Below are 143,141 nucleotides of genomic sequence, written 5' to 3'. Positions count from 1 at the left end.
AAGGCAAATGCTTTCCCGTGTTGCTCCAACATTTCCCGGAACTTGGACTCTTCTTTGGGAAGCAAAAACTCACCCCCACCATCTTTGAGCTTCCGTCGAGTTTCGTCAGTGAAGACATGCCCTATTCTTTTCGGGTCTCTAAGGCACGGATCTCGTGCTACCTCCTTTATTCGCTGCCAACTGTCTTCAAGCAAGGGAGCAGCCATAGGTTTGACCTTCTTGTCCACAATCTTGTACTTGGTATTAACTTCAACTTCATCTGTCGTGACACCTTCTTTGTATTCGTTGATGGCGGTGTATAAGGTGACAGAGTTGATTGGAATCATTATGTTGACTTGCAGTTTCGATTTCATGACTTTCTCCATTTCCCCAAGAGTATCATCAAATGATATCATCTCCATGTACCCGTTTATTGCCTCTTCCTTGCTTATAATCCCGATTTCTCCAAGTTGTTCCTCTAGGACTCCTATTTTAATATCTCTTCTACTTATGTTGTTAAATTTACACATCCCATTTTCAGAAAGCAAGACTTCATTTTCATTAATGGGGTGACAACTTTTATTACACTAAATTGGGGACATAGTTAGATGTCCCGGACTATTGTTGTCCCTCTCCCTAATAGTCCGAATTAAAAATCCTCCCTAACTTCTTTCCCTAAGCTATGCCTATTTCTTTCATGGTTCAGTCGCACCGTGAGGAATTGAACCGAGCTTGTCCCATCTTGACTTCATATCCGCGCATATGCTGAACCATTATCAAGTACCTTTGTCTCCATCCGGGATGTTGTTATGTAAGGCTCGCCAAGGATGACAGGATGTGACGTTGATTCCTGTACAAAAAAGTGTTGATCATGCTCAACGTCACCAATAGTTACCTTAACGTTAGGGCAGACCCCATGAAGCTCTTATGTTGCCCTAGTTGTCGTTCGAATCTTCCACCCATGCCTAGTATTAATGGGCCAGCGACCTTTCCGATAGAAGTCAAGAGACATGAGGTTGATCTCTGAGCCATGATCAATGAGTGCCACCACCGGATCTTTCAACTCTCCCATCCGCACCGGTGTCTCGGTAGTAGCCCTAGCCCAATGTGGCCTTGCAAAATGGCTATCCACAAATTTTGAGACCTTCTGTTGTGATAGCGCTCGTCGAGACATTCGTCGGTTTGGTTGCTTCTTCACTTGTTGTTAGCCTCTTCCTTTTTATTAAGTCAATGATGACATCATGAAATTCTTTCTTTGCAATTCCTAAGACCTCTCGTAGTGTGAACTCGATTCGACTATCCAGGATTCTTTCTTCCATCACACACTTAAGGTCGGTGGATTGCTCTATCTCCAAGCGTAGTTTGAACGTCATGCCAATTCCTTCCTTCCCTCTTTCGGTTATTGTTTGGGGTGGTGATGATTCCTCCCTTCTCCGAATAACTTCTCTTGGGTCATGTTTCTTTGAAGAGCCTGATTGGTCATCGGGTCTTTTCTGTTTCTCTTCCACTAGGACGTCGTAGTTTTGACACATGGCCTCGATGAAGCTAGACTTCTCCTCCATACGGTCCTCCCATCCCGTCATTTCTTGAACTCTTCATTCTGCTTTGAGTGCCTCGTTCATGCAGAGCTTCCCTTTTCCGACTTGATTCAATATGATTGGCCAAAATTCTCCTACTTGAGATTCTTGGGCTCTCGTCTCCTGTCCAGCCCAAATTCCAGCTGATGAGGAATAGTAAATACTATTCACTTTGTTTTCTTCCATTTCCTCCATCAACTTCTTCATACCTCCTCGGCCAAAGTTGGTGTTGAGAGGACCTTCTGTCACTGAGGAGTGAATCTGATTGTTGGTGAGATAAATGATATCTCGTCGGAGGGCATTTTGGAATTCTGAGCAATCTCTCCGCTGGTGTTCCAAGCGACGACCCAGAAAACTTTGAGTTTCCTCCTTTCTAATTTGAGAAATTATCATCTCTCGAAGCATGCCTACAAGTTCATCCATTCTGGCTCCATCTATGGGTTGAGCCACTTCATCATCCCTCGGTCTTTGGGCTTGTGGTTCTTGTCTCGCGTTGTGAGCTTGCCGACCAATCTGAGCTGCAACATTTGATCTTGTCTCGTTGTCCCATTGTCGACGCTTATCAAAACATCCACATGCTCTCTTCACTATTGCCCATTCATTAATGAGGCCTTCATCATTCTCCAATAGTAGCCCAAGATCTATTCGATCTTTCTCATCTACTGATTTGATAAATAGGAGCACCTTGCTGGAATCAAGAATCGTTTTGTCAAGTGCAGGCAAATGATCAAATCTTTGCTCGAACTCGTGGAGCATCGCACTCGCACTCAACTCTTTGTTAGAAGACTCTAGCCAGTCCATTAAATCTTTCTTCGTCATTCGAGATGAGTCACCAAACCCATATTCTTCAAGTAAACTTTGTTCGAAAGATGACCATTCAGGATTGGCCTCTTGTAGCTCTAGGACCCGAGAGTAAAGACTTGAAGTTACAATCCTTGAGAAGCTTGCCACTTGTCTTGCCATAGAAATACCCTTTTTCCGCATTTCTGTTTTGTAGGTTTCAAGGTATCGTGTCACATCTCTACCATCAAAGCATCCGTTGGCATCCACGATCCTATCAATGGCAACGTCAAGGCCTGCGATGTTGTCTCTCTCTTGAAGCATTTGGTCCATCATCCTCGCCATTGCTTGTGCTAGACTATCATTAGAGTCTCTAGCACTTGAAGTTCCGGCCATCCTCCCTTGCCGTTCTTCACGTCGGGTTCACCAATTAATGTCACGGAAATCCGCACCTACGGGTCAGTTGAACAGGCCCACCGGGGTCTTTGACCAAGGAGGATGGATCAGGTGACTTGTTCTTGTAAGGAGTCGACCATTGTTTAGGTTTACAATCGGGTCATTCTTGTTGTCGAAGATGCTTGTGTGCGTTGACTGAGAGAAAGAGAGAGAGAGAGAGAGAGAGAGTATAAAGAGATTATGAAAATATTTACCGCACCACAAAGATGTCGTGAAGCACACTACACATGTGCGAAACGTTGCGATGTGCGCGTTACACATGCGCAGACAAGCACCGGCCACTATCCGCAAGTGGTGATGGAGAAGCGAAAGGATCGTTGAAGACAATGGAACAGTGGAAGGATTAGCACTTGCGAGAAGTATTAAAGATAGATATGGACGAGAATCCCAACTCCCAGTTTGAACTTTTGACTTCAAAGTTGAGATACAAGACACATTGCCAATGAGATAACTAATCTTTGCCATCCTCTCCTTCTTATATACATGCCCCCATGCATATGTGCATGTGAGGGTGTAGTACATGCATGCAATGCATGATTGCCATTGGCGATCATGTATCACATGTGATGCATGATGACCATGTACCTTATCCAAGCTCTTATGAACGAGCAGTTACATGTGAAAAGTACAATGAAGAAAATAACTTTTAAGGAAAGAACCTAGTCTAATGTATGTCAGTTGTCTCCTATCTTAGAGGTGTAAGGTTCAAACCCTTACTTGCACCTCATTGTATACGTTAAGCTTATTTTATATATTTGTATAATGAACACCCAAACACACATCACACGTATACATTAATGTGTTAACATACACATCTAACCATCACTCTTTTATACATGTGCACATTGCACCAAGTTCTTGATTTCCCTCGTTTCACACGATTTTCCCACTATTGCCGAAAATCTTCACGACAACGCAATGCTTGCTTAAGGCGATAGAGAGGCTTCTTGAGTTGGTAGAAGGATTTCGGATGAATGCTGGATTCGAAGCCAAGTGGTTGTACCATGTACACCCCCTCTTCTAATTCACCTTGAAGAAAGGTGTTCTTGATGTCCATCTGGTGGAGACGGCACCCTTTCGCTGTTGTGAGTGTGATCACAGTCCGTAGAGTCTTCATCTTTGCCACCGGGGCAAAAGTCTCTTCGTAGTCGACTCCATGTGTCTATGTGTATCCTTTCGCTACGAGTCAAGCTTTATAGCAGTTTACGGAGCCGTCAACATTATACTTCAACTTCTTGTGTGGTGAGTGGGGAACAAGATCCCATGTCTCGTTCTTGCATAGTGCCCGCATCTCTTCTTTGATCACTTTGAAGCCACCAAACTCACTGTCGAGGGAGTGAGTCAATTCATTGCCGTCGAATTGATCGTCTTCATACTCCAGCATTTTCGCCTTGCCTTTATCCATCTTCGGACTAGGCCGAGATATGCTTTGGTTGCTCAGGAGCTCTTGTGTCCCACTAAGTCTTGTCGTAATCGGACTTTCTTCGAACATGTGTTCAAGTCGATCTCCATCTTCTATCTCTTGTTCGGCGGATTCCGGGTCGACTGGAAATGGTTCGGGAGGATTTGACTCGGATTCGTACCATGATCCGGATTCGTTGAAGACTACATCTCGACTCACACAAACCTTCCGAGTTGAGGGTTTATAGAACTTGTACCCCCTTTTGCTCTAGTGAGTATCCTACGAGGATACATTTCTCTTTTGTCGCTTCTCGTCAAGGATGTGCACGTATGCAATGGAGCTGAATATCCGAACATGTGATAGATCCGGCTTCTTTCCATAAAACTTCTCGTGGGGGGTAACCTCATGCACTCCGGATGTCATGCACCGATTCATGAGGTAGACAGTTGTGTTGACGGCTTCTGCCCAATATGATTTCGGCATGTGCTTCGCGTTAAGCATGGCCCGTGCTACTTCGAGGATGTGCAGATGCTTTCATTCGGTTACTCCGTTCTGTTGTGGTGTATGTTGACACCAAAACTCTCGCTGAATTCCTTCTTTCCAAAGAAAAGCCAAAAAATCGTCGGAGAAGTACTCTTTTCCTCCATCCAACCAAATACATCATACTTGACAACCGGTTGTCTATTCAACATGGTGTTTGAGTTTCTAGAAATGTCCGAGCACTTAGCTCTTTTTTGCCGCATGGGGTAGATCCAGGTGTTCCTAGAGAAGTCGTCGATGAAGGCCACGTAGTATCGGCATCCGCCGAATGTAGTTGTTTGAGCTGGTCCCCATACATCGTAATGAATTACGTCAAGTATGCCTTTGCTCACGTTCCTCTCCTTCGGGAACGGGTGTTGATGTTGTTTATCGAATTGGCAAGTTGCACACACACCTTGAATCTCCTTCTCTTTGAAGGTCAGGAACCCGATGATGACTCCTTTCGATTGCATCACCTTGAGTTTATTAAGATTGACGTGGCCAATCCGCGTGTGTCATAGCTCTATGTCGGAATCGGCTTTTGTGCCTTTTGCAAACATGGCCGATTTAATCTCGTATGAGTATAGAATGAACATTTGGCCCTCTCTTCATCCACAAGCGATGAGTCGACCCTCTTTTTCGATGATAAATCGAACTTGCATCCCTTGCTCAACAATTTGGCTGACGAAGACCAAAATTTTTGTAATGGTTGGTACATGCAAGACATTCTTAATATAAGTTTGCGTACCTTCTTTTCCAAATAGAACATTGCCGATGTGCCGAATCAAATGAGTAGTATCGTCTCCGGTTTCGAGACAGCTAGGTCGGTCTGGCTCTCGAAGTTATCGGAACCATTCTTGATGAGACTTCATATGGTTCGAGGCACCAGAGTCGACGAACCATACGTCTTCCGGACCAGAGGCACTAGTTGAAGTAGAAGCCAAAATAGAATTTGCTCTATGTCTCATCACGATGATTCCGCCATGATCGTCATAGTCGGAGTTGGTGGCGTAATTGGTGAGTTGTCGGCTAATGGAAGTCGACTCGCGCATCTTCTTTCGGCACTCTTCTTTGTGGTGGCCGAGTTTGCCGCAATATCCGCATTCGATCAAGTTTTGTCAACTTGGACCGGAATGGAAGCTCCCCCTTCTTCCGAAGGTTCCTCGATGGCTTCCTTCTTGTTGCCAAAATTGCAAGTTGCTTTTATAAGTCAGGCCTCGTCCGCCTCGTCCTTGGCCGAATCGGCTTGTTGCTCTATCTCATCCTCTTCCTCCGTTCGAATGCGTGTAGAGCATGTGGCCTTCCAAGGCTTGTTCGAACATGGTTTTCTTCAACCAACAACATGGATTGAAGATCGAAGAAAGAGGGAGGATTCTCCCATGCTAGTACCGTGGTCCTCATCACGCTGAATCGTGGTGCAAGGCCGTCGAGGCATATTTGCACCATCTCATCATCATCCACATTGACGCTTATTGAGCCGAGCGAGTCACAAAGCTCCTTCATCTTCAAGGTGTAGCTTGTGATGGACATATCCCTTTGTTGGATATTATTTAACTCTTGGTGGAGTTAAAGCTTTCTTGCGATGGTGTTGGTCGCAAAAATCTTCCGTAGATTCTCCCACGCTTCCTTCGGCGTCTTGGCTTCTCGAATGTAACCGAGCATGTGATCATGAACACATGTCGCCAACCAATACATCACTCAACTTGCCGCTTGCTCCCATGTTGAGTAGTCGGCGTCTTTCGGGTCAGGTTGATTTTCTTGTGTTGCTTTGATGTAGCTCCAATATCCTTGACCGACAATGTATTGGTGCATCTTGTACTCCCAAGATGCAAAGTTGTTTCAATCTAACTTCTCTCTAGGGAAACTTTCTTTCTTCTTTTCCTTCTCTCTCGAACACAAGCTATGTAGTCGCACTACGATAGTGATGAGCCGGTTCTTCTTGAACGTCGGCGTAGATCACAACACGCGCGGATGGGCTAGATCATGCTACCAAACTGCTCTGATACCATATAAAGAATCGCATATGATTCTTGTGCAGCAGAAGAGATGTGTGTTATGTGTATCTGTGGGAGGAAAGAGAGAAGAGAAGAGAAAACACAAGATAGATTGGATAGAATGGAAAGTAGAATACTCAAGAAGAAGGTGTGTATTGACAAGTAAAATAGCAAATACAAAATGTAGCATTACAAGGAGTCACAACCGACTTAGTATGAAGTAGGAGAAGGGTGCTTTATATAAGGTCACCCTCTCTCTTCATTAACTCACTAAAACAACTACTCTCTCTTGGGGAATGTGAAGACTCATAGTCATGTGGAATATGGAACTCATTAGTTCCGTGTCATAGAATATGATTCTATGACACATAGTTAATGTGTAGAGAGTAGTGGTGTGACTTTTGACCTTTGAGTGATCATAGATTCTCAAATGGTGTGTTCACACGTTGCATTAGGCTGAGATTGATTCTCAACAAACTTCTTATACGTAACCACTATCGCGGGGCCTGCTTGAGGCCGTATAGACCCTTCATTAGTTTGCAGACTAGATGACGAGTTGCACCCGACCTACCCGCCGACCATTCATTTCAAGTGGATGGTAGACTTAGTGACGATGCCGATGGGGGTAGGGCAGATGCGGTACCTGGTGCTTGCGTGGGAGGACTTGACGAATCAGGTGGAGGGCCGCGCGCTACAAAACAAGACAACCATGGCCAGGTGCCAGTTCCTAATCGAAGAGGTGGTATGCCGATATGGGTGCGTAGGAAGGATAGTAGTTGACCGGGGAGAGCTAGATGTGCAGGAAGCCGAAGAGTCGTTCGATCGATTAGGGGTTAAACTCTCTCTCACTACGGCATATAATCCGGAGGCAAACGGGAAGGTAGAGTGCGGGGAAGGTAGAGTGCGGGCACGGGCCGATCGTGAAGGCATTAGTACGTGCATGTGAAGGACAAGTTGGGAGTTGGCTACGGCTCCTACCTTACGCACTATGGGCGGACCGAACTACGCACAGTTCGGTGACTGGGTTCATGCCGGCGGAGCTGATGTACGGGCAAAAGCCGATCATGCTGGTGGAGCAGAAAATTTCTTCCTGGGCCGCGGTGGACTGGAAGGACAATATGAGCCGGGAAGAGCTGTTAGCGGCTCGGATTCGGCAGCTCGAACGAAGATTGGAGGACGTGGAGCGAGCGAAGGCAAAGTTGTACACGGCAAGGGTAAAGAACAAGGGTTGTTTGACCGGACGCACCGGCTACAACTGAAGAAGATCGAGGAAGGCGATTAGGTACTGGTTTACGATAGCAGCCTCGACAACCAGCACAAGGCGACGCGGAAGTTTGCAAGGAGGTGGTTCGGGCCCTACACCGTAACGAGCGGAAACAACAATGGTACTTACCATCTTGCAGAGCTTGATGGGACGCGGATAGCGGTGCCGGTAGCCGGGAAGAGGATCAAGGCCTTCAAGAAGCGGCATGAAGACGAGCCAGACCTAGGAAGCGAGGACGACGATGACAACCGGTTCGAAGCGGGTGAAGTTTCGGAGAGAGACAGGTGAATACGAGCCGGGTTTCTCTAGCATTTGTCCCTCTCTAGCGCATGCCGGTGGATGTGTGGTTTGGTGGGGGTGGATGTCATGGAGAAAACCGGCCTTAGGTGGAATCAGGGAATTAGGCGCATGAAACGGCACTTACGTGTGTGCACTCAAATCAACACTTTGTACATAACTAGGAATAGGCCAGCGTAATGTGTATACCCTAGGAAGAATATATTAATAGGTTAGTAAATCGAAGCAGATCTCTGTCCAAAGGGACAGAGAATAAAAGTGATGTGACCAAGATGTAACAGTCCTTCCCCAGCGGCCTATAAAAGGAAGGGGGGGTGCATTTTGGCGAGGACGAGGTGTTGTCGGACTAGGAACTGAGCTCTCTCCTCCTTTATCGTTGTTCACTGCGGGGTTTTGGGTCGGTTTCCTCTGCTTCGAGGAAAGCCCAAGTGCTTCCTGCAAAGGCTCCACTATGTGTGTGTGGGTATGCGGTCGCCTATGTTGGGTCTGTTGCCGGTTTGCCGATTGTAATCTTGCAATCACTGTAATTATTCTTATTATTGGAACTGATTCTCTTGTTTTCCGTCTCTCGGTGTTTCCTGTGTGATTCCCTTTCATTATCTGGTGGGTGCGCTTCTCTCTTCGTTCCGCATACAAGGTCGTGGTTCATTCGGCCGGTAAACGTTGCTTGCCGGAAGCGGGTATTCACTAGCACAACGCTCTCTCTTTCTTCGATCTCTTGCACTCCTCGGTCCAAGGCCCCTACAGTCCTGCCTTAGTTTCTCACGCGTAAGCGAAACAACACGACAATGTACAAATCAAACACTAGAACAATATCTTCAGTGTTTTCTAAGCTATCAACAAGATGATTGGGCAGATATTTTACATTTTGCTGAGTTTGCTTATAATAATTCTATCCACTCCTCTACTAGGGTTACACCATTCTATGCTTATACAGGCCATCATCCTCGTTGGTGTCATGATATGGCTCCAAAAGGATTTGAACCCATGACCTTGTGTTACATGGGTTGAAGCCATACCATTAAGTTATGTATTGTAATACAAAAAATATTATTTTCATTTATTACTTTAGTATAGGAAATTCATGTATATTGCAGATCAAATATTGAAGGATCGTCTACATTGTGAAGCCCAATCACTTGTCTCTTGATTCTTCATTGAGTTTGATTGGTCAATTGTTAGCATAAGAGCTTTGTCAAAGTCAAAACAAGTGACATCTATTGCAAATTAATTCATAGAAATTAGTGGATGGGGGAGATTATTATGAGAGAATGGGAATTTTAAAAGTCCATTTTACATGTGTTGGAGATGGGGCAATGTTCCCATCTTCCATTTAGAGTGTTATGGTTGAGGCATTACTCAATGGAGATGCTCTTAGGAAGACAAATATTGGTTATGGATTGTATTTCTTTTCAAGGGTTTCATTAGAACATAGTAGACATCACTTTATCACTTGTGGAGTGTCTAGACCTATTTGGATATTCATATATATAGTGTGGGCATCCATTACAAAACATTTCAAAAATTCTTTCCAATGGATCTTCCCAAAGTTTGAATTTGTATCAGTACTACCACATTTGGAGATAGTGTTCAATTTCATGAAGTACTAGGGCTTATGGCATGTTTGGAGGATGGGGAATGTGCTTGTATTTGATGCACATGTATGAGTGAAAAGACCAATTGGGCCCTTGAAATATAGTTTTCTTTGGCAATTTCAATGTTGGAAATTTCAGGATTGATGTCACATGAGTAGGTCCAAATCATGTGTTGGCCCCTATGCCAAATGGTCTAATAGGTGTGCATGAGTAGGTATATGAATTTTTACATTCTCTTGGTTGTCAATTCTTTGTTTCTTTTCCATATTTGATCAAAACAAGAGAGAGAGGGAGATAGACCCAGTTAGAGTGGTGTCAATGAAGCTTTTCACACACACACACACACACACACATAAGGGCATCAACAAAATGGATTTAAGGGAAGGAGTAGAACGTTTTAACATGGCTAGAAGAATCTAAATCCACAACACTTAATTTGAGAAAGTTTTAGTGATGAGTGTACATTATATAACATATATATACATGCAATCCCAATCAAACAAGAGGTGGTTAGGATCACATGTTCTATTATGCATCTTTACAATATATTTGTAGTAAAAGAGACATATTTAGTAGTGGTAGTAGTAGTAGCAACAATAGTGGTGATGGTGGTAGTAGTAGCAGAAGTAATTTTATGATTGTTGATGGAGATCATTCCTCTTTTGTGTACGTATTTTTCATGCCATGGAGGTAGGTAGACATCTTTAAAAACACTCTATAATTAAAAGTTCAAGCTCCTATTTTTCAATAGAAATTATCTTTGAAGAATTAGCAAGTGTCTGGTTTAATGCTAAGGAATGGTGGAGAGGCAATGTGGAAAGTGAAGGTGTATCCTTGTTGTTGATAGTTGCCAAGGATTGAGATACGAGAATTTGATTTGATGGGTGCAAAGGCAAAACACATTGTTCCAGAGTTATCCATGGGGTACAATAAAGAGGTGATAGGAGGTGAGAATTGGAGATTCTCACCCAAATTAAATGTTATGGTTGGAATGGAAACTTTTGACCCCACACTCAATTTGAAACATGTGTCAAAAAGTCCCTCTCCAACATCAGGTGATGCAGATGGAAGTGATGTAGTGGCTTCCTTAAAAGCATCTCTAACCATATTGTATAGAGTTGAGTCAAGGCGAGTAATCACGGTGCCCGAATCAATCACTAATGTATTGGTGCTAGAAATTGTTCCGATTGAGCTAGAGTCAACAAGGATAGAGGAGATTGATACAGTGTAGAATGAGTTAGAAGTGGATGATAGCAATGGGACAATATTAGCATCTCGACCAAAACTAGAGCCAATTTCAAGGAATCCAACAGCAGAAGGGGAGAATGGGGATGGGAGGCAATAAGAAAATGTAGATGAATGACTTTGCATTGGAAAAGCCAATGTATCACGGCTGAGGCCTAGTAATCCATCGAATCCATCGAACAAACCCTCATTATCAAAGCCACATCCAAATGGAAAAGCAACAAGTTTCATTGTACCTAGAGTTATCGTTTCAATGGCAAGGTTGCCAATTGTGAACGAGCCATCTGCATATTGGATACCATACTCACAAATATTTCCTTTTGAGGTACAACCTGAGGCCATCTTTTTTGCTATTGTTTTGCAAAGAGAGGCATTGCAAGCCACCGATTTGTAGGTGGATGATGTCGAGGGGTCAAATATGGGATCATTTTGTCCATAACAAGAGGCACTACAAGGTTGGCATTGAGTCCATGCCAAATCGCTTCCAGTGTCTATCACTAAAGTTAGTTGCCTAGATGGTGTCCCTAGCCCCACTTCAATGATATAATTAGCCGTTCCTATGCTTTCACCTGATTTAACCATAGTTTTAGTCTCAATTGTGGTGCTTTTAAATGTAGACCCAGTTTTATTTAGTATCATTTGCACTCGCCTTTCTTCTACCTTCTTTACATCCTGTAACACATTAAACATGACCTCTCCACATACCTTAGTATTATTAACAGAGTCTAACCCCAAATTGCCAACCTTAGATTTATTATTATAATCTAACCCTCTAACATGAAACTTATTGTTGGAACGTAAAACAACCTTAGAATTATTATGATTATCCTTCTTATAGTACTTGTGGTGAATCTTGGCTCTTAGGATCCCTTCGACAACCTCACTTGCCTCCTCCTTGGTAACTTTCACTTTCTCATCACAATAATAACCCACCTTATAATTTTCCATTCCTTCTCCATACCTTGCTAGAACAATCAACACCAAGATGGTAATTATTATTATTATTGTAACACGTCTCAATACTTCCATCTTCTCCTTATTTTCCCTACCTTTGTACCTCTCCTACCATCCCCTCACTCCTTACGTTTATATAGATATACATATATACTCACATGTAGGAAAACATTTTAATAAAATAATGGCTTGTAAGAGTTGTTGTAACCATCATATATTTATGATAATTTGCCTATTCCATTAGGACCCATTACATTCTCTCACATCATCAATCCAAGATGTTCACAAAGTCCCAATAATTTCATCTTTGTCTTGACCACAATATTCATTCCCATTAAATATGTGCATCGCTTCACAAATATATTCGTTATTTAATACACTAGAATGATGGCACATTGTTGGTATTGCATCGACCAAACATCAGTGTGCAATCACTATTTTGGGGATGAAATGTTGAGCGTTCTTTTGTGATTCTAAAATAAATCGATTATCATGGGCCATGGCTCTTAAGAGATATAGAAAGATACATAGAACTTAATGTCATATTGGAAGAGATGTATACACATTAAACATAATTTTTTCTTGAAGTCAAAAATGATTTTCGAAAATGATATAGTATCAAACTTCCTTGGGCAAGCTTCCTTCTTGATATTAATATATGCATCTCCCCATCATACCTTTTCTACAAAACACTAAAATGTCTTTAATGTTGAAACCTAATTCTCTTTAAGCCTGTAGTCATTGTGAACAAAAGTAAAGACAAACGTTTATTTATCTATTGAGTGGGAAACATAGCCATTCACAAACCACGCAAATGATTAATTTTTATATTTAAGCATTTTGCCTTGTCTCAAGAGGGCCACATGTCAATTATGAATAATAGCTCTTCAATTTGATTAAGCCCATAGTTGTTGTAAACAAAAGTAAAGACAAACGTTTATTTATCTATTGAGTGGGAAACATAGCCATTCACAAACCATTCAAATGATTAATTTTTATGTTAAGCATTTCACCGTGTCTCAAGAGGGCCACATATCAATTATGAATAATAGTTCTTGAATTTGATTAAAGAAAGCTTGTAATGAAGGATTTGAAATGATGCAAGCAAAGGTTTCAATGAAGCCTAGATGGTAAAATATGTCATCATCAAGGACTTCACATCCCATGTTCCCATTACACGAAGTTTTGCGACTCGTGAATAAAATCTCATAAGATCAAGCTTTTAGTTTATAATGATCATATTATAAGTTATATATTAGTTTCATATCCCCAAAGTCAATATTAAAAATTTACTCAACCAACTATTGTTCCACTAAGGGGTTTTATTATAACAACATTACAGCATTATTGACCTCGTATGACTTGGTGCTTGCACAAAGGGGCATATTGTCATTAGTAATCCTATGTATAATGTCACATTATCATATTTCCTAATCCATACCATGACTATTTTGGGCAGATGATTTAAAAGATCTAGCATTACCCATACCAAACGATATAGTGATTGAACTCACATAAATAAACAAAATGCAAAAATGATTAAATATCAATGGGGACTCACTACCAATATGAAGGGTGAAAACGAGTCCTATGTAGGTCAAAATCACTCATATGTAGGTACATGAACCAAGTTTAAATATTTTGGTATAATACAATTTAATATATGTTATATATGCACTCTTACAGTAATATGTCTATGTATCTCTACTATGTTTTTCACTCACCTAATTAGTTGTAGTGTGGAATCTGACTTTTCTCATTAGGAATAATTTAGAATGAATAGCTATTCTCCATATCCATCCTTCTTCTTCTTTTTCGAGCTATACACTTTGGGCTTTTTCACATTGTTGTTTATTTGTTGGATCACCTTTCGCCATTAAGTATCTAGTTTAAAGTGGCTTACCAAATCATTGAGCCTCAAAACCATATGGAAGAGAAATAAGACCTTCCTCCTAGTGCGTAAAATATGAATGATAGTTAACTGGAAAGGAATCTTCAAAAGAAAGCTAATGATTCTAGAAGTAATAAAGATTCATACGAAGGACGTGAATCATGCTATGATTATGTGCCAAGTCAATTTATTTAATAGAAAACCTTTCAATATAGATTAACACATTTACCATTCTCACAACTAGATCTTATATTCGTACAATGCCAACAAAACCATAAAATTTGTATATCTCGTCAAACATGTAAATACACAATAGTTCTCATGTAGTAGATACTAGCAATGCAACAAATAATCAAACTAGTAATGACTCTAGGTATGAATAATTTGTACACATTATATTTCAAGGAAAAGTGTCTTCTATCATCCAATTCCACATTTCTATACACTCATAAATGCATTAGGTTTCTTTTAACTTTCCGCACCTAAAAGTAAATAATGATATGCTATATAGATGGATATCATAGAATTCATGAGATGCCAGATGTTATTTCCTTTTGTGCAACCATTTCCATCTTCATTAATGAACGATGAGTTATTTGTTGTGCTATTTTTTCTTGAAAAGATTGATCAAGACTTGCATGTGTGCTCTCAACAATGTTGATATCACCCAATTTAAGTGTTGTGTTTTTTACTGAGTATATTTCCACTAGTGTATAATAAACCCAAATGCATAATGGATGTTGTCAATTGGAACCTCAGAAGATAGGATATAAACGAATTCTATGAATGAATGTAACCACTAGCGATGGATCTTGAAATCTCTAGGATAACTGCAAAAATAAGAGAAATAATTTTTGCAAAACAATTGAGATTGCAAAAATCACAATCAATATTATTGTATCAATTAAAGAAAAAGTGAACTCATAACTCAAAGAGTTTTTTATTTCAATAAACTCACTAGGTAAACATGTGGAAGCCATACAAGTTGGAATCCAATTATGATATGATATACGCAATGTATTTATGTACTATACATCGTGCATGTTTGTGCAATGAAAATTATGATAACAATTTTGCCGCCATAATAAACTGCAAAACACTTGACAAGCAAAACTAATGCATATCAATAATCAACCAGTAGACTTCAAAATTGTTAAAGTACATGAGTGTTATAAGCACAACCTTAATATATTATTTAAGGGACAAATTTCTAAGGGTTTCAAGGGTATTGAAACAACTCACGTAAGGTCATAACACATGGTAAGTACATGTGGCATCCTAAGAACCTACTATGCAAGTATAAAATAAGGAGTAGCTAACCTCATTATGGGAAGAGGAATATCTTAATCGAAATGTCGTTGAGACACCGATGGTGTGGCGAGGTACTTGTTCATAATAACACTTTGTGGATTTGCATGCAAGGTACAATCTTCAACAATATTCGGTTGGTTGTATGGGATGTTGATAGTGTTTAACATTCGTCTCAATTCTTTTGCTTGGGGTTGTTTGTAATAATCGGCAATGGTTCGGCTTGATTTGAGAGTGTGAAAACCGAAGCATATAAATTTTTTGAAACTTGAACTGAACCAAATTGAACCACGAAACCATTAAACCGAAACGTTAGGTAAAAATCCAAACCGTTAAAACCGTCGTTTCATGGTTCGGTTTCGGTTTTCAACTTAGGTCAAATTTCAACTTTTAATTTTCAAAATTTTAAAGTTTTTTCCTAAAATGTGAGAATTAGGCTTAAAAATGAAAAGGTTGCTTAAAAAAAAATGTAAAAAACATCAAACCGTTTTAACTTAACCGAACCATTAAGAAAAACTTGAACCTGAACCGAACCGTTTAAACCGTTAAGCCGTGGTTTCGTGGTTCAGTTCGGTTCAAACTGAACCGTTACCAATTGTTAGGTGTTTGGGAGGAAAGTGCCTTTTCCTTTGCTTGTGTGTGTGCGCACTCGAGTATAGGTATTAGTGTATGAGAGAGTGTATATGTGTGTGTATTTAAAAAGGTGTTAATTTATGTGTAAATATGTGAATGTTATATACATATACACATAAGTTATATCATATAAATGTTTTTGTATGTCTCATCGTGCAGGGTAATTGGATGTGTTTGTATGGGTATAAATTTAATAATGTATATATCTATATAGATGTTTGAGCATTTGTGATTGTATATAAATATTTATGTGAATGCTTGTAAAGAAGCAAGAGATGGATTCTTGTGAAGCGGAAGAGATGTGAGTTGTGTGTGTGTGTGTGTAAGAGAGAGAGAGAGAGAGAAACACAGAGAATACGCAAGGTAAAAGTATCTTGACAAAGGAGAAAGACTCAACATTATACAAGGTGGGAGGAGGGTGCTTTATGTAGTCACCCTCTCTCTTCATTAACTACAAGGCTCATGGAGCATGGGGAATGTGAAAGCTCATAAGTTATGTGTCATAGAATATGATTCTATGACTCATACTAAATGCTAGAATACAAAGTGGTGACATAATGGTGATTCTTGACCGTTGGAGTGTCTCTTCACTCTCAAGGTGAGTTCACACACTAGACCAAGTTGAGCTTGATTCTCAACACGCCCCCTCAAGCTCAAGTCGGGTCGGTTTCAGACGATATCCGAAATCCGCTTCAACTCGCGTTCCGGAGTCCGCGTCAGCTCGCTTTATGCGGAGTTGCGGAATCCGTGCTCCAGCTTGCGTTGTGCATAGTTACAAAGTCTGTGCTTCGGCTTGCGTGCGTAGTTGCGAAGTCTGTGCTTCGGCTTGCGTCTTTCTTCGCGGCTTTGCGCGGTAGATTGGCTCTCCGCTGCTTCGTTGCGTGGTTACGGAATCCACGCATTATTGCGTAGTGTCTCCAGTACTCCCCCTCAAGCTTGGCAGGTCAGGGATCGTCAATCCGAGATCGGTCATGAATTGCCATAGCTTGTCGGCTCCTAAGGCTTTAGTGAGGATGTCAGCCGTTTGAAGATTGGTGTTAATGTGTTGTAGGTCGACATCGCCAGCCAGAACGCGCTCTCGGATGAAGTGATAATGCACTTCGATGTGCTTTGTCCGCGCGTGGAACACCGGGTTCCGAGCCAGATAGATATTGCTCATGTTGTCGCAGTAAAGGGAAGTCGGATCCTTGATGGGTACGCCCAGATCCTTCAAAATCCTCTTGAGTCATACGGCTTCACATGCAGCTACGGCTGCGCCCCTATATTCCGCCTCCGTACTCGAAAGAGCGATAGTGGGCTGCTTCTTGCTACTCCAGGATATTGCTCCGCTGTCGAGGGAGAAAACAAGTCTGGAGGTTGATCTTCTATCAGCTTTGTAGCCGGCCCAATCGGCGTTTGTGTACCCCTCGAATCGTATTGGCATCGCAGTCTTGTAGAGGATGCCGCAATCCATTGTGCCGCTCACATAGCATAGAACTCACCTAGCGCAATCCAAGTGAGTATCACGCGGTGTTTGCATGAATTGGCTAAGGAGACCGACCGGATAACTGAGATCGGGTCGTGTGATCGTGAGGTAGATGAGACTCCCGATGAGTTGTCGATATTGAGTCAGCTCACACGCTTTGGTGCCGGAGTTCGCATCTAGTTTGAGATTACGATCGAGCGGGGTTGCCACGGATTTGCACTCAGCCATCCCGAACTTGTATAACAAGTTGAGGATGTAGTGCCTTTGAGAGATCATGATTCCGGCCGGAGTCCGAATTACCTCGATGCCGAGGAAGTAGTGGAGGTCCTTCATGTCCATCATCTCGAACTTGTCGGAAAGGAGGGATTTTACCTTAGTGATTTCGACGAGATGCTCACCTCCAATGACTAGGTCATCCACATATAAGATGATGACGATCAGACTTGTGGAATCGCTTTGAATGTAGAGGGAGTTGTCTGATTTTGACATACAAAAGCCGATTTGATGAAGATATTGCGTTATCTTCGAATGCCAAGCACGCGGTGCTTGCTTGAGGCCGTAGAGTGGTTTCTTGAGTCGGCATACGGCTTTTGGATGAGTGCTTGAGTTGAAGCCGAGTGGTTGGATCATGTACACCTCCTCTTCTAATTCGCCTTGTAGAAAGGCATTCTTGACGTCCATTTGATGGAGGTGCCACCCTTTCGCCGTGGCAATCGCAATTACAGTCCGCACCGTCGTCATCTTTGTCACCGGGGCAAAGGTCTCTTCGTAGTCGACGCCATGTGTATGAGCGTATCCTTTCGCTACGAGTCGAGCTTTGTAGCGGTTTACAGAGCCATCAATGTTATACTCTTCACCTTGTAGATCCATTTGCATCCAATCGCCTTTTTGTGTGGTGAGGTGGGAACGAGATCCAATCGTCTCATTCTTCCGTAGTGCCTGCATCTCCTCGTTCATTGCTTCGATCCATCGCGGGTCCTTCGCGGCTTCCGAAAAGGTTTCCGGCTCCCGTACTGTCGCTACCTTCATCATAAAGGCGTAATGGTACGCCATATAATCGTTGTAGCCGAATCGGCTTACGGGGTTCTTTTCACGAGTGCATAGGCGAAGCTTTTCATTTGCAGAGATGAGGGCTTTCTTGGCTCCTATTGGTACCTCGAAACCGCTGAACTCACTGTCGAGTGAGTGAGTCGATTCATCGTCGTCGAAGCGATCGTCTTCATATTCCGCAATTTTCACCTTGCCTTTGTCCATCTTCGGGCTAGGCCGTGATGTGCTTTGATCGCTCAAAGGCTCTTGTGGTCCGCTCAGTCGGGTCGTGATCGGACTTTCTTCGATCATGCGCGTAGGGCGATCTTCATTCTCGATCTCTTGTTCGGCAGATTCCGGGTCGAGCAGAGTCGGAGGCGAGGTTGTCTCTGGTGCGTACCAGGATGCGGACTCGTCAAAAACGACGTCTCGACTTACTCGAGACTTTCGAGTTGAGGGGTTGTAGCACTTGTACCCCTTTTGCTCCAATGAGTATCCTACGAGGATACATTTCTCCAACTTCGGGTCAAGCTTTTGACGCTTCTCATCGGGGATGTGCACGTACGCTATCGCGCCGAATATCCGGCTTCTTTCCGAAGTATTTTTTGTACGGGGTGACCTCGTGCACGCCGAATGTTGTGCACCGGTTCATTAGGTAGACGGCCGTATTTGCAGCTTCGGCCCAATATGACTAGGGCATATGCTTCTCGTTCATCATGGCCCGCGCTACTTCGAGGATGTGCCGATTTTTGCGCTCGGCTACTCTGTTTTGTTGTGGAGTGTGTCGGCAAGTGAATTTTCGCCGAATTCCTTCCTTTCGGAGATACGCCGTGAAATCATCTGTGAAGTACTCCTTGCCGCCATCCGATCGAAGACAACGTACATGTCGGCCCGTGGCTTTCTCGACTTCATTCTTGAATTTTTGGAAGTGTCCGAACACTTTGCTCTTTTGCCGCATCGGATAGATCCAAGTGTGCCTAGAAAAGTCGTCGATGAAGAGCACGTAATATCGGCATCCGCCGAATGTCGCCGTTTGAGCCGAACCCCATACATCGGAATGAATTACGTCGAGTACGCCTTTGCTCACGTTCCGCTCCTTCGAAAATGGGTGTCGGTGTTGCTTGCCGAATTGGCACGCTTCGCATACACCTTCAATCTCCTTCTCTTTGAATGTCGGGAGTCCGATGACGACTCCTTTCGATTTCATTGCTTTGAGTTTGTTGAGATTGATGTGGCCAATTCGCTTATGCCATAGCTCTATGTCGGAGTCGGCTTTCGTGCTTTTCGCGAACATGGCGGATTTCATCTCGTGTGAATCGAGAATGAACATCCGGCCCTCTCTTCTTCCGCGTGCGATGATTCGGCCTTCTTTTTCGATGAAGCACCCTTCTTGATTGAATCGTACTTGCATCCCTTGCTCAACCATTTGGCCGACCTAGACCAAATTCTTTATGATGGTGGGAACATGCAAGACATTTTTAATGTATGTTTGCTTACCTCTTTCGCCGAATGGGACATTGCCGATGTGCCGAATCGGGTGTGTAGTGTCATCTCCGGTTTCGACATAACCGGGTCGCTCCGGCTCTCGAAGTTTGAGAAACCATTCTTTATGGGATGTCATATGGTTTGAGGCTCCGGAGTCTACAAACCATACGTCCTCCGGATTGAGGGCACTAGTTGAGGTAGAGGCCGACATAGAGTTTGCTCTATGTTTCATTATGAACATTCCGCCACGGTCGGAGTTGTGCGCATACACTCCGCCACGATCTTCGTAGTCAGAGTTGTGCCCGTACATTTCGCCACGGTCGGAGTTGTGCGCATACATTCCGCCATGATCTTCGTAGTCTGAGTTGTGTGCGTAATTCGTGAGTTGTCAGCTTGTCGAAGCCGATTCACGCATCTTCTTTCAGCACTCTTCTTCGTGGTGGCCGAGCTTTCCGCAATATCCGCATTCGGTTGCGTTTTGATGGTTCGGGCCAGAGTGGAAGCTCCCGCTTCTTGCAAAGGTTCCTCGTTGGCCTCCGTTTTGCGGCCTATTGTCAATTTTAGGGTTAACATTTATGATGATTGGTGATAAGCATTGAGAGATTGATTATGACATTGATAGTGATGAAGATGGAAATGGTGATGGCGATAAGAATCATTGTGGGTGATAGCATGATGTGCATTGAGAAGCATTGTGGGGTGGGGGGTTGTGCCTAGAATGGCTCCACCCCCCTCCCAACGGGGTTCAACATAAGGGGAGATAGAAGAGAGAGATGACAAGAGAGAGATTGAGAGAGAGAGAAATGGTTATTCACGTATTCATTCAATCCCTATAAGGGGTTAAATAGGTACAAAGGGGTAGATCCACAAGGGTGCAAGCCCCCTTGGCATTCACACCTAGTCACTCACTCACACCTCTTTGTATCTACCACACTCACACTTACATTCACACTCATAATCGTATAAAATCACACATACATATCAACACATTACATCTTTCGCCCTCGGCACAGATGGATGTCTAGATCAACGCACGACCTGGCTACAGATCGAACTCGACGCCTTGCCGAAAGGCAAAGGAGACGCGAGGCTTTCCAGCAAGTGGCGCAGGAAATTAGAGCGGATCGCTCGTTTTCCAACGTAATCCGGAGAGTAGCGGAGGACTCCCTCTGGTTACAGCAAACATCGCACCCGGACGACGGCAGCAGCCTAAGCAGCCTCCGGGAAACCGAATCCCTTCTCCACGCGTTGGCAAACGGAGAAGGCGAAGCAGAGGCCTTTTCAGCATATGAATCGGACTCCGAAGGGGAATACAGCGTGCACACGAACTACCGTAGCAGCAACGAAACCCCGGGCGGACCGGACGACGAAGGATCGGATACCTTACCGACACCGGAACCGGAACTGGAAGTGCTAACGCTGGAACCCCCGGAACCAGCAGAAGAAGAACGACCTCCGACACCGGAAGTCGAAGAGGAGAGGCCTCCGTCACCAAAGGAAGAGAAACAACCAACACCGGAATCAAATCGGGAAAGACCACCGACACCGGAGAAAATTCCGGAACGAGCAACAACACTACCAGCCCGCGCACCGATACCGGACGACGACATGCCGTTCCAGTACTCCAAGTATAGAGATGATCCGGACGCGGAAGCTCATGTGCACGCCTTTGAACAGACATGGGAAGCCAACCATGTGTCCCAGCGACTGACACCGGAGGAAGAAGAACGCTCTAAGATAGCAGAGTTTGGCGTCACATTGGAGGGACCGGCAACAAGATGGCGCCGGACGCAGGACCCGTCTACCATCAACACCTTTGCAGATTTAAAAGCTAAATTCATGCATTTTTTTCAAAAGGAGGTGGACCAGACCGTAATGGTAGGCTTATTTTCTACCATCCGGCAAGAGGCAGGGGAGAGCATTCCCCAAGACTAACTAGATTCTTCTCACGGTGTCGTGATGTTTCTAATACATAGTGTGAAACCACCCTCGAAAAGAAGTAAAATAGTTGTTCAAATAAACTAGTATTGTGAAGTCAACTTTATTGGTAGCAAAAATACATTTTCATTTGCCAAACATAATTCCTTAAAAAATAAAAGATCAAAGGATTGAACCTTACAATAAATAATGATGAATATTAAGTTAGAGGCGGTTTTCAAAAGTAGACAAAAGTAGAGAAAATGATGGAGAGAAAAAAAAAGCACGCGTGGATATGAGGAGCACAGTAGAGGAAAAAGCTCATAATTTCCTCTTCAGATGTCCAAATTAGAAACGAAAAGATGCATAAGAAAGCTAACCCAAAGAGCTTTCCAATAATATCTTGCATGTGAAATTTGAGGCTAGAAAACAGAAATAGTGAGGAAAAGAAAAGTCGAATCATATAGACAAGCTTTTGTTTTTAGAGGAAAAAGGCAAGCGATCCTAAACCTATAAATAAGAGCCTATTCTAATGAAGAAGGGGGGGAGGGAGAAGGAACGCGGAAGCTCTATTCAATTGGAAGGCAAAAGAAGAAGGATCAACAACATCGAGAGGCATCATCAACAAAGAATCACCTTCTTCTATATTCCACACTCTTCTTTCCTCCACCTCTCTTCCCCCCTCCTTTATAAATTATCTCTCATATTCATATCAAACCCGTTGTAAAATTGATTTTTATTTTATAAAAGAATCTATTATATTGTAATAAACTAATGTTTGGTTTCACCTACGTGTCTTATATGTTATTGTCATTTGTGCTTATTTGTTTGTGTGTCTTGTGACAAGGGAGTGTTTCGGGCTTGCCCATGCACCTCTCCTTTCACAAAGGCATTCAAACTTACGTATCTAATATGTTATCATCATTTGTGCTTATTTGTTTGTGTGTCTTGTGACAAGGGAGCATTTTGGTCTTGCCCATGCACCTCCCCTTTCACAAAGGCATTCAAACTTACGTGTCTTATATGTTATTGTCATGTGTGCTTATCGATTTGTGTGTCTTGTGACAAGGGAGCGTTTCGGGCTTGCCCATGCACCTCTCCATTTACAAAGGCATTCAAAATTTCGTGTCTTGCGTGTTAGTGTAAATCTTGCTTGTGTGATCATGTGACTTGTGGCAAGGGAGCGTTCGGGCTTGCCCATGCACCTCTCCTTTCACAAAGGCGTTCGAAATTGTGTCTCCCGTGTGTAAACCTTGCTTGTGTGTTCACGTGTCTTGTAACAAGGGAGCGTTCGGGCTTGCCCATGCACCTCTCTTTTCACAAAGGCATTCGAAACTTTTTCTCTCGTGTGTGTAAGTAAGCCTTTTCCTTGTGTGTCCGTGTGTAAGCCTTCCTCACATGCATTCGTTCTCCTTGTGACTAGGGGTTGATTCGGGCTTGCCCATGCACCTCTCCTTTTCACAAACACGTTCGAATACTCGTGCCTTGTTTGTGTAAGACTTCCTTGTGTTGTGCATGTGAGCCCTATTTCCTTCCCGTCCATAACACCAGAGGTTCTGCCTCACGATCCGCACCTAGTGAGGGATTTTCACGATAACGGGTGGAGCATCGGAGTTTTTCATTTGCCATGGTAATGGCTTTCTACACACCATGTGTCCTCATAATAGGCACATCAAAGCCATCAACCTTATTGTCAAGTGAGTGAGCCAATTCATTGCCATTGGATTGATCGTCTTCATATTCCGGCACTTTTGCCTTTCCTTTATTCAATTTCGGACTTGGCTATGACATGCTTTGCTCGCTTGGAGGCTCATGTGGTCCACTTAATCTGGTTGAGATCGGACTCTCCCCGGGTATTGCCCTTAACTTATCATTGTCCTCTGTGTCGTCAAGGTCAACAAGAAATGGTTTGGGTGGAGTTGGCTCGAGTTCGTACCAAGATGTCGATTCGTAAAGAATATGTCCTGACTTATGCAAACCTTCTGAGTAGAGGGGTTGATGCATTTGTACCCCTTTTGCTCTAGTGAGTATCCTACGAGGATACACTTATCCGACTTGGGATCTAACTTTTGCTGCTTTTCGTTGGGGATGTGCACGAATTTAATAGAGACGAATATCCTGACGTGGAACAGGTTCAACTTTCTTCCATAATATTTTTCATGAGGGGTTACATCATGCATGCTAGATGTTGTACATCAGTTCGTTAGGTAGACGGTTGCACATGCTACTTCGGCCCAATATGACTTCGGCATGTGCTTCTCGTTCAACATGGCCCTTGCTACTTCGAGGATGTGCCGATTTTTGCGTTCGGCCACTCCGTTATGTTGTAGTGTGTGTCAACACATTGTCGTGCCTTTCGGCGCCGGATCGTTGCGTGAGTCGGGTGGGAACCGTCGGGGTTTTGGACTAGGAGGAGGAAGAATTTGAGACGAGTTTAGTTATGAATATGAATCGATTATAAGAAAGAGAGATTGAAACTCATGAATCCCACAAGTATATTGTATTAGATTAATCAATATTAAGATAAGAATATGAATTTGGATTGAAAGAGAAGAATATAGAAACCTCATGAATCCCAGGAGTATAGTTTATTTCGTGAATTAATTGGTGTTTTTAAAAATATATCCAATCTCCAAAGTTTTCACACCCTTATTACATTGTGCTCCCCATCCTTATATAATGATGAGAGAGTCTTAGCAATCCATGCCTTTTCTTTATCTATAGACTATATGCTTTCTCTAACATGCTTTTTCTAACCTCATGCGTTTCATGCACGCTAGATGTGCATGTGTAGTTTTTTTTCTTCTAACTAAAGCTTTTTCCCAGAAAATATGTGTGAATTAAGCTATGAATGTGGGATATCTACTTTTTAACACTTATGATGTGTTAGTATAATGGTAAGCCTTTAAATTATTAACATGGAGGTACAAGGTTTGAATCTTGCCCTATGCATGTAACATGTATTCTCATATTTTCTTTGTTTTCTTCATATTTATTAAATCGGGTACTTTATACGTTTTTCATGTAGTGTACGAAATACACTACGACAACGTAAACTCTCGCCGATAAGCCGAAAATTTGTCAGAGAACTAATCTTTTCCTCCGTCCGACCGAAGGCATCTAACATGCCAACCTGTTTCCTTTTTGTTGAGAATCAAACTCAACTTCCCCAGTGTGGGAACACACTTTCGTATACTCAAGGGTGTGAACATCACACCTCCTAGTATAGTAAGTAGTGTGTCAAAGTTCTATGACACATATTTAGTAGGTAATTAAGTCTCCACCTCTTTTTCAAGTGGTGGTTGTAGTGAGAGAATATTGAGAAAAGGTGACTACACAAGCACCTTCTCCTCCTCCTTGCAATAGGTGGTTGGGTCTTTCTTACTCCTTGTTAATACAACTTTCTTGCTTTCTGTATACATTGTGTTCTCTCTCTCTCTCTCTCTCTCTCTCTCTCTCTCTCTCTCTCTCTCTCTCTCTCTCTCTCTCTAATGTATCATGACATGGGAGAAATGGGGAGGCTCACGCTTCACACATTATACCAAACATGTTTCACCTAACTACAAACCATATTCTTCATAGAACGGGGAAACCATACACATCGATACATGTTAGAGCCCATATTGTTATCTGCCATTCGAACCATTGCTTCCATGAGACTTAGCTCACATGCATTGCAATGTGAGATGGGGCGTTGGAGCACAAGTGATGAGAGTGGTCGACTATGCACACTTTGTCCTAAACAAGTTCGAGGGTCTGAGTATCACACTTTGATACAATGCTCTACCTTTGATCATATTTGACCATGTTTTCCACACATCTTCAACCAAGCAAACCCAATCTTTGCACGAATTTCTCTCACAACCACAATGTGCACTCTCGATTGCAACATCCATTGGTAAAGTTCTTGAACATCGAGACTTGCTACTCACTTTCACACGTATCACGTGAAATGTAATATTTTTGGTCTCATAGGTCATATTTGACCTCCGAAGACGATTACAGAATCTACCTACCTATCTATCTATCTCGAAAATAGTTGGGTATACCTCAAAGGTACGCAATGCTTTGTGAGTGAAGATCATACTATCTCACAACAAAATGCCCATTATAAAGCAGATGAAGAAAGATTGAAAAATAAGGTTAAGGATGTGCCTAAAGATGGAAATGTAGGCAAATAGGGACACGTGACCTGAGAAACTTCTTCCAAGATAATACACTTGCCTATTCGGCAAGAACCTATAGTACATCGAAGAAGAAAGCATTGTCACCTTGGAGGAAAAAGAGAAGATGATTTCCAACGATATCCAAAGAGAAATAGAGAATGTTTATTTCTATTATTTCTAAGTTTCCAAACTTATTCATCTTTCACCATTCACAAATAAGAGGAATAGATGACATCATGCACAACATCAATATGAAGGAGGGAAAGTGTACCAATTTTCTGAAAACATCATCAATTGAGGATTATGCAAAAGGAAGTTCTTATAAAGGAGTTCAAAGCATTGTTGCGGATGAGTTTTATTTACCTTGTGGAGGATTTATAGTGGGAGTCACCAATCATCGTGGTTCCAAAGAAGAATGGCCTTGACTTCATACCCTTGAATGCTTCACCCAAACAAATAGTTATACATAAAGGAAAAGATAATGTGAAGAAGATGGTGTATCACAAAGGAATCAAAGTTGATAAATCAAAAGATTAGAGCAATTCAAATGGAGGAAACTCTAACGAATCTCAAGTCTTTGGACGTTTTTGTGCAAAAGGTTCAGTTGCTTGAAATGTTTATCCATATGTTGATACACTTGCTTCTATCAAGAAGTATGTATCTCGTGGTCTTACTTATGTTCCAAGAGCGTATGTATCTCTTTCTTTGTGTTGATAAGGAGAAAGATGTTGACGGTGATTGTCGATGTGTGTGTGTGTGTGTGTGTGTGTGTATCAGGGAGGGAAAGATTTTTTTCACACTACTTAACAAGGTTTTTTCTCACACAATAATTTGATAATGTTTCTTAATATTTATACTCATTTCTCTATAGCCTACTATAAGATGAAGGGGTTCTTTTCTTTTCTCTTTATTTTAAGCTCACCATAAATGGTTCGGGAGATAAATGTGAATTTAGATTTCGTTCCTAAGAAAAAATTATGGCGAATTCATAGGACACTAGGACACTCAAGAATAAAGGTTAATATCGAGGCTTCAAACATCATAACAATCAAAGAAGGAAGAAACTCAAATGGATTGGCATAAATGCGTTTTTTTTAAAAACGTCAAAAAGTAGAAAAAACGCAGGTCGTGGATAAGAAGAAGTGTATAGAGGAAAACATTCATAAGTTCTACATCTAACATCCAATTTGAGAAAGAAAAGATTCTAGGCTCAACACCCATGGCTTCCCAACCACCACATGTCATACGAATATATAGGTTTGTCGTTGTTCTTAGTATAACCAATTTCCCAATCATCCTACTCTTCACTAAAACTAGTCATAGAGTTAATCTATAAGGCTATGCCTATAACAACTTCGCTCGCTCTGGAGAACTCTCCATCTTTCGAAAGGTAGAAATTTGGCCTGCTTTATAAGCTTACAATGCCAATTAAATAGGTTACGTGAATTCTCTACTAACTTAGACAATTCTACTAAATTAGGCACATTGATTTCGTTTGTTGTTCTCAAAGACAGATTATTATTATGTTTAACATGGAATTTATTGTGGGCTTGAGCAGACGCTTCATTTCAAGTAAAACATCTGAGAGATTGATAGGTAACACATTGGGAGACATATAAATCGAAGGCACATCGACACGAGATGGAATCAACACGTGTGTCCAACTAATTGACAGGGGCAATGGATACTCGTTAGAAAGAAAGAAAGAAAGAAAGAGAGCCTAGATGGATGTAGTTCAATTGGTAAGGTTGCCCAATGGAGACCAGGAGTTCATGGGTTCAACCCCTACATTCCACAGTGGCATCTAGTGAATTAAGATATGAAGTATATAATACTTAGAGAGATGGTGGGTTTTGAGCCCAAGACGTAGGTGCTTGTAGTGTAACAACTTACCGCTAGGGTAAGCTAATTATAATAAAAGAGAAAGACTAAGAGTTCAGTTGGTAAGATTCCCACTGGAGGTCAGGTGGTCATGGGTTCAACCCCTATATTCCACAATGGCGTCTAGAGAAATAAGAGATATTTATAGAGTAATAGAGAGGTGAGAAAATTGGGTTTCGAAGTGTAATGACTTTTACCATTAGGGTAAACTAATTACAATAGAGAGAGAGAGAGAGAGAGTAAGTTATGGGCTCTACATGTGTTCAACACTTGGTTACCTCATGCCAAGAAGCACTCTTGTTATGTGTATGGAAACCATCATCTAGTAGAGAGCATTGTTACAATTCTTTGCAAAAAGAGTTGCTTGTGTCTTCTCAGTTATTATGTTGGCCAGGAAAGGAGAGATTGCGCGCTCAATTTAATCGTTTGTTTCGTTTGGGGGTCAAAGAGGTGGGAGATATAGTTGAGGCTCCATCTCAAAGAATTTTGGAGTTTGCTGAAGCGCAACAATTATTACGTATTTCGCCTAATTATGGGTTTATTTGGCAACAACTATAAAATATTGCATTGATGCAAGGTCCCTTACCCTCTATAAACAAGAGAACAACCATTGCTTGATTGGTGTTTAAAGGGTCAAACATCATTGTTACAAGTGACTACTAATCTTTTGTATCATTGCTCAGTTGAGTCTCTTGGATGGTTATCCTCAAAGGATGAAGAAGAATGGAGATTACACAAATCTGATCATGGGTGGTGGCATATCTTACACCGTAGTTGGCATTCTAAATTACCGCTTGTAGCAAAGGTCTTCATTTGGAGAGTTTTGATTGGAGGTTTGCCTTTGGGATTAGCTCTAAAGCATCGTGGATTAACAACAGGTAATTGTTTCTTTTGCATTGTTCAACTGGAAGATAGTACTCATCGATTTATACAATGTCCGATTGCTTGTCAGATTTGGAGTTACATTTCTCAAATAGTCTTATCACAGTGTTCTTTGACACCTAGACAGTGGGTGTTTGCACAATTTACACAGGTTGACCCAAAATCAGAGATGGAGATCGTTTTTCAATTTTTGAGATATTGGGGATTGCGTCATAATTGGAATATGCGCAACGTTTTTGTATTCGACAGTAGACATGGAGTGAAAGCATATTTACGAAAGTTGAAGGGAGTACTAATGTGGCAAATTTCCTTATTGGGGCAAGTGGAAATTCTTTTCTCGGTGGAGTGTTCGTCTTGCCTATTGGCAATTTAACATGTTCCACTACCCATGTAGTGTAGTGTAGTTAGTGGGTGACCATACTCCATTGTCACACCTATTGTAAGTAGTGTTTTTTACACACATTTTTTAATGTAATTGTGTGTTTTCACCAAAAGAGAGAGAGAGAGAGAGAGTAAGTGAGAGTGAGAATTTATAAAGAGCATAGCTTGGATGTAGATAGGAGTTAGCAACATCTTGGCTCAGCCTTGAACTCGACCATTAAACTGCATTTAAACGGTTAGGCGGTTTGGAGGTTCAGTTCAGTCTTGAGCTCCTTTAAGTAGTTTGAGATCATCGGTTTGGTATGGCTCAAGACAAAACCGAACTGTTTTGGGCCAAACGGGTTAAGGCTTAATCAGCTTAGGAATAGGTTCGGTTCAAGTTCGGAAACTACTCCCAAACCGGTTAAGGCTTAAACGGTTTGGTTTGGGCAGGGGGCCAAACTGGTTAAGCTGAAACCGAACCGCTGCGAATTCCTTGTGGAGAAGCAGGGTTTATGCATGGTTTTAGTTTTATGAGGAGCTGATAAGGTTTCTCTCTCTCTCTCTCTCTCTCTCTCTTCTTCTTCTTCTTCTTCTTCTTCTTCTTCTTCCTGTGGTCTGTTTGTGAAGCCCCCTGCCTCTCTGTTGTGTCTCCATACCCATCAATCCATGGCCAGGCCCTTCCTTCAACAACAACAGAAACAGCCACAGAGCTATGGCCTCAGATTCCCCCATGCTCTTCTTCCTCCCCTGCTCCCCTTCTCCTCCACCCTCCACCTCCATCGACACAATCAGAGCAATGCGAGGAAATGTAAGCTTATCATGAAGAATGCTATAAGGTCTCTTGATGATGCTTCTACACCTCCTCCTCCTCCTCCTCCTCCTCCTCCTGAGAAGGCCAAGAAAGTTAAGAAGAGAGAAACAATCAGAATGAATCCAACTGGGATTCTCGATGAATCTCTCTCCTCTTTTTCTTCTCCTCTTCTAAAGAATTCCTCAAGTAAAGAGACTGAACTTTCCACAAAAGCTTTTGCGCAGTTCTTAAGGAACAGGTAAAAATGAAGCCTTTTCTCTCTCTCTCTCTCTCTCTCTTTCTGTCTTTCTTTTGCAATTTCGCAAGCAAAATAATAATGGTATGATCATCCCATGTCGTACGTTTAGAGTCTTTTTTGCTTTCTTCACGATCACCGTTATGAGAAAGAATGTTTCATATTTTGGTAGCGAAGAGCATGAAGAATGTTTCTTCAAAATTGAAATACACAACAGGGAGAGAAATGAAGCAGATGAAGTAGACATAAGAGAGAAAAACAGATGAAACATCTAATGAGGGTTTAAATCAAATGAAGGTTTAAATCAAATGAAGGAAAACTTCTTGTTAGTATCATATCTCATTTTTGTGTCTATTAATGAGGTAGAGAAGCATGAGGAAAACCATGAATTAGATAAGAACTTTTAAAAAATATGGCGTGTGAGTGAAGAGGAAACATAACCTCAAAATATGGCTAAGATTTTCTTTATTTCCCCAAAAGTTCCTTAGGATTCATCATCATTTCTCCAAGTGCTCCAGGTCAATCTTGGGAAGAGACAGAAAAGGGAATGAATGGGTGATATAATTCCTCAAATTGCACACATAAGTTCTCGAGAGGCAGGCTGTGACCAGTGGTATTTGGGGAAATAACAAAAAATTAGGGTGATCTTATGGGAATTCCAGAGTTTTTCTGTATAACCTGTCATGCTATTAATCATATACATACATATGGAGACATCCAAAGATGCACCACTGCAAGAATATAACTGAACGAATGAAGATGTCACTACTTTCTTTTTGCTGATTTGAGATGTAAGAAAACTGAATTGTATGATATGCGTTTTCTGAATATGATATTTGTTGAGCATATGTGTTTTCTAGACACATCTTATTGTTTTCTGTATGCAGGTACAAAGCATTGAAAGAGCTTAAAGAGACCATCGCGCTCCGTGATATTGATCTTCTTGAATTTGCATCTGCGTATGTTCCCCTGGTTATCCATTCGTGAGACTATATATTCAATGTTGTAAGATATTACCCATCTATTTGAAAGATCTACCATTTAATAGGGGGTAACTGTGTGCCATTGTTTTCGATTCTTTTTTATATACAAGAATCTTATTCGCGATCTTTTTCATTATCACTATGTAAATTGACCCCATCCATATGCTGGCAACATATAAAATGATTTGCACATGTCGAACATAAAAAATTCTATGGAACTTGCTAATTTTCCTGCTGGGCTTTAAATGAAGTTATAACTGAAAGGCTTTATAGAACAAAGGCTCGAGTTTTCTGTGTGAACAGTGAAAAAAAATGGGAAGGACATTTCACGTTCTATATGGAACTTTTTTGTACATCATCTGCTGTTCAAACCTCACCCCTGACATGGGAAATTATTCGGAACTTCAATCTTCCAATTACGTTTATTGTTTCTATGCAGAATAATCATTGACTTGATATCCATGATATTTGGATTTTTCCTGAAGGATTAATAATGTTTGGCTCATCACAATTTTCTAACTTAAATGTGCAGCTCTACTGTTTTGGGTCTGCATCGGCATATCCAGCATGGGGTTGAGCTTATTGAATGGGCTCCTGGTATAATACCTCATTTGGATTTTGCATCTATTTATTATTTATTTCTTCTATGCTGATACTCTTGTTTTATTCCATGGTCTTCCATAACATATGGATTTTGTGAATAATCATGCTACTTATTGTTGGTGACATTTTTAGTGCACCGTATGCAGGTGCAGAATTCTGCTCTATTGTTGGTGATTTCAATAATTGGCATCATCGGAAAAACTTTTCTAATCGTGAAATACAGCTTGATGATTATGGTTACTGGCGTATATTTGTTGATGATAAGCTTCGAGAAGGACAAGAGGAAGATTCATTTCATCAAGATTACAATTACGTGGATGATATCGATCTAGGCGATCAAAATCCCGACATCAAGGCACTTATGAAGAAATCCAATGATGAGTATTGGGAGCCAGGTGAAGATGAATATATGGGTGACCGGTCTGAAAAACTTGCTCAGGAACTTGCCAAAATCTTTTTTGGTGAAGACCTAGATGCAATAAACATGGATGAGAACAAAGAGGTAGATGATATTCCTGAAATTGTTGAAAGAGCAAAAGCCAAAGTTAAAGAATTTCGTGAATTGCATGGGAATCCTGATCTTCCACCTGTAATCGCTGAAGATGATGGAAAGAATTATGAATATATTAATTTGGTAGATGATCCTGTCTGGAGGAAAAGGGTTTTTGAGAAGAAGCCCCCCTTACCATATTGGAAACAGCTGATCAAAGGTAGAAAAGCATGGCAAGAGAAATATATTCCCGGCATTCCACATGGTGGTAGATACAGAATCTATTTCCATACAAAGGGAGGACCAGTTGAGCGAGTTTCTGCGTGGTCCACTTACATACTACCAGGTATCTTAAACACATCATCAATTCTATGGAGATAGCATGCGATATAATTCTATGTACTAGCATGCTTTTCTAGCAACTAATCTCCATATGCGGATGCTATTAAATTGTGTTATGCATTCTATGGAAGTTTAAATAGTTCTAGATTTGCATCTTCTATCATAGACCCAGATGGCGATAAAGCAAGCTCTATATTTTGGGATCCACCACCTGGTGAAGTTTTTCATTGGCAAAACACCAGTCCAGCACGGCCTAGGTCATTGCGTATCTATGAATGCCATGTTGGGATAAGTGGATCTAATGCACACATCACGACTTACAATGAATTTACTGAGAATGTGAGAAAACCTGTTTCATCGCATCCTATTATTTCTTCCTCACTAAATATAGAGTCTTGCAGATGCGTATACAGATTCTGTAATCGTTCATGGGCTGTTTCTCACCTTTAAGTTGATTTTCTGCAGGTTCTTCCACATGTTAAGAAAGCGGGATATAATGTTATCCAATTATTTGGTATTCAGGAGCACAATGATTATACAAGTGCAGGCTATAAGGTTCCCTTTATTTATTCATAGAGATATTAATGCGATATGTATGTGTGTGTAACGTGTATATGTAAGTACACATGAAAAGCAAATCCTTGACTCATTCAATCTTTGGAAAAACGTTTGCTATAGGTGACTGGCATATTTGCTGTAAGTAGTAGATTTGGGAAACCTGAAGATTTTAAACGTCTTGTCGACACAGCACATGGTGATTTGATAATTTTCTATTCAAGTTTCATTTAAAAACATGTATGCTTTCATTGTTCTGGTGTTTATCCATGTCTAGGTATATGTATTCTTTGGTTATAACAGACTCTCTATTATGATATTAGTAATTGGAATTCCCTTACACATGCCAGTTATCTAAACATGCCGTGTGTAAAACCTTTGTTAGGCCTTTTATACAATTTATGTTTTTTCTCCCAAGAGGTAAGTTTGCCTTTGTGCATCATGTTACTTTGCAGAGAAAGTAATTGGAAATCATATACTATGTATCTATCACAGCTGCCGGAATTATATGTGGATTTAATTGTCTTCTATTGTTCGTTGCTGCTGGTATGACATGTATATCGTTTCTTCACTTTGGCCCATTCATGAAGAGCAAGTTGAAAGCTTTCTTTTGACTGTAGATTCTTTGATTCTATATTACTTTTCTCAAGTTTTTATTACATGCCTTGTGGATGAGCATTCTGTATTGTTTCATTTCTTAACTCTGTACTATTTTCATTGGCTTCAATGAAGGATAATATCTCCCATTATGATGGTCATGTTCTTGGATGATTCCTGAACAATGAAGACATCTCTCTAGAAACTGGAAAACAGGATTTTGATTTATTTTATTCCATTGAATCTTGAGCTAGGCCAATAATTTTGTTCGGTTAAAGGAAGCCCTCCAGAAGACTGATCATGAAGTAAAGACGATCACAATTTTGTTTTGATTCAGAAAAATAGACATCATGGCCATATGCAAATAAGCTCACTTGCTTCAAATTTCAGTTGTCTAAAAATAAGCTAAACATATCATAGTAAGGCTATGATATCTTTTTAGAGAGCGAACAATAAACATTCTTTTATTTCTTTATCGTTGGTACTCATTGACATGGACTTTCTGAAAAGTGCTACATAGAGGTGAATAAGTAGTTATGAACGGTACAAGTAGTTATGAACCAATGTGAAACGCTAATAAATTGTAGTATCAACAGGCATTAATCATTAACACAATTAATGAGAGCATAGTATCTTGGATCCAATGATCAAGATGCTGCTTAGATGCCCAATGTGCTTCACAACTTGCAGTCCACATGTCATTGTTGTCATTATTATGCCAGTAATCGTATCATAATTTGTTACTGTTTTGTCACAGGTCTTGGATTGCTAGTATTCTTGGACATTGTGCATTCATATGCCTCGCCAGAAACACTGCACGGTTTATCTCTATTTGATGGAGCAAATGATTGCTACTTTCACACAGGTACATCACGACTACATTTAATTTGCACCATTTGCCAAGTACGTATAATGCTGAAATTAGATGTTTAACTAGATGTTGAAAAATAAAACCTTCTGAAGTGCTGGCATATTTTTCAAATAAAATAGAGATTCAGATTTGGCAATGTCCTATATCTAGCTGGAGATGGAAAATAAAGATGTGAAAATCAACCTGTACAGTGATTTCCTTCTAAGAGAATTGAATGTTTCTGTTTATTGTTTGCAAACTTGTGCATCTAGAAATACATTAGATTATTTTGGAATTGTACATACAACTTCTCTTTAACTTGGATATATTATGGATAATGATGTTCAATGCCAACAGAGTATTAGAACAGGTATATTTGAGAGACATCCATCTGATCCTAGCAAAGTAGTATATATATGCTGAAGGAACAATTTGGGATCATGTGATTACTCCGTCACATTGGAGGGTCTGAACTCTAAGAGCGAAAATAGTGAAATTGCTAAATGTAGCTTGCTTGATTGCTTGACATGTTTGTTATATATTTAATAGAACAGTTTTAGATATGTTGTAAAACGTGGTTCTGGAAGGTTTTTGGTACGTTTAAGATAAACATCTATCTCTTCTTGGCAATAAAACTTCCTTTTAAGAATCTTTAAAGAACCCTAAGGATGATGACTTATTATCGTCCTGTGGAGACCAGTATGTGAATAAAAGCAGACAGAGTTAGACAAACAAGTTGTGTATGGAAACATAGGTGGTAACAGAGTCAGATAGACAAGGCATAGAGGAGAGGGTTGAACCTGTGAACTCCAGCATCTGGGAGGCATGAAGCATCATGGCACACAAAAGGATCCAATAAATCGAAGGTATCCATGGTGAAAATATTGTTTCAACAAAGGACCAATGTAGCAAAAACCCTTACCTCGTGCAGAGTTAGTGGGTGGTGAGATGGTTGGGATCTGCTTCATCACTTGCAATAATGGACATGAGTTTGGTTAGAGTGAGGATATTTGCCAAGTTATCTAGAATTCAAAAATTTATATTATCTATGAAGGACAATTAAATATTATATAATCAATATAAAACTATAATGATTGCCAATGTACTACAACAGTAGACTGGTTTATAAAACTTGGCTCATTTTGCCGTTCTCATGGAGGAAGTGTGCAAAATTTATCTACCATTGTCGGATTTTAAAGTTGATTCAACTACCCTAGAGAAGTCCCAGATTCTGTTGTCGTGTAAACATGCCTGCCTGTGCTTCTCGAGCGGGACCATAGGGGTCCTGAACCAGGGAGGACGCCTACCTGTGCTTCTTTGTACTGCGTTGAAGATCTCCTCACATGAATCCCCTTTATAAATAAATGGTGCACAAAGATCGAGGTGAAGAGAATGCTTGAGAGGCAAACGTAAGCCGCGAATAAACGAACAAGGTGAATGAAGGATGCAAACAAAGGATGCGAACGTTTGGAGGCGAACGTAGGATACAAACAAAGGATGCAAATGTTTGGAGGCGAATGAAGAGAGGCAAGGCCTGCTCACCGGCAACAGCTTGACCCTCCTCACACTCACATCTGCACACACAATGCTGTAGGGTAATCGACACACAATTTAGAGAAATTTCTCTTTCTTAGGACAAAAAAAATTTGGGTTCACCAAATAATGCCATGAGTATGATAACTTTTACAACAGTTAATGATTTTAAGACAAGAATGAAGGGAGGCTTGGAGTTTCTGGTGAAGGTGAGTCGAGTGGACCACCAAGACTGCAACTACTACCGACAACTACGGCCCTCATTGCGGGATTAGTGTTCTTGGGCTGCTTCATGTTCCCTTCAACAACCAGTGCTGAACCCTTCCTTGAAGTTGTTAACGCATGGTTAGCTCAGTGGTGAAGAAGATTGCAAAGACCTCTGAAGAGGAGGTAGAGAAGAAGAAGAAAAAAATTAACAGTATACCATAATGCAAAAATCCCAAGGTCGAGCACCAAAATCCCCAAAAAGAACCCCTAAATGAGTCATTTTCCCCTCCTTTTATGGGGGGAGAGGCGCCTCATTTTGTATTAAATGCAAAGTAACCCGCTTTGTATTAAAAAAAGAGAATAAAAGAAATAATTCCTTCATTCACTCTGGCAGAGATTCAAACGGCCCTAACTACTAGGCCATTTAGTTTCTATTATTTTATATTTGTTTTCTTTAATATATATTTACATACTTGTGGTTGCCCCCCTTCTCCTAGTTTCTACCTTTGGGCGTGCCACATCATGACACCGTTGTCTAGAAAGAAATCTAAGGCACTTATTCTTACTGTGTTAGACTCTGTAAAGTTAATTGTATAGTGCTATTGTATGTATCCCAAATGTTTTTTTGTCCTGTCTTAATTTTTTTTTTGATGTGGCATTTTGTGATTAGACAACAAAATTCAGGTTGATATTGAAGTCAATGTAGATGTTTATTTTAAGGCCAATTTGACTGGTTGATTGCATCCTAGCCTATCAGAAAGAGGGGTTTCTACAATTGTCTGCATATAATGTTATTATTCAATGCTTAAGTTGATTGATCAGGTGTTAACATAAGCTCCTTTCTATTTATTTTTAAATCTGGTGCAATGTAGTATAGCTATATGAATGACATAAAGCTTCATTGTTTATTTCAGGAAAGAGAGGGCACCATAAATATTGGGGAATGCGTATGTTCAAGTACAGTGATTATGAAGTCAAACGATTTCTGTTATCAAACCTGAAGTGGTAATGTATATCCCAGAATTTGAGTGTTAGAATACATTTAACAAGGGAAATTGCCATTTGCTACATATCAATTGCAGATAGGTTAGATGAAGCATGTTAGTCTGCAAATAGATAGCAAAGAAAAATGTATCAGAAAGTAGTGTCCATCTTTGGATGCCTATTGGCATTAGATATTATTGGCAATATTGAGATCTATGGGCTGTGGAGACATGCATACAGCATGCTGTAATGCATGATGAAATCATTTTTTTGGTCTAGTCAACATTTGAGAGACGATTTTGGAGCTTCCGATGGGTTCCATTTGGAGAAGACATGCTGCATATACTTTGTTGTTCAGGATTTACACATACATCATGAAATAAACTCTTCTAATGTTTGGTTTGATAATAAATGCACATTAACCAGCACTGTTATGCACATTATATGCATACTAACCTCAACTCGATTCTAGATGTTTTAGTACTTTTTGGTCTGTGCATACTTCTTGTGAGAGAATTTGTGACTCTTTGCTCATTTGAATGTTATCGTTTTGGCGGGATCTGATCTACATTTTCATAAAGAAATTTTGAAATCTCAGGTGGGTCGAGGAATATCATATTGATGGTTTCAATTTCCATTCATTGGCGTCAATGCTGTACACTCATAATGGTTTTGAAAAACCTACAGGCAGCTATGACTTGTGAGCTATGATATTTTTATCAGATAATATCCAATAGTCACGATTTGAAGTCCTAAGTTTTTAAATTTTGGATCTGCAGTTTTTGCAATCAGTATGTGGATCAAGATGCACAGATCTACTTGATATTGGTTAATGAATTACTGCATGGACTGAATTCCAATATTATAACGATTGCAGAGGATGTAAGGCACATTTCTTTCACTAGGATCTTCTGAAATCTTCCATAGATTTATATTCCTTCCTCGTAAATGTTCAATGTATTTTGAAAGGAACTTTCCTGTGGAGGGGTTAGGGCAGAAGTTGTTAAATCTTTTGTGATTGTTAAATACCAGGCAACATTTTACCCTGGACTTTGCGACCCAATCCATAGTGGAGGCCTTGGATTTGATTACTTTGTTTGCACACAGCCAGCTGAAATGTGGTTGTGGTTATTTCAAAATGGATCAGATGAACATTGGATCATGAGTCAGGTGATAATGTCATTTAACATTTCTTACCTGAAGATGATATGTGAGCTTCTTTGAACCCGTAACTGAATCCAATCCTCTACTCCACAGATTGTTGACACTTTAACAAACCATAAGAGCATAGGCAAGATGATTGTTTATACCGAGAATCACATGCAGGTAATGGAAGAAAAATATTGAGGTTTTTCTTCTTGTTCTGGATACCAGATGTAAGATATTTTTGTGTGATGATATTTATATGTTTGCATCCCTTTGCCTATTTGTTTGAAAGTCTATAGCAGGAGGGATGTCATTATATCAAGTGTTATTATCCCGTTCAAATACTAAGGATGGAAAGGCAGGATTGGATATGAAAGGCGTGGCATTATTGAAGGTGTATATATTAAGTTGCAAATGATGTTGTGTTGATATCATGTATCATAAGCAAGTATAAATAATGAAAATGTGAGTACTTTGCTAGATGATACGATTGGCCACACTGAGCATGGCTGGGTCAGGATATGTGAACTTTATGGGCAACGAATTTGGTCATCCAGAGGTAGTTACAATATTTGAGTTTTGAATTTTGGTTCAATATTGCATAGTGTTGTGATTGACCTTGTCTCATTATCAGAGGGTTGAGTTTCCAAGGTCCAGCAACCGCCATTCTTTTTCCCTTGCACGCCGACGATGGAATTTATTGAATGAGAATGGACCTCATTCATACCTTGCAGACTTTGATCAGGTTGGATGTAAATTATTCATTTCATCTGATTCTGTTTATTTCTGTGTTAAAATGTATCCGATAAATCTGTAATGCAAACGGGATGGAAACAATAATGTCATTACTAGTTGAACTAGGGGACAGATCCTGATGCTAGAAATGGGCAGTGTCGAACAGTTATTATCACATGTAGAAGCTGAGTATAGGTAATACCTTGGGAAGGACGACCTTCCAGAGGGTTCATAAACCCCAAAAATTAATTTTGCCTGTGTCTCCCTTAGGTGCTTAGGTTTCAGTTATTAGCTCCTATTAGGTATTTTTTGGCCCTCAATTTATCCTGCAGGGTTGCACACTCAATGCATCTGTCATTGCAGATGCATTAACTGATTGGCCATTTTTCATTGTTATTTCAGTATTAATTATCAGTCATTAAAACTGATTGGTGTCGATCACTCATAATTACACATTCTCAAGCAGTTCAGTTTTGGAAGGTCTGTTGTTTACTTCCATTGATGAGTTTAACATAAACAGTTGTAATTGTTTTAGGTCTCATAAGCCGCTATGGTCTATTAGAGATTTCTATATATTTTGATTATGGTCAATTTGACTAGAATCACAAGTTAGAACCCTTTTTCTGCTTAGAAGAGGTATGTATTGGGAAATTTAAGGTAAGATTGTAAGTTGCCAATGAAATAAGGGGATGCTGGACTATTTACTTGAATAAGCGAGGATTCTTAAGAAAGCTAGGATTTATAACTGTGGTTAATGTGGCAAATCATTTACAGATTAAGAGGATGTGGTCAGTGGGGAACATGAACTGTAATGGTTCCATTGAACCCAAAATTTAGGTTGGATTGGATGCTCATTGGCTCTGAAAAGGAAAAGGTATTTTTCATTTTATGGCAGAGTTTCTTAGAGGGAGGTTGCAGGAGATTTAAGTAAAGGAAAGAGGGACCATAAGGGTATTCTTTGTAATAAGATCAAGTTTGTTTTATTTCAAAGAGTACCCTTAGGGTCCCTATTTCCTTTAGTTATATCTGCTGCAACCTCCTAAGAAACTCTGCCATAAACTGAAAAATACCTCTTCCTTTTCTTCCTTCCATGTGGAAATTTTTTGCATACCATTACATAGACAGCCAGGGACCTTGTTTACAGTTGCATCTAGTGTGTTTGGGTGTACAGCTGCTACTTATTGATCAGCGATTCTTTGATTACATCATCGAGGACAAAAGCTAGAATCTGTTAGGATGCATACATGTCCGGGATCAGCTGCTCATTGCAGGGATCTAAACAGTATTATTATTATGGGCTGCTTTGGTGGTTTTCATTGTGCATACTACTCAGCATCACATGAAATATTTTGAGATTTCATGGGCTTTATTTAAAAAATTTGAAACGGCGTCAGAAAATAATTAATTATAAATATAAATATATAATATATTATATATATTTTGAAGTGTCACACTTTTTTTATGTATATAGAGAATCTTACCACTCATCATTGTACAATTAGGTAGCCTCTGATTCTGTTTTTGTAGTTTAAGTGTTTTTTATTTCTCAGGAAGGAAAGATCATTCACAACTAGTGGTTCTGATTCAAATTATGTATGCATTTTTAAATAATGTGATATGCTGTACATGGAATAGTCTCTTGGCCCTGAAATGATGTACTAAACATTTTTGTTAGCAAGGCAGGCATTAATGATGCTCGAAGAGGAACATGGTATTTTAAACCGACGACCTGCGGAGATCCTCTTAGTAGATGATGATGAAAAGGTTGATAAGTAAATGCTGATTTATTTTGTTTAACTGAAACTTGTTTGAACATGAACTTTCAAAATGATGCATTGCTAGTGTTGCAGATACTAGCATTTTCTCGTGGGAGGTTGCTGTTTCTTCTTAACTTTCATTCAGAACATTCTCATGATACCTTTGAGATTCCAGTAGAAGAAGCAGGTCAATATGAGGTGAGCTCTAAGTGGATGGCAAAGATTGTTTTGTAAATACGAAAAAACATGTAAATTTGGGCTGTAAAAATGTATTCATGCAAGCTACCTTCCCCTATTCATAAATTTTATTGTGAGAACATGATGTCTATGCGTCTTGAACCATCGTTGATGCAAGAAAACATATTTTGTGGTCTTTGAATCAACTTGTTATTGGTTACAATATTACAATCATAAATGAGGATGGCTGCTATGTTTGCCTGAGTTGTTTCTGGTCTCACATGTGGTTTCTCAACGTCAATTACATGCACTGGCACACTTCTCATGCATCATAACCAGTCACAGGGTTTATGGTGTATGGTCTGCAACAAGTCTTTTGCTTTCCCATGTTGGAACTTGAGCTGCATATAGGTTACCTCTCTTTTGGGGACAGTCCTTATTCTACGCCATGTCTTAGACCTGGTTGTTATGCTGGTTGTTTCTTGGCAGTCCACAGGCCTCTTGAGATGACTTCATGTGATGACTTGGAATTCATCACAGTGATACGGATTTCCACACAGTTTCCAACATTTCCGTGTGTATCTTGAAGAGCTGTTTCTCTCACTCCTCTGGTCCATTTGATTTCCAAACTTACGTTGGAGACTATTCAGAGAGGTGCATCTGTTCTTTGATTTTAAAATCAGTGTAATTACCTGGCAATTTACAGTGCCAAATCATATTAAAATTTCTGCATAGTATCTTTCAACGAGACCAGGGAGTTTTTGGCCATGGCCCTAATATATTCTACTGTTAATACTTTCCTCAGAATTTGATCACATTTCAAGTGTCAGATATATCATGTGAATATCCAATATGATGTATTGATTTAATATTTTTTTTTAATATCTTGATTAAGAGTGGTCTTTTATTTGCAGTTGCTTTTGGATAGTGACTGTACGTCTTTTGGTGGAGATGGTCGTTTGGATGGCCATGTGTTGGTAATGAATAGCTCTTTAGTAAGGTATACACGTAATAATATTTTGTATGAATATGGCTACCTCACCTCTATGAACATAAGCACCTCACATTATCCAAATCTTTGTTGTTGACGCATTGAAATATATTTTTTATGGAAGGAAAAATGGAGCTTTTACATTGGAGTTGTCCTTACCTAATCTAAGTGCTCAGGTAGAAACTTACGGTTCATTTTCTGTGGAAATACTTTTTTGACTCATTTATTTATTAGTAAATTTTAATTACTATTGTATATTAATTGCAAACTGCAATGCTGCGAGATACGAAGGTTATATTGATCTTTAAGGAAACAATCAAACAAAAGATACAAAAGCCCATAAATTTAGACAAGGAGAACCCTTCTACTCTTTCAAGAGTGATGGTGTATGTTCATCTGAAATTTAGGGGATATCTTACAGACATCCCAACAGCCCACTGGTTCAGTATGAACCTTTGTAAAGCCAAGATTGTGGACCATCTTTAAGTATAGACTGACTAGCTAGAAGCTTTAGGTGGATTGGAGATGTACCCATACACTTCGTTTTAGGAGGCTCATGCTGTTGTCATTTCAACAACTTTTATGGAGTAACACTGTTGAGGCCCCATCTTACAGGTGGTTTGCGTTTCAGTATAGACTGACTACTTGACTTTCTAGGGAAGATGTGTAGGTATAGAGAGACCTTCAGGAAAAGAGACCAATGGGATGAAGTTACTTTTCAGAGGTCACGATATATGATGGTAGTATATTGATATTTGTTCCTTGGTCCTCTGTAAGGTGTATGATTTTGGGCTTTTGGTTAGGATAATATTACTTCTCTTTATAATTATTTGATTCCTTTATTTAAGGTATATAAACTGGCACGAATGGCAAAGCTGTGAGTCCTGATGAGAAATGTTTGATCATGTAATTTGGAACACCTGATTTGGACCTCATAGGAGATAAGGCATGTGCATTTATTGAGATGTTCCAGGCGAAAACATGGATCATGAAGAACCAATCAAGTTTCTCAGCTCGAGTTGAAACTTGAATCGTGCTAATTTAGTATTACTTCCAAATTAAGTCTACAAAAATGATCCTCAACTTGCCAACTGGGGCATTTATGAACGAACACCTACTGCGAGATCAGATGCAAGATATTTTGGTGCTATTCTACACAGATAAATGACAACATATATAGTTGGGAGATAACTCTGTACTACTAGCATTCCCTTTCTTATATGTGACTTGTGAACAACTATAAGTTACTACAAATTACATGTGTCGACTTACATATTTTGAGCAAATTGGTAAAAGAGAGCTATAAATATCCACATCAAGTATCATGGCATGACATGGTGATGTGTCCATTTATCGATTTTCATTCAAAATTTGTGGCAATGATCTCTTTGTTGTACATATGGTTTGAGTTGTTATACACCAACAACTTGCCTTTCCAATGGAGATGTGTAGGCATCGAGAGAAACCCCCATGAGGAAAGAAGATCATTAATGGCACAAAGTTCCTTTTTAGAGGTCAATATATGTGATGGTAGTTTTTGGCAATTGTAACATTATAATTTGGTATGATATATGATACCTGATGTTATATCATACATCATTTTGGCCCTTGCATTATTTAATATTACTTCTTATTTCATGTTTTATTATTATTTTGCTCATCTATTTAAGGTCTATAAACTTGCATGGATGGCAAAGTTGTGAGTCATGATGACAAATCTTTTAGGAACAATGCAAAGTAAAACAGAGGAATGGGTAAATGTAATGACGGAAAAAATGGATCCATTGCATAAAAAAGATGTTACAGAGTTAGTACCTACACCTATTTGTAAGAAAGTTATTGGTCTAAGTGGTTTACAAGGTAAAGTTTAATGCTGAGAAGATTGTGGAAAGAAATAAATCAAGGTTAGTAGCAAAAGGTTATGTGCTAATTTATGGCTTGTACTGTCAAGAAACATTTGCCCTATAGCAAAAATGTTAAAATGTAGAGTGAAGGTGCACTATTCTGTGCAATGTCAACAAGTAATTAGGCATGCAAAAGAAGTCATTGGAAAATGATAGTGAGTTCATGCGAGGTACAAAAGTGGGAACTTGTCATTGGATTGGGAGAGATTTCTTATGCCATTTTGAAGTTGATAATCGTGGTTTTAGTCTTATAATGATGTAGCAAAAGGAGAAAATGATTTCCCAATACCTCACGGGAGAAGAATGACACCATTTCCTTTACTTGATTGAACACATTTTCCTTATCTTTTGATTAGTGGTATTCTTACATTGGGGGTATTGATGTCATATAACACAATCAGTTTGAAATAGGGGATTGTGCCAATTGCACAAATGTAATTCAGGAGGAGGCTTCTTTCTTGAAGGAAGTGGGGGCTTTGATTGCATAAGATCATCTACTTCGATTCTAAGAAATGGGCATTTACTCTTTGCCAATACTATTTACATGATGTTCAATCCACACAAGAAACTTGCATATTGTCATCATCTTGACTTATCACGAAGGAACCTACATTTTGAGTTGGGATCAAATGGCACTAACAAAGTCATGTCAAGATCATTAGGCCTTGCAACAAGTTGGATTGTCAATACATCGGGCTATACATATCTTTGACTAGATCTATGAAGTCGCATCATATATGTCTCAATCTCTTGTCCCATATGTGTTTTCATCTAGTGTTTGATGTATCACTTTTGGAACGTTATGTATCAATCTATATTTCAGATCATGTTGTTCCTCTTGTTGTGCTAATTGCTAATCCAAAATACAAAGTGGAAATAATTTTGAAATATGAAGTTCTCCACAACAAATATATTAAATTGGTTGAGTAGTTTGGTTAATATACTTAATGATCGAACATGGGACCCAGTTAGGAATTTCATCATTGATATCCAAATAACCCAAGTTCGGCTTTCTACATTACTACTTGCAACACTTGTATCTTTGGAACAATATTCATAACCTTAACTATTAAGGTATATCATATTTAACTATAATATTTAAGATGTCACTATTCCACATATGATTGGAACTTACATGAATGCCTATATGGTGACAAGGTGACAGACATGCATGTGTCCAAAGTTCAAACCATGTTATATAAGCATGTGTTTTAGTATTGGTAAAACATTCGGGTTCAAGATCAATCTTCGATGCATTCTTGTATATATTGTTCTTATTATTAATAGATTATCATTCTCCTCTTATTTCCCTCTTATCTCAGTAATGCTTGTAGAGCCCTTACACTACTTCGCACTCGATCTCACAAGTTAGGTATTGAAGTTGCATCATGGTATCAAAATGTAATGAATTTGAGGACATGTAAAGTATCCAATGAAGGCATGGTAGAGGATGAATGTCACTTGCTCTTCACATGCTCGACATATAGTGCAATTCATTCAAGATATGCTGACATACTAAGAGGGAGTGATAACTTAAGTGCCATACTTAAGACACCACCTAGAAGGTTGAGCTCATATGTGTATGCTTTACTAACACATAGAGACTTTGTGCTTCAACGTATGAATACCCCTTCTTAGGAAGGAGACATATATCAAGAACACATGTATACTCTAGTCCCATAGGTCAAAATTGGCCTCTTTATGGACGATAAAAATTCTAATTCTTCTTATTCTCTTCTTCAATTTTATCTTGTTCTTAGCTACGACCCTAATATTCTTCTATTATTTTCTTCTTTAATTTGATCTTGGTCTCAAGACTACGGCCCTCACAACGATGACTTTGTGAACATACTCTTTATGTCTAATTGGAAGTGTTGACTTGATCGCCACTCGGTAGAATTCTTGGGTATATGTAATTTCATCTAATAGTATCTTGATGGATCCAACGAAACTTCAACTGAGCTAGAAAGGCAATCGCCATGCTTAATGCTAGACGTCTACTATTTTTTATGGTTTGCAAATTTTTACTGCAAATTCATCATGAATTTGCGAGGATCATTTTGCCTCTCTTATAACTTATATAGAAAAATCAACCATTTGTCTTCTATATTGAGGCACAAAAGCATTTATTGATCTTATATAGTCATTGACTTGTTCTAGCCCATGTTAATTTAAGTGTCTAATTGAAGGTGATGCATGTGATCCTAAACCCATCTTCATAGTTTTGTCAAATGTTACATTCACACATGTGACACAATATGTTGTCAATATACGAAAATGCCTTTACATTACCCATATGGAGTACTACATGCATTATCTATTCTAGAAAGCTCATGGTAATCTATTTCTTTAGATGTTATTATTGATATGCCAACTTGTAAGGTATTTGATGTTATTCTGATTGTGATTGTCCAATTTACAAAGATGGCACACTTCTTACCATGCAATAAAAGAACATTAGTGGTGAAGAAATAATTGAGCTTGTTATGCATAAGATTTTTGAACATCATGGTTTTTTAGATGACATTATTAGTGATCGTGGATGGATAAGGCAACAAATGTAATGGCTACAAATACTAATGGAGAAATTTCCTCTGCCAAATCCCTTTATGAGTATCTCTAATAATATTTAATATAATATTCTTTGTAGCTAATATCTCAAGGGAGGCGATGTTTGGAACTCTAGGAGGTTCCAGTTTCATAACTTGACCCAATGTCATTGTGTTGTGAGCATAAATTTGGTGAATTTGGAAATATTTGGCATATATATGCTTATATCTTTTGTACCTATGTTCACCAAGAGAAATTATATGGAGCATAATACCAATGTAATCATTTATGAGATAACATCATTTACAAGAAATATATTATTACCACATTAGAGTTGTGTGTGATCCATAAAATAAGTAAAAACAATAATGGTGTATTTCGGTTAATGGTTCTAGATGAAGGATTGCATACACATATTTAATATTTATCACTCATATCCCATGGATTTCCTACGCTACTAGTAACATTTCGATAACTATTTTCAAGTCTCTTCTCACTATCACATTGGTTGGTATGATGAGTAACTAATTTCGTCACAAGTTCTCATCTCTAGGTTTGTTTGCTAGTAAGAATGAATTTATTGTTCTAATTGCTAGCATCTACATAGCCAAGTAATCATAGTTTTGCTTCATCTCCCAAATTTGACCACTAATAACTCAATCCCACGGTTTATTTTTTACTCGCAATATCTGAATGCAAAATAGTACATGTATATTTAGATTGACATTCGATAATTGATATCAAAAAACTTCTCTCTTTCTTCAGCTTACTCATTGTTTGGAAGATTTTCATGTCATCACAGCTCTTTATCGTCATAGTAAGTCATTTCCTCATTTGAGCCATTCAAGTCCTTGCGTATAAGAGTAAATTTCAGATGATAAAACTTAATAATTAGCATAGTCTGGAGGATTCACAGAGACAATTTATATACTATCACTATTTCCATTATATACAAAATAAATTCCAATGATGATAGAACAATGAGGATAGCCTAAATGATTCACTAAGACAAAATAATATATTATCATCGTATACACATGTATGTTTGTCCTCATCATTTCCTCATTTATGTAAAGCCATTCACACACTTATTTATTGATAATGTCACTATGTATCAGGATACATTTCCAATGAAGAGATGGGCAAGAACATCTATTATTACTATTCCATTGTATACATAAGTATGCATATATACATCAGCCTTGAAAAGCGGGTAACACAAGGTGTTGATTCTCAGAAGGAAAGAGTCGATTCCATTTTAAGTTTCGACTCATATTGCAGATTACTTGAATGTCCGCGTTCGAACTTGAGGCTCTCCTTTCCTCATCATTGCAACAAATTCACTGTAGTTTATTTTTCCATCCTGCAAAACAAAAATGAAATGGTTCAGCGAAAATAAGTATACATTACTCACACATATACTATAAGGTTCGTTGCATAGCTATTCTATCAAACATGACTTACATGGTCTGTGTCAACTTCGGCAATGATATCATCTATCACTGTCAAATCCCTCATGTGATGCTCTTTAAGAGCTTGTTCTAGCTCCTCGACTGTAATGTAACTAAGCAAAAACAAGAAGAGGACATACTTTGGCCACTGCTATATACATACTAACATGCATAAATATACACACACATACATAGGTATGTATATATGCATGCATGGATACATCCATTATACACACATGTGCATGTGTGTGGTATATATAGATACCGACTTCTGAGCATTACACTCACCCACTATCATCTTTATCGAAGTAACGAAATGCTTCATGCAACTGCTTATCCCTATTTGCCTTGCTCATGTGAATCGTGGCACCAATAAACTCCATATAATCAATAGTTCCACTCCCATCCAAGTCTGCCTGCATCAGAAATCAGTTAATATTTGTAAACTTCGAAAATTTTGACCTTGTCAAGACATGGAATGTGAAGAAACAGTAAAAGTCTTTAAACATAGACAAATACACACAATGCACGCATCTATACACCTCAAAGACAACTTGCATATTATTATTATATGGGGCATACTTGCATTTAATTAAAGAGTCCTTACAGCTTCCATTAGTTGTCGAACCTCATTCTCGGCAAGATTAGCTCCTAGCTTCGCAAGCCCTTCTTTGAGTTCATCGAAAGTGATCGTCCCACTGTTGTCAGTATCGATACTATTGAATAGCTCTTTCAATCCTGTAATTTCTTCCTCTGATAAACGCTCAGCTATCACCTGAAATTTGAGAAAACATAAATCTGTGGGATTTTTTTCTGGCATTATAACTTGTACCCTTCCTTTTAGGCCACACAATGAATGATAATTGACAATTCAACACCCTTTAATGAAGAGAATCAAAATTAGTGATTACAGATTAAAATGGGAAAATTAATCCACCTGAAGAGCGAGCTTTTTGAGTTTGTTCATATTTCGGAATTGCTTCAATCTCATGAGCACAACATTATCAAGAGGCTTATCCAGGGCTTCCCCATCCACTCGAATCCAAGGATGATCTAATCAAAGCTCACGATGTGAACCTTTGAGAAAACTACTAACAAAAATATGATAGGATCGAACTACCCTAGTTTCACATTTAACTTACTCAAATTGATGAATTTCCTACATTCTTTGATCAATGAAGCCTGTGTATTTACCTAACTATGTAATTAGCGGAAAGACCACAAATAAAATGCATACAAAATTTAACACTTACTTAAGACATCAAAGGCTGACATGCGCTTTTTCGGATCTTGTCTTAGCATATTCTTTATAAGGTCCTTGGCTCCAGGAGAAATAGTCGGCCATGGATCACATGTAAAGTCTATACGTCCAGCCAAGATTTCCTTGAATATACCTTGTTCAGTGTCTGCACAACATTGATGAGCATAATGTTTAACATAGCAATAACATGAATACATCAAAAACCCAAACTACCATAAAATTTGGATTCCTATGGTACTAGAAGCATATTTGCCAACCATACGTCGATGGTGCCCTGATTGTCTCATTTGCTTGTGTATAGACTTGTGATCAGCCCCATACGTTAGAAGGATCCATACCCTTTGCTACAAGAGAGGCTCATGGGTTCTATGCATATACCAATTAACCCCAGGTATATATTCAGAATAATAGCCATCTAGAGTGTGGCATAATCCACAAGCTAATGGCTGTACATGTACTGACAGTCCTACCTCCTGCCTAGTTGACCTAATACTGTATGATAATGCGTATGCTGGATGCTTGTAACATATGGAAATATGTCAAGGTAAAAGATTAGATGTAAAATATCCAGGGAAATGCATATTACCTGCCCAAAATGGAGGAAAACCACTCAAAAGAATATATAGAACCACTCCTGCACTCCAAATGTCAGCTTCCGGACCGTATTTCCTGTTCAAAACTTCTGGAGCCACGTAGTACGCAGTTCCGACAATGTCCTCAAAAACTTGCCCTGCATCACAATTCAAATTACTGTAATCTTGTAAGTAACTAATCTTATATATGTATATATACACACACCCAAGAACAAACACCAACCTGGCTTGAAAAACACGGACAAGCCAAAGTCGATGCACTTGAGAGGAGAGTTCTCGTCCTTGTTCAAGAACAAGAAATTCTCAGGTTTCAGGTCCCGGTGCATGACGCCAAGAGAATGGCATATCCGGACCACATCCACAATCGTCCGACAGAGTTTTGCAGCGCCACGCTCTGTATACTTCCCCTTCTCAATAATCCGATCGAAGAGCTCTCCTCCTTCACAGAGCTCCATCACCAGATGTATGGCTTTCTTGTCTTCATATGTGCCCTGAAGCTGGATGATATTTGGTTGTCCCATGACATGATGCAAGATCTGAACCTCTCTCCTCACATCCTCGAGATCCTCTTTGCTCAAGAGCTTGGTCTTCGAGATTGTCTTGCATGCAAATCGCTGGTTCGTAGTTCGGTCAATGCAAAGATAGGTCTTCCCGAACTGGCCATGGCCCAATTCTTTGCTCATTATGTAAGAATCTGTCACATCTTCCATGGGATGGTAGAAAAGTGTAGGGCCATGGATATCCTTAATAGCGTTGTTGAGTGTGGCAAATATTGGATTTCTTGGAGATATTTCTTCTTGATTTTCTTCTTGGATGATATGCTTACTACTTGTGGGAGGAGATGGAGGAGGAGAAGGATCATCTTGCCTTCCTCTCTCGCAGCAAGGCTGACAAAATCTACGATGATGACCTGATTTCAAATCCACACAATGACAACTGCAATTTCCCATGGTGATAAATACAACAAACCTAGAGCAACATTTTCAATGGAAAGCTAAAGTGCTATGTATAGCCCAAAACCCCATGAGAATGTATGCAGATGAACAGCTTTAAAAAATGAATAAGTAAAGAGTGGTAATCTTTTGCTTGCAAAAAAGATAGTAACAGAAATGAATGGCTTTCCAAACACAGTTTAGAACAATGTTCCCAACAAGAAAGAGCAGAGATTATTTGCAAAGGAAGGAAAGCCATGGATGTGCAATTGGCTTGTGAATTCAGCAAAGGAGAAAGAAAGGAAGAACATCATACCTTTGGCATCATCGTGGTCGTGGTAGAGAAAAGAGTGATCTTGTCCCATGTATGCTATCAGTATGGTATGGTATGACTGACTGAATTTTGAAACAGGCAGGTACTTTCACTTCAGTTCCACCATGGCCACCACCATGGCTCAGAGGTGGGAGGGGAGGGGTTCTTATTCTGAGAATTTTCAGTGTGTCCTTTCACACCATCACCATATCCCAAGCCTTTCTATCGGACACCATCGATTGTTCAGTCCCAGACCTCGTCGAGCTGCTTGACCTATCTCAGACATACATTACATACATACATTCATTCAGTCCAGACCTCATCGAGCTGCTTGACGTATCTGATACATACATAAGTTCAGTCCCAGATCTCGTCGAGCTACTCGACGTATCAGAGACATACATTACATACATACATAAGTTCAGTCCCAAACGTCGTCGAGCTGCTTGACCTATCTGAGACATATATACGTTCGGTCCAGACCTCATCAAGCTACTTGACGTATCAGAGACATACATTACATACATACATAAGTTCAGTCCCAAACCTCGTCGAGCCCTATCTAAGACATACATACATTCAGGCCTAGACCTCATCGAGCTGCTTGACGTATCTGATACATACATAAGTTCAGTCCCAGACCTCGTTGAGCTGCTTGACCTATCTCGAACATACATTACATACATACATACATACATATGTTCAGTCCAGACCTCATCAAGCTACTTAACGTATCAGAGACATACATTACATACATACATAAGTTCAGTCCTAGACCTTGTCGAGCTGCTTGAACTATCTGAGACATACATACATTCGTATGTTCAATCCTGACTTCATCGAGCTACTTGACATATCAGAGACATACATACATAAGTTCAGTCCCAGACCTCGTTCAGCCGTTTGACCTATCTGAGACATACATACATTCAGGCCCAGACCTCATCGAGTTGCTTGACCTATCTGAGACATACACTACATTACATTACATACATACATACATGTGTGCATGCATGCATGCATATATTGAGGAGACTGCCCAATGCATACATTATGGCTCACATCACACTTTACCTTTGTTTGCTAGCGTAGCCTTGTGTCGCTCTCCCTACCATTGTTATTACATTCGGACATATTCGTTGCTCCCCTCACACCCCGCACAACCAAGATCAACCTCGATTGGATTGTTGGCTCTAGGATTTGCAGCCATTAAATTTGGCCTTTCTCATGCATCAATATGAAATGACACTTCAGATTTGTTCGATGCATTATATTGCATGTGGGAGATCCCACGATGAGAGAGTAAGCCCCATCAAAGAAATCTTTTAAATTTGCAAGACATCATTAGATATACGATAGTGACAAATAGAGGTATGAATTAATGGTATGTCAAGCATAATTGATTAGAAGATAGCCAAAGTGCATTACTATGGAGTAGATTCTTCTCTCAATGATCCTAGAATTGTGTATATTGGCATTTAGATGGAATATCGAAAAGGATTGCCAAACGTCACTACACTTATACACGTATGTTGAAAGTTCAATCATTATGTGAATGTCTATGTTTCTAGCAATGAGGCATGGTTGTCGAAAATATCAACTGTACTACCATATCGTCGATATTTTCAATAGCTTGCATAGATGCCAACAATTCTAATAGTAAGTTATTGAGAGATCAAGCTCAACTTAGTTTAGTTAGTTAGTCAACCATGTAACTTCATAGTTACCTAGATAGAATCTAGTTAGAAGTGTTGACTATAACGCCTTAAATAGGACCTTGTACTTAAGTGGGATATTCTGGATCCTCCACTCCTAAGTACATTTAATATAGGACTTACACATTAGTACCTATATTCTACTCACACATGTGCACCTTTGCACATGAGATGTATATATACCTCATTGTGGGTATTTTTGTATTTGATGATGATAATAATGCTAATTTAATATCCTTACTCATCCCCCATCTTGTGTTCTTCATAAGTGTATCTCTCTCTCTCTCTCTCTTCCTCTCACACACATACACACAACACATATCACTTAATCTTTCGCTTATCTACTAATCACATAATTAGGTACTAATTAACCCTTGCTTAATTAATTACCTAATTATTAACATAAGTTAATGCTTGAAATTGTTGTAAAGAAGTCATGGGTTCAAGATTCTCAAGTGATGTACCACATTTTGTATGATCATGACATCATCCCTCTCTTTTCGTGACAAGCTCCACAAGTCGTTATGCTAAACTACAACTTGATTCACATCCATCTACTTTCATGATGAGCTCCACGAGTCGCAATGCATGAACTAGAACTTGACTTATCATGATATTGACCATGAAACTCCACTACAAAAAGCAAGGGCATTACCAAGATTCTTCATAGGTTTCGAAGATCAATAATGGGGTGGATGACATGGCTAATCCACGAGGTAATATACCCCATTACGTATAATTTGGGAGTAAAAAATGGCTTCAAATTTGTATTCTAGTCCATCAACAATGTGAACTAGAGGTTGGGGAGGAACAATGTGATTTTAAATGGAGTATGAACTATAAGTTCAAAAGGTGAGATTTGGAACACTCGGTGGAGATGCATATGTATGTGAACGAATATCTAAATGAAATAGAATGTTGTTGACTGGGAAACAAATCACAATTTGATAAAGGACTTAAATTGATAATCTAACTTGTCACATGACTTCGTGGTCTTCACTTTAATTATATCATAATACACACACATAATCCCAAACTCAAAATCTAGGTGTCGTAGTGATAAATGAAGGTGATTACCACCTACTGTAACCAATTTTGTGTATAGTCTAGGCACTACACAATTATGAGAATGATTGAATTAAATATTTTCGAATTGAACAAGGCAATCCTAATTTAGCACACTTATTGTTATGAACATATACCAAAACTCCAAACTTGTAATAGAGATTTGAATTTGTGATCTCTTCAAATAATATATGTAACCTCAACCACTAGGATAGATTATATTGTACATGTTATTTTTTTATAACTTTCATTAAATCATTAGGATACATATGCAATATTATGAAATGTCGTCACCTCGCATGGGCTAACACATGATCCTCAAGTGTCATTCTTGCATGAATGACAAAGTGGTGATCATGTGTGCCTACGAGGTGGCAACCATGCATGTATCCGAGTATTGATGAACCATTCTACTTTAACACAAGTCTTTGGCATATGCTTGTAACCTTTGTTCTCATTGTTAATACATTGTCAATTTCCCTGAATTTTCCTCTTCTCATTCTCTTCTTCACTTTAATACTTGCCCTTGGCTATGGCCGAACACTTGCCAATAGACAAAGTCTTAAGAGATTAAAATATAAATACCATATGTCTAGCCTTCTAGGGTTAAACACACAAGATTGTCAATGCTCGCTCACATAAAGTCATGCTTTGTCCCAAGTTCCAAGCAATTGTAAATTGTCTTGTGCAATATGAAATATATGTTTGCATATCCTTTAGATAGTTAACATCGCTCGAGGCTCGTGACGAAAATAATACATCAATATAAAGGACTATATCCAATCAACATATGTGTGGAGAAAATTCCACAATAGGAAGTTATTGTTCCTATAAGCTTGAAGAATATCCTCATTAATTTGAACACTTCCTCTATTAGTCTGGATCGGACTGAGGTTGGTCGAATCTCCACCTCTATATTCATCAATTGCGTTTAGTGAGGTGGTGCATACATGTATTGTTAACTTTGACTTTATTTAAAGACATTCAAATTGTGTTATGAATGAATAATAAAAACATAAAGAGCTCGAATGGTTGCCTCTCATTTCGGTAAGCTCAATTTGCGTTATGAGAGAGTCGTAAGCTCAACCTATTCATCAAGAACATCTAGTGATGTGGTACATATTTATAGAGATAGATAGATATATAGATCTATAGATAGATTCTATTATCGTCTTCAAAGGTCAAATATGACCCATGAGACAAAAACTATTACATTTCATGTAATACACGTGAACATGTGAAAGTGAGTGGCCACTCTTGATGTTCAAGGACTTTACCAATGAATGTTGCAATCGAGATTGCACATTATAATTGAGAGAGAAATTCGTGCAAGGATTGGGTTTGGTCAAAGATGTGTGGAAAGCATGATCAAATATGATCAAAGGCATAACATTGTATCAAAGTGTGATACTTAGACTCTTGAAATTGTTTAGGGAAAAGTGTGCATAGTTGACCACTCTCATTACTTGGGCATCAATGCCCTGATTCTCATCCCAATGCATGTGAGTTAAGTCGCATGGAAATAGATACAACATGTATAGTATAATGTGTGAAGCACGAGCCTCCACATTTGTCCCATGTCATGATAGATAACATTGCAAAAATGGCTCATTTACAGAGGAATCTAGTGATGCATCATGAAACAAGTGTGTTGCATCCCATCTACCAAACCATTTTCCCATATATTGCATCCAATCGGAGCACAAAAATTTGCTTTTATGTGCCTTTTGGACCTTTTTGCTTGCTTCCCATGTGATTCTAGAAAGTCAATGTGAACTAATTTTTTGAACCTTAAACATGTATTCAACAACCCTTTCCATGGCCATGATCTCAGTGGGAAGTCATCCCATCTCAAGGAGAAGGAGGATATACGACATTTGTTTCTTAACTTGACAAAACTTTATAAGAAAAAGCTTTTGGATATTTTCAAACTCTTTCCAAGTAGATATAGGGATGCTACCACCCCATAGAGAAAAACCAGTGTTATTGAAGTGTTGAAATGATATTTCTTGAGGAACAAACACTTAATATGTCCATGATTACACATGTCCTTAAGTGCATAATATGCTCCCTTCCTCTCCTCTAATTGGTGTGTAGCACATTCATTCCATTTATCATTTGAAGGAACTTAAAGGCCAAGATGTTTGAAGCTTTCAACACATCGCTTAATTTAGTATGTATGTCAAAAATTTCCAATGCCTTCATAAGATTTTGTGCATCTCCCAAAGTATTTGCAAAAAGCACTACATCATCCGCATATAACAAAAGCATGATGACTACATTCCCAATGACAACTTCTTTAATGCCTTCTTCATTTACAAACTTGGAAACCATTTCTTCAATTTCATCAATGCATAAACCAAATAGAGTTGGTGAGAGTAGGCATCCTTGCTCTACACCAATTTTTCTTTGAACTACATTTCTTGATGTATTTCCAAGATGCGTGCTTGGTGGAGAGTGAGAGAGAGGGAGGTTATTCCCACATAGCTTTGCGTCCAAGAAGTCAATCTCAAGACGCAAAGAGAGTTTAGATATATTTTGTACCAGATTTAGGCAAATCCACCAAAACCTTCAACATAAGTTAGGGCGTAGCCCATGGTGACGATCGAACTTGGGTTCTCTCAAATTTATGAGTTTGATTCTCCAACATAAACAACCAAGGCGACAACCGAATCTTTCCAATTTGTTGAGCGGCAAGCTCAACCGGAGCCGGATCGGCTGAATAAGCCGGAGCCGGTAAGCGAGACGGATTGGGCGAAACGGATCGGTATTACGGTGAGCAACCGAACCGGCAAGCAGTGGAGGCCGGGTGCAATCCGTAACCGGAAGTCCAATCAGAAGCCTAGCATAGGATAGACTACTAGGTAGCTATAGTCTTGTAGTAAGTGTCAGATGCTCGTGTGAGCATTGAAGTACATGGTACTTCTGTCAGTCCCAAGAGGACTTGTATAAATAGTGCTACTTAGCACAGTGTGTGTACAGAGTTTTGATATAATTTTGAAATCGTGTTCTGCTCTCTCTGTCTCTGTCTCTCTTTGTGTGTGTGTGTGTTGTTCTCTGGTTTACGCTTCCGCAAACACTTACGTTCACATGGTATCAGAGCGCGAGGGTTGAGAACCTCTGCTGCAGACATTTACTCTTGAGAAGAAAACCCTAACAAGTCGAAAACAGACACAGTAGAAGACATGGATAGAGGCATGGCTACGTCGCTCCCGGTGGAGAAGCTCGACAGGAGCAACTACGCATCCTGGTCTTACAAGATGCACCAGTACCTGCTTGGACACGGGTACTGGAGTTATGTCGAAGGAGCGAATGATGCGGCGCCCGACTCGGCACACAAGGACTTCCCGGTATGGGAACAGGCGGCAAGCAGGGTGATGTACTGCTTCGCGTCCAGTGTCAGCGATCAGCTGCTCAGCCACATCCGTGACGCCAAGACACCGAAGGATGCTTGGGGGAACCTGAAAAAGGTTTTCGCCGCAAGCACCACTGCCCGGAAGCTGCAACTCAGACGGGAGTTGAGCAATGTTCGACAGAAGAACATGTCCGTGGCAGACTACACGGGCCGGATAAAGGAAATCTGCGACTCGCTCGCCTCTATCAATGTTACCGTAGAGGAAGACGAGATGGTGCAGGTATGTCTCGGAGGCCTGGCATCCAAGTTCGGAGTGTTCCGGACTGCGGTGTGTACAAGGGAGAATACCCCCTCATTCTTTGACTTACAGTCAATGCTCCTTGTAGAGGAGAACCATGCCGGTGCATCTACCAGTGCATCCCCGGACAGCCAAATGCTGTACACGGGAACGGATCGGCTCCGTGGGCGTGGTGGAAGACGTGGGTCGGCACGCAATGGAGGCGGCCGGCAAGAGCAGGAACGAAGGCACTATGAGTGTGCCGACAGCAGTTCTGGGACTTCCACAAGCAGGGGGAGTCAAGGCGGTGCCGGAGGCCGACAAGACAAATCCGCTACGGAATGCTGGTACTGTGGCAAAAAAGGCCACAAGGAAAGCGTGTGCTGGAGAAAGCGTGCCGATTCGGACAAATCCGGATCCAACAAGACCGGTAAGGGTGGTCGACAAAACTCGCACTACGCAAATAGATCAGGAGGATCCGGAACCGGAAAGGCCGGTAAGGGGCCAACCTTGGTGATGAATCACAAGGCAAACTCAATGAAGAAGACCACTTCCAAAACGGAGGAAGTGTGGTATGTTGATTCCGGCGCGTCGAACCACATGACGAGCCACAAAGAGTGGTTCTCCTTTCTGGAGAAACCGGATCAACCAGGAGTAGTCGAAACCGGAGACGACACTCCTCACCCAATCGTGCACGTCGGAGAAGTCCCTCTAAGCCACGTCGGACAGAAAGGGAAGCTGATGAACGTATTACACGTTCCGACAATCACGAAGAACCTGGTGTCCGTCAGTCAGATTGTCGACCAGGAGATGCAGATGCGGTTTACGCACCTCGGGTGCTTCATTGAGGATGAGGGCGTAGTCATTGCGCAAGGGCACAGAGACGGGAGAATGTTTATCCTCAACACCAATGACTTTGGCACCGCTCTGTTCGTGAATCGACAGAAGGTCGAGTCGGACATCGACCTGTGGCACAAGCGGATAGGCCACGTCAACTACCGGAGGCTTCAAGACCTGCAAACGAAACAAGTCGTTGTCAGTTTGCCGAAGTTCAGCGGCCGGAGAGCCGAAATTTGTGAAGGCTTCCAACTTGGGAAGCAACACTGGCTTCCATTCCCCACCGAACGGAAGCGGAGCCATAACAAGCTTGATCTCATCCATTCGGATGTGTGGGTACCGGCACAAAGTGTAAGCCTTGGCGGGAGCCGGTACTTTGTCTCCTTCATCGATGACTATACTCGACATACTTGGATCTACCTCATTGAGCGGAAGAGCGAAGTCTTTGACTGTTTCCGAAGCTTCCAGAAGATGGTGGAACGGGAATCGGAGACAAAGATCAAATGCCTTCGGTTGGATGGCGGAAAGGAATATTTTTCCGGCCAATTCACTAGTTATCTGCAGCAGAAGGGAATTCGGCGAGAGTTCAGCTACAGATACACACCGGAGCAAAACGGTGTGGCCGAAAGGAAGAACCGGACACTCGTCGAAGCGGCAAGGGCAATACTGGAGGAGAAGAGCATGCCCCGGTTCTACTGGGCGGAGGCGGTCCGGATGGCCGTCTACATACAAAACCGCATTGGTGACAAGGTGTCAGCTCATGAGCTGTATTTCGGGCAAGCCGAACTTAAGACACCTTCGGATATTCGGCAGCATAGCGTATGTGCATGTGCCGGATCAGAAGCGGAGAAAGCTGGATGCAAAATCGGAAAAATGCATCCTAGTCGGCTATGCTCAAGAGCAAAAGGGGTATAAGTGCTATAACCCCCGAACGAAGGAAGTCCGAGTTAGCCGGGATGTCGAGTTCGATGAATCGGCATCCTGGTACTCCGTACCGACTCCGACTTCCGATCCTGACCCAATGCCGGAAGATCAGGCCAGTGAGCCTGAATCAACCCTGGCAGAGGATGATGAAGCCGGGACTCAAGATGAGAGTCCGGAATCGTTACGGTTGAGTGGACCGAACGAGCGACTGAGTCGGTTGGACCAGTCGGATGAAGAGACAGCAAGTGGTGGAGACTCTGCCGTGCTCTCCCTGCGCAAGGAACCGAGGAAACGGTTCACGCGCAAAGAGAAGGGGAAGAGGAAGATGCCGGAATTCGAAACCGGCAACGATGAGTCGGATCGGTGCGTATCCGACTCCGGAAAGGAGAAAGGCGGATCTTCGGCAACGAAGACCGAGCTGGCCAAGAAGGGCCGCAAATCAGGTGACGGTGCGTTGCGCCGATCAACCCGCCAGAAGGATCCAGTCATGCGGTATGGGTACAATGAATACATGGCGCATCATTATGCGTACATGACTAAGGTGACAGAAGTGTGTGAGCCGGAGAGCTACGCAGAAGCGGCAAAGAACGCAAATTGGCGTGCCGCTATGGACGAAGAAATGCGGGCACTCGATGCCAACGAAACTTGGGACCTAGGTGATCCTCCCCGTCACTGTAAATTGATCGGATGCAAGTGGGTGTACAAGGTCAAGTACAACGCCGACGGTTCTGTTAACCGGTACAAAGCCCGGTTAGTGGTGAAGGGATACGCGCAGACCCACGGAATCGACTACGACGAGACCTTCTCTCCTGTGGCGAAGATGACGACGATTCGTGTGGTACTGGCGGTTGATGCGGCAAGGGGGTGGCATCTTCACCAGATGGATGTGAAGAACGCCTTCCTTCAAGGAGAGCTTGAAGAAGAAGTCTTTATGACTCAGCCCCCCGGATTTCAATAAGAGATGAACAAGTCAGCGGTATGCCAACTAAAGAAGTCGCTTTACGGCTTGAAGCAAGCCCCCCGAGCCTGGAACGCGAAGATCACGCACCAGTTGCGTAAGCTGGGGTTTGCTGTCTCTAAGTCGGACTCTTCGTTGTTCATCTGGCAAGGCTCTGACGGTCCGGTATGTATACTCTTGTATGTGGATGATTTAGTCATCACCGGACCGGGTCTTCTCGAAATCAACCGCGTTAAGTCCCAGTTGTCGGACGCATTCGAAATGAAGGACTTGGGGGACCTTCATTATTTTCTTGGGATCGAAGTGATCCGGACCCCCAACGACATATTGCTCTCACAACGACATTATGTGTTGAATATGCTGTATAAGTTCGGCATGACGGATTGTCGACCTGTCTCCACACCCCTGGACCGGAACCAGAAGCTCCGACCCAACTCCGGACTGGCCTGCAATGAGAAACGGTTCCGACAGGTGGTCGGAAGCCTGATCTACTTAACCATCACTCGACCCGACATCAGCTATCCGGTCGGCATGGTAAGTCAGTTCATGTAGAAGCCGACCGTGGAGCACCTTCAGTGTGCGCAACGAATATTACGGTATGTCAGCGGCACTAAGGACCGGGGACTGCTATACCGGCGAGGTATACCCGAAGAGCTTGTCGGTTACACAGATGCTAACTGGGCCGACGATGCATCTGATCGCCGCTCCACTTCCGGATACATGTTCTCCATAGGTAGCACGGCTGTTGCGTGGAGCAGCAAGAAGCAGCCCACAGTGGCTTTGTCAAGCACCGAGGTTGAGTACCGGGCCGCTACCGTTGCCACTTGTGAAGCCATCTGGCTTCGGCGACTGCTGCGAGACTTGCGGATCGAGGTACCGACCTCGATCCCGATTTACTGCGACAACATGAGCAGCCTGCAGGTCACCAGGAACCCTGTGTTCCATGCTCGCACAAAGCACATCGAGGTGCACTACCACTTCGTGCGTGAGCGGGTCCTGAGCGGTGAAGTTGACCTACGCTATGTTCATACAGATCGGCAAGTTGCCGACATCTTCACCAAGCCGCTCGGATCGGACAAGTTGCAGCACTTTACCGACATGCTTGGTATTCAACATCTCGACGTGCCGCACTTGAGGGGGTAGAAGCAAGGGCAAAGTCTCTACCGAAACGGGCAAAGGCCACAAAACTGTTGAACCCGTCAGTAAGAGGAGAGCCGGAAGAAGAGGAGACAAGAAGATGAAGGAAGCCGAGTCGACGAAGGAAGTCGACACATCCGAACAGGTCGGAGCAAGCGGCTGTGAAGAAGAGCTGTGCACTCAGGAAGAGAAGTGCATGCTGTGCGGAGGTCATCACGACGGTACTGACCATGATGCGGAGTCGAATGAAGAATTCGATTTCGGTTCACCGGCTGAAGAAGCTGAGGGAAGCATGGAGAAGGCCAAGACTCGGAAGTGGTCCGATGTGGTGAGAGGCCTGAAGCCGGAAGTCGAACCGGAGTGTACCGATTCGGACAAGAGTTGGAATGAGTCGGAGACAACTGACTCGGATCAACAGATGGATCTGGACGAGTCGGATCGTCTGAAGGCCAAGGGGACACAGACACAGCGGAAGTCGATGCCATCGTGGGAGAACCGACGGATCAGCAAGCGCCGGAGTCACAACAACGTGAGTGTTGAGATGGGCCTATTGAGCAGACATGCCGACCGAGAGGGTCGAGGCGCGCAGAACCAAAGGGGTCGCGACAAACCGGACCGGACCGGACGAGGAGCGCGAGCAAGGCGGAGTGACGCCAGGAGAAGTCGGTTGGAAGAACTGACTGCCACAGAGGTCGACACTACGACCCCACCTCAGGTTGAGCTTGAGGGGGAGTGTTGAGCGGCAAGCTCAACTGGAGCCGGATCGGCTGAATAAGCCGGAGCCGGTAAGCGAGACGGATCGGGCGAAACGAATTGGTATTACGGTGAGCAACCGAACCGGCAAGCAGTGGAGGCCAGGTGCAATCCGTAACCGGAAGTCCAATCGGAAGCCTAGCATAGGATAGACTACTAGGTAGCTATAATCTCGTAGTAAGTGTCAGATGCTCGTGTGAGCATTGAAGTACATGGTACTTCTATCAGTCCCAAGAGGACTTGTATAAATAGTGCTACTTAGCACAATGTGTGTACAAAGTTTTGATATAATTTTGAAATCATGTTCTGCTCTCTCTGTCTGTCTGTCTCTCTCTCTCTCTGTGTAGTTCTCTGGTTTACGCTTCCGCAAACACTTACGTTCACACAATTCCTCTCGAAAATAATAAACCACTTCCGCTTAGACAATACATGACGTCAATGCTCGATGAAGCCCATCATAATCGTTGTTCCCACACACACACTCACGCATGAGTAGAAGCTACAACAGGCAACACACACACACACACACACACACAAACTCGTGCACGAGTAGAAGCTACAACAGGCAACACACACACACACACACACACACAAACTCATGCACGAGTAGAAGCTACAACAGACAACACACACACACACACACGAGAGCAGAAGCTATAATAGGCGACACTGAGCTCATTTCGGAGCATTGATGGGCATATATATCATTGAGCAAACTTGATTCATCGGCTTTGCAGTGCCTGCGGAGGATGTGCCCGGGTGGACATCTCTCCTATGGCCAGCCTGCAAGGGGGGTGCCTCACACCAGGGCATAGAACCCATATAGCTAAGAAGCAAGAAGCAAGAAGAAGAAGACTCTTTAACCCAAAAACCCCTTCTACAACCCAAAAACCCCTTCTACAGTTAGTGTATGTATATATTTATGTATATACAGCATATGTATACAGTATGTATACATACATATATATAAATTAGAACTAAAATTGGCGCCAAATTGGTGGCGATGGTGATGATGCAGAAGCAGAAGCAGAAGGAGAAGGAGAAGGAGAAGGAGAAGGGGAAGCAGACTCAGAAACAGCAAGTCATCTCTCGATTCTTCTCTCCCAAAGCTACAGGAACTGTACTACCTTCTTCTTCGTCTCCTCCTCCTCTGCAGAGGACCCCTCCTCCTCCATTAGTGCAGTGGCCTCCCCTCACGACAAGACCACGACGACCAGGAAAACGAAGGTCCTCCTCCTCCTCCTCCTCCTCTTCTCCTCCTCCGCCCCAGGATTCGGAGAGAGAGATTTCATCGCCGTCTCCTGTGAAGAAAAGGAATGAAGAAGAGCGCTCATGCAGGCTTCGAAAGCGACCTCTTCCAAATGAAGAAGAAGAAGAAGAAGAAGAGGAAGACGAAGAAGAAGGAGAAGGTAAAGGAGACGAAGAAAGGAAAGGTACAGGACAAGGTAATCTGTATCATAGCAAAAGTGATGAAGAAAGGCAGGAGAGTTTGACCTATAGAAGAAAGAGAAAGCAAGGAAAATATGATATGGCGATGCCAAAAGAGCTCTCACCAGAAACTAGGTTGGTTTCAATGCATACATCTCAAATAGAAAGCAAAGATCATCCATCAGAAACCTCACCTAAGGCACACAAGGATCTCTCGGCAAGTCATTTCGAAGAAACCGGAATCGTCTCTTTCCATACATCTAAAACAATAAGAGAAACAAACGGTCCTTTAGAAAGTTCACCAATAGACCACTCTCGGCATAAGAAATTTGTTGAAAAGCTCTTAACTTCCATGGACTGTGAGCCTTCGCAAGGGTCAAAGCCATTTAATAAGCCTCCTCATAAGGACCAACAATATACTCCTTTGGAGCAACAAGTTGTTGAGTTAAAAGCAAAACATAAAGGTATTCTTCTCATGATAGAAGTAGGGTATAAATATAGGATGTTTGGGGAAGATGCGGAAGTAGCTGCTAGGGTTTTAGGAGTATTTGCATACAATGCCCACAATTTCATCACTGCAAGTATTCCAACTTTTCGATTGCATGTTCATGTGAGAAGACTTGTAGAGGCTGGATACAAGGTAGGGGTAGTGAGACAAACCGAAACTGCTGCTATTAAAGCTCATGGAGGGAATAAGGTTGGACCTTTCACAAGAGGTTTATCAGCATTATATAGCCGTGCCACTCTTGAGGCGGCAGCTGACCTTGGTGGCGATTCATCAACAACAAAAGGTAGATTTAGCAATTACCTCATGTGTATTGCTGAACAAGTAGAGGATTTAAAATCAAACAAACAAGGAATGAAGAATAGTGAAGAAATCGATGCGAAGTCAGTTTCAAAAGGAGCTTATGATAGCACCATTGGTGTTGTAGCTGTGGAAACTGCTACTGGTGATATTATGTTTGGACAGTTTAAAGATACGGTGACCCGGACGGAGCTGGAAGCTCACCTTCTTGCTTGTTCTCCTGCTGAGCTTCTCCTTGCTTCACCGTTGATGTCTTCGACAGAGAAGGTGATTGAAATGCTTGACTTATAAGAGTGCAATCTTTGGTTTAGATGGTTAAACTTGAAATGCATTATTGTTAGGATATGCTTTCTCTTACCCGATAGACAACTCAATGCATCTGTGCTAAAAGAAAAAGCTGTATACAGGCACAAACAATAATATTTGTAGCAGAGAAGATAATATCTGGATGTGTGACATCAGATGGAATTCCATATTACTAAAATTTTCCATCGTGGACTACAGTGTACTAATTATTACAACCTTATATGTCATTTGTTCACAAGAACACACAACATAGAAATCCTTGTCAAAGAAAAAGAATTTTGGTCCATGGGATGACGAAGAGCATTTTCACATCCAAGCAAGACATACATCCTCTAAGGTAAAACCTTCCATGAAATAAAGATGGCCCTCTCCCGATACAGTTAAATGGTTTCCACACATGTACCATTACTTAGTTGCTTGTTAATACGTGACATTTAACATTCATACTTTTGAGCTACAATCTACATGGAAATGCCATTAATTACATGAAAGATCCTCACATTTGAATTGATTCGGCTTGGATGTAACCCTCGGTGAACCTTGTTTTTTCCTCTATCCGCCTCTTCTTGTAAATAATACATGATCTATTCTCTATTAAGAATGAAATGTGTTTCAAATTCCTCAATAGTTTATCATCAGTGTGGTAATGGAAGCCTTTCTGCGTCATGGTGTCCTGCTTTATACAGGAATCTTTCTACTTGTTAACATTAGGAGTTCAGAAGAAACATGCGGCTATACTCTCACTGTAGAAATAGGTCATTTCAGGAGAACGTGTACATGAATAGTGTGGTTATACTTATAACTGTGTCTTTCTATTATATCGTCAGCTAGGGCCCAGTGGGAATTGAAGATGATGCAGGTAGTTTCTGCTATTGTCCACAACAGTGTAGATGAAGCTATTGAGAGGAACACTTGTATCTGACCTTAGTTAAGGGAAGTGATATTGCTGTATTTGAAGATCATGCTGTAAAATCAGAGATATAGTCTGAGATTCGGCTCTACCAACCACATTGGTTGCATACATATGCTTTTATCTACTTTAATGGGTGTTTTGGCTAATCATCACTTATTTCATGTAGATTGTGTGCTTTTAACAAAAAACAAGATTTCAGTACAAGGCTTTGCAAGCCATTCAACAGGCCTGGCTAGAAAACTAGAAGAGTGACTGAATGAAACTGGTAATAGATATAAGCATTGAATTTGATAACCCTAATACGGTCTGATCGATTTCTGGTCTACTTGTTTAAACATGTAGCTTCTTTTGGACTTCTCTGGATCCTGCTCAAATGCACGAATAGAGAGAGTTCCTCGTGACACTTTGGGAAATGTTGCAATGTCAGAGGTCCTTGAGTTTTATGGGGGTGATACAAGTAATAAACCTGAAGATGAAGAATCTGAAGGCTGTCAAATGAAAGGAAGATTTGATGAAGGCATTGAAGTAAGCAACATAGGCATAATATCTCAACTTAAGTGCAAATCATTAGAGACAACTTTGTACTATATTTGATTCTTTTCTATGTTGGACATTATTCTGGTCTTTGACAGGCAATCTTGGCAATGCCAGAACTAGTAATACAGGCTCTTGCCTTGGCCCTAAGGTACTTGAGACAGTTTGGTTTAGAGAGGATTCTTAGACTTGGTGCTACATTTCGACCTTTTGCGAGTACTTCTGAAATGAGTCTCTCTTCTAACACATTACAGCAACTTGAGGTATGGCTTCAAATTTGATGGGCCAAATGTGGGAAAATATATACTTTTAAGCTAAAGACTTCAATGTTGTAGATATTGCAAAATAATGCAGATGGAACTCTGAAGGGATCACTTCTGTGGCTGATGGATCATACACATACGTCCTTTGGTGCACGGTTGTTCCATCATTGGGTAATCTTTCTTGAGAACCAACATGTGATAGTCTGGAGTTTTGAATTCATTCAAGGATCTTATCTGTATTATTTGGCATTCAGTTGATCCACCCATTACGTGATCAATCACTTATATCAGATCGTCTTGATGCTGTATCTGAAATTGTGGATACCATGGGAAGCATTGGAGAAAATCAGAACAAGGGGTCCTTTCCGGGTAGTGGGAGGGGTGGTGGTTCTCTTGGTTCTTTGAGCAGAGGGTCAAACTCAAAAGCTTTGCTAGGTGTGGTATTGATGGCGTTGAAGAAGGTTCCTGATATTGAGCGTGGAATCACAAGGATATTTCATCGTACAGCAAACTCCGCAGAGGTGAAACCTGTATCCTCCTCAGAATATCTTCTTAGTTGTGAATTGGATAGTTATCTTCTTAATTGTGAATTGGATAGTTATCTTCTTAGTTGTGAATTAGATAGTTATCTTCTTAGTTGTGAATTTGGTAGTTACTTTCAATTAGATAGTTATCTTCTTAGTTGTGAATTTGATAGTTACTTTCTTAGTTGTGAATTAGATGATTATCTTCTTAGTTTTGAATTAGAAAGAAGACAAATCGCTTTACTGATTGCAAATGAGAATTCATATGTATTATTCACCATTTTGTCTTCTATATGCAGTTTGTCTCTGTAATGCAAGCATTGCTTACAGCGGTGATACAGCTTCAGCAGATTTGTGTAGAGAATGATGATGGAATTGCTGAGTGTCATAATGAAGGCAATGGGATATATAAGGCACCACTTATAAAGAGATTGCTGGCGGCAGCATCATCTTCAGTTGTGAGTGAGCATGCATCTAGATTGCTATCTTCCTTGAACAAAGAAGCAGCACATTGTGGAGATAAACACAACCTATTAATCTCTGACACTGGTAAATTTCCAATGGTAGGTTTTTGAATACCATTATAAAAAATTTACTTTTACTCTAATTTATTCTTCAAGAGTACTGTTTTTATAGGTAGAAAAATGCAAAGCTGCAGTTGAATCAGCAGAGCAGTGCCTAAATTGCTTGCTCCCTCGATATCAGAAGTTACTAAAAATGCCAAACTTGCAGTATTTGAGTGTATCTGGTACTACTCATTTGATTGAGGTACACTATTTGTATTCACATTATTGTCTACTTTATTGTGACATTGATTATCAAAATGCTCGATGAATATTTTTCATGTTGTTAAGGTACCGGTAGCCCAACGTGTTCCACAAGATTGGATCAAGGTCTGCAGCACAAAGAAGACAAATCGCTATCATGCTCCTGAGGTGCTACAAGCATTGGATATCCTTGCACTTGCAAAAGAAGAACTTACTGTGGAATGCAACAAAGCATGGGACTCTTTCCTTGGAGATTTTTCTATGTATTATGTGGATTTTCGTACTACAGTTCATGCTCTTGCAGCTCTTGATTGTCTCTATTCGCTTGCAATTGTTTCACGAAATCAGGTTATGTACGAAGTAGTTCATTCATTTATTCTGTGCTGTCTTATTGTAAGATTGTTCTCATGCTTGGAATTGCAGGGATACACTCAACCCAGTTTTGTAGGACAGGAGTCTGCACAGTTGATCATTGAAGGTGGTCGGCATCCTGTACGAATCTATCTAAGCTTTTACATGACATGATACTACAATGAAATCTGACAATATTCTTGAAATTTGACATCTGTGAAATGTTTGTCATAAATTTGGAATAGGTTCTCGAAGCTTCTCTGCAGGAAGGGTTTGTGCCTAATGATACATATTTGCATGCTGATAATGAACATTGTCAGATCATCACTGGCCCAAATATGGGTGGTAAAAGTTGCTACATACGCCAAGTAGCCTTAATAGCCATAATGGCTCAGGTAATGTGTAAGCAGATTTGAGTTGAGATAAATTATTTAGAAATTTTGACTGGGAATGCTTGACCTAAACCGTTCTTGTCCAGGTTGGATCATATGTTCCTGCTGGTTTCGTGAAACTTCATGCATTTGATGCTATATACACAAGAATGGGTGCATCTGACAATATTCAGCGTGGTTCAAGCACCTTTCTAGAGGAATTAAGTGAAGCCTCAAGTATTCTTCGAAATGCCACGCCCCTTTCTTTAGTGATTATGGATGAACTTGGTAGAGGAACCAGTACACATGATGGTGTAGCAATAGCATATGCAACCCTAAATTATCTGTTGAAGGATATCAAGTGTCTCACGTTATTTGTTACTCACTATCCAAGACTGGCAGAATTAAGAGAGAGATACCCTTGTGAGATGGGTGCATATCACGTTTCATATTTGGTTGACAAGTTATCTCATTCACATTCAATGGAAGCATCTGAAGTGATGTGCGAACAGTTGTCAGATAAGGATAATGGTGCTTCTGCAGTTATTAGCAATTTTACCGGGGAGAATGAGACATCTGAAGCTGCACAAAGAATCACATTCCTTTACAAGCTTGTTAAAGGAATAGCCAACAGAAGCTTTGGTTTGCATGTGGCAAGGCTTGCAGAGGTACTTTTTTTTATATTCCATAAAAAAGGACTCTAGATTGGTAGTAAAAATTTACAGTGTATGTGGATATATATATATAGATTGCCACATGCGTGATATTCACAATATTCAAGAATATGAAATGGCCCTAAGAATGTTATAAAACCATTCGTTTTGCAAAATATGGTTAGTATTAAGTCTCCTTTATAGTGTCATATAAAAAAAGGGGGAGTTTATGAACCTTTATTTTATTTATTTATTTATTTAAGAAACCAATGTTTTTATATTTATTATAGAAATATGATTAGTGTGAAGTCCCATTTTTAATGTTTTCATAAAAATGTTCATAAAATTTGGGAGAATAAAAAGTGGGGAATTATTGAACCTTTATTTTATTTTATTTATTTATTAAAAATAAAACGAATACTTTTACATTTATTATAAAAACTTATTAGTGTCAAGTCCCTTTTTTATTATCCCCTTTTTTTATATCTAGGAAACAAAAAAGGAGAGAGTTTATGAACTCCCTTTTTTTTTAACAAATGCTTTTCATGCATTCGTTTGGGAACCCCATGAATGTGAATGTCAATCTATGTGTGTGTGTGTATATATATATATATATATATATAGAGAGAGAGAGAGAGAGAGAGAGAGAGAGAGAGAGAGAGAGAGAGAGAGAGAGAGAGAGAGAGAGAGCACTGATATGTGCAGATTCCTGAAACATGTATAATGAAAGCATCGATCATGGCTGCAAGGCTTGAAAAGGAAGTAAAATCCCGAACTCTACAACGGAAGAATGGAATTCTAATGAACGCACCTGTAAAGATTTACAACAATGGAAATCATGCGGAAGAGAATGGTGATAGTTTGACGAATGACACAACAAACAGAGAATGTGGACTTCAAGAAAATGGAAATGGAAATGTTCTTGATGTTGCTAAAGTTTCGGAGCTGTTTACATCAGTTTTTTCAGCTTTAAACTCCCCAAGGGAGGAAGCTTTGCCTACTCTGAAGATGGTACAAGCACTTGTGAAGTGCAGCCTATGAAAAAGATCTTACCCATTTTTGTATTGCAAATTAATTGTTAGGGTATCCTTCACTTCAAGGGCAATAATTAGGCCCTTTCTATCCACAATAGATTTAGGAACCTCCTCATCTGTAAAGGCTCATGCAATCAATTGAGAACATAGATAGCTATGATTGTGAAGGCATTGTGCATACAGAAACATTACGAAGTTGACATGATATATTCCAGTTCTGATCATCTGTCTGTCATTTACGTTTCATATGATGTTGGCCTAACACATTTTGGATGCAGATGGAATGTGTATCCGGTATTTAATGTGACTAATGTCTTGTCCTATCTGTGTCATGTGCATCAGAGAGGTCTAAATGTATCCAAATAGTAGTTAAATACTTGAATCCTTGAGTGAATATAAATAGGGAGTAAACCATGATGGTGTGAGCCACAGAGTAAGGGCTGAATAAATGCAATATAGCCCCTTTAGCATCTTTATTGCTATCCTCGTCTCTTCCATTTTCGTCTTGTTTTATGTCTTCTTCTCCCCCTTCTCTATTTGCTTCTTCCATACTATCTTTTCTTCGTTTCTACTGTCCTCTCTTATACTTCCTCAATCTTCAGCTTCTCTTTCTCTTCTTCTTTATTGCTTTCATCATTTCACTCTATTTTCTTTTGTTCTTCGTCCTCAAAATGCCAAAGAGGTAGATATGATACCAAATCAAATCAAAGAAAAACTTGTCTGTTCCATCATTCATTCCATCTCATCGTTGGTTCTTTCATTGCTTGCTTATTCTACCTCGACATCCAATATAAGTAACATCTCGACCCCAATCAATTTCTAGTTGTCGACATGAATTCCAATAAATGTGCCAAGTTTTTATTGTGGAAGTATCATATCTACCTCTTTGGCATCTTGAGGACGAATAGGTCACCAAATTTACAAGATTATTAATATTGTAGTAGTGATGTTAAGAAAGGAAAATTAGCACAAAATAATTTGCATCAAAAAATGGAAAGCCATCAAATAGTAAGTTGCCAATAAATCATCTAAAAATATAAATGGTTTTTTTAAATTGTGGCATAAAAGATCTGACAATGAAAATAAAAAGTGTGAATGACATCATGAGAAATTTGCTAGTGCTTGATAAAAAGTGAGAATTATGCAAGTGTGTGAGCTGTGTCGTAAAGCTAAACCCACAAGCAATCTGAAGTCATTGAGAGATACATGATATAGCTATTATCTTGAGATTGCACGCACGGATGTTTCGAAGACCATCATAAAAACCAAGTATTGCAGTATGTAGGTAGTTTGTTATGTTTCTTTAGATATATTTTATGAATAATAAATGTGACGTGTTTCAAAAACTTCTCGAGTTCTAGTACATTGTTACGAATTGATGTGTAATTAAAACAAATTTCCACCAACATAGCCCACCTAATCGTACGACGGGTGGAATGCAACCAAAGAATAACATTTTCTCAGCCCAATTAGGCTGTTTTTTTTCGTATTCCAAAGAATACACAATAGATATCTATTTTGGGCATTTCAATTTAAAGGCATGAAACACCTCCCCAATTTCTCCATGGCTAATTGCAATTAGTTGCAATCTACTTCCATCCACACAAGACATTCATCTTTCCAAATGCTCTCTTTGCTGCATACACCATTGCTCTCACAAGCACTTCACTTCGTGCCACGAGTCCATGAGTCCATGCCAACATTTCTTTCGCAAGCGCACTAGTAGGCAAACACACGATGACATGAATATGTAGAGTAGCCGATGAATGTGAGACCACCGATTGCAAACCGAAAGGACAATTACCCGAGCTCAATTCATGAATACCACACTTTGCAAATCCCCTTCGTCGACAAACACAATCTATGAGAAAATGCATATGCAGCCCCACCTTGAGAACACAATACGTGTAATTGATTTGTGATAAGGACCACCATGGTCTCAATTACGAGGCTCACAAGGACTACCATGTGATGACAATTACATAAGCCGAATTCACAATGCCGAATATCATGAATTGAGTTCATGGCATTTTCGATGGTGATCATGCGAACTCGCCTCTTAGAGACATCTCTATGGAGAGACATTTCTGCAAAGCGACACTTGCTCACGGGCACAAGTGAGCAAAGGCATATTGAGAATCATACTAACTATTTCCAATGTGTGAAGACAATGTTGCGCAAGAACTCCATCCTAAATTCTCTCTCTTACTTTCCCTCAACCTACTCCTAATCCACTACATTAGTTAGGCATTCACAACATCGATTCCTATTGGATACATCAAATGCCAAAAGATGGGAAGGGTCAATCATTGGACCCATTCCCATCCCAAACATTCTAATTTCAACCTTGTAAAAGACATAAGGTGAAACTTTCGAAGCTCCAACAAATTAATATTCTGCACTTGAAACCCCTTCCAACCTTTTGTTTGAAGGCTTCTGAAAACATAAAAGAGTTGTCAACTAGCCTTTGCTAGTACACCCAAAATATAACCATCACTTGCCATCTGCTAGTAAAGGATGTGTAACAATAGCAAATGACAATGGACTAAGTGGAAATCTCCAACAAGTTGATTTGGCAAGGGAGATGATTGAAGTGAGTCCATTAACAGTGGCGCATAGTACTCCACTCTGCCTAGGTAGAATTATAAGACAACGCACAGTGAGATCCAAACACCATATTGTGCATTTATGCTAAAAGACATGGGCAATTGACATGATCATATATATAGTTTCTCAATCAATTCTTGATTTGCATCTCAATAATAATACCTAACCTCATGAACATGACAAATACTAGGTAAGAATTCTGATGAGTTTCATACAATCTAGCAAAGAAATATGGCACCATTGCTTAAATGAGTTACCAGGCTTACCTTCAAAGTCTCTAGCATGAAATCGGAGTATCAACACTGATGAAATGCACCAGTAAAAGGCCATTTTAGGATGTCACAATACCAACCAACTCTACCTCTGTTGACTAAATTCACATCTCAGTCCTTACCAATCATTAGTCTGATTTTGTGAACACACCTAAATACACCACAATTTTCACATCACTTATTCCATATATGAAGAAAAAGCAGGAGAATTGAACAGATGTTTTCATTCAATGGCACACAGCGCTCACAATTCAACATTTCTATTTCAAGTCTGTACTCTTTAAGAATTATGCAACAATATAATTAAGAACTACATCAGATCAGTTCCACGGGCACAATAGAGAACAGAAAGGACTGATCACATAGCACCTCCCATGTGCAGTCAGTTACATAGCCACAAGACTAGAACAATGCCGATTTGTTGCATATAATATTTTCAATTAGATAAGAATGAAAGAAATCCCAACATCCATTCTATACATCAGTAACATGGAAAGATTCATTACATTAACAAACGAATTGCTAAAATGAGCAACAATTTAAAATATAGATCCAACCAGATAAGCAGCATATGTGCATAAACTGGTCCCATATTTAGATATGTAAACTCTAGATCAACATACAAGAAGCATCACCACACCATCTGCCACACATATATATAAGGCTTGCTTTCTTGAATCCCATTTTGTCATTATTCTCGTGATCATTACTTCCAGAGTATAATTTTACTGACTTTTAATCCTCAGAAGACTTATTATTTATCACTCATTGAGGATTCGTCCCTCCATTCATTACCATTGTTCGGCAAATATTCATTGTCATTAGTATCATAATCACTACTTACCAGGATAATTTCATTGACTTTGAACCCTCATGAGACTTATTACCAACCACTCATGAAGATTAGCCCCATATAGCCACATGACCCCATGATGAAACCAGATCATTATATAGTGAACAAGCTCCTACTACAACAATGTTTTACGCATAGAACAAGATGAACATTAGCAAGAACATGAACAAAAACACTACATTCATTCAAAAGAGAAGGTTGTTACTACATAAGCAAAATGATTACTAACAGGAAACGAAAACACCTCCACACACATAGACAAGATCAAAGAGACTATATCTGCATATAATATAGAGTAAGTAGAATCCATTACAGCACAGGAGAATATAAGTTTAGACCTAACAATCACATACGGCAATACCCCAGAGAGAGAGCAAGAAGAAATAATAAAAAAGTAGCAGTTCTTCAGGAACACAAAAATGATCACACCTTGCACGCCATATCCTTCGTTCATTCAGTCTTCATCCTTCCTCTATTGGCCCTCACAAGAAACAACTCACTCCTGCACCACCAAAGCCGGGCCTTGTGCATGACATAGCTCTCATCATCGGCGTCGAGGTCGCCCTTGATTCTTCTTCTCGTTCTCAAAGTGGAGCCGCATGCTCTCGATCGTCTTCTGCTCGCTCGGAGGTGCAAACTCAGGCTTCTTGCATGAGATAATCTCCCTTCCAGCACCACCCCTGCACACGATCCTCACATATATCTCCTGGCCTTCCTTGAAAAGCCTCTGGAGGACGGCAAGACCACCTGAAAACCCTAAGTCTTGAGCAGGCAGGTAACCTACGCGGCCTGTGGGGAGATCTACAAAGTATCCTACCGGCATAACCTCTTTGATCACAGCTTTCAGAGCATTCGGATCGGTAGGTTGCATCATTTTGGCTGGGTCCATATCAATGCGTGCCACTTCCTCTTCGAGGTCGAGCTCTGACACAGAAGGCCTTGGCTCCCTCCTGTAATTCCTTCGCGGTGGCCTCGAGGAAGAGTCGTAGGAAGAGGTCATCGCCATAATCCTAACCGACCTAGCGGAGGAAGAAGAAGAAGAAGAAGAAAGGGGAGGGGAAGGGAGGGGAAGACCAGAAGGGAATGGTGGTACCTGTTTGAGGCGGGGATGATCGGCAGAAACGGCAGACTGCAGGCGAGCTGAGCTACCGAGGAAAGAAGAAGAAGAAGAAGAAGAAGAAGAAGAAGAAGAAGAAGAAGGAGAAGAGAGTCTCATCCGCAGGGCAGAAGAAGCAGAAGAAGAGGAAGGGGAAGAAGAAGCTTTGCTGCAGGAGGCGAGGTTAGCGATGGCGGTGAGGGACCTCATGGCAGAGAAGGCAGGAGGAGGAGGGGAGACAGAAGAAGAAATGAGGTCTGAGTACATATTATTTCTGATCAGAAAAAGAGAGAAAAAAGAAGAAGAAGAAGAAGGCTCTTCTTTCCACGCACTAAACCCTAACCCTAACCCTAACCCTAGAAAAAGAGCCCTAAAACCCTCAAAAAAAAAAGAAATATCTTTCTCATTAGGATAAGGCCCTCCCCCCCATCCACATAAAGATTTTTCTTTCCATGATGCCATAACATAACACATAACATAACCTAACATAACATACCATAACATAACATAACATAGCATAGCATAACATAACATAACATAACATAACATAGCATAGCATAGCATAACATAACATAACATAACATAGCATAGCATAGCATAGCATAGCATAACATAACATAACATAGCATAGCATAGCATAACATAACATAACATAACATAGCATAGCATAACATAGCATAGCATAGCATAACATAACATAACATAACATAACATAACATAACATAACATAAAAATACTATTACTCGACCGCTGTTCAGACTGCTTTCCTCGATTAGGTGCCCCTTGGTTTAAGGATGTAAACTGGATATTTAGGGAAAATTTCAGAGTACCTGCAGCTAACAAGTGGGAAGACAGGTTTATTAGAACAGTATTTTCGGCATGGAAACAAGTATTACCTGGTTTGCTTCGCAATAAACCTAAGCCCAATCATTATATTGAGTATATTAGACAAAGGATAGTTTGGAATCCGTTGTTTACAACATCAGATGGTTCGCTGTTGGGTTCTAGACAATGGTTATCATGGGGAAAAATGGCAGAAGGTCCTGCAAAAACTGTTCAGACATGGCAACGTTTTTTATCAAGGTCATGGGAAGAACAAAAAGAAATCCTAGGTAGTATGCATGGGGGACAAATAATGTACCAACAAATTCAAGAGGCTATGAGTAGATTTCCTATTCCACCCAATAACTCTAATCACAGATGGGTTGGGGTCTTTTCAAGATTGGAAGTACTCTTGGCTGTTAAAGGATATTCAGATGATAAGACCTACCGATCCTTTGAGGTGGATGAAGCAAACCAATTGACACAATCCGGGGAAATGAGGATAGATTACCCTTATGCTATGGAACACAAGATAAGAATCATCGGATATGCTGACCGGAAATGGTACATTGACCCAATGATTGGGGAAATAAAGGCACATTGGAAGTTGTGGGTGTTGGCTAAAATACCGGTTTTCAGATTAGAATGGGACCCAATGGATTATCAGTGGACAGACCCTTTTACGGGTAACAAATTTAATTTTTTCCAATATTCTGTACAGTTAGGAAGACATGTGCTTTCAGATATACGAGATGTGACACCGGCTGCTTTTCAATTTTGGAATCAACAAGGTATTACTCCCCAATTCCTGGCAAATTTTTGGGTAGTGTTATGGGCTAGAAAACAGCCACACCAAATATTGCATGTACAGTGGTTGCTTGTACATCGAGCCTTGCCAGTTGGCACATGGCTGCATAGGATGGGAGTAGAGTCTACTTGCGCACGATGTCGTTTACAAATGGAAACTCAAAAACATTGCTTATGGGAATGTATTGAGTCTCAATTGATATGGCAACGTCTCCTTAGAATTTTTGCTAATTATTTCTCCCCGTTGGTTTTCACTTGGGGTATGGTGGTTTGGACATCTCTTGTCCGTGATGTATTTCATTATGATAACGAATCAATGGACCATGGATTTTGCACTAATTTTGGAAGAGTACATAAAGTACCATTGTTGTCACTACAGTTTACAGGAATACGAAAGGAAGTCCAACCAGTATGGGAGATATTGAGTAGTACCACTATATATCATATTTGGAAGACTAGGTGCTCTCTTATTTTCCAACAACTGAAAACACCACCGGCCGAATTGGTCTCAAATATTTGGTTAGACATAGTGCATACTTTGAAGGGACAATGGGATGGTATTATTGGTGACTCTGATGCTAAGATTGCTCAACGGCATGAGTTTATCACTATATGGAAACCTTCTCCATTCATGACAGCCAACTGTGGTACTCCTTATTGGCATTATCAACCTCCGAAATGGTTGTTTCCCCCCCCAATTACATAGAACTTTGAATCTTGTAAAATGACTATACTAATGACAGGATATCTTTTTAAAAAAAAAAAAAAAAAACATAACATAGCATAGCATAGCATAGCATAACATAGCATAGCATAACATAACATAACATAACATAACATAACATAACATAACATAGCATAGCATAGCATAGCATAGCATAGCATAGCATAGCATAGCATAGCATAGCATAGCATAGCATAGCATAGCATAACATAACATAACATAGCATAACATAACATAACATAACATAACATAACATAACATACATACATACATACATACATACATACATACATACATAGACACACATACGTACGTATGCACATATGCACATACACGAGGGGACACCAATCTCGAATGTACGTACATCCATACACACACACACACACACACACACACACACACACACACACACACACACACACACACATGCACATATGTACATGAGGGGACACTAGCCCCGAAACCCGTCGCTACTAGTGGTACTGGTGTTAGCTCTCATCCATGGCCTCCTTAACGCGTGCATATTACGCTTGTGAAGTTGTGGAGCGGGACCTCCCACCACTGACTTGAACCAACGAAGCCATATTGGGTTCGCTCCGCTCCGTAAGATGATTCAATGTTCTTGAGTTTCTGACGTTAAATGTCTTCAACTATATCTATTCGATCCGAGAATTCGCTTCAAGAGACGCCTTTGCACTTTACTTTCATGTTGAGTTGTTCTTGTGTTTTCGCTTGTTTGTGTTATTTTCGCCTCTAATATTGTTCTAAAATATCCAATTTATGTTGGGGGGAAATAAGGGTAGAGAGCAAATATAATTTAAGCAACAACACGGTTTATGTGTCGCATCAACAATAGGAAAAATAAAGAAGGTAGTTTGTAGAGAGGGGAAAGGTGGTTACAATTTTGTTATTGAAGAATTATCAAAGAGTGGTGACGTTACCGATATATCCCGCCCGGTCCACAACTTATCATTTTAGAAGGTGAATTCATCAAAGGCAATCAACCATTGACGAATAATCCTAATGTGGGTGGTTTTGGTCCGGCGGAAGTGGAAATCGTACTCCAAGATTTCAATTGGTTGTCTCTTTTTGAAAACCTAATCTAGCCACTCTGTATAATAGGGTTGCAAGGATATTAGCCTTGATTATATCTCGCAAACTTACTAAGATTATTGTGAGTTGTTATAATTTATATATAACCAAAAAATATTTTATTAGATCATATGTGATTTGCGGCCGAGTGAGGATTATCACAAATCTTTCATGTCAAGTTCTGATTCAATGAGCTTCAATCTACGTGTGAATTTGTAGGAGGTGACGATAAAGTCTGTTCACTTGTTTGTTCACCACACAATTATCTTAGGTACTATAAAGAATGTCAACTATCGTAGAGTCGGGGTGTGCAACAATGTTGTGGATGTGTGAACAAGAGAAGGAATAAGAGAAAACAATGAGAAATGAAATGCACACGGGAGGGAGGTAAGAGCTTATGCACAAAAGAGATCAAAACTATATTTATCAACTAAGGAAACCCCAATGAAACTCAATGGGATTTAGATAGATATTGCATTAAATGTAGTTGGTGGAGTCTAATCGTAGACATCCAACCAAATACAAATCTATCCTAAGAATATCTAATATTCTTTAACAACATTTACACTTGACAACTAACTAGACATTACAATCTAGTTCTTCGTGCCTACAATGAAAGGAGTCATGCCCAAGCAAATGGAAAGAACCTAGAGGACCCGATGGAGAAAGAAGATAAGCACAACAAAGAGCTCGATAGATAATACCAATGAAAATAAAGAGAGATGAGATAAAGCCGATGGAGAAGAGGAAGAGTGAGACCAAAATTGACAAAGTAAGACTGACACACTTTATTTGACTCGATTTGGTAAGTTGTAGGAAGACTTTTTGAAGCATGGAATTAACACTCATGATGAGACAAATTATAAGGGGGGTGGGGTAAGACAAGCATAGGCTTGAGATCGAAGACCTTTGTGAAAATATTGGTCATTTGCTTGTCTGTGCCAAAAGTATTGGAGGTTGATGTCTCTGGCTAATATCCACTCATTGATATAGTTGTTGTGTGTGTCAATGTGCTTGGTTCGAGTGTGAAACATCAGATTCTTTTCTAGTTAGTTGTTGGGATTATCATAGTAAATCACAATCGGCTTGTTGACCAACTCATTGAAGTCTTTCAATAGTTTTTGAAGCCACACTACTTCATATGCAACCGGACAACCTATAGAGCAGCTTCTTTGATCGCCAAACCACATCGAGATGGTTGCATCATGTAAACCTCCTTGAGCTCACTTTGGAAGAGCGCATTCTTCATACCATTTAACACAAGTAGTACTCGTGCATTGTTGCGAGCACAATTATTGTCATCCTGACATTCATTTTTGCCATTGAGGCAAAAGTTTCCTCATTATAGTCTATGCCACAAGTTTCCTTGTCTTCATCAGACATATCTAGGTATGCTACTAATAATCATCGATGAAAGTAACGAAATACATACACCCACCCAATCTCTCATTCAAAGCTAGGCCCCATATGTTCAAGTGGATGAAGTTCAACAAGCCTTTACTCACATGAATCCTGTCATTTAGGAATGAATGCATAGTCGAGATTTTTTAGAGTAAATTGCTACAAGCTATGCACAACTCCTTTTTACTATATTGATTGGAGTTTATGGAGGTTTACATGGCCAAATCTCTTATACCACAACTAGATATTTGTTGTGTTTACTGTGTGTGTCAATGTTGGTTTCGACCTTGTTGTGTCGAGGATAAACATGTGACCTTCTCTTCTTGCACTAGTGATATACCGATCCTTGTCCGTGATGAACCAACCTCCATGGTTGAGTCATACTTCCATTCCTTGCTCAACAATTTGGCCAACTGAGACCAAATTCTTTGTGATGATTGGGACATGCAATACGTCCTTGATGTAGCCTTTGTTATGATGATGGTTAAAGACCACATCCCGAATGTGCTCAATTGTGTGTATGGAATCATCATTGGTCTCTAGCTAGATAGTTTTCTTGGGATCCCGTAGGTTCATGAACCATTCATGATATCTCATCATGTGATTTGAGGCTCTTGAGTCAACCAACTAGATATCATTAGGTTGTAGGGAAGTGCTCGATGTCAGGTTTACTCCTAGTGTCACATGACAAAAATTAGCCCTTTGTTATCTCTACTAGTCAAAGAAACATAGTCTGTTTGTTGCTAGGGCAAGGCTTCTGACTCATTCTTGTTCTTCTCACACTTTGCTTCGAAGTGGCCACGATTTTTGCAATACCAACACTTTATTTGCTAGTTTTGCTTGGTTGATGTGGGTTGGTGGAATTTCGTCGATTTCTTCCACCTTCTTGCTCTTGGGAATTAAATTCTTGTGGACCTTATCCACCTCTTCCTTGGCCAACTCTCCTCCAATTAACACGACCATGAACCTAATCTGGCTGTCTTTGTTGTGTATAGCATCTACCCATAAGATATTGCATTTTTTTATTGTAGATAGTTTTTCTCAACCATCAATATGGATTGCAATCCAATAAAATTTGAGGGGTTCTCCCTTGTTGTTATGCCGGTTGGAAAAGTTTCATACTAATGTGCGAGGCCAATGAGGCAAATTTGTACCATCTTGTTGTGGTCGATCGTGAAGTTGATGCAATCAAGTGAATCACAAAAGTCCTTGATCTTGAAGGTATAGTTCGTCATGGACATATCCCTCTACCAAATATTGTTCAAGTCTTGCTAGAGTTGAAGCTTTTGACCCATGGTTGAAACTACGAAAAGTTTCTTCAAAATTTTCCAAACTTCCTTTGGGGCCTTTGTGTACCGGATATAGCTAAACATGTGATCTTGCACACATGTTTCCAAGCAGTACATTACTCAACAAACACGTTAATGTGATGTCGTATAGTCAAGGTTTATGAGATTGGAGGCTATTTCTTGAGCACCCTAGGTATAACTGTAGTAACCCTACCCAACCAGGTACTAGTGCATCTTGTACTCCCAAGATGTGTAGTTGTGCATGTCCAACTTCTCTGTTGGAAGCGTGCTACCCATCATGCTTTCATTTGTTGATTTAGCTCTTATCCTCGACGTACAACTCTTATCAATTCGAATGTGATCCCCATGAGCTCAATGAAGGATCACCAACCCTCAAGTTCTAATACCATAATTGAACTATCCAGAATGTATTCATCTTTGGTTGTCATTTCTATAGTGCAATCATATCATCCATTTTGAGAGGTTTGTTTCACTAGTAGTTCAACAACATAGCACATGTAGTTCTTGATACCAAGGACGATATGGATCCTTGTCATGCCACAATATTTTCAATTTATTTGTTAGTAATGTAAATGTTTTGTGATTTTTGATACCATAGTCATGAATACATTTACCCATCATGACAAAAAAAGGTGGGAGGAGAAGATAGAGACATATATGTAAAATTGCAAATGATTTCTTCTCAGCCTATGAATTCTTCATTAAATAAAGCTTTGTACAACAACAAGACTTTTATAATACCATTTGCCCGGATTGTTATCGAGATGTGTGAGATGTGTGAGAGAGACACGATTGAAGGTAATAAATAGTGATAGCTCATTGCAACACATAAACAAGGTCTCCGGGAAGGAGGATCTCAGATTGGGGTGGGTTCGTATATACGTAAGGTATAGTCATGGTGCTAGTGCGGTATAGCCCTAATACGAGCCATTGTTGATTTCTCAGCATCCCGAGAAATAGCTCTTGGAATCTCTTCCCTTCATATGACTTGGGCAGTGGGACTTGTTCCAACCTTGCCCCCACCACTTCCTGGCCATCAGCTGTCTCCACCACTTCAGCATTGCCACCGCATATCAGCTTCTCAGTTATTGTCACCGTGTTCCGGTTGAAGAACAATGAATACCTAAACACACACACACACATACAGAAAAAAAAAGTTCAAAATTCATTGTGTCATCATTCATGTTACTAAGAGTGAGGTTAGGATTTCTCACTCTTCATTTTAGGGGAAAGAAGGAAGAAACATTGGCATGTCCCTAGTAACTCTTTTGCAAACTTTCGCCAATTTCCGAAGATCATTAACATAGACCCCCATCACCTTTCACAAATTACTAGAACATCCTATCAGGTTTTTTGGTATGACCAAATTGCCTCCCCTTTATTTTCATGGGGGTTTATCGATTCTTAGTTAGGCATATTAATGGGATTAATGAGGACCAACCTACCTTATCCCTAATGAGAACTGAATTAGTTGCGGAGAAAATTACCTTTGGTTTAGTCTAATTAAATTTGATGGGTAGTTTGATACTCAAAAAACATGTGTGAGGGTGATGCTCATCATTTTTATGAATTGACAGATATCCTGGTAAATATGTGCGAAAAGGTTTGGCACAACGGTGTTTTTTTTACGAGAAATAAATTACGTGTATATGTATACATACATACAAATACAAATACACACACTCTCTCTCACTCACACAAATGGAAGCAAAATTAACTTACAGCAAGAAGGTGAGAGATGCTGAGCAAAAGCCTTTGCCTTCAACAAAGGCTGGTGCATACAAGAATGTGGCTGTCCGGTTCCGATTGTAGAGAAATGGGTCAAAGCGGCGGGGATTAATCCGAAGCTTGGGCCTCAAGTAGTGAATTTCAGTCTCTTGATGAAGTTCAACTATGATTCGGCCCGGCTGCACTGGATGTAGCAATCTTTCAATAGTGGCAGTAACTAGGACATTGTCTATATCAATTTCTATGTCCTTGTCTTCACTTGTGATATTTTTATTCCCATCGCTCTTACCACTCGGCGACAATACAACGACTTTCTCTGTCGTATAAAAGCGCATAGATAGATATATCAGCAAATTCCCATAAACAAAAAAGAAAACATACACCATAGTTCCTATGACTTCCATGGCCACATGGCTCCATGGAGTTAAGTGCATCAAGAAAACCTCTGAACTTCAAAAACATGGATGTGCAAAGGTTAAGTGTTATTAAATGTGTAATATTGAGAACCGTGGATCCTAAACCCTAAAATGACATACCTGCTTGTACAAGGTTAAGTGTTATTTAAGTGTGTAATATTGAGAACCATGGATCCTAAACCCTAAAATGACATACCTGCTTGTAGTACTCCCGCACGCACAAGATCAATCTCATAAAATGGTGAACCCTGGACATGATAGACCTCCTCGAACATGCCGACACAACCCCAGTCGGCAATGCTAGGATTGTGAGGATGAAGTATGACTATGGGTGGGTTCGGTAGAGATGGCACCCTCAAATGTGCCACAAAACAGAATAGATTGGCAGGCCATTTCCCTTGTATGCACACCAGCACATGAGGCTTGGTCAATTTCACAAGCTGCAACGTCCTCTCTTCCAAGTTTTTCTTAATGCTCTCTGCCCTCTTCTCCAAGACCGGATAATCTGGCCTTTCAGGTTTCGAAGGCGGCCATTGTGTTATAAGGTCCACTGCCTCTTGTAAAGAATAAACCTTGTTTACCTCACCAGATGGCTCCTCATATCCTTGGTGCGGGGCTTGCAGCTTTTCTTGAGCATTGCTCGTCGAAGCGCACACGATTTCTTGTAGTTGCATCTGTAGGTCTACTCTATGACCGGAACTCATTATTCCCGATCCTTGCCTCATGCTTAAGTATTGAGATTTTGAAGTTGTCGACTCCTTGCCAAGTTGATGAATCTCGTGACTTTTCGTCACTGATCTATTGATCATCGTGCCATCTCGACGATACGGAGCTTTGAATGCCCATTGGTAAAGCTTCTCATACCAAGCATGTAGAGTTTCCTTTCCGTATTTGGAAACCTTTTCCGCGACAGCAAGATCCTCCGCAATCACGAAACCAATGTCAGTAGGTTGAACTCGACGTTTGTGGGGAAAGAGTATGACCTCTCGTGTGCCATTTGTGACATCGATGGAGATATCAAGGCCAAAGAGAATTATCTTAAATTTGCTGTAGACAATCTCCACAACCTAACAGAAATCAGCAGCATCCATGTTGAACTGATCTCTGGTGCATGCATATAGGAAGAAGAAGTTTTGTGCATGTTTGTAAAAGTTAACAAATAGAGCATACCTCCTCAAATGTTAATCCTTTCTGGTGGAAGCAGGCTGGTAAGATTACTGGATATATCTCTTGCTGCTGTCCATGGCAATATTTTTCCATCCAATGACCAGGCATAGGACTGCATACCTTAAGCCCAGACTTGAAAAGGTTTATAACCAGAGTAGAGATACCTTTGACTTCACAGCTGACAAAACACACAATCCTCTGGTAAGAGAATTTGGAGTTGCCTATCTTATGATCAATTAGCAGACTTAAAATTGTTTTATTAATTGTCCAAATAGTTTCTATGTATACCATCCCTCATATTTTTCCTCTTTATGTTCATATCGATTGCATGACCAATTTTACGTTGCCGAACACTACAACACAACAAAGAAATCTGATTGAGGAAAAAACATGACTACGGAGTCACCTTCGAGCCAGAAGTTGGTACCGGATCGCTTCTGGGCATACAATTTCAATCCCACCATCAACATCATCCCATATGGGATTATCTTGATTCTCTGGCTTCAACATTTCCACTATCAGCCGCACCTTTGAGCCACAAAATCTATGCACCGACAATGTACGCATGATTTGTGCAGCATCCTCGGCGACTGGATCCTGAGCTTTGTTGGAATATAATCCAAACATAAGAGCATTTTATAGATTATAAGACTCCCAATTACTAAATACATATCAGGCTTTTGAAGAAAGCCGAACCTGTGCCAGGTGATCTGCCATCAAGAAAAATGCTGATGCAATGTTAGCACTCACGCGTGCAAGGTCCAAGTCCTTAAGGGGTGTGCCCTCAATGAAGTCAACACGACCTTTGTACTCTGTTAACAAAACTTTTAGCTCAAACCTGCAACAAAGGGTGACAAATTACCAACAAAATAATGCACACAGAGAGATGATGGACATCCTGCAAACATTTTTATGTTCAATCCTTACGAGGGCTTAAAAGGAGCCATTATGACCATTCGGAGAGGAAAAGCTCGCATATCTGCAAATAAGATTACGCATGTATTATAGTTTAAACGTGTGGAAGAACTAATCGTCAATGTAACAAAGTCAATAACGAATGTAGCATTCATTAGATAATATAAGCTGACCTTCAGCATGTGATGGATGATAAATCTCTGAAAGAAAGTCCTCTACAGCTCTATAAGATAGATTCCCGCTAACAATTATGAAACGAGACCCGACAACTTTTTGTGCAGCATATTTCCCACCATAAGGCCTGCAAAAAAGTTCAGATACATGTCTTTTTGGTTAGAAATGGAGCAAGGAGAGATTGAGACTTTACCTAAAATATGGTAGGCATGAGCAACCAGATTTACCTTCTAGATGCCAGATCCAGTATCTTGTTTATTTCTACAGGGATATATACGACAGCAGCTAAAATTATGAGAATTGTAACACAACGACCCCATTCTGTTTTCAATGTAATGTCACCATACCCCACAGTGAAGACCTGCCCACTTGATAACCATGACATATTAAGACTATTTGTTAGCTGGATCCAGTATATATGCAGATTTGGGGGCAAAGTGAGATATTCTGACTTATGAGAACAAGGAGAGAAATGCAGATCATTTACCGTGACAATCACGAAGTAGAAGGCATCATAGAAACTTAGACATCCATATGGAAGGCAACTCTCTGATTCTTGCACATGTTTTGGGGTCGCACGCCACTCAACCCATTGCAACACCCCTGCTGCTAGCACAACTGAAGAAACAAAGAAAGACAATTTTAATACCCAAAGTAGCATTAACATGGTGCTAATTGTCTATAAAACAAAAATTAGAGTCTTGAAGGCATATGCAACCGAAAGTTGATACACTAGATCAATACAATCCACTATGCGATCGAGGAGGTTCACTTGACCGAACGTGAGAGGAAAAGAGAATGTGATAATACCACAATTAGTAATCATTAAAAACTCAATTCATTTGCTCACAGATTCCAAGGCAGTAAGCAATCATCATAAAGATTTCTTGGCCGACAGCTCCACCCGGAAGTGCCCAAGATGATAACAATGGAACTGCCCTGTCCAACATCACTACGCTCTCAATCTGTACTGACATGATTTCTGGATATGGTTATTGCAACATTTGAGCTTTGACACAAACCTGAGAACTCGAAATACCAAAAACACTTGGGGTATTGCCGCATCCTCCATCACACCACTGTTCCATACAGCAATGTCGTCAAGTCATATTTTACAGACATAATTTATTTGGAGAGCATTATTCATTGATATAAGCATGATTCCAATCACCTAAGTATGAAATAGATTGGAAGTGTGCTTATTAGATCCACAATCCCATTGAGAGATAAGGCATAATACAGCCGCACCGGGGCACTGATTAATAAATAGACATAGAATGAAAGGTAAATCCAATCTGTTTTAGATGTAAAAGAAAATTAATGATAGATTTAATGGACAACCACTGATGTATGCATTTCCAGTAATTAAATGTTTTCCAATGTCTAATCAAATTGTTGAAACTAAAAAGAGGTTAGTATCTTTGATATGCACGGATATCCATGTTTTACAACTATCTTTAGTTAGTAAATACTGCCAAATGATATTACTAATCAGATGTAGTTTAGAGACAAAATGACGAGCTCATACTAGAATTTATCGACTTGCCTGTAAAGTTTAATGAGATAATCTAGTAGAAAGAAGAAGCTGCAGGAGAATTGAACAACCGTGATCCAATGTGGTGTGTTGCTCGCATATCTTCGCGAATTAAGGATGCACAAACAAAAACATTTAGAAAAAAAAAAGGCAAACACATTCAAAATGGTGAAATTAATATAGGACATGTTTCAGAACAAGAAAACTCACGTCGTGCGCACATAGAGTGCTAGCAACAGCAAGCCTGCAATGCATTCTAGCTGCATTAAGAAGAATCGGAGTTGCATCATGTCTCAAAACATTATAACCGAACATTGATTGATAAAAAAACATATAAGCTGCATATATCAGTTTTCGGTGTCGATATGCATTACCACCAGTAAAATTCTGCCCAAAAAAGGTCCTCGGAGGCTCGTTCTCACTTTGGTCGAGAGTGGAACCTTGCCATAGAGGAAGGATTCATGGTATATTGATAGAACATCCTACACATACAGAACAGAGCTGAAAATTGAGGTCTCATTCTTCCATTCCAGCACATGATAATGAGAATGAAATGCAGCCCAATAACTAAAGCTTATTGTTGTGAAACACAAACTACCATGCTTCCACCATGGCATTCCATGTGACAAAAACATATGAATGTGTGTGTGAGAGAGAACAGAAAGAAAAGAAAGAAAGATATATTAACAGTCTTCTAAGACCAAATTTGGCCCATGAGACAACTGGTTATTAATAATTTGTTAATGTACTCTAACAAAGATTCGAACTCTGCACCTACACTATTAAGTCAATGGCTCTAAGAGAGAGAGAGAGAGAAAGAAAGAAATATTAACGTCTTTTAAGAGGCCAAAATGGCTTATAAGACCAAACAAGAGATTACATCTTAGGTGTTGTCTCGTCTTTGAGAACAACAAATCGGCATATAATGAATATTACTCAGTAAATAAGATAAAAAGAGACGAAGGAATCTGGTTTTTGGCACATGTGAGATTCTCAAGTTAGATCTATTATAACTTTTGTCTTTGAAAGATCTCTATCATAAGTCAATCCAGAATAGAGAGGTCTTTGAAGCCGAGGGAAGCACATGTGATGGTGGGTGAGAGAGAAAGAGAGAGAGAGAAAGAAAGAAAGAAAGAAATATTAACATCTTTTGAGAGAGAGAGAGAGAGAGAGACCTTGCTAACGGTGATTCTCTTGCCAGAAGCGGACCACTCGGGGATAGGCCAAATGCAACTGGTGACAAACTTTACGAGAAATGACATAGAGAACCAATTGAAGCAATAGGGAGCCTTTTTTCCCGTGGTGCCATCCACAAGGACATCACTAGTGGCACCATGTCCCGTACTAGGTTGATTTGAGACAAAGCCTTGTGCGTTATCGTCCACAGTATCTGATTCCTCAACTGGGAGGCTAGAAGTTGTGGTAGAACATTGGCCTGTGGCCGATACCAATAATGACTTGGCAATCTCGCCACTTTGCACCTCGATGCCTTCAAACGTTGGTAACAACACTTCCACTCTTCCTGTTGATCTCTCCGGAGAACTCCACCCGTCTACTAACCTTGTGTTGTTTCCGGGGCATCTGTCCATCAACCAAACATCATCATGGTTTCTTTGTATTATATCTTCCTAGAGTTATTAAGTATACAAATGAGTTTATGTTCTAAGTTTTTTGAAAACATTCATCGTCTCGATGTCTTTATTGCCTACAAGTTGTCATCGAATGTTTGTATCCACCTCCAGGATTTTGCACTATTTTTTCGTTCTCTTTAGCTTTTAAGCTAACATTTCCATTACCAAATTATGGTTGTTATTTTGGGTACATCGTTCATTTTGGCCTTCTCAACACTTGGTAACATGACATTTCAAACCATGGCATCAAAGTCATAAGATTTAGAAAAGACAAGTTTGAACATCATGACAGGTTCGACCTCATCTCCAATCTAGGTTGTATTTTCAATCAAAATCTCGGTATAAATACCTTATTTATATATGTAGGTGACTAGGCTTCTCTATTTCATTAAATGGATGCCTTAGGCTACTTACGGATTCTACTTAATACTATATGTATCCATCTTGAAGAGACCTCCATAATTCGAGACCCGCCTATTTCTGAATTTGGTTGCTAGATGATTTTGGGGGTATACAAAAGTTGTAGAATGTGCGACTATTTTTCTTTTTACTCAGACAACTCTTACGAACTTACCTAAACCCGTTTTCTCTCTTTCGCTTGCTCTTCCTTTGGATTGACCTCAATCTAATCTAGTGTCTGAACTTTTGGTTCCATATCTACCTTGGAACTACCTTCAAGCATACTATGGATGTAAAATTTATGATTTTTTATTTTTTCTCTTTCGAGTTGTTGGCTCAATGCTTTACATTCATAGCATCAAAAGACATAAACATGAGGGAATGTTCTTTAAGTTAGATACTCTCCGCGGCCTCGATCCCCATGCATGGTTCAAAATCTCATCTCCCTTCTCTCTCATCTCTCTCATCTCTCTGTCTCTCTCACACACACAATTATTAGCATCTTCAAACCTGAAGCTTTGCAAGCGCCTGGTGCTAGAGAAACGTCGTGTAGCATCGCTCGGTGTTGTTGTCGACGACGGAGGCATGACATTGGAGAAACGCGCGGGAGCATCATTCGGGGTGGGTGTCCTCTCCTCGAAAATAGGAGAAGGGGGAGGAGGGAGAGGATAGTCCGACATACTAATGGTTTGCAAGGAACCAATCAATCAATGGAAGCTCAAGATATGTGTATGTGTATGTGCATGTGCATGTGTACGTGTATGTGTGTGAGTGTGGGGGTGACAAATGAAGAGAGGGAAGGAAGAAGAATGCCTCTCTCCCTCATGAATCTCAATGTTGTTTGTTTTGTTGGTTGGTTGGTTGTGGATCAGGTGGTGCAACCAACAAACAAGACAAGAGAAACAAGACAAGAGAAAGACAAACAGACAGAGAGAGACCCTGACACATACACAGACAAAACACACGTTCTTTTGTGTGCATGCATGGAGAGAGAGAGAGAGAGAGAGAGAGAGAGAGAGAGAGAGAGTGGCAATCAAAAGAAACGTCACAAGTTGCTTGCTTGCGCCATGGCCACCCCTTCTCATCACGTGAACCCAAACAAACAAACAAACCAAACAATAAACAAACAAAACAATAAACATAAACAAACATTAAAAGAAATCATCAATACAACACACACACACACTCCTAGGCTCTAGACTTTGATGAATGGGACTCTTGGAATTGTTGTAAATTAAATATGCTTGGCAAACAAACCATTCGCGGTTTCTTCAAACACTCATGTGTTTATTATTACGTTTTCATGCGGAAATTGTTGGGTCCTGATCTCTCTCTCTCTCGGCTGCCAAAATAACTCTTTGGTATATATGTGGGGTTGTGGAAATGCCCCCAAGGCATGCAAGAATGCGCCACAAGGGATTAGTGCTTAATGACTAGGAACCATCACATATCAAAACAAGGACAACACATCAAATAGAGAACCTAGATGAAAGGTTCATTAATCATAAACTACATAAAATAGATCTTGTGGAGTCTCCAATATTTCCCTCATCCATCACTTTAATCATGTATCCCATCTTCTTCACATTTACAATTCCCTCAAAAACATGCATTCATCAATGCTATTGAGAGAAAGTTTGAAATGAACAAACATCAATTTCAATTAACATGCCCAAATTCATTATGCATGGTTCTGACATGTTGACACATGCTTGGTTTTAGATTGATTTCGCATTGACATACATGTATTATTGGTTTAGGCCTTCATTCACATTACTGAATTTAGTGTTCACGATTCATTGCATAATTTACAATTTATTGGATATCCCTTTGAAATTTCTCTTTGCGCCACATGAAGCCAGTGGCATTTTAGTTAGCCATTTCAACCTACCATTAGATGTGCAATTGGTTATGGAAAATGCAATTACACGAGTGTTGGAGTAGCCCTGACATTTCGAGAAATAAATGTGCAACCTTCACAAGAGAATATGACTCATATCAAAGGATGAGACGAGAAAATGATATCGTTTAATTATTCCTAAAGATATGCAGAGAACTACGGATATGTAAGTAGTGGGGGCAATACAGGGTGCAACACTAGTTTGACACTTCAAGATTCAGTAATTTCTTTCCCCTTGTGATTTTGCAAACCTAAATGATGCGCCGAGTTCTTTGGAAAATGTTGCATCGTACACATATGTACATAGTCCATAAGCATGTGTTGCATATCCATGAAGAATGATGAGAAATATTCTTGCTTTTTAACGTCTACAACAATGTCATTACGCTAATCTAAGTGTCACAATTTTGTCAGAACACATTCAATTGTAAAGAAATCCAAACCTCACTCTGATTTCTCAGTTATGCCAGGATTTGTTTCCTTTCAAAGCATCACAAACCAATTAACTATATCATCACATAGCTGCTAACACATCCTATACTGCAATAGAATTAAGAGTGTTATGTATTCCAATGCAAGGCCCTGATAATGCATCCGATTGGAGAATGCATGTGAATGACTTAATACAAGTGAACCAAAACATGGACTTCCGTTGTGGATGGATAAATCTGATATTCCTCGAGACATATTCTGAGCGGTATTCCTTGTTCTTATCTCTGCATTATTACTCGACTAACCACCATGGAGATGATATAAGCAACAGGGATGATAGAAGTTATCCATGGTACCAACATTTACATTGCAATCAGAAACAATACCGATAGAAGCTATGAAAATGACATTTGCAATATTGATCCAACACATCTGGAAAACATTCCAATTATCTGTTTCATGAGGTCTTATTGATCATCCAAAAAAGTACAAGAGTTAACAGGGTTTTTTTTCATTTGTCATGTATTAATCGCCTTGGAAACAAAGCCTTTGCAAATACACAACGTTTTTTTAATATCATGTTACAAAGGAAATTTAAAAGAATTCAACTAAGAGAGATATACAGCATCAAAGTACTTAATGAAAGACTTTGTCATTGAACTCAGTAGCTTTCTTTCACTTCTTACCTCCAGGTAAAAACTTCAGTAAAAAGCATGTACAACCATTTCCCACCTCCGGCATATATTATATGTAATGTTTACATTTTATGCACTTGCAAAACATCTCAATTCAAAGATCGATTGACACCATTTTTGCAACGGCCTCACTAGGCTTGGAGTTTGCCTCCCTCTCCGCTTGTTTCTTCTTTTCCCTGTTTCAATGAAGAGCAAGAATTTAGCTCATATCTGTCTCAAACAAATATCATTACATAGAAAACAGATACCATCACGACTTCCTTACCTGTCAATATATTCCTTAAGGAGCTCTTTAGCCTGGACTAATTTTGACAGCAAGTTGCGATACACATCGAGGTCTCGATCAACGCTCAACTTACTTACATTTAGTTCTTTTGAAAGCTGTTATTCATAAATGTCAAGATAACCATCATCTTATGGACTTTGGTAAAACCTTTCTCAGATTTGTCTTCAAGTTTACAAATCAAAGAACTAACTGATCATCTTATGAGTTTTATTTCATAAGACGCTTGTAAAATTACTTTTGAGGGAAAAAACCAACTTTTGCACCTTTTGCCTAATTAAAACTAAGAAGCATTTGCATAATTTCGAAACATCGAGGGCTATTCTGGTAATATTTGAAAACTGAGGGGTAATATTATTTCTTTTAGTATCATTACTTCTTCATTTACAAAGGCACAACCATAATGGCAACAGCAATGATGAGAAATAAGTATAATACACCCATTACCTTCTCCAAGACTGATGGATCAGTGGCATTTGCTCTTTCAAGCAACCTAAATAGTCCAATTGCAAAGAAACGACTGTAGTGAAATTTTCCTTCGGCTGCCCTCTGAGAAATTTCTTTGAGGATGCACTCCACCTCCCCATCACCAGATGCAAAGGAAACAATCGTCTCAGAAGTTTTTGAACTCGCCCACTCCTCTAGTTTTTTTGCATCGTTCCTACACAAACCATTAAAGCAACATCAATGACACAACACTTGAGTAGATATTCAATGGCAACCAATTACAAAATATGGCACAGCTGCATGGAGAAATTCTAGAAAAGTTTCGTATCTCAATAATCATATTCGAGTATACAAAAATTATTGTGTTACTAATCCATCATCGAGATGAAAAACAATCATTTTACAAATGGATAAAAAGCTTCATGGATGTAACAAACCTAATACTCAAAGGAGGTTCCTCGTTCCAGAAAACAATGCTCGAAAAAGTTTAAAAGTAAATGTTGGAGATAGAGTTGTGTTTTGCATATGCCAAACATACGAGAAAAGTATGAAAGTGTATAGTTTCTGACTTCACATCCACACAAAACATCACAAGAAAACTTAAAAAACCAAGGAAATTATGATATTATCAAATCTAATGCCGCTCCATACTTTATTTCTTAGCTTGTAACAAGATAAAATGTCTCATGTGTAGGCAAAGGAAAAATAAGGAAGTTCACAGCTCAATAATCTAGAATCAAGCCAAAATATGAGTAGACTTTCAATCTTTGTATGACAAATTTGGAAGTAAACAAGCATAACTAGAATGCAGATAGTGTCAAATTTTGAGTGGAAGCTCTAAATTCTTTCAAAGCTCCCCCCTATTTCTCATGATCATTGAGCTGCTCAACTCAGCATCATTGAAGTTTTCGAACACATAGGCCTCAATGAAGTTGACACGAACTTGGCTAGATGACTTCTGCTCTTTGGTAAGAAGAGGAGAAATGACAGTATGCTTCATAATATCATCTTCCTCTGGAATTGTCTCTCTAGTGATTCTTGCACAGTAAAAGACAGTTCTCGACCTTTTCATGGTTAAGCATCTCTATTATCTTATTTTATCTTTCTTTGATCCGGGAAATAAGCTCCATTGTATGGTAAGAGAAAATATATTTCCTCTAGTCATACAGATCAGAGAAAATGTACCTCAATTTTATTCACACAAAGATACATGTGGCCTGAGAAAGCATCAAATTGCTGATGATTTTGGTCCGCAAACCTTTTCTTGCATTCTTTTCTGGCCTTCTATAATGGCAAGGACATGTACAACATTCAGCCTTAAAAAATTTTAAGTCAATGAGGTCACCTTAAGCTTAGCTCTCCTCAAGTTTCATTCATCTATAAATCGGCATCTTATACACTTCTTTTTGGTAATGGATGCAACATACATGACACAACACCATTCCCATCTATGAACGTACAGATCTCTGATTCCCAACACTTTAGAAACCTGAACACCTTGGATACTTGACATTTATTGGACAATACAATCCATAAGCTCACACATAAAACCATGATGGTTTCATCAGATCCCATATTTTTACAATGGGTCTTGCCTCTCTCGTTTAAAGATGAAGAGAACACAACATATTATTTCCCAGTGGCTTAGGGGAACTCAAAAGACTTCATTTTAAAATCAAATGTAAATTTGAACCAAACTTGCCTACATCTAGTATTCCAAAAATTACACATGCCACGCAACTTATATTCCTCAACATGTGACAATGTGTAAATCATTTTCAATCTATCAAAGCATAAATAAGTTATATCAGACCCATCTGTGGCTCCTGCTCAAAAAAATGTGAACCTTTATTGCTCTCCAAAATCGTTCAAAATTCCTGATCAGGATATTGGTACAGATACCCAACAGGTAAATATGCAAACTTCTAGCTTTTTTCACATGTTAGCCACTTCATTTTCAATGGGTTATTGTTTAGAATCTTAATCGCTGCATAAATCCCCTTAAATAAGGATACCATCTCTAATCCACACAACAAACAGAAATTCTTAGTGATGAATATAAAAAGTAAGACCTAAGACATATCTATACCTGTATGCCTTAGGATCTTCTTTGAGAGCCTCGATATATGCATTAAATATTGCTTCTCGATCCTGCAATATTGGGTATCCGTCCATAAGTTGATCATAAACGGTCACGAAACCCAAGGCGAAAACCGCATCATATTTATAGGTTCTGTTGTATCGCATCAAGTGTTGCTGCACAATGAGCTCTTGAATTACATTGTTATAAATGCTGGGAATCGGTTTCCGGAATTTAGTAAGAAAGGCTGATTTGGTATCAGACACAGTTGGTACATCTGCAGCGAAATAAATAGATCAAGGATTACACCTGATAGATACCAAAGCATTCTTTTAAATACTAACCTTAACCCAAACCCCAAGCTTAAAATCTGTTAACCAATTCACACAAACTGTGTCATCATACACAAGCATTTCCTTATCATAACCAAAACCCTTCTTCTTCTAAATATTAATGTGAACCCTAGCCATACCCAACATATAGAAGCATTGTCCTTCTCATAAACCGAACCTTCTTCACTGGCCCTAACTGTAATCTACACCCTAAATGCAATTATTCAGCGCATACAAGTATTGTTTTTCTCATGACTATATCCTTCCTTTAAAAAACCTGTTATTGAAGTCACTGTCCTTCTAACCAGCTTCTTCTCCCCTAACCCTGATCTGCATCTTGATCCTAACCCTGAGCAATTCTCCAGGGCATACAAGCAATGTCTTCATCAGAACTATCTACTTCTCTTAAAAATTCTTAAGAGCAGTTATCCAAGTCATCGTCCTTCTCATATCCATCCAGATCCTTCTTTTCTAACCCTAATCCACACCCTGACCTTAAAATCAGATATCCTGCGGATACAAGCATTGCCTTATCATAACCATATCCTTCATCGTTTAAAGATACCCTGAAGCTAGTTATCCAAGTCATAAAAGCATTTTCCTTCTTATAACCAGATCCTTCTTCTTTAAGGATTAACCTTTAACCCTAACTCCAAAACCAGATAGTCAAAGTATGCAAGCATTCTCCTTTTCATACAACAAATTCCTTCTTCTTTCCCTAACCTTCAAACCCATTACATAAACATTACAATCAGATCCTTCTCCTTTCCCTCACCCTCAAATCCGTTATGCAAACATTCCAACCAGATCCTTCTTCTTTTAGGGAGTAATCCTAACCATAACCATAATAGCAATCATCCAAAACATAGCATTGTCCTTATTGAAAGCATATCCTTCTTCAATTAAAGATTACACGTCACCCTAACTTCGAAATCAGTTAACCAATGCATATAAGCATATAAGCATATCATTCTCATCACGACTAGACCCTTCTTCTGTAATCTAGACCTGACCATAAAAATCAGTTATTCATGGCATTTATGCATTGCCCTTGCCATAATTAGTCACTTCCTTCCTAACCCTAAATCCAACCAACGAAAACTCTTAGTATAGTTAACCAATGCATATAAGCATATAAGCATATCATTCTCATCACGACTAGACCCTTCTTCTGTAATCTAGACCTGACCAGAAAATCAGTTATTCATGGCATTCATGCATTGTCCTTGCTATAATTAGTCACTTCCTTCCTAACCCTAAATCCAACCAACGAAAACTCTTAGTAATAGAAATAGGGACTGACCATCATTGGAGACGGCGACGCATCTGAACGGCTTGTGGGTGGAAACGGCATGAATCCGGGAACGTAGAGAGGTCGACCTGAGAAGCAGAAGGCCGTCACTGTTGTTACCATTGGTGGGGGTTCGGAGCTTAGAGGATGCCCCTCTCAGGGATCGAGACAAGAAGGTCCAGCGAGCGGTGTCGAGAATCGCAGGGGCGGCGGAAGAAGAAGAAGAAGAGGAGGAAGGGCAAGAGGATGGAGAAGGAGAAGGAGAAACAGAGTAAGAAGAAGATAAGGCGGCCATTCTCATGGGTAATTTCTTTGCCCCTTCCACAGAAACACAGAGAGAGAGAAACAGAGAGAGAGAGGGTAGGATGATTGAGCTTTGCCTTATCCACTCATCATCATCATCATCATCATCATCATCATCATCATCATGTGATATGATTTTATGCAGACCCACCCATTAGCAGTATGCAACGGCTCGGCTCAAGCCTAAACCGAGCCGCTGTAAACCAGTTGGCTCGGTTTAGGCTTGACCTTCACAAACCGGTTTTAGCTCGGTTTTACAAGGCTCAAGCCGAACCGAACCGTTTTGGTCCGAAATGGTTACAACTTCTTCATCGGTTTAGACAAACCGGTTTGGAACCGGGCTCAGTTCCAGTTTCAAAACCGATGAAGCTGGTTTTAGCTCGGTTTTTACAAGGCTCAAGCCGAACCGAACCGTTTTGGGCCGAAATGGTTACAGCTTCATCGATTAAGGCTTAATTGGTTTGGTCTGGACAAAGGCCAAACCGAACCGAACCATTGTTGATTCCTACTAGTAATGATCCCATCCCATCCCTCAACTCAAAGGTATCATATTTTTGTTAAACATGTCCATCTCTAAATCTACATATATGATATATGGTGTGGTGGGAAACCCTTCTGTCGTGTGTCCACATGGTGGCGCCTCGTTCGTCGCCTCCACTCGAGCATTGATAACCTTTATGTGGCCCACAATCAACACGCTACTGAGTTGCATGCCTTGAACTATTATTGAGTTGGATAAGTTTCAAGTTTGACATCTCTTAAATCGTTGCCAAGCTCAACTTTAAACCACCCTTGCACACCCCTCCAACACAAAATTATTGCTTTTTGTAGAACCCACTATATCTAGTCTCCACGACTAAGTGTTACACCTCTCATAATATAGTCTATTATATTATCCTAATAGAAGTGCATTTTTGGATTGTGGGGAATTTTGATATCCAAATGATGTGAATGCAATCGTGTACATGACTTGGTAACGCCAACTAGTGGTATGTCTCTTGTGATTATTTTGCTTACTAACCATTGCCCCTTTTCATCAAAGAACATCAATTTTGTGATCATGCCATGGTTGGCCAATTTAGAAGAACATTTCGTGACAACAACATTGCAAGACAAGGAAAGGAAACACACAGAATGGGGGAAGGGAGATGAACTGAAATCTATAACTTGGCCACAAATATTGACACATTTATATTCATAAATTCTAGGGATGTTTATTAGGATTGCATGGCAGTGCTCAACCATATTTCCAATTCACTATTTGATAAGATGCATATCATGTTCATGACATGTTTGACAAAATGCTTGATTTTTATGAACTCCATGCCCTTCAATATTAGGGTTTTCATCGTCAAAAACTAATATTGAAAGGATTGTCCCATTACTAACCATTTCATCCAAGCTCTCGGAACAGCATAAACTATTTAGAAATTGATTTTTACTACATCGTCAACATCTTAATTAGTGCATTAGATGCAATATACTATTAAGAAATCATATAGCTAGTGGTATTGTGCTACTTGTTTATATTTGTACAAATAATACTTGTAATATTTATTCTTACAATTGATAATCTGAATAACTTATCATTCATTTACATCATACAATAAATACCTCTTCCATTTTGCTAAGTATGATTTCTTTTTAATTGTTTCCTAACAACATTTTACATTAATCCAATAGTTGTGGTATTGAATTTAAAATGTTAGATGGGGTAGCTATTGAGACTAATGTCCAATTGCATTAAAAAACAAACCTTAAGGAGAATTAGTCTTGTCATCACTTTGTTTGCTCATGATGCAAAGTTCCCACTACATCCAACCCTTCCTTATAATCATGCTTCAATGATGTACTACTATAATATAATTATATATCTTCTCCATTGTGATGAATGTATGTTTGTTCATCCTCTTGTGTCCATGTAGTCAGTCATTGAAACAATATCAAAGCTTACAAAAGTTTTGCACTTGTTATTGAGGAGATTTAAGCAAAGATGTCAAGCATCAAATAAAGTTTGAGAGTGTTAAGCCAAGCAAAGTCAATGGCCATAACAAGCGGTGTTGGAAAGTGTGATGCTTTGTAGGGTGAGGCCACAACCACCAATCATGCCAAAGACAGATAGGTAGATAGATATTTTGGACGTCCATAGAGAGGCCAATAATGACTCATGGGACCTATGTACAAAGGTATTCTTGATGTGTGACTCCTTCCTAAAAAGGGATATTCATACTTCAAAGCATCAAGTTTCATGTTGTTTAGTCTTGGTCACATTTGAACGCGTAACCTCGAGAATAAAGTCATTAAACACTTGAGTTGTGGAAGTTCAACATGTTCAATTCGTGGAAACTCTCAAACACGCACATCAACTACCTGTTAGGGAATGAGAACACCATATATACAAATGATGTAGGAACAACTAATTTGGTGATGACACAAATTCAAAAAAGGAACAAAGGTGATGAGATCAATATGAAATTGGCCTCTAAAGAAGCAATTGACCTCCAAGAAGACTATGGAAGGCAAAAAGGAAGAGGCATTTAATATCGTATGGGTAAAAGCATCTTCTTTGAGACTAGATGGTAGCCATTGACATAATACAAATTAAAGTTGAGCAAGCATGGAGATGTGCCCATGGATTGGGCTATGGAATAATGATGGCTTGGACAAAAGATTGTCACCATTATTCCATGGGTCATGGAGATGTGCCCATGGATTGGCCTATGGAATAATGATGGCTCAGACAAAAGGTTGAGCAAGCAGTGATGCATGGATCTTTGCCAATGAAAACAAATGGTGCACCATGTGTGGATTGACAGTTAAAGGATGTTATACACTTGCTACAGGTCACGGCAAATATATTGTATCATCATGCAATGGTATCATTATCTTGGCTATCACCTAAAGCAGAAGAGGTGTGGAAATGTATGCAAGTCAAATGCAAGGTGGTGGCAAATATGTTAACCCATTGTTATTTGAGGCCTCAACAATGGGTATTTGCTCAATATGTTCAAAATGGTCCAAATAAAGAGCTAGAGATATTGTTCCAATTTTTACAATATTCGGGTTTGCAACACTATTGGAATATGAATAATGATTTCATGTTCGATGGTAGACATGGGGTGAAAGCTTACTTGAAGTAGTTTGAAGGGTTTAGGGTTTAGGGTTTAGGTTAGAGCATGTGGGGATCATTTCCTCAAGTGCATAGGACTTAGAACTTAACTCCGATATTGAATCTGGGACCTCAGATTCAGATGTAAGTGAGATAGTGCAAAAGTTGAGGGGCATGTGAACGAGCTTCAAGGCGATGGTTGGACGTGTAAAGGTCAAGTCAAAACAGGAACACAAGCAATGGTAAGGGGGAGATGGAGCATTGATGGGGGGGCGTCAAGCAACGAGTGGATTTCGAACCCGAGCGAATTGAGGAGAGACCTATAAAGTCATGGGGTCTAATCCATTGGCTTAGACCCATCAATCAATAAAGATTAAGCTTTGGCTACTAATGTTGAGAAGTCACTCCACCCTCCTTTTAGAGATTTGCAAGGACCCCATATATCCCCCGACGAAGGTGTGGCTCTGTGGGGTTCTACTGTGTGGGATGGAGGGCCTCAAGATCATGAGGCTGAAGATCTCAGGGACACGTGCATGGTGGTGGCCATGTGGTGTTGTTGTCTCATGTCTTTGAGAAGACACATTTCATAGGTAACATGGTTGTCTGTTGAACATGCAGTAATCTGAAATATTAAGATCTAACGATAGTAGAGAGACTCAGAGTTGGAAACATTTAATATATTCAAAGAGATCCTTGATTACAAAAACCCTAGCTAACATGGTGTTGCTCGAATGTGTGAATAATTAATTAACTTAGTGCAGAATTTGGACCTGCTAAACATGCCGCCCAACTACCTATTGTCCAACTTAAATAGGAGATCACGATTGAATCCTAATTAAATGTCATGTGGCTCCATAGCCCTGCTCAATAATTCAACGTGGATGACCATAGTGGTTGTCCGATTTTCTGAGTAGGAATAATGCAACTCATTAATATACATTTATTCTCTCATGTATGATGCATCTCATACATTATTACCTTATATTTATTTATAAGGTTATTGAATACACATCGGAGATTCCATCCCCCACATTTGACGTATGTTCACGCACCCCGCGTCTTAAGCACCAAGAGGAGGTTTCACACGTAGGTGGGGCTATCTAGGATTTAGCCTAGTTTCGCATGCAAGTCAAGTGTACTCATGTGAGCTGGGAAACGTGTGTGCCTTGGCAAGGGTACACTCGCTACAAGCCTATGACTCGCACCTTGAGTCATGGGCGGCTTCTCTACCATTTGAGAAGGCCCTCACCTCAATTTGTCGAGGTGGTGTGTTACGGTTCCAATCACGAAACCCCTCAACACATAAGATGTGTTAAGGGGGAGGGATGTAAAAAATAAGGGAAAAGAGAGTTCAGGGAGGATAGGGTGCATTTTTTTCCTCCTTTGTCATTCACCGTCTGGTGGAAAAGATGTCTGTTTTGGTTGGTGTGGCCAGTTCGACTCCATCATTCTGAAATTTACACACTAACTCATAACTTTTTGCTCGATAATCAAAATTGAGATCCTAAAATTTCGCCACAATCCTCGCAAGAGTTCTTCCCAATGCTGAAGTTTCCAATGTGGTAGTGTGAAGATTCATCGATGTTGCTCCCAAATTCTGTAACTTCATGCATCGAGCCAAAAAACCTAACACCTTGTTTGGTTACGAATCGTACCATATTGTAGATTTATCGGAAATAATATAATGTAGTCGTAGATATAAAAAAGATGAAGTACAAAAGGGCTTATGAAATAGAAACAAATACTATGAGTAATAAGACTTGACTCCATTACATAGAGTGGTTTTTCGGCAAGTAGATCAAGAAGATATAGATATTACAAGAGTAGGTGAAGCTTTAAGAGGAGATCCCAAGTAAGCTCTTTCCGATTGTAAAGTAGTGTAAGCTCTTTGCTGATTGCACTATGTCTTTGACTCCATCTTATATCATATCCTTCTTGTCATACTAGTCATACCCTTCTGTTGTGCCCCTAAAATATGGGGGTCTTGAAATGCAAGGAAACATGGTTGGGATGAAGAGAATTGGGACAAGAAATGTGATTTTGATCGTAAGAAAGAGATACAAGTTTACAATCATCCCAAGGTTGGGACCAAACCGAAAAGGGAACTAGAGAGTGTTCTATATTACAACAAGAGAGAGAGAGAGAGAGCGCTCAGTTGGTAAGGTTGCCCAATGGAGACCAGGTGGTCATGGGTTTAACCCCTACATTCCACAGTGGCATTTAATGAATTAAGCGATATGTATGGAGTATATAATAGAGAGGTGAGTAAAATTGGGTTTCAAACCCAAGACATAGTGACTTGTAGTATAACAACTTACCAATAGGGCAAGCTAATTATGAGAGAAAGAGAGAGAGAATGAATATCCAAAGTCAATTGCATGTTATTATTTCTCAGTTGCAATGCCAAAGTTATCGTTATGGGAAGATGCGACAATTGAGGGATGGACTCATAGATAATCAATGTCAATCCCATTTGTTTTTCCAAGCGTTACATCCTACTTATACTCGATCTAATGTGGTAGATGTGAAGCAAGGTGATGAATGGATAGTGGATCCTGCTAAAATAATTGACATATGTGTTCATTACTTTAAGGAGTTGATTGACCCACAATTGTTAATGACAAATGTGGCGAGTAGAGCTCGTCATGAGTTTTATGATGTGGTTGGATGTATTGTGCATGACCTCATTAGTCATGAATTGGATGCGGATTTCACTGAGGATGAGGTGGACAATGGGCTTTGGACCTCGTATGTCTCGCCTCATAGTTTTATTAGGACAAGATGTGGTGTCTTGAGTCATGCTCAATGGAGGAGTTACATCAGATATTTCCCTTACAAGATCCGTTCGTCAAGGATGCCCTATTAGCCCGTTATTGTTACTCATCCCTTTTTAGTGATGCTATCAAGGCTTGCAACAAATGGTGATATTGTGGGTCTACACCTTTCGTCTGGAGGGCAACTAGTTGCACAAGCTTTGGCTGATGATTCTTTCATGTTTTTACAAGCCTCACGAGAGAATCTTGAGAAGGGGATGCTTGTATGGAACCAATTTGCATTGGCTTCCGGATTACATATTAATTGGAGGAAGTCTAGTCTCATATCATGTACTAAAAGGGATTTGGAATGTTTAGGATGGCAAGGATCCGTGGTGAAGAAAGGCTCTATTTTTCGACACTTGGGCTATCCATTACGAATGAATGTTACAAATGGTCAATTGATTGAATGGATGTCTAGTACGTTGAGGGATAAGTTCATGTATTGGAAATCACAATCTTGGCCATTTCATGTACGTTTGAAGGTTGTACAATGTATTATGGAACCTATGATATTATATTACTTGTCATTGTTGTCGTGGACAAAGAAGGCTTTGCATTCTATTTTGCAACCTCTTCGATATTTGTTGTGGAAGAAAAGGGATAAGATGGGAATCACTTGGGTTGCATGGAATCATCTAGCAACTCCTAAGCGCTTGGGGGGAGCTAGAGTATTGAACTTATCTAAGCATATGATGGCTCGTAGATTTTCATTATTAGAAGACATGTGTTCAAACTTACAACCATGGATATCTATTGTTCAATATTTCATTGAGAACAAGGGTGGGAGGACAACAATTAAGGCTTCATGGTGGAAATTACTAAATGGATGTATTTCACCTAGGATTTTGGGCTCTACATGTGTTAAACACTTGGTTACCTCATGGCAAGAAGCACTCTTGTTATGTGTATGGAAACCATCATCTAGTAGAGAGCATTGTAATTCTTTGCAAAAAGAGTTACTTGTGTCTTCTCGGTTATTATGTTGGCCAAGAAAGGTGAGATTACGCTCTCAATTTAATCGTTTGTTTTGTTTGGGGGTCAAAGAGGTGGGAGATATAGTTGAGGCTCCATCTCAAAGAATTTTGGAGTTTGTTGAAGCACAACAATTATTACGCATTCCGCCTAATTATGGGTTTATTTGGCAACAACTATGAAATATTCCATTGATGCAAGGTCCCTTACCTCTACAAACAGGAGAACAACCGTGGATTGATTGGTATTTAAAGGGTCAAACATCGTTGTTACAAGTGACTACTAATCTTTTGTATCATTGCTCTGTTGAGTCTCTTGGATGGTTATCATCTAAAGCTGAAGAAGAATGACGATTACACAAATTTGATCATGGGTGGTGGCAAATCTTAAAACGTAGTTGGAATTCTAAATTGCCACTTGTAGCAAAGGTCTTCATTTGGAGAGTTTTGATTGGAGGATTGCCTTTGGGATTAGCTCTAAAGCGTCGTGGACTAACAATGGGTAATTGCTTCTTTTGCACTGTTCAAATGGAATATAGTACTCATCAATTTATACAATGTCTGATTGCTTGTTAGATTTGGAATTACATTTCTCAAAATTGGCAAGTCTTATCATGATGTTATTTGACACCTAGACAGTAAGTGTTTGCACAATTTACATAGGTTGACCCAAAATTGGAGATGGAGATTGTTTTTCTATTTTTGAGATATTGGGGATTGCGTCATAATTGGAATATGCGCAATGCTTTTGTATTCGATGGTAGACATGGAGTGAAAGCATATCTACGAAAGTTGAAGGGAGTACTAATGTGACAATTTTCTTTATTGGAGCAAGTGGAAATTCTTTCCTCGGTGGAGTGTTTGTCTTGCCTATTGGCAATTCAACATGTTCCACTACCCATGTGATGTAGTTAGTGGGTGACCATACTCCATTGTCACACCCATTGTAAGTAGTGTTTTTACACATATTTATTACTATAATTGTGTGTTTTCACCAAAAGAAAGAGAGATGAGCTCAGAGAGTAAGAATGATCCAAAATGAGGAGAAGCTCCTCCTTATATGGGCCAAGATATGGCTGTTGGGCTAGATGTTGGGATTGGGACTAGGATTGGGGTTGGTTCCCTTCTCGAGTCCCAACTCAGATTGGGACTGCATGCTGACCGGGATTGTCCCAACTCTGATGGGGGCAACTCTAGTTTGTCCCAACTCACTTTGGGACTACCACACTCGTGAGTCTTCTATAGAACATAACTTATGCCCTGCTACATTTCGTTATGTGGGTTTCCCACAGTACGGCAAACATCTTGTAGTAATAATCATGGACAAGGTAGGACCTCAAGTGCTGATTTACCCTAACCCTAATCCTAACCACCAACACCATCACCATCACTTTCTTATGAAGAACATGAGCGAGAAAGATGTTCATAAGAGAAGAAGGGCATTTTCTGTAATTAACAAAAACCTCATCTCCTCTTCAAACCCCTCCTCCTCCTCCTCCTCCTCCTCCCCTGTCAGGAAAAAAAAACAGAGACCGCTCTGCTATGAATCAGGGAACATGACCATTGTTTCTTCTTCATCCTCACGAGCACTCCTTCGAGGTCTGGACCTTCTGAAAGCAGACAAGAAGTTCAATCCCACTCTCCTCTCCTCCCCCTCCTCCTCCTCCTCCTACACTCGCCATAGCTTCTGCTTCCACACAAAACTACCCTCCAGGTAACCCGAAATACCTCATCTCTTTTTGTATTTTCCTTTTTCAATGCCTCCCCCGCTTCTTTTCAATATGAGTCTTTTTTTGCCTTACATGCTCGCTTAGCGTTGTGTCAAAAACTGTATTGCTTTCTTCTTGATTCTTTATCTTTACCTTCTTTTATCCTTGATTCTGTGTTCTTCGCAGATGATTTGTTTAGAAATCTGTATGCTTTTTTCATCAACACTTGAATCTTGAATAGTAGAAGCCTCACATGGATTAAATGAATATAATAGCATCAGGGGAAAAGGTTGAAAATGTGATCTAATTTCTGAACAAGCTCTAATGACAAGAAATGTACAACATTCTGTGGCCAAATATTTAGTAAGGGAATCAAATTTTACAGAGAATATATAAATTTTGCAGTGTTCTTCTCTGAAATTCCTATTCTCTCATTCAAGAAAAGGAAAAAAAATGCTGAATTATAGATCAAAAGCTCTTTGTTTTGTGTAAAACCAAATTTAGGTTGTTGACATGTCGTTGGATTCCGAGACTAGTTGACTATTAAGAAAAATGTTGTCCTCACATCCTGAGTTTATGAATAATGGACACCAATGCAATTGTACCCATTTTGAAGAAATCTGAAGAAGAAAGTCAAATGTCACACATCGAACTGAGCAATTTCCAAGCTTGGTATTCTCTTTAATCCTTTATCCACATTCCCAAAGTCAGACTTGTAGAGTGCAACTAAGAAGATAAATGTAGCACGCATTCTTAGAGAGTTGTGATAGAAGATAAGGAAGTGATTCTATTTCGAAGAATTCCACCATTTTGCTCCGATTCTCAGAGTTAGCAGACCAGCGCTACATATAAAAATTTCTTTTGGAGATCCAAGAGACCCATTCCTCTCCTCTCTACCATCTCCCAAGTGGATGGGTTTCTTTGGCATTTTTACTTATTTGAGGGAGTATCTTTGGCCAAGATCTCTCTCTCTCTCTCTCTCTCACTCTCTCTCTCTCTCTCGGCAACACACATGCTACAAGCGAAGTGTGTATTGTAAGTATGTAAAGGGACACTTTTTTGGCATGCCAGACCCTTCCCCCCCCAACCCACAAAAATAAAACTCCTAATTGTAGAGTTACTCTTCTCTGCACATGCATAAGGAAGTATTATTGATGGTTTTATGAGGGTTGCACCACACATATCACGTTTAGGGTTGGACTTGAGTAAACCAGGGGCTTTCCTGACCCATGGTAAAGGGGTTGGCATTAGCCTATCCATCCATAACCTTTCCAGTCAACCCAATATCATTCTACATGTGTTTCGAATCCTCCCTTTGTCTGTCACCCACAATCATGTACCACACAATGAATTATAGTTGAAACTAGTCATAAGGTCATGTTTCTACATCACATAGAATATAACACTGTCTCAGCACATCCGTTTTTTCATGTTATTTCCATTTGTTAGGTACTGAGAGGACACCCTCTGAATGATCTCACAAGCTGACTTTGGACTCTATTTAGTGGTAATATAACTTCAATTTTTCATTATTTCTTCTATTTCTTCATACATTCATTCGTGCACTTAAATCTGTAAACGCAAAATATCTTGATTGCATAAAGGCATTTATGATTTTCGGCAAATCAGAATACCTTAACCTCTTTCTCAGGCTTCTGAACCCTAGAAATCTGCCATGCCAGCGAATATAAATTTCTCCTTCCTTTCATTTTATATTTCACACATCAAAATCAGATCATTTTCACTTTTGGTGCTCAATTGCTTCTGTTCCTTCACACTGCCCTTCTCCTTCTTCATGTGCCCTCATTATTCATGTCCATTTGATGCAGTTTCTACAGTTGTGACGAATAATATTTGAAACCTTTATGTTCTATACAGTATAATAGAAAGTCTGTAGCAGGAATTAGGACACATTAGAAGATGATGAATATTATATCGTCAAACTTAAGATTAGAGGGCAGATAATTCTAGAGATGACATATGCATCACTTCAGTATGTGTAACGTGCTTAGTGGTATAAAGTGAGGTTTTACTAATCAAGATATGTTATGATGATTTATTTGTTGTCTAAGCTAACAATTACTTACTGTCAAGGTTTTATTTCCCAACTATTGTTATAAAATGATTATATACTCGTTTTCTTAACCAATTTATCAGCAAATCCTGTTTTGCCGTTTTTCCTGAGTATCAAATATTGGTCCCTGTTTGAGAGCACTTGTCCTTGGTTATGTTTGAAAATACAATTATATATGAAAGCTGATCCATCTCATCTGGAAGAGGCGATTCTCTTACGTATTCGTGAAGCGAATAACTTCATCTATGATTTCTGAGTGTATGCTTGGTTCCTAAACCGAGATTTATTCACAAGAAAATGCTCTAACTTTATCTGCCAGCCTGATGAAAGCTTTCTTTGCAGATTCGCATCGCGATCATTCAATTCATCACTGTCCTACCAATCCCCCCATGATGAAGCATGTGTCCAATCAGATGGGCAAGAACATGAAGATCAGCGATATCAAACTCGTGATAAAGAGGTGCAGCGTGTACGGAGGGCACAATTTTCATTGAAGATGCAATCGACAACAAAACAGACCGAGGAAGAAAGGGGTGTTCCTCTCCGAGATGTTGTTGCTGATTGTGCTAGACATTCATTCAAAGATTACTTGAAGAAAGCAAACAATGAGGATGTGGATGCACAGATGATTGTTGGCAAGATGTACTGTGCGGGTTATGGAGTTAACAAAGATTTGCAGAAGGTTGTGACCTTTACTGCTATTTCTAGTTTTTTTCTTTGCATTCCTGACCATGACGATAGCTTTGTGTGGCCAGGGACAAGAATGGATAAACAAAGCCCAATGGAAATGGAAAAAAAAATCAGTCAAACTAAGTAAAGGTATCAATTGGCTAGATTCTTAGTGGCTGCATGCCTTATGCATATGGATCTGTTTGGAATTAATTTTATGATTAATAAGTGACCTGCAATAGTTTTCTTCTGCTTTTCTCAGATTCAGAAGATGAAGAGTACTTTTTTATCTGAGTGTATTCTAAGGACCAAGGACATGTTGCGTTATGTGATTGGTTGGATGTTTGTGAAAGAGAGGTTTTCATTGCAAGGACAGTTTGCTCAAATTATATGTGAGATCTTACAACCAGTTAACTTGTAGCTGAAGGTATCGAGTCTGCTCAGCATCTTTGTAACTCACTGGAAACATATTCGTGTTGATTTGATTGTAACTGGCTAGAAGTCCGAGAAATGCAATGAATTTTTGTTTCAAGTATTTAGCATTAAAGTCACTTGGTTCAAGTATTTGAAACCCAAAGAAAAAATTGATAAGACTCTCATTTAGAAGAGTGGGTTCCACATTTGGTTGAGGAACCCTAGTAAACTAAGCTCAAGAGTAGCAAGAGACATTTCCCCTGAAAGGTGAAACTGCTGAAATAACTGAAAGTTTCATTGGCAGACTGCAAAATGTTTGCAGATTGGGTGAAACTCCAAAATTTTCCTGGCCTTGGGGTCTCCAGAACCCATCTATGATGGAATAGATTGACTCTCATATTGGTCTTGATACAAATGAATTGTTGTTATTTTTATACTGGTCCTGAAATTCACCTAAATCCTGTGGTAACATGATTCACGACAAGTAAATCTTCTCATGAAGTTATGTACTGAAAAATGTTTATATATTGTGTTGATTATAGCCCAAATCTCTCATGAGCCCACAATTGGACATGAGTGTAAAACTTTCATACAGGACCAAGTTTCATTTTGGTCATGGACTTGACAAAAGATGGTTATTTTGTATTACTTAAAGACCTTGGTTTAGAATTCTAAAATCACACAGCCATCTTACCTTTCTGAAAGTGTTTTATATCTATGATTATACCTTCTTGAAAATGTTTTGGGTGAAAATTTTCGTGGGACATTGATTAATGATGCAGAGTATTGTTTCATTTGGCATTAATGTTGTTTGTAGTGTTTCACTTGCAAACCTTGGGTACGTAGTTCAATGATTATGTTTTGCTTCGCCGTATCATATTTTTTTAAATTGACTTATAAAGAAGTCTATCATATCATATCAATGTGTAGAAGGCTTGGAGACTTAGATTACATATTTGGTGTTATTTTTGTTCATTTTCACGATGACTCCTACATCCTTCACCTATTTTTTTGTCTTATCTCATGCCCGTGGTATTCTGTTCATGATACTGAATGAACCAACTCATATATTAAAGTATGCAATGATAATACTTATCGTGTATTTAGTGTCATCTTTAGGTGTCTTTTCGTGATGTGTACAGGTACCCCATGCTAATGGTGATGTCATCAATGGTCATGACCAGAAATTGAGAGTCAAGTTTGAGTGTATGTGAAATCAATATAACAATGCATTGATGATTTTAAAATATAGCAAATGGTCAATAGTTTCGTCAATCCTATTGTCACATTTTGGACTTGTTAACCTATGATTGAGATGGATCTTGCTAATTTGTTAAACTATAATAAAGTATGCAATGATAACACTTATTGTGTATTTAGTGTCATCTTTAGGTGTCTTTCGCGATGTGTAAAGGTATCCCATGCTAATGGTGATGCCATCAATGGTCATGACCAGAAATTGAGAGTAAAGTTTGAGTGTATGTGAAATCAATATAATAATGCATTGATGATTTTAAAATATAGCAAGTGGTCAATAGTTTTGTGAATCCTATTGTAACATTTTGGACTTTTTAAACTATGATTGAGATGGGTCTTGCTAATTTGTATTCAATGTGTACAAAAAGTGTTGACGAATATCTAAAATTAGCTTTTATTACTTCATTTGGTGCATATGGCTGTCTTTATATGTTAGGCTTGACATGTTCAATTTGTAACCATCACCTAATTATATGTTTGTAGTATTTATCACAATTTCATTGATTTGTTGTGACAATGTGATTTATATATGCAGATTTGTTTTTAGAAAACAATATTAAAAAAAGGACTATTTTTTGATATTCCTATTTGTTAAATTGTGCAATATTTCTAATCAATCTTTGATAAAACAATTGTTGATATTTGTGAACCCGAAATACCTAGTTCAGAAAATTTGTAATAGATATGATTATCACTTACAAGATGGCCTATTGTTGGCTTGAATACAGCCAAAATGATAATTCAACTTGCACTAGGAACATTTTAGGCTAGTTTTGAGGTGTTGTACATATGAGTCGACGAGTTATAATTGAATATAGGGAGGAATTGGGACAATGTGATTGTGATGATGCGCATATATTCAATATGGTTAGTATTCTAGTTCATCTAGTGTATCCAAAGTTGCCCATCCCAATTTATTGGTTTTGAATTAAATGTTGTATGTTAGGAACCATAGATGGTGTTATACACATTATGTCATTGAAAGACATATGAGAGCGATTCACGCTGAAGATTATATATATATTTGACCGTTAGCTACTCCCAATGCATAAACATATCCATCGCAACACATTTCTTACAACGCTCAAATTTTCTAATGGAGTGTATCACCCATGCTTTGGAGGTTCACCTTGGGCTCCACATGGCATTGATGAGTCACCTCCAATTGCGTATGAGATAACAAGCCCGATACCCCATGGAAGACACCTTCCTTGATCTCAATAGGCTCATGCCCTTGAAAGTGATGCATTCTTGTCCCCCCAAAGGTGTGTAAGAGGTTCTTTATATTGTGAATAACTTTCTATAATAAACAATAGATTAACGGAATCATCCATCCCCAAGAGGCCCAAGAGGACATAGGAGAACTATATGATCAAATCTCATGAGCATCAACCTATGCAAAGAGAAGCAACATTGTATGGTGATTTTAGCTATATACTATGGTCAATTTTGGTTTGTCATAATATATCTTGCATTTGTATTCTACAATATTTAATTGTAAAGAATTGTCAACACAGAAAATTTCAAGTTAGAATATTCTTGTACTAATACTTATATCATTTCTTCAATAACAATAAAGCCTAATGAGCAAAGGAATGAGACTATAGTAGAAATCAAGAGCCGAGCCCTTACATAGTAACCAAGAATAAAAGCCAATAGCTACATTTTGACCAATCATGCAACCCTTGAATGTACTTGGATACGTTGTACTATGCACATTCTTGGTAATTAGCTTGATATAGCTCTCATTTGTGATATAAGCCATCATTAACCCTCAGCTATCCTTTGCTTTATATTGTATGGAGGACATTCTTGGTAATTAGATTAATAAAGCTCTCATTTGTCTTTGTATATTTATGTGATCAAACATTTGTGAAGTGCTTGATATGTTTACCATGTCCAACCATTTGAAGAAATTGATAAATGACTATCGATACTCTTTTTATTTAATAATTGATAGTGGTGAATGGTTGTGATTAATTGTGCAAAACCTTGGGGTTTATGATGATTTGAAACCCCGAGTCTCCGCATAAGCTTTACCTGATTTGAAGCCATATGGTTATGAGTCATGACTAGACTGAATTATGTATAATCTTAACATATACATTTGACAAAATTTGAAGCCAGTTACCCCCATATCATGTAATTTCTACCTATATAGTGTACATCAACCATATATTGAGATCAACTGAGTTGTTCACCGAGACCATGACAAACGTCGATTACGCTTCCTCTTCCAAATAAGCTCCCTTGCATCTTTTGCACGCGAATTTGAACTAGATTCCTCTGTAAATGTTTACCAAAAGTTTCACAATGGACAGATTAAAAATTAAACAATGTAAATGCATCAGATGTTGCACACTTGAAATACCCACCCTTAAGGATCATTTGATCATTGTCATTTGATGTGGACAAGGCTTCCATTGCTAACTCTCGCCATTCTTCGGCACAAGAATACGATATTCCCATGCCAACACTTAACCCACGCAATATCTGTATTGTCCTAAGCACAAAGAACATTTCCTTTGGGAAATTCTGCAATACAAACTTCCATATTAAACTGTGTCTACACCATTCATCAGTATTTAGCATTGACATTAAGATAACAAGGATCACTTTCACGAGATATGAAAACTTGTCAATGCCACAAAAATGTTTAAAAACCTTTCTATATTTCTAATCCGTAATTTGCGATCACTTTCCATATATGACCTTGTACAAATACCTTTCATTAGATGCATAGCAAATAAAATTTACCTTGACATGAAACTTTTTCATCACATCGTCTTTAAGGAAAGGGTTTGCTTTTGTTTGACCATTTGGCAACTTGGTGTCGAACATCGTTGCTGCCAAAAGCATGAATGAGACAGGGTCATCTTCGATTCTCTTGGAAATCACCACTCCAAGATTTCTGCAAGAAAAGCTTTCATTGGTGTGAGATCTGTAAACCTAGAAGAGATTTGGAAACCTTTACCAATCAGACTTGGAAATAAAAGTTTTCTTTATTAATCTGAAGTGTTTCTTTTCTATGCATGAAAAATAGTAATAGGAAATTATAAGAAAATACTATTAATTTATTATGAGAAATTTACCACTTATGTGACAAAAAATCAGGAATTTTTATTTTCATTAATCGATTGAAAATGTGACTTACTCTAGGCATCGGCCAATCTCAAAGGGCTCACCGGCACTCAATGCCAAAATTAGCTTTGCATAATCAAGCCGTAAGCTATTCGATAAACATTTCACTTGACCATAGTCTAGCAAAGCGACCTTTCAAAGCAACGAATGTATTAATAAATAAATAAATAAGATGTGAGATTTCCTTTAATAGGATCAATTCAAAAAACTAGACTGAGAGAATCGAAGTAAAGGTTTTTACCCTAGCCTCCTTGGTAATTAAAATGTTTCCAGGATGGGGATCCGCTTGAAAAAATCCATCCCTTAGAATCATCTGTCCATAAGCAGTTGTCAAATCCTTAAGAATTTTCCTGTAAAAATCATTAATAAATGTCTTGATTGAGCACCGAAAATCTTGATCTACTTAGGAATTCTTTCATAAAACTTTGTTCTCTTGTTCTTGACTATTTGCGCTAAAAATAATTGCAAAATATCCAGCATGGGACAACCCAAACATTCTATTCTTCTATAAATTAAGAATAAATAAATAAAAGCTTTATATGTTTTGGAGATCAACCTTTGCGCAATCCTTCCGATAGCTCCATCAGGATTGATGCCTCTTTCTTTCATCACCTCACCTAACCGCAAAAGCGGAAAACCTTCAATAAAATCCATTGTCAAAACCTGTCTGGAATATCCAGACAAAACGTTATAAACATTGGTTCTCATCAAGTTTCTATGCCAGAATATATGGAAAGTAATTTGTGTTCATTCTGAAATTGTTTCATGGAAGGAAAGGAATAAAACTGCTATATTATACAATTCACATATCCATTTCAATAATGAAAAAATAAATAAATGCAAACCTTGTAACCAATCCTGGGATAGATCGAGGAACGACGACTGGAGGTCTTCCACGATTAGCAACGTGTAATGTATCTGCTATTTTGTCCATGGATTTTGCCTCTCTCACAAAATCAAACTCAAGTCCAACCTGTAGTGAAATGAGAAAGAAGATGCATCAAATTAATGCAGGTATTAGATGCATGTAACTTGTTATGAATAGAGATTATTAAATGTTACAAAATCAGAATAACCTCTTGATCAATCAAATGATGTTATCACTTTTCTGAATAACATATTTACCTCTATTTTAAAGTAATTTTCTAGTTGCATGTGGAAATTATAACAAAAATCTTTTCTATTATCGTAGTCTTGACTCCCAGTCAGAGTTTTAGCGAGTATTTTTATATACTTACAAGGCAAAAATTTACTAGATTTTTTATGCAATGGAAACATTTTAACATTGGAATCACTTTTATATCATCATTTAACTCACAGTCATTTGGAATAGAATTATAACCTTCATAAGGTGATCCTTGGGACTTAATCTTCAATAAGTTTGATGTAAAACAATCTCAATTGCTTGATGTGAACAACTATCATAAACCTAGGAAGCCACATTGCTGAGAGAAATAACCCCCTTGTCTTTCCAATGCTTTAGAATAGCTTCTAATTATTGTTAAGTAGAAAGATCTAGTAAGTCCAAACAAACTATTATGAAAGGTCATAAATACTCAAGGGATGTGAGTCCAGCAACCTATCATGTGCCCTAATAACACAATGATGAATTCATTAACGAGACATCGGAAATGCTCATGATAGTCCTTTCTCAAGTAAACCAATATTATAGACGTCATATCTTGAAAGACAATCTTACATATGAATTTCATAGAATCAACTAACATACTTGTTCTTCAAGCTCGCATAATGCTGATAAGATATCAAACTTTACATCAAAACGGTGCACAAAAGCAGCAAACGCTTTCAGGTTCCGTATGTCAGTCATCATGAGTTCTTCAACCCCAGGATGTTGCACCTGACCAGCATATTATTAGACATCTCACAATTAAATCTTTTACATCAGTCAGCCTTAATCAAGGGTTTCATGTTTTTATTAGCAAGACATACATACCTTTACTGCAACATAGTTTTTTGCTCCCCTGATTCTTGCTCGGTGAACCTACATGAGAGTTTAAATGAAACAAAGAAATTTATATTAACATCTTTTATGAGGCTAAAATGGCATATTAGACCAAACAAGAGATTAAATCTTACAATGTTCTCATCTTTGAGAACGATAAACCAAAGTAAATATAAGATACTAAAGCATCAAGCTATCTAAGCACTTCACATTCTAAACTTAGATAGTCTGAAACTTTTATCATCAAAAGATCTCCAGCATGGGCTGATCCAAGATGGAGAGACATCCGAAGAAAGGGAAGCATCCTAAGCATTGGATGATAATGGCTTGTATTTGACAATGATAAGGGTGATCAGGCTGCGATCCCGAATGGCAGTGGTCTACATATATGTTAATTTCTATGCCTGATCTATTGTAACCTTTTTTTTAGTGTCCTTATTGAGACCCCAGTTATGTGGCTCTTGATGACTTGTAGCATGAAAAGGAGAGAGTGAGACAAAGAAAGTTGTGATGGTTATTTGTTGATGAGCAGTTGTGATCATTTTCCAACTACTTTTCTTGATATTCCATTAACTTGAGGGAGCCAAACCCTTGTTTGAAGAGGGAGTGGTATTTTCCTCTTATTTCATATAAAACAACACAATGGCAAGAGACATTCTTCTGATTCTATCCCCCGGTGACAAGATTGGCAGATCTTACATAGATTAGCACGCAGATCTGCTTATTTCAATCTCTAACTCATGTGAAGAGGTTCCAAACTGTTGTATATAACACTAGGGAGTGCAAGAGAAATGTGTATTGAACACCTCATGGTAAACCCATCGTGCAAGGTGTGTAAAAAGTACTTATAATGGGCTGTCTTCCTACCAAGAAATGTTGTGGGGCTGATCCACTATCCAATGTAATGATACCAGTCCAAATAACTTCATTTTTTCCTCCGGTAATGTTCAAGTGTGGACAATCCAAGCTATATTGGATTGGGGGTAGGGCGTTTATACTTATGCCATGTGACAATATACCAACAATGACTATCTCCATGTTCAGGAAACTATTTTGATGATATAAATGCTAGTCTTGTTCGGAATATGCCTTGTGGACATTATTGGGGCTGCGCCTATATCTACCTGGATGATATCATCAGGCACCAAAGCTTTGCTCCTTATGATGCAAGAACTCATTGAGACTAAAGGTCTCTCTTCAAATCTAGTGAGTTGTGGTCTACAAAGGCTCAGTTCCCAACCTTCTACCTAGGAGAGCAGACTTGGTGTTATGAGTGTATCAAACTACCACAATTAGTTCGAGATATAAATGTCCACATTATCTTCCAAGAGTACCAGGGGCTTCATATCCACGAGAAAGTCGAGCACAGGCAGCCTCTCATAGGGATATTCAAGGCCTTGTGAACATTACTCCTAAATATGCATAGGATTGTGTACTCTCCTTGGTATAGATAGCTAGTGGCACACAAGAAGGGGGTTTATACCGCCTGAAAAGTTCCCACAGCCCCTTGGAAAAATCCAAATCTCATCTTCTTCATATTCTTCAAGGCTGTCCAGCCATGGTGGCACAAGAAGATCCCACATTGTGGCATGCTAGGTTTGGTCATCTCAACTACGATTCTCTTCAAAGCTCTCCTCTTCACAGCTAGTCAAGGGTCTTCCTATTTTCAAAACTCCCAATACCCCATGTGTGGCTTGTCTTCATGGCAAGCAACATCCAAAGCTTTTCCCACATCAAGCCACTCACAGTGCAACATCTAATATGGAGTTAGTGCACATGGATCTTTGTCGTCCCATGAAAACCACTACTCTTGGTGGTGCACGCTACTTCATGCTTATCATTGATGATTTCTCCCATAAGGTTTGGATTTAATTTCTCGTGGAGAGATCTCAAGCCTTCACCTAATTTCAAGAATGGGTGGTTCTTGTCGAGAACGAGACATCAAAGAAAGTTCCAAAGATCAGGCCCAACAATGGTGGAGAGTTTCTCCCAAGCTTTCCACCGTTTTTTCTCTCAACGAAGCATTGCTCGCCAATTTTGTACACCCAATACTCAGATGGCTCGTACAATGCTTTCTCAATCTGATCCTCCTCTCTCGTTTTGGGGTGAAGCTGTCTTTCCACCGTTTTTTCTCGCAACGAAGCATTGCTCGCCAATTTTGTACACCCAATACTCAACAAAATGGTCTTGTGGGAAGGAAGAACCAGACAGCCCAAGAGATGGCTCGTACAATGCTTTCTCAATCTGATCCTCCTCTCTCGTTTTGGGGTGAAGCTGTCAACACAGCAGTCTACATCATCAACTGCTGCAAAAGCATTTACAAGTGTAAAGCCCTCAGTTTCTCATTTTAAAGTCTTTGGTTGTGATGCTTATGTTCACATTTCAGATCATAAATGGACTAAATTTGAGTCCAAAACCAAGAAATGCAAGTTTCTTGGTTATAGCACACAATCTAAAGCCTACAGGTTATGGGATTTAGAATCAAAGTCCCTAGTCATCTCTAGGGATGTTCATTTTGTGGAGTCTTAGCTGAATGACTCTAGGCTTTCACCTAAGTTCACGGTTAAAATCCCAGCTGCTCCGAAATCTCCTATTTCTGACGAAGATGGCTCACCTTCAAGCCCTCCATCTCCTCCCACTCCTACTCAACCTCTAACTTCGCCTACAATTCAAACTCTCCCTTGACTCCAATCATTTCCCCTTCCTCTACACACCAACTTCCACCACTTCCCAAGTGGCTTCAAGCCACCATTCGACTCAATGTTGAATCACTGTTCTAGAGCTGAGAGGAGGTGTTCGAGGGTGGCAACTCCAGACCTGCACTCTCTTTCATCTTTATTATCTCTTTTCTACGTTCTCTCTCTTCCTAGATTCTTCTCTCTAGAATCTGCAACACTTTAAATGCCTTCTCTCTCTTCCACTTTTCCAAGATATTCCTTGTATTCCTTGTTTAAATGCCTTCTCTCTCTCTCTAATGTTATGTGTAACAATTTGACTACTAGCTACAAACTCTGACAACCCAATAGGAGAGTGCTCTTTTCCGCGAAACAGATTCATATAGTGCATGATTCTCCATTCCATATCCAATGGGATGCCAAGGGCCTCTAGTCACTGCTTGGGCCAAGCCTGCAGTACAATGTTGATGGTTTTCCAGAAGATCATAAAGCAGCAATAGCCCCAACTTTTATGGGATCTTCCAACCTTCATAAAAGCTCACGAATTCAGTATGTGATTCAAAGTTGTGAACCTCTTTTGGAAACCTGTTTTCTCATTGAATTGCAACCATCTTTCTCTGCTCATACACTCAATTCGGAATTTAGGATCAAACCATATAGTTTGGCCAAGAAGTGCCCAAGCATTCTAGTTCTATAATTGTTGGGCATCATGGGATCTTCACTCTTGAAAATGAGTACAATGGTATGTTTATTCAACTAGTAGGGAAACATTCACACATTGCTCTGTTAAAGATGTGTGCAAGAAGCAGGAGCAAGGTATCATGGGCATAGATAAAATCCTCACCAACAAATCCATTGGGGCTTTACAAATTTTAACTGGTCACTGGTATTTCACACATTTTGTGGAACAAAAAAGGTGGATTCCATGTGGTATGAGCAATGTGGGTGGGGGAGGAATCAAAGAGTATCTTTGCATATTTATGTCAAGCCTGTGGTGAGGTCAGTTGTGTATATTAGGCTTCCTCTCATTAAACATTTTCCATGTTTGTTTACTTTCTTGTCCTAATAACAGCCTGTATACCTCTGCTGCATATTTAGCCAAATATGATACATTCTTCTTCCTCACCAGCCATTGGAAGTTTGATCTTGTTTGTCAATATATAATATGTACAAATCCTCCAGGTCATTTCCTGTTGGAAGTGTTTCCTTAATCACAACATTTCTTATCATACCAACGATTTCGTGTAGTTACACCACATGGATGCATTGCTGATTCTGATGTGAGGAAAGGCATTTGTGCCTGCATAATGCAATGACTTTGACAACCCTTGAATCTTCCTCTCGAGATTTGAAAATATCCTAATCAAGCACACCATTGTATACTCACAACCATTCAAAATAAACAAAGAAAACTACATTAATGCCTTTTAAAAGGCCAGAATCTCCTATAAGAGATACCATCTTACAATGTTTTCCCATCTTTGAGAACAAAAACCCAAAATAAATAGAACTAAACATATCGCACTAGAAAGAGAGAGAGAGAGAGAGAGAAAGAAAGAAAGATATATTAACGTCTTTTAAGAGGCCAAAATGGCCTATAAGACCAAACAAGAGATTATATCTTAAGTGTTGCCTCATCTTGGAGAACAACAAATCAAAATAAAATGAATATTACTCAGTAAATATAAAAGTAAATAAGATAAACAGAGACAAGGGAATCTGGTTTTCGGCACATGTGAGATTCTCAAGTTAGATATATTGTAACTTTTGTCTTCGAAATATCTCTATCATAGGTCGATCCAAAATGGAGAGGTCTCCGAAGCAAGGGAAGCACCTACAATGGCAAGATTATATCATGGGGCACCGATGCTTTGCTCTTTATCATGTGGGCAATCATTGATAGAGAGAGAAAGAAGGATATATTAATGTCTTTTAAGAGGCCAAAATGGTCTATAAGACGAAACAAGAAATTACATCTAAGTGTTGTCTCGTCTTTGAGAACAAAAAATCAAAATAAAATAAATATTACTAGTAAATATAAAAGTAAATAAGATAAAAAGAGGCTAAAGAATCTGGTTTTCCGCACATGTGAGATTCTCAAGTTAGATATACTATAATTTTGTCTTGAAAAGATCTCTAGCATAGGTCGATCCAGATCAAAGTCTCTAAAATTGGACTAAGGAACCCAAAATATCATAGTCACAATAATGTATTATACCTTCTCCATACAAAAAGATCTGAAAGCTGCAATGTAATAGTATGAAAATGCAAAAAACTACCCTCACAAGCAAATGAAAGAACTATTTTGGTAGTAGATAAGTCTATCAAGAGAGTTGTGTGATAAATGATATATCATAAAATTCAGGGGAGAATCTGATCCCAGAGAGAAAGTGTGTTATACCGGATAATATCCAATTCAGGGGGGAATAGTCATCCTAAAAAGAAAAGAGAACAAAATATGGGTTTAGGGTTTAGGGAATGACCTGTATCACTCAACAAGAGATTACAGCAAAAATATTGTCATTTATATGATGTGAGTATGCCTAGAGATCCTTTGTAAAGTATATACTGTGGATGTTTTTAACGTGCTTAACTGAAGAGAAAATATGTGCATGTGCGCGTTTTGCACCTGTGCCACCGATGCAGAGCCTATTGGGTTCTTGTCAAATTCCTCAAAGAGTAAATCTACTGGGATCCCGAGCTCTTGCTCCAAAACATGAATTATAGTTGAATATGGTGTTGTTGGTGCAGCATCACAAAGTGTCACCAATTTCTTGACCCAAGCATCTGGAGCTAAATCTGGTTTGCCAATCACTTGTGCTACCTTGGTTGTCAAAAACAAATTCCTTAGATTTCATTCACCAGGTTTTTTAATCGGAAAAATCCAATATTTCAGAAATAGAAATGAACCTTCAAAAAGAAGCCTCCAAGTTCAGAACATAAGTCATATACTTTTTCAGCTGCCCATTCATGCTGGATTTCCCATACTATATTTTGCTTGTCCTTGTGTAAAAATTGAGTATGCACTTGGCAAATCTGAAATGAAATAAAGAAAGTAATACATAGTGCGCTTACAAATGGAAACCATATATATTCCCACACGTCAATAAGATGTATATAAAAAATACAGTTGATTAAACACACCTACATTATCCAAGGGGGTTGAATGGAGAGAATCTAGAAATATTTATGAAGCCAATAAAATCCACTACTGATTTATATAACTTTTCTACACTTGCTTCAGGTTTTGTGGTAATGTTCACATCATTTTTCTATGATTTCATACATGTAAACGGGCACCCAGGCGAGTAGTAAAGAAAACATATCTGAACCCTTTTGCACATGATATTTTTTCAGATATTTTGTGAGTGATTCTCCTAGACATGTTTTATTTAGCATGATCAGGATGCACACTCTATATATTCATACAGATAGGGTGAGGGCAGTCAAATTCAAGTGAAGGTATCATGTACTCAAACAAACATATCATTTTGAGTAGAGCTTTTTTATTATAGAAAAAATGCATTTCTCCTGTGCCCACATAAGCTCATGTATTACAAACGATTCTAAACACAGATCATGCAGGGGATAATATATATATATATAATGATTTTATGCAATTTGCAAAAAAAGGATATATATAAATACTAAATACCTTATAGCTTGCATAGACCCAGATGGATCGTCTCCAGAAGTCAATAGTGCGGTCCAGAGGCTTTTGCTTGTCTTTCCAAGAGCTATGAAGCCTGTGCAGAAGATGCTTAGAATATGTCTTCCTCTCATTTGATCCTGCCCATCTCTCCATGTCCTGTTCTTCCTTTCCTTTCCTTTCCTTTCCTTCTACAAAAACATGGGTGAAGCAGGATCCGTACACATACTCGATCGTCCTTTCGAGTACTACAGAAACAGCATTTTGTTTAAGAACAAGAAGCCATAAATATTTACATCTTTGGTCAACACATGAGCTTAGACAGAAGCAGACAGAAACCAAAATCCAATTTCTGACACTCCCACCTAGAATTGAATTGGGTTATTATATATATCAATTGTATGCTGGATTATGGCCACTCCACCCAATTCTGAAGCATCGAAATTCCATTTCCTTTGGATTCTGCTGACATGTCTACGCGAAAAACATGAATCATGCCGTCAATCCCTCGTTGCGTCCGAAACTTGTATTGACTTGGCCACAGAACCAATGGATTGTACCACGGACCACAAAACCATCGATCTGTGGCCGGTCGTACCTTTGGGCCCGGCCCGACCAGTTTGTTTTGAGCCAGAAACTCCTATCGATCTGCCGCAAAACCATTGATCAAATTCCTGCCCTGAGATCATGGGGCAATCAGTAAGCTTCTCGTACATCGATTATTCATGGGGTTTGTTTTTTCTTTTTCAAGGCTCTTATTATCTATGGCTAGTTTCATCACTTGATATTGGCAACTCAAACAATCGACCATGCATTTGTGCCATGAAATAAATCATTGACATTGACCATGTGAATTAATGTGGAACACTGGAATAAACGCACATGCTTGTGCGGCTTGAAATCATTGGCATCGGTCATTAATCGTGGTTAGGTTACTAAAGAGCGTGGAGTCATGTGGTAGGGCCCTAGAATAAATAAACATGCATGTGCATTAGGACAAATTTGATATCATCCACAATAAATGTGGGCTAAATGTATATTTTATTCGGGTCATTGGAAAGAAAGAAAGAAAGATATATTAACGTCTTCTAAGGCCAAAATTGGCCCATGAGACAAATGGTTTACAACAAAAAATGGGATATTTACCCATTCATCAAAAGTAAAAATTAAAAATAAAAATAGAGTTTTAAGCTAAATAATTCTAGTAAAATAACAACCTTGTTCTATATAAAAAACATGTTTTACAATGAAAATGATGTTATACTAGGCATACTTTCATTTCCATCCAAGTCTCTCAAAGAGAAGCGGGAGGTCAAAGGGTTTCGATGTGGATGTGGTCCATGGTCCCAATGTGAAAGGTACCCCAACCATAGCTTCTACTTTATGTAGCTCACATTCCCTTATCTTCTTAATCTTTTCTACTCCGTGTTGACTTGTTTTGAAGCCCAACATCCAAGGGCATTTAGTTGTCATTTGCATTTATGCTTCCTTAAGAGAGAGGCTGAGCCACGTAAGTATATCCACATTCATCGTCTCCCCTTGTTCCTGAAAAATTACACTAGTTACATGATGAATAGTAAAAGGGTTATAGTTAACACTTTGTAATTTATTCTCCCTATGTTATTTTAGCTCTAAGATATACCTACCTAGTCTCTTTACATCCGGGGTATCTAATAGTTTGGAGAGGGTGGGAGAGGGTCCTAATATCTCTTGGTATTCCGCCCGTATCTCAGCATAAGTTGGGCACTTGCATGTGAAGTGATACTCATCCTCTATCTCTATGTGGCATAACCTACATAGCCTTTCCTCTCTAGGGACTCTATTAGCCCGACCATTCTCAATCTCAAGTTGGTGAGATGATCTCCTAAGTTGTCCAATGGCCACCCTTAGTGCATTTGATAAGAATGTATCTAGATATCTTGGTCATGTAATAAAACCTAACTTAGAGAAGTGCAAGAAGTGTTCGTTATAGTACAACATTTTAGATGGGAGTGGCTCTCGTGGGGTGATCCATTTATATCGAGTGTAAATTTGCCATATTTCTTGGCGTATCACTTTGTTACGGTCTTCATGAGATATTAGAGTTTGATCAGTCCCATGGTTGTACTTAAGGGGAGGTAGGTTATTAATGTCTATGCCGTTTGCAAGTAACCAACTCACCATAGTGTCATACCAAGAGCTAGTGTCTCCAGACGCATGTAGGGTTCAGGATGCCTCAAAGGTTCGACGGATATCCTATCTTGTTGTTGGCTATGTATCCGATGAATAAAAACTACCACTTGAAAAAATGCTTCTACTAACATTAGGGGCAAACTAAACTTTGCTCTAATAATGTCATGTAGTAATGTCGATTTGCTTCGGAGTTGAGATGATAACATTGTCACCAAAGGTCTCTCTAATTGCGTCCACATGAAAGATGGTAGACCTGGAGCCCATACTACTGATGCATACATGAGGGAAGGGGTCACTAATGAGTCGAAGAGACATCCCTTAGTCTGTGGCTCTTGAAAGTATGCATGGTGGCATTGTCTCTCTAAGAGTGAGAGGGATGCATACCCTCTCGTTAGCCTATCTTTGGTTGCCTAGGTCATCGAGAATTTACCTGAGCGAGCACTAAAAGTGACTCCCAAGTATACATATGATCCAACTACCTCAACTAGTTTATGAGAGAGGATTAGGTGACATTTACTCTTAACTCGAGATGATGTATGAAAGATAAGGACTTTAGTTTTTGCTAGATTCACCACCAATCCTCGTTGTGTACAAAAGTCATCTAGGGCATTAAGATACTTTTGTAGGTCATGTTCCTACTCCGAGAGCAAGACAATGTCATCTACGTGGAGTGTGTTATCATTGACAACTTTGATTGTGGATGTTAGGACCATAAATATTTGATTAGGGCAACTCTCCACTAGCTTTATATAACTTCATCCAAGTGTCAATATTTGATTTGAATTATTATCCAAGTGCTCATATTTGATTTGAATTGTTATCCAAGTGGCGATATTTGATTTAAATTGTTATCCAAATGTTGATGTTTGATTAGGGCAACTCTTCACTAGCTTTACACAACTTCATCTTGAAGCTTATCCCAATTTGATTTTCCACCGGTCACCAAAGAGCCAAGCATAAATTTTGATATAATTGTTCAATGAGATTCTAGAAAAGAAAACAACAAAAATTGGGATGACTTGCATCTCGACGTTTACAATCTATTGTATGCAACATTTGATTATTTAGTAGACTTGCCTATAAGGAATACACACTGTAAATTTTGGGATGACTTGCCTATAAAGAATACACACGTTTATAAGAATATACATGTAACACTAGTTCACCGTGACATAAACACATATATTCTTGCACAACACTTAACGCACACTTTGCATTTGGGCCCACTCAGTCATCAAACACCAACACGTGATCTTGTGCAAGGAACATGTTTACAAGTGATCCCACAAGAATTAAGACAACAACGTTGACTTTTGGTTCATGTTTTGGGGATTTGGAAACTTGGGTCTTTTTTATATGAAGATAATAGAGTTGCTTCAAGTTGAAAACTCTATTTCAATCATAGAACATAATATTCTCATCCTTCTGCTCAAACATTCGTTTTCATATATTTGAAAATGAATGTGTATGTTAAGAAAACATACTTATGTTTTTTTGTGGATGTTTTAAATTTTTTTTCACACTTTTTTACCTTAAAAAAAGTTTTACCTTATAGTAAATAATGAATACAAAAGTATGGTATTTCCCTTACTTCAAGGGTCTTTACCATACTTGAATGATCTAAACATACTTTGAATGCGAACGGTTCATATGGTTCATACCATAATACGTAATACACTCGAATGCATTGGAAAACATTCTTTTTCATACGAATGCGTATGTTATCAAAACATTCTTATGTTTTTTTTACACTTTTTACCTTAATTTTCTCACTTAAAATTTTTTTACCTTATAATAAATAAAGAATACAAAATTATGGTATTTACCATACTCGAGTGATTGAAACATTCTCGAATGCAAATGCACGTATGGTACACATGGTTCATAGTACATACTATGGTTCCTACTATGATTTCAATAGCTCATCATGTTGTCTTGCCTTCTTGGCACTTAATTATTGTAAATCCCTTAGCAATATTTGGTTTACTTGCTTTAATGACATTGAGTTTGGTTGATAGACAATCAAGTTCAGAGAGAATGCACTTATTATGGTCAATCGAGAGCATATGCATATATCATAGGCAAAAACATGCATTTTCCTTGTCAATGGAGGGCATATGCATATCTCATAAGGATTGAGTCTTCAAAGAACCTACCCTTTGACAACTCAAAGTCTAGAAATGCGATATATATATATGTTTGATCACTCTTTACTTGAGATAAAAAGCCATGGAGAGGTCTAGATACACTCCGCACTCACACGACGGAGAGAAGACAATAGTGTCATATATCTCTTTCATAGAATCATGTCTTAGCTCTTTCACATTTGTTTGGGTGACCATGTAGACAAGCCCAAACTATTATTATAAGAGACAACCACAAGACCTAGAATGAAGGGCTTACATACTCGAACATCATAGAATATATATATATATATGTTTGGTCACTCTTTACTTGAGATAAAAAGCCATGGAGAGGTCTAGATACACTCCACACTCACACGACTGAGAGAAGACAATAGTGTCATATATCTCTTTCATAGAATCATGTCTTAGCTCTTTCACATTTGTTTGGGTGACCATGTAGACAAGCCCAAACTATTATTATAAGAGACAACCACAAGACCTAGAATGAAGGGATTACATACTCGAACATCATAGAAAAGGGCATGTTGTGCTCCTTGAACATTAGTGTAACAAGAAGCACACTTCAAAGGACATGATCAATCTACCGAGATCAATACTAAAATATGAAGACGATGGACATAAAACAATCTACATTTCTATCTTCAAGAAATAATGGTTTGTAGACAACACCATACAAGCCAACAAAAGAATTTAAAATCAAGCACTTTATCCTCTCCAAAGCAATTGGTGCACATTTCAAAATTGTCATGGCAATGGCGAAAAAGATACTGCATCGAAAGAGTGAGAACCGCATCAAAATCAAGTCCTTTACAAAGGAAATTGTTGAGGCCAAATTTGCAATACAATAGTAGACATTTATTTGACTAGATAGATTGATAGATAGAGATGTTATTGACACCAATGGGAGACCAAATACCAAGCCCATCATCAATGCTAGCACTAATAATACTCACAAATCTTATAGGCATCAAATGTACTATGGAATCTGCATCATTTTTTTAGCTCCCATCCGAATTGAGTATTTCCCACAATCATTCCCTTTTCCAAAGTTACTCAATAATATCTTCAGCCCTTGCCCTTGTGCCAGAAGAACAAGGATCAGTACAGGGTGCTATATATTTGTATCAACCAAGTAAACATCACTTTCTCTAATGGTTGATTCTATTTTATTGTCTTATACAATTGATTAATTACACAATTCTCTTTATTAGATGTCTCCAAATGAATGAGCAAGCAATTCAAGATTACATCTCTTGACAACCCAGCCATGCTGCATGCAATATTCGGCCAATGTCGTCCATATATTACTATTTTCAGTACTATGTTTTAACGTGCTGAATTTGCCCTGAATGGCCTCCAAGTTCCCAAACAAATGCAACTCATGCTTGGCTCGGGACAAAAGGACACATGCCCGCCGTCTATCTGCAGCGAAACTCGATACCCATGCCCCGACCACGAGGGAGACAAGCACCACATCAGCCTCTTGGCCTTGGAAAGAGTCGGCGTTGTATGCAATGATCTCTTCTCCCATTCCTTGTTCATCAAGCATTCCACTTATAAGACTTCGTTGGGCTTCATACAAAGTGAGAACCACCACTTTCCCCCGTGGCATCGATCTTCCACCATTATGACGTTTCCGAGCTTGACACCACTCTATAATTGCCTCTGCTTCTTCTCGGTTGCTTAGTGATGTCCCAGATGTGGCAATTTCTACTTTACCCGTCACATCCACCCAAATAAGTGCCATATCTGAGTCTTGCCTCATCTTCTTCGCATCAGTGTGCAAAGTTCCTCCATAGAATTCTGCGGAAACAAACTGAGCTATTCGATATGGCATTCTATATTGCTCTTGCAGCACATGTATCTCGCAGCTCTGGGCTAGCAAATCAAATACACTTCGGATGGGGCGCTGTCGGCATCCATAAGGAGGGAGTTGGCATGGGTCTCCGACAACACTAAGCATTTGAAGATGTGGTAATGCTCCCAAAGATGGTATCAGGCTTCCTTCGCCAGCCTGTGACCCTTCATCAATGATCATGGCTGAGACCCTAGTCCCCATCAAGCTTGCATGGAAAGAGTCATTCCCAATCAAACCAAGCGTACAAAGCAACACCCTCGGGGGCTGCCCACCATTCCGAGCAACCCAATTTTCAATAGATTCTGCAGTGGTTTGAGCCGATCCTGAAACTACTAAAATCTCCTTCTGCGCACTATACTCGTCTTCATGCCAACCTTCGTAGTAATCCGCACTCACCAACATTAAGAGCCCTGGTATCCTCTCTTTTGCCATAGTCTCAGCCATGTGGCGAACTGCTACATTCTGGTGAGCAGCACATACCAGAGTCTCTCCAGAAGTAGCTAGCCATAGCCACGCTTTTGTGACTGCCGATATAACCGTGGTCTTACCAGTTCCAGGAGGTCCCACAACTGCAGAGAGGGGCGACGATAGCATATACTGCCATGCATTGGATTGACCTGGATTAAGGCCCATCTTACAACTTTGCACACAAGCTGCATCGAGACCAAAGCTCTTACTTTGCATTACCATGTTTTTACCTTGCAAGCATCCCAATGCCGCTAGAATGTGTCGTGGGCATGCTCCAGGTATGCATAATAGCATGTAAAGAGATTCCTCGAGCTTTTGTTTTTGCACATCATGGTTGTTGGTTTTGTCAACGAGGATCTTGCTCACCATGCCTATTTCTTCTTGTAGATCTTCTACTCTTTTGATGACAGAGGGTGCCTCAGCATCATCCAAGACCACCCTACTACCTTCTCTATAAACAGTGACATATTTCTGAGGTTTTCTACCATCCCTGAAGTGAAGCTCCACTAAAGCATTCTGTCCCATAACTCGAGACCTGAAATTCTTTTGCTTGAGACTAAGACGGCCTCCATGGAGCTCCACTGTTGCCCCCTTCACCTGTATCAAAATAAATGTCAATCATTCAAGTTTTCTAAAGTCCTATTGACAAGAAGAGATTTCTTTTCATACCTCAACTGACATGACTTCATCATTCCGGGTTTGCAATTCAAAAGAAAAGACAGACCTTCCAAAGTAATCTAATAGTATCCACGGAAACTCTACCAACGAAAAAGCTGGCGATTGTACATGCCAAAGTTGTGACTGACCAACCCACACTAATCTCGTTGTCCAAGCCTCTAGAACTGCATGCTTCACCTACAAGGTAAATTTCAGTGTCATTTGTATCCCTTTAAAACATGAACTTTGCAAGCAGCGTCTTCCAGAAACAATACACAACAAGGATGCATATGCTTCCGTCTATCATAATATCTATTAGGGAGAAACTCTCAAATACTCCTGAGTTTTGCCCTTTCTTTATGGTTCCAACCTATGCCCATCAAATGCCATTGGTCAACCCTTGAAAGAGAAATTGTAAGTGTTCTGTGAGTGATTTTAAGGTCGATATTTATCAATTATATTGTCAATTCATCCCTTTTTTCATTGTTTTGGGGCTGAGCAAGGGGATTTGAAGAAATAACAAAAAATCAGGAGATAAAAGGAAAACTTTGGGGCTGTTTCAGTGTTCCCTTATATAAACAACACCTACAAGGCTCCTGTTTACTGCCCAACTCTAAAATACATAAGCATCATTCCCTATAAACATAAAGCATTCATATGTGCATCATGTTTGGGCATTAAAACTGCCTTAGGTCACATGGTTTCCTTGTTATTTGCTCTATTTAAGGCTTGAGCATCTAAAACAAAAGCTACATTGTGTTAGACATATATGTAGACATTGTCGTCTAATGAAGTGCAGTCAGAGACTTGGCAAGGTGAAGCGTTCCTCACGTCCAAGGGCTACAGTTCATACAAATTAAAAATGCTGAAAGATAACCTGTTCCAGTGAGATGACCTTTGATCCCCAATCACTGTAAATAACTTTCTTATTCTCGCTCCAATCCCAGTGAAACAACTCCCTGCCAGTACCAATTCCATAGGCATCACACAAACCACGTTCATCAATTCATATAAAAAGGTGAAAAAGGAATTTAAACTCTGAATCCTCACCTGCATAGATGCAGAACAGATTTCCGCTTTTTCGTGCCAACAAACTGAGAAATACGAGCACACCCGTTGCTTGTTGCTCCCAGGAAATAGTATATGGAAAGAGCATCCTTTTGTATGTTTGCTCCAACTTTCATAGTCTCTCTATCTGAGAGCAAATCTCTAAGTTTCAAAGGAACCACAGGTGCAAAGGGGGCCATGGGTAGAGACACTTTGATAAGCACACATCGATCATGCACTGAAAGCTGAATAAGTTGAAGAAAACCACCAGCATGTTTGCATACCAGAGAAACGATACTTGGGTTACCTTGAAGAAGCCAATCTATGCATAAATTCACATGCTCTACATTGTGTAGTTCAACCATTTGAGCTGTAATGTGGAAATATGGTGTGGTATCAGGCACTGGAAAAAGATCATTGGATGGAAGAGGTGGCATTGACTTCATCATCTCTTTTGGTATCGAAACTCTGAACTTGCACAAATTGAAAGTTAATTTTCTGGAAGGATCAGGACCCAGTTTTTCAAAAAAGTTGGAACTTTGAACCCATTCTTTACCCAGAACTTGTGTAACAGTTATGCCATCATCTTTATCTAGGAAGAATTTGCCCAACTCTTCACTTTCAAGAATTGTCCCAGCATCTTGGAGATGTGAAGAAATTGTTTTTGACTTGGTTTCACTGTTGCACTGAGGGGAGAAACCATGTAATGATTTAGGACTCACGAATGATGGAAATTCAGATACGCTAGAACCATGAGATTTAGATTTTTCAATACATTCTTCCTTCTCAGCTTTACCGATTTGTTCCTGGTAATGCAACGTACATGTTTCATTGCATGTTTTTTTCTCACTTCTATCAGTTTGTTCCTGGTATTGCAATGTAGATGCTTCAATACATTCTTTCTTCTCATCTCTATCCATCTGCTGTCCATAATAAGACACAGATTCTTTATTACATTCTTTCTTCTCACCTTTACTGATTTGTTTCCAGTAATCAGAAGTAGATACTTGAATATGTTCTCTTTCACCACCATCAGATTGTTTCCAATTATTCGGAGTAGACTGTTCAATGCATTCTCTCTCACCCTGATCAAATTGTTCCCACCAATGTGTTGTAGACCCTTCAAAGCATTCTTTTTCATCTCTGCTGAATAGTTCCCGCCAATGCAATGTAGACCCTTCAATATATTCTTTCTCACCTCTATTAAATGTTTCTTGCCAATGTGGTATAGACCCTTCAATATATTGGTTCTCACCTCTATCCAACGGTTCCCGCCAATCCCACGGAGAGCCTTCTACACATTCTTTCTCACCACAATCAAATTTCTCCGGCCACAATCTACGTAGATTATCATCCAAATCCTCAATCGAGGGCGGGAAGTTTCTTGTAAAGCCGTGGTCTTCCTACCATTCAGAGGATCAAGAGAGAGTGCAATAGTTAGCAACATTGCATATTATGTATAGTGTATTGTGCATTGTGCATTGTGTATTGTGTATTGTGTATTGTGTATTGTGTATTGTGTATTGTGTATTGTGGATTGTGGATTGTGGGTTGTGGGTTGTGGGTTGTGGATTGTGGATTGTGGATTGTGGTTTGTGGTTTGTGGTTTGTGGTTTGTGGATTGTGGATTGTGGATTGTGTCTGGCAAACATCTCAGCTAAGAATGTAAGTTATTTACCCACCCTTGGCCGATCATTGTTGAAGCCAATAGAATCCTTGTCACGACTTCGGAACAGATTATCTACATCAGAGAGGGAGAGGTTCTTATCCCCTGTCCAGTTTCTTGTGGAAGGGATGAAATTTGGTCTTGATGAGTCTACGTTATTATTCAGAGATGAATTCTTCAGCCCGACTTCTGACAACCCCAAAAGGAAAGATTTCTTTGAGGGCAACACAGAACACTGAATACATGTAATGCGTCCTGTTGTCTTCTTCTTCTTCTTATTCTTCTGCTTCGAGTTAAGTAGAGCTCTGTTTCCATCTTTGAACAGGAAAACAGAGTATCCTACTTCGGAGAGAATCTGTGTGGCTTCAAGAGGACCCATGGGGGGGGGGGGGGGATTTTTGCTCTTAATTCGTCTAAAATGCTTTTCAAAGAGGTAACAGAACAAAAACCCAAAGAAGGGGAGAAGACAGGGAATCAAAAGAATATACCATATCCATAGATGGGAGAAGAAGAAGAAGAAGAAGAAGAAGAAGAAGAAGTGGCTATGGTTTTTGTTGTTCAAAACAAAGGTGAAAATGAAGAAGATAATATGAGAACTTGTTTCTCCTCATGGGCACATACATGCTCAAGACATCGACCACACTTTTTGTTCCGACCAACAATTAATGACAAAATAAGATCTCACTCTACCGATGCACTAATTCGATATAATTGATTAGATAACGCCCAAACCCTAATGTCTGGAATCTAGCCAAACATTAGCGCTCTTCGCACTCTGAAAATGCATTGAATCTTCACTTTCTACTCTCTCTTTTAATCATCGTGTTATATGGTTTGAGAGACACACTAGGACTGTCATGTGTTATACATACGGCACATAATAATAGGTTGGATGGACTTCTATTCATGTATGGTGCAGCCGCAAAAAAACTGAAAATGTAAATGTGTCAAGAATGCATTACACCCACAACTTCCCAAATCTAACATCATATGTATTTGTAATTTGAGAGCCCATCATATTCCATTTGGTAAAGCTATTGTGCCTAATTAAGAGATACCATGTGGGGAAGGGAGTTGTACTTTGCACATACTAATTTTGGCAAATTTGATGTTCTCAATACATGTCAAATGCCTCAAAACTTGGAGCTATAGGTACTCAAAGCACTTGGTGCCCGCATCATATAAACAATTAAGAAAAATGGGATTTGTATAGTTAAATTATCTTATTTACCAAATTCTTTATGTAGCCAAATCTGAATTGTGGGTCACTTATTAGATGCTCCCCCAAAAGATAATAGTATATAGGGAAAAGTACCAGGATACCCTTGGAAGTTCCAAATTTACCAAACTACCCCTATGTCCAAAAAATTACACTTTATAAAGTAATTATACACTCAAATATTTGGTAAATAAGGCTAGTCCGAGTCCATTTCTTCCATCTTTGGTAAATAGGGCTTGTAGATTTGAGTGTATAATTACTTTATAAAGTGTAATTTTTTGGGCATAGGGGTAGTTTGGTAAATTTGGAACTTCTAGGGGCATTCTGGTAAATAGACGAACTTCTAGGCATATCCTGGTACTTTTCCATAGTATATATCCTATCCAAAGGCAATAGTAAGAAAAAATATAGTATTTTTTTCACTTTGGTTTCAACAAAGTAATGAATGCAATGAACCAACATGCATGTAATGAATGAACCAATTGATAAATGGTTTCTTGATTGTAAATATTTCTGATCTTATTTAATCTAGTATCCCCTTGTATGTAAGTCTACCCCATGGAGTATCCTTGTACACCATTGGCCTTAGTCCAATATGGTGGAGTGTATGGCTACCCAAAATGTGCACATTGCGATGGATGACCACCACATACCATCCCAAGTGAATATAGACACATAACAATAAAGTTAGCCACATGCATACCATCTCAAGTGAAAATAAGTAAAGAATCATGTAGTGCTACAAATTTTTATTACATAGTCATTTTCAACATCGTTTGTGTCCAAGCTCAAGGACATACCTCATGTATCACTTGTTGATGCATGGTATGTACTCTAACAATATTATACCATGCACCCTCTTACTCTTTTACTCAAATCCCATGGATATATAATATGTACATCATTAGTATTCGAGAACTTATGGATATTAAGATATATTGAAGGTGCCCAACATCAATTCTCATTCCATTACAATTATAGTTATACAAGAATAATTTCCTCTCTATATCCAATCTCAAGTGCACAATGAAGTATTCAAATGGCTATATAGCACTTTGTGAGGTGTAGTTACATTAATAACTGCAGTTTTGTCCAATGTAGTTTATGTATACCCATTGTCGTTTGATGCATAGTTTCCTCTCCAATGTTTGAACTTGAGGGGTGTAAAAATCCAATGCCCATCAAAAGGTGACTATAAGACAATCAAGAACACACTAACATGGATTAACATAACTTCTCTAAATGATCTACTCTTGTTGCTAGTTTTCCTACTTTCATCCACATGTTATGTTCAAAAGAAAGTTCACATTGTGGCGGCATATAACATAGCATCACAAAAAGTCTTGATATCAAACACAAGTCGTTTTTATTAGCATCATTATTTTTTTGAAGCATATTAATAAAGAAACAGTCAACCAAGGGAAGTACGGAATGGGGGGCTATCATGAATTTCGATGACCTCAAGAAAAGCAAAACAATTTGCACACTGGTTATGATGGGTGGTAGAATGGTCAGGAAGAATTAGAAGCCAATCTCTCCTTCCAAGAATAAATGAATAATGGGAAAGGTATACAAAGAAAGGAACTCAATCGTGTGTGGGTTTGCAAATCCACCACCTCTTACAAATGCAGAGTCTGAAGGGAGTTTTGCCTTCGAAAACTCATTCCAATGTACAAAATGTCAGGTGTGTTTCTATTTCGATGACCCGAGAAATTACCATTGTCGATCCATCACTGCTGCTCAGCCCTGAATCGGACTTTTGCGGATGCTTTTTATCTTTGTGAATTTCTCTTTGGATTCTTTTTATTTGAGCCGCGTGGGCAAAGGAGTTATGCATGATCCAGACAAACAAAATCACACTTGAGACTCTGTGGTCTCCTCTGCCCTCCATACAATGTCCTTCAATCCTACGGACAGCTTTTGTTGGAACTGCAAAATAGAACCACAAAGTTTTAGTGCTTAGAACTTTGAGATCAGAGATTAAGTTTCAGAGTTAGGGGTTGGGGTTTAGTTTTTATAGGGGATAAGGTTAGGGTTAGGGTTCAAACGGTTTCGAGTTTAGGGCACAGATTTTGGGCTTTCAGGGTTTTTGGTCTTTTATAGTTTGTAAGGTTTGCATTGAATGTTTACTCACATCACAGTACTCTAATGTGTCACCATTGGTTTTGTGCATGTCTACCATGAACAGAGATGGTGTGACCTCCAAGACCTGTGAGTTGATAGATATAGATAGATAGACATTAAATCAGTGTGTTCTTAAATTTCTGAGAAGTAATGTTATATGTAAGTAAGCTCTACTCAAAAGTGTTTGCATTATGTACCTCTATTGAAATCGATATGAAGCCCTTCCTTCCTGGCTTAGAGCTCAGTAGATTCATCTGCACTACACATAAGTAGAATTAAGATATTGGCATAACCATAAATGCTTTTCACACAGTCCCACATATAGAGACAATAAGATTGTTAACATATGTAGATAGAGAGATAGATAACAATATTTATATATATACAGATAGATAGATAACAATCTTTGGAAAATTGTTCAGCAGACTTTTTCTCTTTGCTATGAAATAATAGAAACTCTATTGGATTTCTAGCAGAAATTTCACATATTTCTGTAGGATTTTGTTCCCATCCCACAAATTCAAATTCTCAATCACCATTTTTTAGTGAATGGCAACTCCTTTTTCTGAGCACTGGCTCTGATAATATAGATATTTATTATGGTCAATCTAATTCCCACTCATATTGAGCATTCAGGTTTTCAGTCACAATCCGTGCATGCTTTTCATGTTTCCAAGGATATCTAAGAGTGCATGTGTACCCTCTTCTTTCAATGTTTCTAGTCTTATGTTGTATGCGTTGTAAAAAGCATTTAGTATTCATACTTCTGCTGACGCTTTTCTTGTAGAAATAATGGCTTCACAAATTCATTTTCCATAACTGATCAACAAATGGCAATTCTAAAAAACTATGATAGTTTGCAACCAAAAGCAGGAATTGTTATCGTTTTCCTATCATAAACGGAGATACTATACCTTGTAATTTTTGCTCCACACTCTATAATCAAGGCCCCTGGCAAATTCCTCGATTTTAAGCATGATCTCATTTGCGGGATGCGTGGAGGCAAATTTGGCTTCTTTCTTATGTGTTTCCTGCATACAAAATCAATGAATTTATTCAGCTCATGATGAAGTTGAGACAACATCCTTTATTCGAAGGCATTTAAATATGTACCTCTTTTTCAATGAAAAGCCCCGACAAATCTAGACCCTCTGACAAGGCTAAAATGATCTCGAATGCGTTCATCAGAACAGGTCTGCTATCTCCTATCGGCACATCTTGCATGAGCTGATAAACCAACACATAATGATTAACAATGTCAACACATATAATGTTATGTTATGTAATCATGTAAATATGTGCATGAATGTATACATGTAGCATATAAATATGAAACATGTGTGCATGCACATATCTGTATGTATACGTATGTACATGTACACATACACTTACAAATACAAAATTCAAATATTATATAAATATACACGCATTGCAGACAACACAACAAACATCCTTAATGAAGTGCTAGTTGGTTTTTACATCGTCATCAATGGCAGGGCACAATTGAAGGTCATCAAATGTCTCTGTCTCGAGCAACTCCCCAGCCTTGAACCATTCATTCTCAAATACCCCTTGAATAGTCAAGCGCTGTCATCCAAAACATACATAGAAAATATACATATGTAAGAAAGAGCAGGAATAAGCATGAGAATCATGTAAAGAAATATACTCTTACCGTTTTTGGATTAGGATCCAGCAGTTTTCTGATCAACTCTCGAGGTTCGGTTGGGAAAGTCGAAGAGAAATCAAGCTCAGCTTTATGTATCTGGCATAAGCAAGCTCCATTTAGAACCAAACACAAGTAGGTAACAAATGTTCGGTTAAAAGCAAGATAAATTAACTTTGCCCATGTGCTCACATATCAAGGTGAGCATCCAAACTTATATACCTTCAATGATAGATTGCTAAGGTTTGAATCATTAAAGGGTAATGTTCCAGCTAGTAATACATACAAGATGATACCACAGGACCATAAATCTGCCGGGGCACCCTCATACCCTTTTCCATCCAAAACCTATAAGTGTGTAAAAAACAAGAAGGTACATAAATAAATCTATTTCTGCAAATGAAACGTTTTGTCAAAAATCAAATGTAGGACTAAAAAGAACAGTACCTCAGGAGCTACATAACTGGGTGTCCCGCATGTGGTATGAAACAGGCCATCATCCTGTACAAAGAATAGTCACAATATTAGGAATGTGCAATAGTCAACATAAGACCTTCTGTTCATGTATTGAGAGACTTTGAAATTTCAAGGAGCCTCACAGCATACATGTGCATGTAAATGGAAAAGAATGCATACCCGTTGTTGATGAGATAGAACACTTAGACCAAAATCAGAAATCTTCAAGTTGCCAACGCTATCCAGTAACAAATTTTCAGGCTGCCCAAAGCAAAAAGTAAGACACGTTAGCATAGCTTGACACACAGAGCGTGCGCGCGTACACACACACACACACATATGACAAGCTCTCAACAACATGCAGAGATTGTAAGGCAATATGCAAATGTCATAAATGTATATGTATATACATATATCAAGATCTCAGAAAAAATGCACAGACAGCCAGCATTTATAACTGAGTTCAGACAATACCTTGAGGTCCCTGTGATAGACTCCCCTGCTATGGCAATAATCTACACCTCGAATGAGCTGTCGGAAGTATTTGCGTGCATCATCCTCACTCAACCTTCCCTTTTCCACCTTTAGGCATAAGTGTAAAAGGAATCAATCAGCCAATGCAAAGATAGAATTCACTATTTAAACTAGTCCAGGTTCAAGAGAAACTTACTATTTTATCGAAAAGCTCGCCACCATGAACATACTCGAGGATAATGTACACATTTTTCTTACTCGCAATAACCTATAGCATGACATTGAGCAAGAAGAGGTTAAAGCCCACCAATATAAAGCACCAAATGCCTCAACTCCCACCCAAAGGGGAATAGAATAGGAAAAACGTTTGACAACATGGCTTCGTATTTTGCAAGGCTTTTGAAAATTTGTGTCATTCCTAAAGATGAATATTTTCAAAAGATTTGCAGAATTTTTACAAGAATTTTCTAGGACTCATAAAATAGTAAGAGGTTGATATTGTCTACGTTTGGGCTTTCATGAATATAAATTTGCCCAATCCTTTCTACTTGGCTCACCTCGAGGAGTCGAACTACATGTGGATGCTTTATGAGCTTCATTGTAGAGATCTCCTGCCGAACCTGTGATCAATATAGTAGCCACAACAACATGATTTAGGGGTTTCCTATATGTAACATTTTGAATTTTAGGGTTTTCATATGCAAGGTTTAGTTTTTAGGGCGTTTTCAGGAGGATATAAAGGGAGAAGACTGACCAGCTTGTCAGCCTTCCTGAGACGATCCTTCTGCATGATCTTAATGGCGACCTGGCTCCCCGTCTCTATGTGCCGCCCAAGCTTCACTTTTGCATATCGACCTTCTCCAAGCGTGCGTCCGACTTCATACATCCCAATGTGAGATTTCTTTTTAGAAGCTGTAGGATCCATCTTACTTATCCCCCACATCAACAAAGAAAACTCAACCCACAATCCAAATTTTGATTCTTTTCAAATTTTTGATTGAACCCAGAGAAATGATCAAACAGCTCAGTTCTTTTAGGCTCTTTTTAATGTTGACTTGAAAACCCTAATATCTCAATTCCTTTGTTGATATCCAATACTTTGTTTGAGAAATCAAAACCCCTAATATCTCAATTCCTTGGGCTCTTTTTCAATTCTTTGCTTGAGGAATTAAAAAAAACGAGTATATTTATTGATCAAAGGCAGCTTGAGTCCTGATAAGAAAAGGGAAATATCTCAAATCTAGCTCCCTTGATCAATGGCACCGTGAATCCTAATATCTCAATCTCCAATCGCTCTATCTAGCAATGGATCAACAAAAACAAAACCATAACAATCAATGGGTCGAATGCTGAAGAAAAGAAAACAAATAAGAAGTAACAGGGGACTTTGGGCTTTCTTCTTATTCTTAATGGATTCTAAATCCTCTCTCTCTCTCTCCTACTGTGTGTATCTACCAATGGCTGAGAAAGGCTCTGTTTTTTATTCCTGTTCTGCAATATGCTGAGCTTAGCAATCTTATGGTTGAGACAGACAGACAGACAGACAGACAAACAAACAAAGGAGAGGAAGAGAACTACTGTGTGCAATGAGACTAGTCTGTCTGTCTGTCTTTCTTTATTTCTTCTTCCAAAAGCTCTGACTATGTCTCTGTCTGTCTTTCTCTCTGTTGGGTTCCAGGAAAAATCTTTCATACATAGAGAAAAACAGAGTACATCCTTTTCCTTCTCCTCACCTCCTCTTTTTCTTTCTTTCTTTTTAGCACCGGTTCGGTTCGGTTCGGTTCGGTTCGGTTCGAAAGCCTTAAACCCGGACCGGTTTAAACCGAACCTTTTGATTAAAAATTGTAACTTAAACCGAACCAAACCCCCCAAAAACAATTTGAAACTTGAAGATGAAGATGGAACTCCCCAGAAAAAAGCCAGATCACTAAGAATTGAAAGTAGCTGCTTCGGCTTCTCGTCCTCTCGGTTCTTACGGTTCCGGAAGTCCCCAGATTGCTTGGGAAGTGAAAGTAGCTCCTTCGGCTTCTCGTCCTCTCGGTTCTTACGGTTCCAGATTCTTGATATTAATAACTAATTTAAGAAGCATAAAATTCATCCGAGGCTTATTCGCTACCTAATAAGATAACAACCTCTCGAGAATATTGTAATCCTCGCAATTCGGTGAAGCCAAGTTCCTTATTCTTGTCGAGAAAGTCTAATATTCATATATCCTCACCGAATTTTTTTAATCATTTTATATGATGCAATTTACGTGATTTATCTCGTTTTTCATGCGGCTGGCAACCAATCTTTGATCAAACTCATCTATGTCATACACGTATTTTCCCGAATTTTTTTCTTACACACACACACACACACACACACCAATGTCATTGTGGTGTGGCAATTTCAATTCTTTTTCCTTTGTCATTACAATGAACGTAGAAAAGAAAAAAGGAGTGTCACGTCACGCATGATGTCGACACTCATCGAACACCATTTGACATTGGCATTCCAAATTGCAACCACCTTTTTTGACGAATTCCGGCCTAGAAAAAAGTAGACCACAAATACAAAAGGTTTGATTGACTTTTAATATGTCTTCGTATTTTTATCATCTCCAATTTAATGTATTTATGCTTGCTCATATTGTTTGTTTTCAAGTTTGTTATCACACAAACCGTTTTATGTCTTTATAAACACCCGTTATTATGCAGTCATCCTATAGCTTAAATCTTTGTCTATTTGTCATAAATAGATTCATTGCTTTGTTTTCGATCGATACTCCAGTTGTCTCTTAAATTTATATAAAGTAAGTACGCATTGTAAGTATATAGGTATGGCATATTTCTTATCTACTTGTCAATGCTTTGGAAGTTGGCACCATATTTTGATTTACTTGACCTAACTTAGTTAGTGTGCATTTCATCACCAAAGTCATGGTTGAGGACCTTTCCAAAACTCCATATAATTTGTATTATAACTTTTAAAATCCAACTTTTTGTAAAATCACAACACTTCATAAAATGATTCCAGATGTAAGTAAAATAGAGGCTAGCAAGAGTTCACTGTTCAACTATGACTTCGTTGATATTTAATATCTATCTTTTATTATTGCGTGGACGATATGAAATTGTGTGTCATTTCATGAAAGTTTAGATATAATGTATTGATCAAATGTGACAAGTAGCAATAAATTGTGGTAAGTGTTTTTCTTTCAAATACATATATAGGTCCATTTTTTATTTTCAAAGTACATTGATCGAGTCCCCAAGGTTATGATTGTCAAAGAAGAAGGCAAAACATGTTCAAATCTATGAAGGAGCCAATCTGGACCAAAGCAATGACTCTATTATCCTCTAGTATTATCTACGAGTCCAATCAAAACAATGCAAAAAAATACATCATTTTTAGCCATCGAATGCATATTATCGATTTTCAAAAATTTCAAGGAAGAAAACATAAGAGTATGTTTTTGAATGTCAAACCCACGAGTCATGACATTACGCTACAATCATTCATGAACATTATTGCAAAATGCGGACTTGGGAACCCCTTGTCCGCCGACAAAGAATGTTGGCACATAAGGTGTCCTAACTTGAATTTGGACCTAACAATGACGTTACAAAGTATATTGATATTATATTCAATACATACGGTGTCCTCGCTAGATTTAAGACGCAACAATGGTCATTGGTGCAATAAGTTTGGGCTATGATATTTCAAGCGTGTTTCAACTTCATCCTAATGTTGTTTATGTACACATATTTAACATTTGGATTTGTATAATTATACCCCATTGATGGTACTAAAGATATTGTACTTTGAAGTTACTCAACCAAATTGCTCATTTTTTATTTAATCTCTTGCTATAAAAATTGCTCGTTTTTATAGTAGGACTTATCACAAAAGAAAAAAACTCCAAATATCATAAATACTTATAAAAAGGGGCCAAGATGTATGTTAAGTAAATGTTGTACACCTCATGTTCATTACTTCATGCGGCAAAGTTGAGATTGGTACCCAAGTTAAGTGTTATACCAAGAGGGACAAACTAGAGGAATCTTAAGATCAAGATTTAGAAACACAAAAAGGGCCACAACTATAATATGTACACTAGGCATAAAGGTGAAATTATAAACCTTTTAATTCTTCTTCACTTTGCAAGTTATAGCTCACACACATGTGCGTGCACACACACACACACACACATATTAAGCTTTGACCCTCATTATAATCTCTAGTTTGGGCATTAGGCATCTATATTAGGAATTGATGCTCTGTATTATGACCATGGTTAGGTTGATCTCAAGTCATCTGTTAATTAGGTGTCAATTAAATAATCGATTAAGGTAAGCCTTGAGGCATTTCTTTGTATTAAGTGTTTTGTGAGTAAAAGTGAGTATAGAATTCGAGGTTTCACCTATGTGAATTAATTAATCCATCAATGCATGCGAGAGGTTGAGGAGTGATACTTTCTTGCCCGACTAAACGTCTAGAGGGCATTGCACCACCCAATCCTTCTCAACAACAATCGACAAGGTATTAATCTCATCATAGTTGGGCAAAGTTAATATCAATGTATAACAATTTTCATCGATGTTGGGGATATGATGGTGTTGACGAGCATATTAACATAGTTTTGCGAAAGTGAATGTTAATGTGAGAAACACACTTTTCAAAACTTTTAGCTTATGTATGGTGTTTAAGATTAATATTATGTAATTACTGACATTTTCATTGAATATTATAACTATCATTAACCTAGAGTCTAGGCATTAAGTGCCAAATAACATTATTTTCTCATAAGTTTTCCCATTTATGTTAATTTTCTCGTAATATTTTCTATTACTTCACTCTTTTAAGTCCAATATTAATAGATACATATTTCAATCCTTTACCTTTTTAAATTGCGTGGGAAGTTTACATTAACAACTCGTTCGATTTCTCTAGACTTAATTTTAGGGTCATTGTCGAGAACAATATCGAATTGAATGACATGTGTAAAGCTTATGCTTGAATAGGCAATCCTACAGTGGCAACAACCTTTTTCCTTGGTTTACCTAAGCAATGGGAGTCCTTTCTCCCGGCCATTGGCAAAAGTATGGGAGGTCAATGCTTGGAAAAAACTCTTACAGAGAGAATAAGTGAAACACCGAGGATCAAACTAATTGTTTCGGATGTAAAGACCTTACTGCAATTGATGTTGTTGAGCAGTAAACAAATGTTTGACCATGTACAAACTGTGGAGTATGCGGGACTCCTAGGGCAATGCTTTGCATGTAGACAGATGGGGTATAGGGCCCGAGAATGCCCTAGAGGAAAGGAGAACATGCATCATGGAAATGAGAAGCAAGGGTGGAAAAGTAAAACAAGTATGATGCAATGGAATAATCAACTAATAAACCATGCAATGAGTAAGAATGAAGATGGATGGAAATATAACACCTATAAAGGCAAACAAAAAGTCATGGTTGGACAAGAATGGCTCCCACTTAGAAACAATATATGCACTCTTAACCATAGAGGACAATGAAAACAAACCTAATGAAAGGGAAGCAAGAACGAAGGCAACTCATGAGAGCAATTATGTGGAAGCAATTAATGATATGGAGAAACTACACTAGGAAGACAATTTGGTAGGGGATGATATTGACCAGATGCTTCATGAAAGTATGGATGAGGTAGGAGAATTAAATGTAGGATAGGTCGTAAGCCCCTTGAAAGAGCAAGCTGAGTCAGTGGTGACATCCCAATATATTAAGGGGATAGCAAAAATGAAAAGGCACATGTGTGCTAGAAAAGAGGACGTGAAGGGGATGGAAAAAAATAAAGGGATGCGTAAATGGCCAAGAGTGAACTGGAACCTTCAATACAAGGCGACCCCCCTCTCAAATATTGGACAATAGATCAAACTAAAACTGACAGGCAAAAAGTGGTTCAAGGAAATATGTGGAAGTGAGATGAATAAGGACAACATGTGTAGAGTCAATAT

The 143,141-nt window shown here is 39.3% G+C and overlaps 11 protein-coding genes across 24 annotated transcripts; 3 read left to right on the top strand and 8 right to left on the bottom strand.

The window, feature by feature from the left end:
• Window positions 1-10,581: 10,581 nt before the first annotated feature.
• LOC147854814 (protein ASPARTIC PROTEASE IN GUARD CELL 1-like) lies at window positions 10,582-12,175 on the bottom strand. Its single transcript, XM_087330845.1, has one exon. The coding sequence runs from the start codon at window positions 12,135-12,137 to the stop codon at window positions 10,632-10,634; it is 1,506 nt and encodes a 501-aa protein (XP_087186971.1). The 5' UTR covers window positions 12,138-12,175; the 3' UTR covers window positions 10,582-10,631.
• A 17,544-nt stretch (window positions 12,176-29,719) lies between these two features.
• Window positions 29,720-43,403, top strand: EMB2729 (Alpha amylase family protein). 7 transcript variants are annotated; one of them, XM_087331161.1, is made up of 21 exons: window positions 29,720-30,131; window positions 31,016-31,087; window positions 31,644-31,708; window positions 31,861-32,550; window positions 32,713-32,885; window positions 33,012-33,101; window positions 33,225-33,300; window positions 34,456-34,563; window positions 37,203-37,293; window positions 37,871-37,972; window positions 38,052-38,154; window positions 38,305-38,442; window positions 38,530-38,598; window positions 38,711-38,812; window positions 38,900-38,977; window positions 39,053-39,163; window positions 40,837-40,917; window positions 41,004-41,108; window positions 42,002-42,087; window positions 42,203-42,254; window positions 42,927-43,403. In XM_087331161.1, the coding sequence occupies exons 1-21, from the start codon at window positions 29,749-29,751 to the stop codon at window positions 42,957-42,959; spliced, it is 2,808 nt and encodes a 935-aa protein (XP_087187287.1). In that variant the 5' UTR covers window positions 29,720-29,748; the 3' UTR covers window positions 42,960-43,403. The 7 variants fall into 7 exon arrangements, 5 of the variants coding, with proteins under 5 accessions (XP_087187287.1, XP_087187289.1, XP_087187288.1 ...); XM_087331165.1 differs by lacking the exon at window positions 29,720-30,131 and having other exon boundaries at window positions 31,013-31,087; window positions 31,847-32,550; XR_015531023.1 differs by lacking the exons at window positions 42,203-42,254; window positions 42,927-43,403 and having other exon boundaries at window positions 40,833-40,917; window positions 42,002-42,088.
• Window positions 43,404-47,517: 4,114 nt separating this feature from the next.
• Window positions 47,518-51,224, bottom strand: LOC147854812 (calcium-dependent protein kinase 2-like). Of its 3 annotated transcripts, XM_087331742.1 has the most exons (9): window positions 51,086-51,224; window positions 50,061-50,747; window positions 49,831-49,974; window positions 49,237-49,389; window positions 48,921-49,036; window positions 48,591-48,758; window positions 48,272-48,399; window positions 47,997-48,096; window positions 47,518-47,895 (listed from the first exon to the last, which is right to left on the bottom strand). In XM_087331742.1, exons 1-9 carry the CDS (start codon window positions 51,132-51,134, stop codon window positions 47,815-47,817), a joined length of 1,626 nt encoding a protein of 541 aa, XP_087187868.1. In that variant the 5' UTR covers window positions 51,135-51,224; the 3' UTR covers window positions 47,518-47,814. The 3 variants fall into 3 exon arrangements, 2 of the variants coding, with proteins under 2 accessions (XP_087187868.1, XP_087187869.1); XR_015531078.1 differs by lacking the exon at window positions 47,518-47,895 and having other exon boundaries at window positions 48,272-48,395; XM_087331743.1 differs by lacking the exons at window positions 47,518-47,895; window positions 47,997-48,096 and having other exon boundaries at window positions 48,268-48,399.
• An 11,877-nt stretch (window positions 51,225-63,101) lies between these two features.
• MSH3 (homolog of DNA mismatch repair protein MSH3) lies at window positions 63,102-70,219 on the top strand. Its single transcript, XM_087331101.1, has 12 exons — window positions 63,102-64,603; window positions 65,898-66,080; window positions 66,188-66,352; window positions 66,425-66,523; window positions 66,607-66,873; window positions 67,176-67,443; window positions 67,517-67,644; window positions 67,731-67,991; window positions 68,067-68,135; window positions 68,240-68,389; window positions 68,473-69,033; window positions 69,724-70,219. The coding sequence occupies exons 1-12, from the start codon at window positions 63,107-63,109 to the stop codon at window positions 70,057-70,059; spliced, it is 3,984 nt and encodes a 1,327-aa protein (XP_087187227.1). The 5' UTR covers window positions 63,102-63,106; the 3' UTR covers window positions 70,060-70,219.
• A 3,822-nt stretch (window positions 70,220-74,041) lies between these two features.
• Window positions 74,042-75,162, bottom strand: LOC147854810 (uncharacterized). Its single transcript, XM_087331715.1, has one exon. The coding sequence runs from the start codon at window positions 75,145-75,147 to the stop codon at window positions 74,329-74,331; it is 819 nt and encodes a 272-aa protein (XP_087187841.1). The 5' UTR covers window positions 75,148-75,162; the 3' UTR covers window positions 74,042-74,328.
• Window positions 75,163-81,723: 6,561 nt separating this feature from the next.
• Window positions 81,724-87,597, bottom strand: LOC147854809 (uncharacterized). Of its 2 annotated transcripts, XM_087331712.1 has the most exons (17): window positions 87,569-87,597; window positions 87,345-87,452; window positions 87,181-87,230; window positions 86,983-87,072; window positions 86,608-86,691; window positions 86,459-86,515; window positions 86,287-86,375; window positions 85,924-86,054; window positions 85,664-85,797; window positions 85,436-85,563; window positions 85,275-85,326; window positions 85,044-85,185; window positions 84,754-84,944; window positions 84,351-84,525; window positions 83,377-84,247; window positions 82,759-83,080; window positions 81,724-82,159 (listed from the first exon to the last, which is right to left on the bottom strand). In XM_087331712.1, the coding sequence occupies exons 1-17, from the start codon at window positions 87,590-87,592 to the stop codon at window positions 81,853-81,855; spliced, it is 2,955 nt and encodes a 984-aa protein (XP_087187838.1). In that variant the 5' UTR covers window positions 87,593-87,597; the 3' UTR covers window positions 81,724-81,852. The 2 variants fall into 2 exon arrangements, with proteins under 2 accessions (XP_087187838.1, XP_087187837.1); XM_087331711.1 differs by lacking the exons at window positions 86,983-87,072; window positions 87,181-87,230; window positions 87,345-87,452; window positions 87,569-87,597 and having other exon boundaries at window positions 86,287-86,370; window positions 86,608-86,710.
• A 4,164-nt stretch (window positions 87,598-91,761) lies between these two features.
• Window positions 91,762-96,824, bottom strand: PSB29 (photosystem II reaction center PSB29 protein). The gene is made up of 5 exons (XM_087331191.1): window positions 96,473-96,824; window positions 94,847-95,114; window positions 92,758-92,971; window positions 92,293-92,408; window positions 91,762-92,203 (listed from the first exon to the last, which is right to left on the bottom strand). Exons 1-5 carry the CDS (start codon window positions 96,759-96,761, stop codon window positions 92,122-92,124), a joined length of 969 nt encoding a protein of 322 aa, XP_087187317.1. The 5' UTR covers window positions 96,762-96,824; the 3' UTR covers window positions 91,762-92,121.
• An 8,348-nt stretch (window positions 96,825-105,172) lies between these two features.
• On the top strand, window positions 105,173-108,956 carry LOC147854807 (uncharacterized). Its single transcript, XM_087330862.1, has 4 exons — window positions 105,173-105,373; window positions 107,785-108,124; window positions 108,198-108,261; window positions 108,374-108,956. The coding sequence occupies exons 1-4, from the start codon at window positions 105,216-105,218 to the stop codon at window positions 108,403-108,405; spliced, it is 594 nt and encodes a 197-aa protein (XP_087186988.1). The 5' UTR covers window positions 105,173-105,215; the 3' UTR covers window positions 108,406-108,956.
• A 2,732-nt stretch (window positions 108,957-111,688) lies between these two features.
• On the bottom strand, window positions 111,689-121,476 carry LOC147854806 (uncharacterized). 3 transcript variants are annotated; one of them, XM_087331551.1, is made up of 13 exons: window positions 121,217-121,476; window positions 120,472-120,597; window positions 120,191-120,385; window positions 114,878-114,925; window positions 114,653-114,781; window positions 113,769-113,896; window positions 113,480-113,590; window positions 113,165-113,273; window positions 112,937-113,055; window positions 112,540-112,693; window positions 112,143-112,317; window positions 111,984-112,038; window positions 111,689-111,822 (listed from the first exon to the last, which is right to left on the bottom strand). In XM_087331551.1, the coding sequence occupies exons 1-13, from the start codon at window positions 121,364-121,366 to the stop codon at window positions 111,819-111,821; spliced, it is 1,503 nt and encodes a 500-aa protein (XP_087187677.1). In that variant the 5' UTR covers window positions 121,367-121,476; the 3' UTR covers window positions 111,689-111,818. The 3 variants fall into 3 exon arrangements, with proteins under 3 accessions (XP_087187677.1, XP_087187675.1, XP_087187676.1); XM_087331549.1 differs by having other exon boundaries at window positions 111,984-112,068; window positions 112,158-112,317; window positions 121,217-121,475; XM_087331550.1 differs by having other exon boundaries at window positions 111,689-112,038.
• A 4,977-nt stretch (window positions 121,477-126,453) lies between these two features.
• LOC147854805 (uncharacterized) lies at window positions 126,454-131,664 on the bottom strand. Of its 3 annotated transcripts, XM_087331011.1 has the most exons (6): window positions 131,242-131,663; window positions 130,815-130,962; window positions 129,563-130,757; window positions 129,390-129,471; window positions 128,525-128,710; window positions 126,504-128,452 (listed from the first exon to the last, which is right to left on the bottom strand). In XM_087331011.1, exons 1-6 carry the CDS (start codon window positions 131,602-131,604, stop codon window positions 126,737-126,739), a joined length of 3,690 nt encoding a protein of 1,229 aa, XP_087187137.1. In that variant the 5' UTR covers window positions 131,605-131,663; the 3' UTR covers window positions 126,504-126,736. The 3 variants fall into 3 exon arrangements, with proteins under 3 accessions (XP_087187134.1, XP_087187137.1, XP_087187135.1); XM_087331008.1 differs by having other exon boundaries at window positions 126,454-128,452; window positions 129,563-130,962; XM_087331009.1 differs by having other exon boundaries at window positions 129,563-130,958; window positions 131,238-131,664.
• A 2,115-nt stretch (window positions 131,665-133,779) lies between these two features.
• On the bottom strand, window positions 133,780-138,725 carry LOC147854804 (CBL-interacting protein kinase 23-like). Its single transcript, XM_087331012.1, has 14 exons — window positions 137,919-138,725; window positions 137,722-137,784; window positions 137,361-137,432; window positions 137,165-137,272; window positions 136,871-136,951; window positions 136,682-136,735; window positions 136,457-136,582; window positions 136,244-136,333; window positions 136,048-136,155; window positions 135,682-135,795; window positions 135,483-135,599; window positions 134,766-134,822; window positions 134,579-134,653; window positions 133,780-134,373 (listed from the first exon to the last, which is right to left on the bottom strand). Exons 1-14 carry the CDS (start codon window positions 138,105-138,107, stop codon window positions 134,299-134,301), a joined length of 1,329 nt encoding a protein of 442 aa, XP_087187138.1. The 5' UTR covers window positions 138,108-138,725; the 3' UTR covers window positions 133,780-134,298.
• Window positions 138,726-143,141: the final 4,416 nt, after the last annotated feature.

The sequence above is a fragment of the Azolla caroliniana genome, unplaced genomic scaffold (assembly GCF_043228905.1).
Source record: "Azolla caroliniana isolate FFs.n. ecotype wild unplaced genomic scaffold, voAzoCaro1.0.p SCAF_15, whole genome shotgun sequence".
NCBI classification, from domain to species: Eukaryota; Viridiplantae; Streptophyta; class Polypodiopsida; order Salviniales; family Salviniaceae; genus Azolla; species Azolla caroliniana.
The sequence above is the reverse complement of the archived record's forward strand: the minus strand, read 5'-3'. Positions and strand labels throughout refer to the sequence as shown.

Coding starts and splice junctions, on each gene's coding strand:
- LOC147854809 (XM_087331712.1), bottom strand. CDS start 87,592: ATGGAATGCCATGGTGGAAGCATG. Junction 86,516..86,607: donor CCAATCTATTTCATACTTAG/GTGATTGGAATC, acceptor TGTATGGAACAG/TGGTGTGATGGAGGATGCGG. Junction 84,526..84,753: donor TACCAACTTCTGGCTCGAAG/GTGACTCCGTAG, acceptor GTGTTTTGTCAG/CTGTGAAGTCAAAGGTATCT.
- LOC147854810 (XM_087331715.1), bottom strand. CDS start 75,147: ATGTACTCAGACCTCATTTCTTCTTCTGTCTCCCCTCCTCCTCCTGCC.
- LOC147854806 (XM_087331549.1), bottom strand. CDS start 121,366: ATGGAGAGATGGGCAGGATCAAATGAGAGGAAGACATATTCTAAGCAT. Junction 114,782..114,877: donor AAAACTATGTTGCAGTAAAG/GTATGTATGTCT, acceptor TATGCTGGTCAG/GTGCAACATCCTGGGGTTGA. Junction 113,591..113,768: donor ATCCCAGGATTGGTTACAAG/GTTTGCATTTAT, acceptor TGGATATTCCAG/ACAGGTTTTGACAATGGATT.
- LOC147854807 (XM_087330862.1), top strand. CDS start 105,216: ATGACCATTGTTTCTTCTTCATCCTCACGAGCACTCCTTCGAGGTCTG. Junction 105,374..107,784: donor CACACAAAACTACCCTCCAG/GTAACCCGAAAT, acceptor CTTTCTTTGCAG/ATTCGCATCGCGATCATTCA. Junction 108,262..108,373: donor ATCAGTCAAACTAAGTAAAG/GTATCAATTGGC, acceptor TGCTTTTCTCAG/ATTCAGAAGATGAAGAGTAC.
- LOC147854804 (XM_087331012.1), bottom strand. CDS start 138,107: ATGTGGGGGATAAGTAAGATGGATCCTACAGCTTCTAAAAAGAAATCT. Junction 137,785..137,918: donor TCAGGAAGGCTGACAAGCTG/GTCAGTCTTCTC, acceptor TATTGATCACAG/GTTCGGCAGGAGATCTCTAC. Junction 136,334..136,456: donor TTAGCAATCTATCATTGAAG/GTATATAAGTTT, acceptor TGCTTATGCCAG/ATACATAAAGCTGAGCTTGA.
- LOC147854814 (XM_087330845.1), bottom strand. CDS start 12,137: ATGGAAGTATTGAGACGTGTTACAATAATAATAATAATTACCATCTTG.
- LOC147854805 (XM_087331009.1), bottom strand. CDS start 131,604: ATGGGTCCTCTTGAAGCCACACAGATTCTCTCCGAAGTAGGATACTCT. Junction 128,711..129,389: donor AGGTCATCTCACTGGAACAG/GTTATCTTTCAG, acceptor TTTACCTTGTAG/GTGAAGCATGCAGTTCTAGA. Junction 128,453..128,524: donor ATGAAGTCATGTCAGTTGAG/GTATGAAAAGAA, acceptor ATTTTGATACAG/GTGAAGGGGGCAACAGTGGA.
- EMB2729 (XM_087331161.1), top strand. CDS start 29,749: ATGGCCAGGCCCTTCCTTCAACAACAACAGAAACAGCCACAGAGCTAT. Junction 38,443..38,529: donor AACATTGGATCATGAGTCAG/GTGATAATGTCA, acceptor TCTACTCCACAG/ATTGTTGACACTTTAACAAA. Junction 39,164..40,836: donor ACCTTGCAGACTTTGATCAG/GTTGGATGTAAA, acceptor TTAGCAAGGCAG/GCATTAATGATGCTCGAAGA.
- LOC147854812 (XM_087331742.1), bottom strand. CDS start 51,134: ATGGGACAAGATCACTCTTTTCTCTACCACGACCACGATGATGCCAAA. Junction 48,400..48,590: donor TTCGACAACTAATGGAAGCT/GTAAGGACTCTT, acceptor TTTCTGATGCAG/GCAGACTTGGATGGGAGTGG. Junction 48,097..48,271: donor TTCGATAAAGATGATAGTGG/GTGAGTGTAATG, acceptor GTTTTTGCTTAG/TTACATTACAGTCGAGGAGC.
- MSH3 (XM_087331101.1), top strand. CDS start 63,107: ATGGTGATGATGCAGAAGCAGAAGCAGAAGGAGAAGGAGAAGGAGAAG. Junction 67,444..67,516: donor TGGTAAATTTCCAATGGTAG/GTTTTTGAATAC, acceptor TTTTATAGGTAG/AAAAATGCAAAGCTGCAGTT. Junction 68,136..68,239: donor TTGAAGGTGGTCGGCATCCT/GTACGAATCTAT, acceptor AATTTGGAATAG/GTTCTCGAAGCTTCTCTGCA.
- PSB29 (XM_087331191.1), bottom strand. CDS start 96,761: ATGAGAATGGCCGCCTTATCTTCTTCTTACTCTGTTTCTCCTTCTCCT. Junction 92,972..94,846: donor GAAGATCCTAAGGCATACAG/GTATAGATATGT, acceptor TGGTTTGTGTAG/GAACGATGCAAAAAAACTAG. Junction 92,409..92,757: donor ATCCATCAGTCTTGGAGAAG/GTAATGGGTGTA, acceptor TATGAATAACAG/CTTTCAAAAGAACTAAATGT.